General features: G+C 36.2%; 1 protein-coding gene across 6 annotated transcripts; it reads right to left on the bottom strand.

Annotated features, from left to right (window-relative positions):
- Positions 1-7553: 7553 nt before the first annotated feature.
- On the bottom strand, positions 7554-63866 carry LOC149787176 (uncharacterized). Of its 6 annotated transcripts, none has more exons than XM_089977679.1 (7): positions 63581-63866; positions 60852-62223; positions 33621-33790; positions 32328-32378; positions 28522-28650; positions 13082-13298; positions 7554-12251 (listed from the first exon to the last, which is right to left on the bottom strand). In XM_089977679.1, exons 2-7 carry the CDS (start codon positions 62104-62106, stop codon positions 11818-11820), a joined length of 2256 nt encoding a protein of 751 aa, XP_089833805.1. In that variant the 5' UTR covers positions 62107-62223; positions 63581-63866; the 3' UTR covers positions 7554-11817. The 6 variants fall into 6 exon arrangements, with proteins under 6 accessions (XP_089833805.1, XP_089833808.1, XP_089833807.1 ...); XM_089977682.1 differs by lacking the exon at positions 63581-63866 and adding an exon at positions 63408-63427; XM_089977681.1 differs by lacking the exon at positions 63581-63866 and adding an exon at positions 63247-63377.
- Positions 63867-144179: the final 80313 nt, after the last annotated feature.

The following is a 144179-nucleotide window of genomic DNA, read 5'->3' on the forward strand; positions in this document are numbered from 1 at the left end:
GTCTCAGCCATGTACTGAATACGTTCCGATGGTCTTTTCGCTTCCTCCGTTTCGGGCGTGTTGGATCCATTTACCATCCTTGTTGCATAAACAATGTAGCCAGCCTAGGGCTTTGACCGAGTATTGACGTTTGACAAAGTTCTTCGTTTGAGGGGGGATGACATCCAGGGTGTTTTCGGGGATGCATCGTTGACGGTGTACTAAGGAACATGCTTTGGCATACGTGAGACTTATCACAACTGGTACGTACCACGTGTCCACAAGTAGGTCACTCTTTCAGGAGTTGGCAAGCACTTTTCTGCTGTGAACCGTAGGTCTTCAGATGTCGTCGGTAACAGGTAGGGATGACAAAAGTACGCTGACAAGCTGAGCAATGCACTCGTTCTTGTCTTTCGTCAAGACAGGGTTTAGAGGCCAAACTTTCCTCACATTTCGATCCACAATGTTCGTGTTGCCCTCGATTGTCATAGCCATAGTCACATTTTTCACAATAATATTTGTATCCCAGGAATTCAGTGATATTAGTGATGGCATCAAAAGGTTCATCGTGATGATAGATGTGGATGTATTTTCGTCTTTTAAATCTTTGCCTCGAAACAAAAGAGGTCCGCTCACTTCTTGAGTGTGCACTTTCAATGTAGAGAGTGGAGCCAAGACGTCTTGGAACTTCTGCATTTCAGAAATGCCACAGGGTGGGTATTTGGACAGCCCAGCTTATTGTAATAGGAGTTTTGCTTCTCTTTGTTGTTTGGCTCGGTTCTATTGTCGAATGTTCTCCCAGGCTCTTTTCCATTCTGCCGTGTCTTTCTTGTCGATATACGTTCGTCCCATCACGATGTCCCTTCCTGAAACATCTGGTTTTGAGGGTTGTTAATTCGGACGAGACTGCGCTTTATGCTGCGAAGGTCGTCCACCAGTAATAGCTTTTTCGTCCGGTCCCTCTGGGAAAATCGTGGGCCATGTACAGTGTCGCTTTTCCATCAGTGATGTGAAAATTGCGTTGGACTGCTGAAAGTGTTGAATCTGACTGTCTATCCTCACAAAGTTATTCAAATCACTGGCCTTAAAAATCTTCAATCATCACAACATTATGATACAAAATTAACAACGATTGAATGGAAACAACTGTCAAATTTTGTTACCTATAGCACCACAACTTTTATTTCAAGTATCCCCACACATCCATCAATATTCCCATCTCATGTGCAGAATATACCGAACCCTGAATAATTTTCTCACTAAAGTTCATCACGACCAGCACTAATGCTTTCAAGAGCTGCACAATTCACTTTGTATTTTGTTTCCCCAACAGAACAATCCAGCTGATCTGAGTTATGTATATAAAAATTACATGCAGTAGCCGCTCTCGTTTCTTTCAAAATACTTGTTGAATACTCACGTTCTCGTCATAGTCATTTTCCGACTCTGAAGTAACCCATGGTAATATATGATTTTCATGTATAATGACCAGAATATACTATCAATATTAGGACTGTTGACTGGTTTTTTTTATTGTACATGATTCATGAGTACTCTGCTCGTGAAACTCAGCTCTGATCAAACAGAAATAACTGATATCGACCTGAAAGTGGTCAGAGCTTGGATTAAGTGTTGGTCAAATATATTCATGAAACTGTACACGAGATAGAGTAAACGATTCAGCAATGTTTAAAATGATTTCATACTGTTTTACCTCAGCATTTTTATTAGTATACGACAACAATGCTCTTCATGTTGCAGATTATTTTACATGGTTTCTGTTTGGATACTGTATTATATATCAGGTGGACTCACCATAAGCTCTTAAAGCAGCCCCACATTTCTAAGGATATTGGCTGAAGGTTATGGGGCTGATATCGTCAATGCAAATGTTTGCAGAAAATCTGGACTGTAAATATCCGTGTACGTTTTAGATACTTACCGGTAATTCTCATGGATGTTTAGCTACCGTCGGCTCAAGGGTTCTTTTAACAAAAGTACATAATATTTCCGATCTGTTCCTATGTTTGACTTTGAAATCCACGTAAAATAGCACAACGCATTTTTTCCTTGGGCCATTTGAAATTTCGCGCTAGATATGGCTATTACTTAATACCGGTAAATGTCTGTAGTGTATGCAGGTGTGTTCCGGAAATATATTCATGCAGCAAAATTTCATATAAAAATACACATGTGCAACAAATACACAAATCGTCTATCAATATCAGCACATATTTGGAGGTGATGGTTGACGTGTCAGACTAGGAGCGTCGTTCTTAAGCCAAAAGTGATAGTCTAATGGAATATTCAAACGATAGACTAATCATTATTCTAAATCATTCAGTACCTAGACCATAAGCAAAACAAGAATGGATTTTTTTTAAAAGCAGTTGTTGACGAAGTCACCCTCTCCCCCTTACCGTGTTTTAATTACATGACAACACTCAGTAGGCTATTTATTACATTATTGAATAAGAGTACAATATTGGCAGTGCAACGTACTTCAACGTAACTAATTAAAATTGTGATACTAAAGGTCGCAAGACTTTTCGCTTCATGTATGTTTGGAGCCATATTTCAATGCCATCTCTTATATTTGTCTCAGCTTATCAATAACGACTTTTAATGACTATATTTTTCTGGTTTACGTTTCCTTTTTAAAAAATACTAAACATCTCCACCAAACGGTTAAGACAGCACGATTCTTTAAGTGGCTTTTGTTTGGATATGGTTTTGTTTGGTTTGATTTCGTCTGGTTTCCTTTTGTTCCGTCAGGTTGGTGGTTTACGGCAAAGCAGCGCACAATGGTTATATCGTGTTGAGGCAATTATAGTTAAAAGTCTTGCCTATTGACATGCCACAGCAGTCGACCCTATCCAGTCGATTCTTGCCCAAGGACACTTCATAGCAGTCGACCCTATCCAGTCGAGTCTTGCCCAAGGACACACCATGATAGTTGATCCCGTCCATTCTAATAAAGGGGCATGCAGAGCGACATGCCATAGCAGTCTAAACAATCCATTCTAGTAAAAAGTCTTGCTCAGGGACACGCCATGGCAGTCGACCCTGTCCAGTCGAGTCTTGCTAAGGGACACACCATAGTTGTCGACCCTATACATTCTAGTAAAAGGTATTGCCCATGGACACACCATGATAGTTGACCCTATCCATTATATTAAAGAGTCTTGACCAGGGACACACCATAATAGTTGACGCTATTCATTCTAGTAAAGGGTCTTGCCCAGGGACACGCCATGGTAGTTGACCCTATCCATTCTAATAGAGTCTTGCCCAGTGACACACCATAATAGTTGAGGCTATTCATTTTAGTAAAGGGTCTTGCCTAGGGACACACAATGGTAGTTGACCCTATTAATTTTATCAAAGGGTCTTGCCCATGGACACGCCATGGCAATCGACTATATCCAATCGTGTCTTGCCCAGTGACACACCATGGTAGTTTACCATATCCATTCTAATAGAGATTCTTGCCCAGGGACACACCATACTAGTTGACCCTATTCATTCTAGCAAAGGGTCTTTTACAGGGACACGCCATGGCAATCGACCCTATCAAGTCGAGTCGTGCCCAGTGACACACCGTGGTAGTTGACTCTATCCATTCTAGTAAAGAGTCTTGCCCAGGGACACTCCATGGCAGTCGATCCTGTCCAATCGGGTCTTGCCCATGGACACACCATGATAGTCGACCCTTTTCAGTCGAGTCTTGCACAGCGATGCACCATAGTTGTCAACCCTATACATTCTAATAAAGGGTTTTGCCAAAGGACGCACTATGGTAGCTGACCCTATCCATTCTAGTAAAGAGTCTTGCCCAGGGACACGCCATGGTAGTTGACCCTATTCATTGTAGTAAAGGGTATTGCCCAGGGACACGTCATGGCAATCGACCCTATCCAGTCGAGTCTTGCCCAGTGACACACCATATTAGTTGACCCTATTCATTCTAATAAAGTCTTGACCAGGGAAACACGATAATAGTTGACCCTATTCATTCTAATAAAGGGTCTTGCCCAGGGACACGCCACGGCAATCGAACCTATCCAGTCGAGTCTTGCTCAGTGACACACCATGGTAGTTGACGCTATTGATTCTAATAAAGGGTCTTGACCAGGGACACACCATGGCAATCGACCCTATCCATTCGAGTCTTGCCCAGTGACACACCATGATAGTTTACCCTATCCATTATAATAAAGAGTCTTGCCTAGGGATACACCATAATAGTTGACCCTATTCATTCTAGTAAAGGGTCTTGCCCAGGGACACACCATGGCAATTGACCCTATCCAGCCGTGTCTTGCCCAGTGACACACCATGGTAGTTGACGCTATTGATTCAAATAAAGAGTCTTGACCAGGGACACACCATGGCAATCGACCCTATCCATTCGAGTCTTGCCCAGTGACACACCATGATAGTCGACCCTATTCATTCTAGTAAAGGGTCTTGCCCAGGGACACGCCATGGTAGTTGACCCTATCCATTCTAATAAAGAGTCTTGCCCAGTGACACACCATAATAGTTGAGGCTATTCATTTTAGTTAAGGGTCTTGCCTAGGGACACACCATGGTAGTTGACCCTATTAATTCTATCAAAGGGTCTTGCCCATGGACACGCCATGGCAATCGACTATATCCAATCGTGTCTTGCCCAGTGACACACCATGGTAGTTTACCCTATCCATTCTAATAGAGATTCTTGCCCAGGGACACACCATACTAGTTGAACCTATCCATTCTAGTAAAGAGTCTTGCCCAGGGACACGCCATGGTAGTTGACCCTATTCATTGTAGTAAAGGGTCTTGCCCAGGGACACGCCACGGCAATCGAACCTATCCAGTCGAGTCTTGCCCAGTGACACACCATGGTAGTTGACGCTATTGATTCTAATAAAGAGTCTTGACCAGGGACACACCATGGCAATCGACCATATCCATTTGAGTCTTGCCCAGTGACACACCATGATAGTTTACCCTATCCATTATAATAAAGAGTCTTGCCTAGGGATACACCATAATAATTGACCCTATTCATTCTAGCAAAGGGTCTTGCCCAGGGACACGCCATGGCAATTGACCCTATCCAGCCGTGTCTTGCCCAGTGACACACCATGGTAGATGACGCTATTCATTATAATAAAGAGTCTTGACCAGGGACACACCATAGTAGTTGACCCTATTTATTCTAGCAAAGGGTCTTGCCCAGGGACACGCCATGGCAATCGACCCTATTCAGTCGAGTCTTGCCCAGTGACACACCATGATAGTCGACCTTATTCATTCTGATAAAGAGTCTTCCCCAGTGACACACCATAGTAGTTGACCCTATTTATTCTAGTAAAGGGTCTTGCCCAGGGACACGCCACGGCAATCGACTATATCCAGTCGAGTCTTGCCCAGTGACACACCATGATAGTTTACCCTATCCATTCTAATAAAGAGTCTTGACCAGGGACACACCATAATAGTTGACCCTATTCATTCTAGTAAAGGGTCTTGCCCAGGGACACGCCATGGCAATCGACCCTATCCAGTCGAGTCTTGCCCAGTGACACACCATGATAGTCGACCCTTTCTAGTCGAGCCTTGCACAGTGACACACCATAGTTATCGACCCTATTCATTCTAATAAAGAGTATTGCCCAGTGACAAACCATAGTAGTTGACCCTATTCATTCTGATTAAGAGTCTTGCCCAGTGACACACCATAATAGTTGACCCTATTCATTCTAGTAAAGGGTCTTGCCCAGGGACACGCCATGGCAATCGACCATATCCATTCGAGTCTTGCCCAGTGACACACCATATTAGTTTACCCTATCCATTCTAAGAAAGAGTCTTGCCCAGTGACACACCATAGTAGTTGACCCTATTCATTCTAGTAAAGGGTCAAGGGTCTTGCCCATGGACACGCCATGGCAATCGACTATATCCAGTCGAGTCTTGCTCAGTGACACACCATGATAATTTACCCTATCCATTCTAATAAAGAGTCTTGACCAGGGACACACCATAATAGTTGACCCTATTCATTCTAGTAAAGGGTCTTGCCCAGGGACACGCCATGGCAATCGACCCGATCCAGTCGAGTCTTGCCCAGTGACACACCATGATAGTCGACCCTTTCCAGTCGAGCCTTGCACAGTGACACACCATAGTTATCGACCCTATTCATTCTAATAAAGAGTATTGCCCAGTCACACACCATAGTAGTTGACCCTATTTATTCTAGTAAAGGGTCTTGCCCAGGGACACGCCATGGCAATCGACCATATCCATTCGAGTCTTGCCCAGTGACACACCATATTAGTTTACCCTATCCATTCTAAGAAAGAGTCTTGCCAAGTGACACACCATAGTAGTTGACCCTATTCATTCTAGTAAAGGGTCTTGCCCAGGGACACGCCATGGCAATCGACCTTATCTAGTCGAGTCTTGCCCAGTGACACACCATGATAGTCGACCCTTTCCAGTCGAGTCTTGCGCAGTGACACACCATAGTTATCGACCCTATTCATTCTAATAAAGAGTATTGCCCAGTGACACACCATAGTAGTTGACCTTATTCATCCTAATAAAGAGTCTTGCCCAGTGACACACCATAGTAGTCGACCCTATTCATTCCAACAAAGTGTCTTGCCCACATACATAATATGGTATTCTACCTATCGAATCAAGCAAAGTGCTTTGCCCCGGACACACCATGGCAGTCGACCCTATCAAACTGGATGGTAGAATTCGAATTTGCACTGTTCTGATCTCGAAGAGGGCACACCAAACTCTAAGCCACTGCGACTACCCTTAACTACTTGTATCGTAAGTTACTTAGAATGAATTTTCTGAGACAATATACTTACCATTAATACAGTTAGATCTGGACCTGTTTATATATATATATATATATATATATATATATATATATATATATATATACATATATATATATATATATATATATATATATATATATATATATATATATATAAACACACACACACACACACATATATATACAACTAGATTATTACATAAGGTCCTATAATTCTGTAACCAGTCGGTTTTTGTAATACATATCACAATGAAACCAAAACATTAACAAGTTTTTAGCATTTCTCTTCCACCCCACCCCCTCTTTCTCTCTCACACGGTTTTATGAGTTAAAAGTGGATCTGAAAACTTTTCTGTAACTGATTTTTAAATTGAATAATGGCAAAGCAATAGGGAGTTTGTTGTTCTCATTTGCCTAAGTTTCAGGTAAGGAATATGTCAGCATTTTGTGGTCATCTGACAAGAAATGCAGTTTTCTAACGAACGAACGAACGAACGAACGAACGAACGATAGATAGATAGATAGATAGATAGATAGATAGATAGATTTATAGATAGATTGATAGATAGATTTATTGATAGATAGATACATAGCTATATATATATATATATATATATATATATATATATATATATGATAGATAGATACATGGGAATGTCTCCAAACTAAGTGAAGTTTATTCTCTCATAATAGGCAGATTAAATGAAAAGAAAACCTCTCGTATATAACACATTCAAGTTTTTATTCGACAAGATAAACGCAATGTTATTTATACAGGTAAGTGATAACATTTTATGTCATATGGCACTAATAAAAATATGGTGAAAAATGTTGGGAATGTTCACTTTATACTCTCGTATAGACATATAATTCTCGTTTTTAGAAGAAAATTAATATAAGTAGATTGAAATCAGCTAAACCCAATATGATATTTTGAGCATGTTCATATATAGTACAAGTACATGCAAATTATGTACAGGTATTTACAAGCGATTCATGCATATTGTATGCACGTATTCATTTCTTTACATACAACGAGTATACTTACAGGAAATACAAGAATTCGGATACGAGATTAAATGATTTTATTCCATCTATGCTGACAGTTTTATATTGATTCTCCATAAATTCAGTATCCAGGTTAAGAGATCAATCAATATAAATTAGAATTATTCCAAATGGGACTCATTCATTGCTCTTTTCCGGCGCTAGATGGCGTGAGTGTACTTGGTGAGTTCTAGATTAGTTCTCTTTGATGAGAACAATTTGCTCAACAAGGATCCAAATGATTGGGAGTACAAATATGCCGTCCGTGGTGAGATCCGTTCTTTCATTACTTCAGTTTAAGTATCATACATTCTAAGTTTCCGTTTCAAAAAATCTTGCAAAACAAATTACTTAATTTGTCTATCTTTATATAATTAGGCGTGAACTTAGGAAGAATAGTTGTTTGCTTTTATTCATGCAAATTTTGTATTTATATTATATACTATTTTATTAAACGTTCAGATATTTATGGGAACCATGATATATGAAATATACGACAAAGTATGGTCCTAATTACACTTAGAATGTATGGTCCTAATTACACTTAGAATGTATGGTCCTAATTATACTTAGAATGTATGGTCCTAATTACACTTAGAATGTATGGTCCTAATTACACTTAGAATGTATGACAATAATTACATTTAGAATGTATGACAATAATTACATTTAGGAAGAACGAAAATAAGTAATTTTTAGAATGAACGACCATAATTACATTTGAAAAGCCTTAATTACATTTAGTATACAAATCTTGAAAATCTAAACAAAGATATGCGAGATACTAAAACTACAGGCTTCCTTTTGACTCATAAATAAACAATATTATGCCAATTTAATTACTCCAGGTGTAAACTATGTAAAACATGACAGTGTTGGCTGAGGTAGTTTAAAATATAAGCAGTTTGCATGAATAACGAATGGATTATGTTTTCCGCAAGATAAACGTCTTTCATGTTTATCTTTCTTGATTTCAATGATAACTACTACTGGCATAGCCCTCACATATGTGTTCACAACAGCGCTCATGTATGTGTTCACTTTAATAAAGGCAACGATGTTTCGCTTTAAAAGTAAGAAAGAAAATAAGAAAAAAGACTATAAAGAAAGACAGAAGACATAATGAATGAGTGGATGAAGGAAGGGATGAAACTATGAATAAAAATAAAAAAGAAAAAGCACAAGCCCGGACTTCTCTTTTTTTTGTTTGTTGTCGAAGAAATTTACATGAATTATTGTAAGAGGCAAATATCTAATCAGGAGGTTCATTGTATTCAAAGTGCACAAATGAATTAAGAGCATGAGTAAATATGGGCTAATTGTAAAATTCTTATGACTTTTAATCGAATATTTTGTTGGTATAATTAAGGCCATCATATACTATTTCCATACGGTTTTTAGACTGACTTTTCTCTATTTAAAATGTTATTTTCATTATTTGGTTATTTATGTGCACAGTTTTAGATAGATGGGTGATATAGAGAAATATTAACGCTGCTGGGTCCGATAACTTTCAAAATCATTAAAGAAAACCAGCCTAAATTCAGTAGCCCAAGAAAGGCAAAGAAGACAACTGAATATGACGCTGTTAGCTTCAACAATCTCTTGGTACATTCTAATGTGTTATTAATACTTCTAATGTGTTATTAATACTTATTATTTTGACTTGTTTGGAGAGAACTATAGAACTACCTATTATATCATATTGTAGGCCACAGGGCTAATTAATTTTAATTTATAGTAGTCGAGATTCTGTATTTTAGTTGCCCTTGGGCTGCGAGTACAATTATTTTGTGACTCTGGCCCTGGATTTGAAGAATGGTCGTGTTATATTAAGAAGGGTAGCCTAATCATTGATGTCGAATTCGTAGGAACTCCTGGCGTACCAACGCTGACGGTAGCCATGGGAACAACGGGAACATACTAAAGGTGAGACTCCCAATCTACAACTTTGAACAGAAATAACCCCAAAAGGGAATTTTAAAGAATATAAAACCAGTTTTTACAGTTTTGCGACATTGGTTTTACTTAATTTACTTAATTTCTTTTCCACATGAAGTAGTCCAGCGTTGAAATGCAGGTTTGTTGGTTTTTGATTGGTTGGTTGTTTTGTGTGTTGGGGAATATATTATTTTTGCATTGTTACAAGTGTTAATTATGTAAATAGTTTTAATGATTTATGAATAAGAAAAAGCAAAATTATTTTTGGGAAGCAGATAAAAATCGGAGATCGATTATTATTCTCTAATTGTTTTAGATTTATAGGTTTAACGCTGTTTCGTCACATGATAATTGATACATGGCAGCCAGTGTATATGGTCGAGGAAGAACTCGGGGAAAACGCCGGAGAAAACAACCGACCCACGGAGAGCTACTAGCAATTTTTCTCCCATGCCTACGTAGGCTGAGACAAGACTTAAACCCACCTTGACAGAGTTGGGATGTCAGTGATCCCTATCGGCGAGCGCCTTCGACCGCTAGGCCACCTGGCCCAAACAGCAAGAAGTTCAATTACAGAAGTAAATTTGCACTCATGTGGATCATTTAAGTTGTACTTAGATAGTCGGTCATTTCAATGAAAGTGGCCAATAATTGACCAGATCGATTAATCGGCCAATACTTGACCAGATCGATTAATAGGCCCATACTTGAACAGAATGATTAATCGGCCAAAAACTGGACCAGATCGATTAGTCAGAGCAGAACTAAGCAAACTAACATGACGTTGGATGTAGGCATTCATAAACGAGTATGATTTTGAAGAAATCTCACTTGAATGAAATCAGTATCAGCATTTTAAATGTATTTGGATGATGTCTGTAGAACGACATCTTAAGAATCTTAACCAATTAGTCTAGTCACGAAGAATTACAAAGTTCCTTAAAAAGACACTACGCTTTCTTCTTCAAAACACGTTGATAAACGGAAATGTCTTGTCCCGTGGGATGAAAGAATGTGTACCATACTGATACAGTAATGATATCTCCTTTATTATGGTCGAGATTTGAAGTCGAGAGAAACAGACAAATGCACGGACACTGTCTAGCATCACATTATAAATTGGCATCGTCAGTTATTTTCTCGTTATTTTATACATTTCTTTGACAAACGATATGCACGCAGTTTTTAAATTGAAGTCGTGTATAAGAACAAATACTCTTTGCAACCCCACCCCCAAATTAAAAAAAAAAATAAAATAATAAAAAACAAAGACGAAATTCCCTGACGTAACTGACCCGAAACACAACCACAAGTTCTCTTACATTTTCAAGGCGCATCTGAAGCATACGTGCACGTGAGAATTTCATGCTGCTTAGAATAGTGTTTTCAAGATGAAGCCTATCTCTTGACCAAAAAAGTTATAACCGATAGAAACTGTTATCCATGACGAATTTCGTATATGTGGATGCAACATAAAAAAAACCCTTTAGTTTTACATGATACTATATTTCACTAGGGTACCAAATGATTTCAAGATTGGTTCCCTGATTTTGCTTTGTTTGTGAGAAACGTTTGCAACATGAAGCAAAAGACCCTTGTTACACAGATGTGGTCTATACTATTCATGTATGTGGGTAAATTATATTCAATTGATTGGTTCCTTGTTTATACGAGCTATCCGAAAACGAAAAAGAAGAGTGTAAAATTGCAACTTATGTTGATAGTACAATGACCGTTACTGGTAAGTTTGCCTGGTGTAACTGAACTGGTCGTTAGAAGAATTAATTTACTTGTTTGTAGTAACCATACTTCCTAAAGGTCACATATTGTTTAAATGAAATATAAAAATACCCTGTTCTGCTCGAATGTATTGCCACACATGAGCGAAAATATCTCGTATCCCTTCTAAACAATGGGGACAAAATGAAATTCAAAGTAAGATTATAAGTCATTTTGGGACGTCAGTGTTGTGAAATGAAAATAAACGAACTTTTCGATCAGGTTTGGGACACAACCATGGCTGGCTTCAGCATAACAATATCGCTTGAGTTTTCTGTGCTGCTTTCTTCTGAGTCGGGTTCTTGTTTTATTTCCTCAGAGACTGGCACTGGAACCGCTTTTGGTGGCAATGGTTCATAAAGATCCGGTTCGGATTTCATCAAAAGGGTCGGATCGGTGATCATATTTTTATCTGAATAACCTCCTGTATAGGAAGAAAGCAAGGAACTCTGCAAAGCGTTATCGTAGGGAGAATATATGGAATTGTTGAGTGAGCTGTGAATGCTATGCTGCGTCGTGGTAAGATGTGAAGTCAGCGATGAAGTAAGAGAGCCAACCGGAAGAAGAGCAGGGGGCGGCGAATTCAGTGCTGCCAATACCGCAGAACCCTGTTTTTGGTAGAGCTGATGGTAGTTCGATAATGGCTTCATCTCTGTAATGAAAAGATGTATTGAAATTTATGTATAAGATCATGGATATGAAGAATTTTACACTCGTTTGAACTATTAACAACTATTTATGTTATGTGTACCATACGCAAACATTTAAGAATAAAACAGTTAAAATTTTTATTACAGAATAATACAAGTAATCATTCAATTTAAGAATAAAACAATTAATTATATGAGAACTGTTACTTGAATTAATATATTCAAATCATAATTTTGTACACGTAACACGATTACTATCATCTGATGAATTCATTACTTCGTGTAAGGCTAACACGCATTGATGCTTCCAAATGTATTTGAAAATTGCGTCACTGCACTGTCCTGAAGTTTTGTTGAATAAAATCAGTATGTATCGCTACGTGATTAATACATATTTACATATGTTCTTATGTCAAATAAAATTTGTAAAGCATGTTGAAACGGTTTTCAATATTTTGCTCGGCATGCCTCGCACAAGATATTTGAAATACACACTTGTGAAAGATTATCTATAAATTTAATTGAATTAAATTTAATGTCTTTGTGCAAGGATTGGGATGCCTTTACTTAAGATTGATTCTCGTGGGTCGGTGGTTCTTTCCGGGGTTTTCCCTGGTTCTTCTTCCACCATTAATACTGGCCGCCATGTATAGCCTATCGTGTGCTGAAAAATGGCGTTAAACCCTACAACAACAACAACAACTTAAGATTGAAAAATTCCACTGTTGATGTTGTGTAGCAAAGTATATAACGAAATTACTATGATCGTCCTAACATGTTATTCACTGAATTAATTTTCAAGGATAGATTTGCAATCTAGTGTGATATCTACCTGAGCTCTGTGACTCATTCCTGGAAAGACTCAGGTCCAATAAAGCCGGCGGCGTTTGCGATTGGTGCTGATGTTGCTGGTGATGATGTTGATTTCTACTATGTTCCTGGCTTAGCATGGGATCCGCTTTTGGTGGGGATTTAGACTTGGACGGCGTTTTCGGCTTCCGCTTTCGGGTTTGAATTCCATCCTTCTTCATAGACATGGGCCTGTTAACCTGCATTAAGATAATACCCCTTTAAAATCTTTATTAAACGATCACACTGTGTATTAAGTATATACACCATAGTTCTAGCTAAAGAGCGGATCCGGCGGTGAGGTTTTAGGGTATGACAGGGTTTTTCGCTTGAATGAAGAAGATATTGTTACACAAGCCTGTTCAATTCATGTCATTTAACTGGAAATGACGTAATATATATTGCAAATGATATTTAAAACAGTATACAATCCGATATCAACAATAGTCCATGTTTTTCTTTGTAAATTCCTGTTCACTTATTTTTAGAAGTCTGTCCTGTAAAAAGCATTGCGTTCCGTGTTAGGGAGAGCGATTGCTAGAAACCATGTGTTTCGAATGATATTTGTCACTTCCGGTACTGTAAAACTGCCTGAATAGGGAGTGACAATGGAAATTCTACGAGTGAACCTACAGGCTGGACTTAACTTTTGTTTTGCACGATAATAATAACGCGACAGATGAAGGTAATGTAAGTATAAATCAAAAGCCCAGGTTCAAAGCAAAACAACTATGACACAAGTCTGTTTCGAGAGCATCAATCTTGAAAAGATAGAACTAAAACTAATGAAAATATCAAGACAAAATTTTAAACAATACAAAAGTGAAATTTGACTTAATACTATCGGAGGTAGCGATATATTTTTCTTATCGTGTGACATGGTGATGAAATCGACATTATCGGAGGTAGAGATACATTTTTGTTAATGAATTATCGAGTGACATCGTGATGAAATCGACATTATCGGAGGAAGCGATATTTTTTGTCATCGAGTGACATGGTGATGGAAATTGCATTATAGTTGATACATCAATAGTTTCCGGAAATCCAGTGACTCGCTTAAATTGGGTTAGTTGTCACTATCTATACATATGTAGCCAGAGAAAATGAATTCCATAGATTTCATATGCAGTCTTAACAATAAATTTATTGCTATCAGCTTAACTTATTTCAGGCCACTCCCTTCTGTCTGTTTATTTGCAAATCTATCTTTAATTGCTAGTTTTATTTAAGATCTCTCGCAGCTTTTTTTCCTTTACTTTGACATTCAAATGCTGTTGTCTTATATGATGTAGTAATATCGTGATGTCTTCAACTACCATCGACTAAAGTTGTTCTTCATTTATTTTATTTTTATCTACCTTTGGAGTACCATTGAAAAAAAATGGATTTGGATTGTTTGAGGAGTTACATACATAGAAGCAATGGACACATACACATGCACAAACAGACACACATACACATACACCCACATACACACATACACCACACCCACACCCACACACACACACAGAGGCACACATACACATACACCCACAGACACCCACAGACACACATACACATACACCCACAGACACACATACACATACACCCACAGACACACATGCACATACACACACAGACACACATACACAGACACACATACACATACACCCACAGAAACACATACACATACACACACAGACACACATACACAGACACACACACGCTTCTCTTGATAGAATATAATTATTTATATGTGTCCCAATATTTTCAATGAATTAAGTATATTAAGTCTCATTTCTGGTAGAATCTCAGGACTTGAATAATCATCCATTTTGAAGTCATCTTCAGCTTCAGCCATTTCTCGATTTTATTTATATATCCAAAATTTGAAAAGTCCCATTCGGAAAGAAAAAAAGGATTTCGAAGACAACAATTGAGAAGTTTACCGGAGAATCGAAGAAATTATAAAGGAAATAAGCACAGTACTTGCAAACGGTTCATAAATATAGATAGCTGGTCAAAACTTGACTGAAGATAGAAAAAGAAACAAGCACTTAGGATATATTTGCAAATTCTACAACTGGAAAAAATGTTTCAATCATTGATCGTCGTCGTTATTTTACACAGTGATATCATTTTCTGCGGTCTTGGTTTTACACTTTGATATCATTGATCGGTGTCTTTACTTTACACCATGATATCACTGGTAGGTGTCTTGATTTTATATAATGACATCATTGATATGTGTTTTGATTTTACACCGTGACATCACTGATTGGTGTTTTGATTTTTCACCATGATATAATTGATTGGTGTCTTGACTTCACACCTTGATATCATTGATATGTATCTTGATTTTATTCAACGACATCGTTGATCAGTGTCTTGACTGTACACGGTAACATCATTTATCGGTGCACTGATTTTAAACCCCGTTATCATTGATAGGTACCATTGATTGTATACAATGACATCATTGATCGGTACGTTGAGTACTAGTTTCATGACATTGAGAGATCGATCTCAAGACAACTTACAGGTAAAATACATTAGACAATGATGTCCAAGACCACGCAATGTGCAATGTATGATCTCCTCGGTGAAGTTAACATTCTTGAAATATATAATTTGTATTGTGTTTTATCCATCTTTTCAATCGAATGCATTTTGCCACCTTTGGATCTGTGTTCAAAGACCAACATGTATCACTTGTCGAGGTGAAGCATGTGTTGCTGAATTAGATCAGACAAATCAAACGAGGTGCACGGTATGGCACAAACGATGTCATGTTTATCTTCAATTGCCCCTTCATAGTTTGCAACGTTTAGTCACCTCCTGAAGCCATCAATATATAATAAAACCTAGTACTTTAAAATCGTGTCCGTATTTAATACTGTCTTTCTTAACGCTTGCAACAATATTATTTCTTGCCCAATTTTATAACCTGTACATTGCATCTTTGTGGTTCTTCTAGTTCACGAATCCGTTATATTGCTCTCTCTCTCTCTCTCTCTCTCCACTTTTCAAGTACTTTTTACAATGCTGTTTGTTTGACATCTCCTTCCATTTTCTTTCGAACTCTTATTTGCATGGTTCACAATTACTTTGGTTTTACTTAGTCTGTGCCACGTCTTCATCTTCTCCATTTGCTGAGCATGTCTTGGAATTCAGCATACACTTGACTAATATAACATGTCTTGGAATTCAACATACACTTGACTAATATAACATGTCTTGGAATTCAACATACACTTGACAAATATAACATGTCTTGGAATTCAACATACACCTGACTAATATAACATGTCTTGGAATTCAACATACACTTGACTAATATAACATGTCTTGGAATTCAACATACACTTGACTAATATAACATGTCTTGGAATTCAACATACACTTGACTAATATAACATGTCTTGGAATTCAACATACACTTGACTAATATAGCATGTTACATGTCACTTTCTTTAACTTGTTGACAAACTATAATTTTTTTCCTCAAAGTAATTTTTTATAGCCATATATATTATTTTTAAAAAATACAACTGGAAAATACAACTGGAAGTGAATACAATTCACCTCGATAAGCATGAGGTACGTGGTGGTCTTTGAACACAGATCAAAAGGTGGCAAAATGCCTTCGATTGCAAACATGGAAAAACACCATAAAATTATATTTTTCAAGAATGTTAACTTCATCACTGAGGGGACCACACATTACTCAGTGCGTGGTCTTTGGACAGCATTGTACCCAACTATGTTTTCAAATATTTTTCGAAGCAAATCTTACTACTGAAAAACATCTTACAACTAACTTTTCTTGGAATAGTGGTGATCTATCTTCCAAAATTTCTTGTAAAAAAATGGAACGTTCGAACAGTGTGTGAAAACGTAAAGATGCAAAGAACAAAGAATCATCGTAGGGTTTTACTCGCTAGGCAACGCGGACAACATTTACAGGAATTTCAACCAGCCACAGCTGAATGAATAAAAGATGAAAACGATGACGCAACAGTCTCTACGTGATATCACATTGCTTCATTGAAATAAAACAACGCAATCTACTATTTGATTGGTGGTCGTGCAGCCGGTTGGGACATTATGTTCATGAAAACTTAAATTACATCACAGTGTCTCTTAACCTAAGGCGAACCGAACCGTCCGGGAATGACAACAATACACAGCGGTAAAGTATGTTGAAAGTAATAACATTCCATAATCAATAAAACCACAACGACAGAGCCTGTACAGATTACAACAAACTATTTCCACCATGACTTACAACCCAATGCAAGAAATATTTTAACATAATTTAAATATTTATACTTTATTAAATAATAAATAACATGTGAACTGAACAAAATAACAAATGATATTAACTTTTGTTAATATGCAGTTGCATACAACGCCCTTTTGAAGAAACTGTTTAATACGTCAATCGGTTCACCATCAAATGTAGAAATGGTAGAAATTGCAAAGCTAAGTATGCTATTTGCACTAAGTCAGTTCAGAATAAAATGACTGGTAGCAAATGTACTTTTACCTGACAAAATTCTAACACCGTGCAACTGAGTGTCAACTCGTGTACATTTTACCAGGTAATAAATAACAACACGTCAGCCTAAACAAAAATCATTATCAGCACATTTATATGTGCGACATTAAACTCTGCCCTTACTGTTGCCTACAACATGCATTAGTACAAGCTATTGACGACTACACATGAGCCACACCATCAACAATCACATGGACGAAGTTTTCTGGCTTATTATTCCAGTATCTGTTGCCAAACTACAACCATTAATCTGATTGGAGGATGTTGTTAACTGCAAGCTAAATTTACTGAAAATTAACTCATCACTTATGATGTCCAAAATGGTGGCAGATAGGCTGAAACAGAACAAAGGAAAAGGAAATCGTTGAATGAGACTCTAGTTCCAGTTTCAATTCAACATATTTACGTGACCGCAAGGTCATATATTTATGTTGTCAGTCAAAAAGCATTTACCAATAGCACGGTTACTTAGTTCAATGTGTCGATCCTTATTTGAATAACATGGATACATTTTACATTATCCATGCATAAACAGGCATTGCGTGTAGGTATCATATTTATAAAATATTTCGTTAACAGTTTTCTTATCTCGCTTGAAAACTTTCTTCTTATCGGGTTCACTGTGAAAACAATAAAATGGTCCATCTTAAATCAACAAAGTCTCTTATTGGAATGACATAAAGTTCAAAGTTGAAACTTCGTTGTATCTTTCAATTCGCGTATGGAATGTAATAGCTATTATCTTGAGGATGGTATCGTACAAGATGATATACTTTTTCATGCAAAGTGTCAGGAGGAAAAAGTGATTTGGATTTTTTATAACGTAGCTTTAACAATTTTCAGTCATATCACTTCGAAGTCTGCAGTGTGGCAGTTTATAGTGATGTCTAGCACTGGGCCATCATGTCGCAGACATGTAGCATGATGTCCCACCCAGTCACATTATCCTGACACCAGGCCGATCAGGCCTAACACTAACCTCTTAATGCTGAGCGCCAAGCGAGGCAGCTGTTAGTACCATTTTTGTAAGTCTTTGGTATGACTCAGCCGGGGATCAAACCCACTACCTAGGAGGAAAGAGTCTCATATATTAAATGTATTTGGCTTTCATTTGACGGAAGTATGTTTCGTACATCAGCCAGCTTAACTTTAGCATTGTGAATCCTCCTTATATATGGTTTAGGTAGCTTGGTGATTTTTGTTTTTCATTCAAAAAAATAGTAAGTCATCATGAAGAATTTGTCTGCAAATGAAATATCGTTTGCAATTTGCAAAATTTGTTTTAATTCGCGTATGTTTAACTTGGTCCCGTTCCTTAAAATGTTCGCTTTGTTTCTCAAACATATTGACATATACAGGCCAAAATAAGTCTTTTTCCAAGTTGTTAGTAGCATTTTGCCTTATTAAAACTCGATGTACATTTTAACAAACGGGTAATGATAGAAACTAGTTACTCTGTTTAACCTTTTCAGTTTTACGTCCATCGGCATGTTTCGTTTCACATTTTGTTATTGAACAAAAGTTTTGTTTTGTCCTCTAAAGTACATAGTAATTTGGATACAGTTCGTTAAGTTTGGTTAAGTAGCGTTTCCTCTTCGAAGAAGGTTTTTTTTTGGAGATAATTTGTGTCCTGTGTGTGTGTGTGTGCTGGGGGGTAATTCGGATTTTGAACATAACTTTAAGAAATGTTTCTGTCATATCGCTACAATGTCTGCAGTGTGCTGTCTAGCACTGGCGCATCATGATGCAGACATGCAGCATGATGTCCCCTCCAGTCACATTATCCTGACACCAATTGGTGATGTTACACGCCTGGATAGACATGTGCTCCCAACATAATGGATTTTTACGAATATTTCTTTCTTTTCTGTCACTTTCACTGGTCTAATGATTTTGATTTTATAATTTTCCCGGTCTTATAATTTTTTCAATACTTTTACCGGTCTAATGATTTTCTTACATTTTTGCCAGTCTAGTTTATTTTCTTAACTATTTCACACACGTTTACTTATAATACTGGTAGAAAATAGAGTCCGTGTCATATACATCTTTCAAACTGGCGAGAAACCAGAAAGGAGAAAAATTAGGTTTGCAGATAGTTTAAAGTTTATGGGATTATCACTAGACTGACATTTATTGAGTTGCCATGTCAACATGCTCCCTGGGAGCGTTAGATATTGATTATCACGGCATAAATAAGCATTTCTTGCCCATATTGTTAACATTGATGAAAGCATTTTGTTTGCTCACCAGATTCGGTTATACAATGCACAGTCTACCTTTTAGTGTGGTTTGTAAATATCCGCATTCAAATAGGGAACTCTGATTGTATCAACCATCTATTTCGTAGCAACTACGATATTTTGAAAGACCTGGGTGCTTAGGTTGTTAAACTGTGCGTCTCACACATGTTGAATTGGTAAACTGTGAATGATATACGCAAATGTGGTCGAACAGGTCAATTACATCGTTTCTATTTCATCTTGGACAGTTGACATAAGTCTATGTTTTCTTAGAGTGACTCGTAGTTGAAATTGGAAATTAACAGATTTGAATTTTGTCTATATCATTTTAATGCTCTTTGGTTCAACCTGATAAAAGAACCGGATCGAATGTCTATGGTTTCCACCACTAAATGTACGTGTTTTATTAGTTGAATAATGCTTTTGGTCTTCTGATCTTTTTCTTGGTATATTTCTGGTTCTTTTGAATTTCTTATTTCTATTTTTCTTCTCTCGTTTTTCTACGTTGTTTAACTTATATCTCTTTTTAAATTATATTTCTTCTGGCATTTCTTCTATGCAGTTACCCTCCTTTTCCTTAGAGTTCTTCCCGCCTATAGAAATCTTTGGCTCTTTGATACTGGGAAGGTTTTACGCAACGTTTTCATAATTGGGAAAATTGTACTTACCGTGTCAGGAATTTTACGGAAACACGTGTGCATATTGTTTTATATTTTGCTAAATGGTAATGCCTCTTTTCGTTGGCGTTTCCTTTTGTTCTTGTCCAATTTTTAATTTTAGTCGTCTGATATAACGACAACCATATTTAAGACATAGATAATACATATATCAGCAAATCTAACGACCGAAAAGGTTCCAAGTTGTTCCTACTTTTACGCCATTGCAGTGTGTATTTATACGGCAGATATTGTTTCAATTTAGGAACGGAAAAATAGTTGATTTGTCCACCACGTTTCCATTGTAGAAGTGTTGTATTTATATGGAAGGGGCCATTCCAGTGTATGTTCTGATTTTACCTCCTTATTCTCCGCTGTTTTCAATTATACAGTTTTTATGTTAGCAAAAACATTTTCGGAATCTTTGTCTTCACACGAAATGAGAGGTTTCTAATTGTCTTTCTTCTATATCAGCATTTAACGCATTTTCACCCATTGTTACCCTAAAGCTTCTTTCTTAATTGGCAGTAATAGTGTTTGTGTATATTCGAAAAAAACAGCTCGATTTCATTTTATGAACTCGCCTGCTGGACACCATTGTTTTTCATTAGTGGTATTTTCCAACGGTAATACGATTTCTTCCTTGAATAGCACCTTGACGATTGATCATTCGTAGAATTTTTTAAAAACGTTGATTGCTGTCTTTGAATAGATTAAACTCAGTAGTATTATGGAATTTCCACAAATGTCAGCGGTTCCATTCTGTAACGTGTTCAAGATTATGTATCATGCGATAGGTTTGTTCTGTGACTAGAATGTGGAATTATACACTTGCATATTCAATTACTTTTTACGCGATTTGTTCGTGCTGTCAATAGTGTCTTTAGTATATTTGGAAAATAAATTCTACCCCTCCTTTCGTTGTAAAAAGTGGATGTTTACACATTCGGATATCGAAGTTTTTTATTTAATGTCAATAAATCCAATAGGCGGTAAGCCATTACAGAAAACATGAACAAAATGTAGCAGTGTTGTATGAGCTGTGAAAGAGAAACGCACGAGCGTGCATAGGACATCAAGTAGTTACATAATCCTTTTATCTTAGTTGCAAGATCATATAGATGGTACTAAAAGCAATGACATTAGTTTTAAGGGACATCCCTCATTATTCACCCAAGAGGAAGAGCAGTGATTGCTGGCCACATTAAATATTACTTGACCCGTTCTAAAGTTATGGACTTCTGCTGTGGCTATGGGAAGATGGGTCAAGGTCCAGCCACAAACTGCGAATTGGTATTATAATTTTTTTTATGAAATGGCCAAACATGATTTGAAAAGGAAAATCGCACTGCATTGATAATGTAGACGGAAAGATCATATATACTGGTTATGAACGGCTTCCGAATAGTGAAAAGAACTAAAAATACAGGTTATCATATCAGAAAGCTTTGGAACTGCAATTGTCTTTGCATTTGCTAATACTATGTGGTATGATGCAATGTGTAATGGAATTGACGATAAAGTTACGGTGAAACAGGTATTGGATATTCTAGTCTGATTTCTTTACTTCTTATATCCAAAGCAATATTTTGTAGTCTGTGCAAGGTATAGACCCAAAACCATCGTATTCTTCTTCTATGTGATGGACAGAAAAGCCATCTCTCTTTGCTTGTAACGGAATTGGCCTAGTGTAATATAATCCATTTTCTTGGCACCACATTATTCATGTATACTACAGTCGATAGACGTAAACTATTTTTGTCCGTTTGAAGACCTGAATCAGCATGAGACCCACAAGTTTAGCGAGGAAAAACTGGAAGGTCAATCACCAGATATTATGCGTGTTTCATGACATGTGAAATGTATGATCCGGTCGCTGAATCCATATCATTTACGTGTGATGCATTCAAAAAGTCTTGACGAAACATATTACTCTCCGTTATTGTTAAATAAACTCTTACTCTTCCATCGATCGTGTATCTAATAAAGAATAGAAAGGAGACATGAATCCAAAGTGTGACTAAAAATCTACTGTCTGATAAGTATTGCTGGCGCTCTACAATTTCGTATTTTGCACAGGCTGGGATAGATTTTTAAAGAAAAATATTTCCCCATCTTTTCAACAGTCGTTATTCTGATTATTTTAAAAAGATCTTGTATGTTTTAGGTATTATTCAAAAAACTTTTAAAGTCTTTTATTTTAGTTTATGTTTTATGTGTGTAATATGCGTTAGAGAATATATAGTTTAGCCGTACTTCAGATTTGTACCTTTCAAAAAACTGCTTGCTCCGCTTGGACATTTTCACTTCCAGGACTTCAGGGGTATTTTGTAAAAAAGAAACTGAAATCTTCTCTAATTTTAGATATTTGCTAATTCATTCATTGCACTATCAGACGTTGCTATTGTCTAGGATGGTAAAATTAATTTCCCAGTTCTAATAACTGCTGATAATAGTGTACTTTAGACTATTTTAGGCTGATTTTTAGCACAAGGGAGGAGTGATTTTAGTTAGCCGTGTACTTAGATAATTTACAATTTTCACAAGTACATTACTTAAAAGACATGTCAGCTACAGTACATGAAAGCAGCATAGAGGTATGCCAACATTTTCTCCATTGTGCATGTTGCAAGTATAAACAACATTACCTGACACCAGCAACTCTCTCAGAAAGAATGCGCGTGAAGTTCGCATCAATTTAATTCAGCACCAAGTGTATATGTTTATTACTGCCCCCCCCCCCCCAATTCCCCGAAAAAAGTATGAGCATTAGCTTAGGATGAGTAATGATAGCAATATTTCAAGATGGGCCCAGGTCATTCATGGTGAATGTCAAATAGGTACCACTTTAATCTAGGACTATATTCTAGTCATAAGAATCATAAATGAGAACCCTACGTCTAACACGGTTTTTACGATAGTCGCCATTGTGGCCGTTGGGATGTTTGAGTGTCAATTACTTTATTTCGCAGAACTTGGGTTTTGTAGGAAACAGTATGCTAGTTTTGTTTAAGTAGTGTTGGAGATAACAAAACAGCTGTTAACGGCACAAAGCATTAGCTCTCGTCATCTTCAACTAAGACAACTAACAACAAATGTAATAACTGACTAAGAATATGAACGTAACAATTTACCGCAAAGCAAAACAATGTACCATATTTTAGCTCAATGAACCACATTACAGCTCAGTGTACCACATTACAGCTCAATGTACCACATTACAGCTCAGGGAAGGTCTTAAATCAGTACGGTGACAATGTTCTGGTGCTTGTTGGTAACGCCAAGAAAACATAATGAGTGTCAATGATATAATCTGAGAAAATGGTATTGACCATGAAGAGACCTTTCAACACGTGGAACGAAACAACGAGGAAACAAAATAAAGAAAATCAACAAAACTGCAACAGGAAGGAGACGAAGAAGGAAAAGACAAATGGACAATACAAAAGTTACAAGTAAAATTGTGGTATCTGTTTCAAGCAAATATAATTTAAGCAAACATGCTTCAATAGAAGCAAGAGTCTATAACTCGTATGATTCTGATGTTGTCGAGTCAGTGTGTGTGTGTGTGTGTGTGTGTGATTTAGATTTTTAACGTAGCTTTAACAATTTTTCAGTCATATCGATACAATGTCTGCAGTGTGACAGTTTATAGTGATGTTTAGCACCGAGGCATCATGCCGCAGACATGTAGCATGATGTCTCACCCAGTCACATTATTCTGACACCAGGCCGACCAGTCCTAACACTAACCTCTTAATGCTGAGCGCCCAGCGAGGCAGCTGTTAGTACCATTTTTAAAAGTCTTTGGTATGACTCGGCCGGGGTTCGAACCCGCGACCTCCCGCATCCGAGGCGGATGCTCCACCACAAGGCCAGTCGAGTCAGAATGACGTTTTGTTAGAACCAGTTGCTATGATACGTAAGCTATATGTTGCGCCATTTGGACCAAATTTGCACGGTTCATGTTTATCGTATCAAGTTCTTCTGGCTTGCTATGAAATATCTATCTATCTATCTATATCTATATCTATCTATCTATCTATCTATCTATCTATATATATATATATATATATATATATATATATATATATATATATATATATATATATATATATATATAAACGCTAATATCAAACTTGCAGCATGCTAGTTGTTATATTATATTTTAGTCGAAATTAAAACAATCATCTTGAATTTACTTTGGCTTAACTTTACTCGTTACATACACCGAGTTAGATAAATCTAACAAGGAAAAGGTATATATATATATATATATATATATATATATATATATATATATATATATATATATAATACTTTGATTCTGTTCTCATTATTTTCTCATGTTGTTTACATACATACATACATACATACATACATGCATATATACATACATATATATAATCATACACACATACATATGTACGTACGTGCGTGCGTACGTACATGCATACACACACAAACATACATACATACATATATACATACATACACACACATACACATACATACATACATACATGCATATATACATACATATATATAATCATACACACATACATACGTACGTACTGTGATCATTTTATAGCTGCAAAATGTTAAAAATATGTAATGCTAACATTTTTAAAGTTTCATGCTTTGTTCCAAATATTAATACTTTCAGTTTGACAACACAATATAAATACGCTACTGACCATATACCTATCAATGAAACTGAAAAACTAGAATATATTTGAATGAAAGGTAGCTGAGGAACGAGTCCAATACAACAATGATTTGGTGTCGATTCTGATGTGTTGGTCCCCTGGGCGTTAGTTGATTCGTAGTTGTTACAGTGGACATCCCGAACCTTCTACAGTTTAAGTGACTACCGCTAGATGTCAGTATTTCAATGCGTAAGAGATAATCGTTATTTGCTACAGAGGAAGTTACCAAGCAATTTGTCGTTCGTCTTTCAAGCCAAGAGCAACTTGATGATTTAAAATATTTCTGGTCAGTTTGTCGCTCTCATTAAATCAGTTTCTGTTTCAGAATCTTGATTTTGGAATCTTTTTTCTTCTGAAGAAAGCTCTCAGATGTTTGTCGCAAGATCTAAGGACTTTATATAAGCCTCTACAAGCGCCTGGTAACCAAGACGATTGATGCTGGGACACAAGTGTTTTAGTTATCGATTCTAGGCACATATTGTAAGTGCAAAATAGGCATATATGATGGAGACTGATGTCGGAAGTTGTGTTTAGTTTTGCAAAGAGGTAGATAAAACAGCATGCTGTCAATAAAGCAGTACTAAAGAACACACCGTACTGATCAATAAACGCTAATACGGTGAATTCAATAATGTTGTTGGGCACAATATTTCTAGAACATATGGTTGTTTTAAACTACGAAATAAACAATCCAATGAACAATATTTTTGTGTGTATATAAGAGAACCTCATCTCTCTTTCCATGGGTTTAAGTTCTAGAAAAAAAATCATTTTTTTTCTAAAACCAAAGTTGATATCCTTCATAGTGGTCTAACACCAACTAATAGCTAATTAATAATTAATCAGTAACTTCAGTTGTGTCTCAAATTAGCTTCAAACAGTCTACAAAACAACCAATAGTGGTAAATCAGTTTATAAATTCTCACAAGTATCCAATCGTGATCCTACCATTAAGGGCAATAGCTACGGATCTGACACAGTGATCTACATTATTATGATAATTTTTCCTCGAATAATGAGTTACCTAGCTACGATATCGTAGCCTCAACTTGATTTTTTTGTGGTTGAGGCTACGAACTGATCCCATATCGCGTAATGGAGCAAAACAAATCGTCACTAAAGTCAGATAAACCAACAGTGTAGAAATCTACTACATAAGTATAATCATGTTGTGAAAGACGTTATGTTTATTTTGAATCTATTAAGCCCTTACACGATAAAATAAATTGGCATGGTTACACTAACCTCATTGTGTCCGCAATGACAGATAATGCGAGACTCTCGTCGTGACCCGTTTTCTACGTAAGGCTTGTCAAACCATTTTTGGATATTCTGCGCTATGTTATTATCAATCAAGTGGCGAAAAATGGCTTCTTGGTGGAATTTCAAAGTTGCCAACAAACCGTTTTTACTTGTAATGCGCAATATTTCTGACACAAACCGCGCCAAATTTTTACTATGATTTGTTTACGTTTTCAAATAAGGCCTCAATGTCCTTATATGGCACACAAACAAACGAGGCTGAGAACGGAAGTAATCATTATTTTAACTAATATGGCGGACGATCTAAACGAAAATATTGGATAAAAAAGGTAAACGAGATTTTACGACTATTTCTACAATGAGTTTCGATACTTCCGGTATTAAATAAGAGGGCTACTCAATTTATTAGATTATATGCAAGGAATATGTTCTAATTGTTGATATTAGGCTAAAAGAGCGCCGGGTGTGATTCACGCCCGGCTTGCTCCATTGACATGTATATGCTCATGTTAGTACCCTGTCCACGAGGTAGGAGTAAAGGTACTAATATTAGTACTATGAGTTACCGTGAAATTTCTGATCATCTTCATCATCAAGTGTACCATTATTTAGAGGATTCGGTGCAGTAAAATTACATTCTAACCAATCATTGTTAAGCTCATACGAAAAGTGAATACTTTGATCTATGACATTGTTTGTAACTTTATGGCCTTTAAGAAAAGTAAATACTTGGATCTATGACAGCGTTTGTAACTTTATGGTCTTTAAGAAAAGTGAATACTTTGATCTATGACATTGTTTGTAACTTTATGGCCTTTAAGAAAAGAGAATACTCGGATCTATGACAGCGTTTGTAACTTTATGGTCTTTAAGAAAAGTGAATACTTTGATCTATGACATTGTTTGTAACTTTATGGCCTTTAAGAAAAGTGAATACTTGGATCTATGACTTTGTCCTCGTAAAGCCGTTAAGAGAATTAATACTTTGATGTGTGACTACGATTGCCACTGTATGGCTTTAAAAAATCAATATTATGATCTATGGCAATATTTGTCACTGAATGGTCTTACTAAAATGCATACTTTGATCATTGTCACTGTGTGGCCTTTTATCTATGAAAATGTTTGTCACTGTATGGGCTTTAAGAAAATGAATACTTTGATCCATGACAACGTTTGTCACTGTATGGCCTTACGAAAATGAACACTTTGATCAATGCCACTGTATGGCCTTAAGGAAATGAATACTTTGATCTATGACAACGTTTGTCACCGTATCGCCTTAAGAAAATGACTACTTTGATATATGACAACGTTTGCCACTGTATGGCTTTAAGCAAATGAACACTTTGATCAATGTCACTGTATGGCCTTAAGCAAATGAACACTTTGATCAATGTCACTGTATGACCTTAAGCAAATGAACACTTTGATCAATGTCACTGTATGGCCTTAAGGAAATGAATACTTTGATCTATGACAACGTTTGTCATCGTACGGCTTTAAGAAAATGCATACTTTGATCTATGCCACTGTATGGCCTTAAGCAAATGAACACTTTGATCAATGTCACTGTATGATCTTAAGGAAATGAATACTTTGATCAATGTCACTGCATGGCCTTAAGAAAATGCATACTTTGATCTATAACAATGTTTGTCACTGTATGACCTTAAACAAATGAACACTTTGATCACTGTCACAGTTTGACCTTAAGACAATGAATACTTTGATCAATGTCACTGTATGGCTTTAAGGAAACGAATACTTTGATCAATGTCACTATAGGGCCTTAAAAACGTTAGTACTTTGGTCTAATTATCTGGTGAAAGAAAGAAACCATGAAGCTTAAAGGACGAAATGTTAATCCTATAGTTTGTCATTCATTAGCGAGGGTCAAAATTTCGAGTGTTTAAATGGGTGACAGCAAAGTAAACATACTTTATAAAACTAAACACATTTAAGCTATTTCCATCAGAAAACAACCTAAAGATGTTGGCTTACTTTACCTGATGTAACTTGTAGTATAGTCCGCATGCGTTACAGACTGGTTCACCTTCACTATTTCTTCTCCACAATGTAGTTGTTGATGTGTTACAGTTAGCACAGGTTAGTCCCACACGGGTTCGATTACTGGTCTGAGGAGACAAAAAATATATAAGAATTGAACTTGTTATTAAACATCATGCAAGAAAGGCTGTAGCAATGAGAAGGCTGTAAAAATAGCGTGTAATCGATAACAGCATATATGAAAGGCCGTAGCGAAGTGAACGCCGTTTATATATAGCCTAATCAATAGAAGTATGCGTGAAAGACCGTAGCGAAGGGACGGCTGTTTATATATGGTGTCTAATCGATAAGAGAATGTATGACAGTCTGTAGTGAAGGAAATGCCGTTTATATAAACTGTGTAATCGATAACAGCATGCATGACATGCCGTAGCGAATCGAAGGCTGTTTATATACAATCGATATAATCAAGCTTCATAACTTATTGATTCCTGTTAAAGATGAGGTTCAATTCTTATCATTACAAATATTGACAAAAATAATATAGAAATATGAATAGAAATAATAATGATTATCAAGAAATAAATAACTGACCTATAGTTTAAAAGTTTTTTGTAAATATTGTCAACGCATACAACAAAGGCGCATGAATAAATTAATTCATTTCTGACGTTGTGAACAATACACGTCTTTCCTGCTCTGTACCATACGATTTTAACCAATTGAAATACTTGTTACAAAGGCTTGGTAAAACGCGCGCGCTCGCGTGTGTGCGTGTGTGATTTGGATTTTTAACGTAGCTTTAACAATTGTCCGGTCATATCGCTACGATGTATGCAGTATGGCAGTTTATAGTGAAGTCTAGCACCGGGGCATCATGCCGCATATATGTAGCATGATGTCCCATCCAGAAACATTATCCTGACACCCGGCAGATCAGTGTTAAAACTAACCTCTTAATGCTGAGTGCCAAGCGAGGCAGCTGCAAGTACCACTTTTTCGGCCGGGGGCTCGAACCGATAAAATGTGTAATTATTATACTGTTATATCAAACACTGTGTTAAGTAAAGTTAATCAAAGCACGATTTACTTCTTTGTTACATAATTTCGTCTAGTGGGATTATATTGAGGGATTTTAATTTTTCCTATTTATATTTTAGCGACTTACAATTCGAAAATTATAATAACTGAGGGGCTAAGTACTGACACGATTATGCTATGCTACGGCTTAATCACCATACATTTCGTTATCGCCAGAAAAGTCCTTCTTCACAGTACAGAGCACATTATAAATATCTATATCACTGAATCTTTTTTAAGATTACAATGGCGAATATAGCAAAAATATAAAATGGCAATAGATTACGTTTGAACATTAAAAGTATAACTTAAATAACAATTTTTCTTAATGAAAAAAGGTTTTTGAGGATTTCGGTGATTACTCATGTAAGGTACTTCTTTTTGTATGTGATACGTACTTTGTACAAAACTAATTTAGTAGAAGAGTCTCATGGGAGCTCTAATAACATATCAGAAAGCAACTAGAGAAAAACATGGATCTCAAAGAATCTTTATTACACTTCGAAGTGTTACGTATTTAGGCTTGAATAAACAGTAACACTGGAAGAGTGAAAATAACCAGTTTTAAAAAATTTAACAAATTATTTATTTCCCAGGAAAAATACCGTAAAAATGAAAAAATAAGAACTTAGGGTTTTAAGAATCAAATCCAAAAATAAGCCAATAATAATCAACGGATAAAATTTTAGAAGTCCTAATAATGAAATGTTCTAATGAATTCTAGTTCGAGTCCCGACAAAGAATCCAAGGTGGAAGGCGATGACGTATACTGTATCCTTTATGGTGCTGGAATGTCTACAGTTATGTGTTATTCACAAACAATTATTCGGTGTTGGAAATCCGAATAACATTTTTTAGAAATGTCTTTTTTCAAGAATTCTGTATGAGATCTCAAAATATTTCCAGAGAAAAAAGAGTTAATCCTTTTAGAATCCAAATAATTCGAATGAACATTAAAATGTAATTCTCAAAATGACACAACAAAAGAAACACCTTTACGTCACAGTGTTTAGAAGCCCGTTTGAGACCTCTCTCTTTCTAAGCATCATTATTAAAAGTAAGTAATGAGCAATTTCGGAAATGCCTAATTGTGAAATAGAGAATCACGTGATCATGTTTACATATAAAAAAATCACGTAGCCCCAGTATGACCGTGATAAAACCAATCATTTTACTCCGAAAAAAGAAAGTTGTTTACTTCAATAAAACCTATTTATAAGTCGAGGATCACGTAACCAACACAGCCTCGATCTTAGCCTTAATATTCCCACAATAAAAATAAATAAATAAAACTTGTTGACGTGACTGTTACTAATTTTGAATTACGGCTGGGAACCAGGTTAGCCTTACGTGTTTACAAAAATGAACAGTCAAGGTCAAACTTTTTGCTGGAAAAAGTATCGAGTTCCTATTAAACAGAACTACATTATTTTGACATACAATGAAATTAATTTTTTTTTAAACTTACAAACAATTAAATCAGATATAAATAAAATAAAATATGAATAACAGGAGTTTGGAACAATATATTTCACTCGGGAAGTTTTGATGAGTTCACGCTGCTGATTAGGTCAACTTTTTTAACCATAATAGAGATATACCAGCTGGTCGCTAATGGGTTTGAAAATGCAACCCATAAAATGATTCCATTTCTTACAAAAATCTAAATTTGCTTATATTATTATCGCAATGGTACAAAAATAAAAAATAGATCCCTAAATTCCTGATTATCTTTTCTTAAAAGAAGGACCTGTTGAAAAATGTCATCGATGGTTCTGAGGTAGGTAAAAAAAATTGTGCGGCAAGTATCTATAGTATAATATCCAATATCGCCGTTGGACTATAAATATCTTCAGTAGAAAACTAATTATGTACAATAGAATATATATATATATATATATATATATATTGGTAGTATAAGACTCGATATAGCGCTGTTCGAATACACATGTCTGTATTATATGATCCAATCCCAACGTTAGAATGTACATGTATGTAGTATAAGGCTTAATACCAAAGTTAGAGTGTACATATATAAAATGTAAGATCAAGATCTGTAGTGTATGACTCAATATCACTGTTACACTACATATATGTGTAGTATAAGACTCGTGATCACTGTTAGACTGCATATATCTAGCATTAGACTGAATATCACTGTTAGACTTTACATATGTGTAGAATAAGACTCATGGTCACCGTTAGACTATACATATATGCGGTATTAGACTCAATATCACTGTTAGATTATACATATTTGTAGTAAAAGATTCAGTATCACAGTTAGACGAAACATATCTGCAATATTAGACTCAATATCACTGTTAGACTGTAGTATAAGACTCAACATTACCGTTGGACTCAACATATCTGCAGTATTAGACTCAATATCACCTTAAAACTATACATGTATCGTTTTCACAGACGGTGTGAAACTATTACAGTTCTTTCACCATATGGAATTTTGAGAAAGAAAACAGAATAGATTTATTCTTACAATATTTATTCCCCTTTGATACCCTTCTTGTAAAAGACAAATACCTTTGTTATTTAAATACAGACTGATGTCAATGTTTCCCATGCAACGGGAGGACTTTTAAAAAAAATTTTTTATTGACCTTTGAACATAGTGATTTTACTTATTTCCTTTTGATCTGTCCAGTGGCAACAGTTGATGTTCTATGGGGTGGTGCATTTTAGGTGAGTTCTGTAAATGCTTACTTACCTTTTCAAATTTGTTGTCAAACTTTCTTGGTTTTTCTTCGGGAGTATCATTCTGAAATAAAAATGATATTGGCCCTGACTCTAGTGTGAATAACGTAAGAGATTGGTGGACAGTCATAACAGTTGGAAACATCCCGAATATTACATTGCTAGTCATTCATTAATGAATAAAAGAGAGGAACATGAAAGACCTCTTCTACAAGAAAGGGCAGATGAAAGACCCACCTAGCAAAGAAATACAGATAAAAGAGCCATCTCACAAAGAACGGCAGATAAACGACCCACCCAGCAAAGAAATGCAGGGGAAAGACCCACCCGCAAAGAAAGGCAGATAAACGACCAACCCCACAAAGAAAGACAGATAGGAGACCCACCCTACAAAGACAGTTACAAGCCATTTCCCACAACGAAAGGCAGATGAAAGAGCCAAAACGCAAAGAAAGGCTGATAACAGATCTATCCCTAAAGTAAGCCAGATAAAAGACACTTCACATTAAGAAAAAGACATAAATAAAGAGATCAACAAGAAAAAACAAATACACGAAAGGAGTATGTAAAGCAAACTAGTATCAATATCATTTTTGTCTTTGTCCTTGGATAAAAACATTTATGAGTATGATGTAATTATTATTGGTAAGAATAAATTCGCCCTCCGAATTATCAAACCGATGAAAGAGAATCCAAACCAGATAAATCAGCAAATTCCTGAAAAAAATGAAAGCAGCTGAAAACTTTCGGAACAAAAATATAAAGGTAAAATTGTTACATAGTTCTTCTCAGAAACTGTGCTACAATCCATGTGTAATTATTTATATACACCATGGGCACACGCACATAGGAGCATGGTGAGCACTGACAATTAAACATGTTTTGGCGTACATTTGTTAGCTTAATAGTTGACCTCTACACGTTTGCCCCTCACCACCACTCCGGAAAAATTTCTCCGGGCGCCCTTACTATACACGCTTTTAGAGTTGACCTGATACAATCAAAGTGCTTTCCTTGTTGTTTGCTGTACTGATTCCTATACACCATAGGCTTCCGCACATAGGGGCAAGGAGGAGCACTCACACCTAAACATGTTTTGGCCTGCATTTGTTAATTTAATAGTTGACCACTACATGTTTCACTTTACCACCACCCCGGACAAATTTGTCCGGTCGCCCTTGCTATAAACACTTTCGCAGTTGACCTGATACAATCAAAGCGATTGCCTTGTTGTTTGCTGTACTTGATAAAGAGATTTTCGATACCGCTTTACTGGAAAATTTCAAAACTATGTCATGATACCTACGAGTCCACTTAGTTGGGGTTCTTTAGCGGGCTGTCGATTAAGACCATTTGTCTTATGGTAGAGTCCACATGCATTACATAGATAGTGTCCTGTGCCGTCTCTCCTCCATAAAGGCGTTGAGATGGCTCCACAGTTCACACACTCCCTCCCTTCCGAATAAAAATCTTCATCTGGAAGTAATAACAATTGTATGTAAATATGTATGCGTATATATATGTGCACGTGTATGTATGCATGTATGTATGTATGTATGTACCCACGCACGCACGCACGTACGTACGTAAGTATATATATATATATATATATATATATATATATATATATATATATATATATATATATATATAATGTGTACATATATATGTATATGCTTATGCATAATGTGTTCATATGTATGTATGTATGTATGTATGTATGTATGTATGTATGTATATATATATATATATATATATATATATATATATATATATATATATATATATATACACAATGTACATATATATGTGTATATTTAATACCCACACAATTTACTTTAGTGATGTATCAGACAGATAACAATATCAGGGTGTTGTTCCATGTAATTATAACTACAGTTAACCTGTATTGAATGTATTTAGGGCATATTGTCTATATTTATTGTCAATAAAGTTATTGCTATTATTATAATTATTATTATTATTATTATTATTATTATCCATTAATGTCGTGTTTAAATGCCTTATCTGTTTGCTAGTTTACGTTATTACACCCAAGATGACATCCACCTGCATAGTGAAACCAGTTCATATCTTAGTACATTTATCTTGAATCCTCCAAGCAAAAGCTAAAAATATTTTATGACAGACTTGGGCCAAAACGATGCACTGTTATGTCACAAGAATGCATAACGTCTTTACCATATCATAGAACTGCCTCTACGAATCCCATCATTTGATAAAACAGACAATGTGCCAACATGCAGCGAACATACAAGCACTTAAAATCAGCTGACGGTTTTCTGAGGTGTTTGTCCTAAAATGCAAAAACAGTTTCAAGGTCGGCTATTCACAACATATTTCGCTCAAACCAAAAGACTAGCTTTAAGAAACATCATTAAGACTAAACTTGTCAAACCGGTCAGTTTGGTTGGAATTGGTAAGAACTATATATGGCATACAAGAAAAATGAATGTTGCTAATTAATCCATATCAAACAAGGTCTGACACCCGTATTTCTTTTCTTGGTCAACTGTTTTGGTATCTACTCAATGATCGCCACCCATATCCCAACCCTACTCACCCCTATTAGTAATTCTACTCAATGATCTCCACACATATCCCAATCCTACTTACCCCAATTAGTAATTCTACTCGATGATCGTCACCCATATCCCAACCCTACTCACCCTTGTTAATAATTCCACTCGATGATCTCCACCCATATCCCAACCCTACTCACCCCTATTAATAATTCTACTCGATAATCGCCACCCAAATCCGAACCCTACACACCCCTATTAGTAATTCTACTCAATGATCGCCACACATATCCCAATCTTACTCACTTCAATTAGTAATTCTACTCGATGATCGCCACCCATATCCCAACCCTACTCACCCCTATTAATAATTCTACTCGATGATCGCCACCCAAATCCCAACGATACTCACCCCATTAGTAATTCTACTCGATGATCGCAACTCAAATCCCAACCCTACTCACCCTTATTAGTAATTCTACTCAATGATCGCCACACATATCCCAACCCCACTCATCCCTATTAATAATTCTACTCGATGATCGCCACCCATATCCCAACCCTACTCACTCCTATTAATAATTCTACTCGATGATCGCCACCCAAATCCCAACCCTACTCACCCTTATTAGTAACTCTACTTGATGATCGCCACCCATATCCCAACCCTACTCACCCCTATTAATAATTCTACTCAAGGATCGCCACACATATCCGAACCCTGCTCACCCCTGTTAGTAATTGTACTCGATGATCGCGATCAATATCCCAACCCTACTCACCCGATTAGTAATCAACAAAGTGATTCGATTCGCATATCAATAAAGTGATTCAATTCGACTATCAATCAACAAGCAACCAGTCATATACCGATAAGAAGCTCTGAGCATTGTTACATTTCGTAGTTCTTTGAGGAATTCCTCTCACGTTTTATTATTAATTATATTAACACCGTGAAATGGGAATGTGCAATTTAAAACAATTCCAGAAATAAAATTAAATAAGCACAACTGTTCAATCTGGGCACTAATAATTTAAGAAGGAATGTTTATAATGTTTTAAAATCTTTTTGAATAGTTCAATAATTATCAAAAGAGGTGAGAAAGTTTTCGTGATCATAACTTATCTTCAGAAGAAAAATGGAAAAAGGTTATTTACGACAGATTGAAATAGTACGCGATGATTCGACAGGCTAACAAAGAGATTTCCTGCATTGTTAGGCATATCCTCAGCGATGATAAAAACATAATTATGAAAGATGACACACACATACACACACAAGAGCGATTCCACAGATTTAAAAAAATGGAGATGTTTTCTTCCAATTGAAACATCAACCAACGTCGAGTAAATAGTCATAGATCTTGTATTAACTTTATAATTATTTCATGTATCGTTCTTTTATCTAAAGCTTAAAATAACTTTTCATCATCAGAAATGAAAAATGTGATAGAAGATGATAATAACTACATTTTAGGAAAAAGAACCCGATGACGCATTTTCTTATCACCTTGGCATGGTCCTAGTTTACAGATGTTCAGGAATAACTGAGGAAGTTTTCTTTCGCCATTTGTATAGTGTCTCCTCATTTGTTCTTCTGGCCACCTTTGAGTTTAAATTATGCATTCTAGCTACGTAAACAAAGACGTTGACGACGAAATAAATTTACTCAGGTTGTGCTGAACGTCTACATCGAGAACGTCCTCATTGTCATGGAATTCAATATATTGATCCACAGTGCGAACGCAACACATTTTCCAGGATTGTAAATTAATTTTGAATGGGTTTCTCGCGTCACGTTCTCGCTGATGTGAACCTTTGTATATAAATGTCGTGTTCAATTAAAACCAAAATCTTAAAAGAAATAAAAGACATGAAATAAATAAATTATAAACAAACAGTCATTTCTAATAACAGCTCCGCATTTCGCTTCGATTTTCCATGCTGAGAGCACACTCGCAACCCTTGTTTCAGTTTGGTGTGTTTGCCAACCTGTTGAGTAAAATGACAAATGGTTTTGTTGATAAGGCCAGGCAAATGGAATACCGTTCCGACTCTGAAACGTCTACAACTTACTTTCAACCTTCATACACCTTAACCGCCGTATCGAGCTTGTAATGGATTGCATTATGGGTCAAAGAAACTGTCAGAATATGTTGAACTACTCAACTGGGGCATGCTACGAAACACGAGCACCTTAAAGTAACATTCATGATGTTATAATGCTAAAAGTCGTGCAGCACGTGTACGTGGCTAAATAGTGTAATGGATTCGACACATTTCATTCATTTATAGCCAGACAGGAGGCTTAATAAAACGGGAAAAGATAGAGCATAAAAGGGAAAATGTAATATCATTGATTCATGGTGTTAGGATGTGAGCAAGCAAAGCTTCTGGAAAATTTAAGCTCTATAAAAACTTCACAATCCCCTTTAGAAATTACATGTTCATAAAATACGAACCGTAATTTGGTATTAAAATGTGTGTGTGTGTGTGTGTGTGTGTGTGTGATTTGGATTTTTAACTTAGCTTTAACATATTTTCAGTCATATCGCTACGATGTCTGCAGTGTGGCAGTTTATAGTGATGTCTAGCACTGGGGCATCATGCCCCAGACACGTATCATGATGTCCCACCCAGTCGTATTATCCAGACACCAGGCCGACCAGTCCTAACACTAACCTCTTAAAGCTGAGTGCCTAGCGAGGCAGCTGTTAGTACCATTTTTTTTAAAAATAAGTCTTTGGTATGGCTCGACCAGGCTAGGTATTAAATTTGGCATGGACTAAAATATTGGGTTCTACATTAAGGAACTAATAAAATCAAAATGATCTACTTTGTGTAGGTTGTCGTAGACAAATCGAATGTTTTTAGATGCAAAGAAGGTTGTTTATATTTAGAATGGATATTTAAAAATATACAGCACAAATAATTGTGTATGCAAATAGTCATTAGCAGCCTTCAGATGTGGAAACCATAACAAGACAACCAAGTGAGTCTGCAAGAGCTACTCTGCTGACATAAGCCTAATAACCCAATGGAAAATCGACGACAGGGACAGCTGAGTCATGGGGATGCATCGTGAAGAAAGTCTTGCACTGCCGATGTTTGCATGGACAATGAAAACAGTTCTTTCGAGGTTTTTGTAGTTCAGTGTTTAGGCCATCTTTGAAAGCACCATAGCATAATTTGTCCAATAATGTAAGGATGTTGTCTGATTCGTTGAAATTTGTTTATAGGGTGTTTAAAAGCTCAACCTATTGATTATTGACGGACTCATTACGGAAAAGGAACGATACACAACGAAGGAGGGAAATATCATTAGCCGTACAGTCAATCGAGCTAATAATCAGTAATCGTTATTTTCATTACGTTACATTTAATTTGGACATTAAGGTCAAAGTTTCTCCTTGACCCAAATGGCGAGTCTTCGACTATCAGAAAAGTGCAAAGTAGACCTCCCCTTCAATGCACAGAATCAGAGAGACGCTTTGATACTTGGAGTACTGTCATCGTAACTTCTTATGAAGGAGTACATTTTCTGCTTGTTTGTCATGTATTTTGTCAGAGACGACAGTGTTTATTTCATTCCACAGCTTAATTCTTTACTTCGTTTCTCTACAATGTCTATATTCGTTGGGTTAGATCCCAACATTTTTCCTTCACCAGGCGGAGTGGGGCTAATAAAGCATTCCATCGAGTGAAGAGTTCAAGACACACATAATGGTGAACAACAGGTGGTTTGTACTTGGATTGAATTTGACGAAACGTATCGATTTTTACGTACATGGTCTTCAATGAGGCTAATTTTTAAAGGTTTTATCTAACAAGTGGTTTTCTGACAGAGAACATATAAACTAAGGAAAAACATCGCTAGACTGGCAAACAAATCTTTCATTTGCAACATAATATAACATTTTAACTCTATCTACGCGATCATCCAGCCTCTCGTGCAATATGTTACTGATTGTAGATTTTGACGTTCTAAGTACGTTCTTGTGATGGTGTTGAACGTTGTAGTTGATGAACATGCAGTTACAAATCATACGGTAACCCTTCATATGTATACGTTTGGACAAATGATATTAGTTGGCTATTTTTATTTTAAATTAGGGAAATGAACATACAGTTCTACTCTGATATGATGTTCTCAAAACACAGACAGGTCCATGCTTTTGTCAACACAGGATTTAGGCCTGGAATCGAAAAAAAAAAAAAAAAAAAAAAAAAACAAGAAAGTCTTTTTACTACGTGGCTGTTGCACTGTTTAAGTGCATGCATGTTACCGTATATATCCGCTTATAAGTCCAGTCAAACAACACAGACCCTGATCTGTCGTAGCATAATGAGACTTCAGATCAGGGTCTATGCTGTTTGTTCTATTGATTATTTTTAACAAGCTGCACATACCCAGATCTGCCAGCCCATTATGCATATTGTAAGCGTGTGTGTGTGTGTGTTAAGTTTTTAACGTAGCTTTAACAAATTTTCAGTCATATCGCTACGATGTCTGCAGTGTGGCAGTTTATAGTGATGTCTAACACTGGGGCATCATGCCGCAGACATGTAGCATCATGTCCCACCCAGTCACATTATCTTGACACCAGGCCGACCACTAACCTCTTAAAGATGAGTGCCAAGCGAGGCAGCAGTTAGCACCATTTTTGTAAGTCTTTGGTATGACTCGGCCGGGGATCGAACCCACGAACTACCGCATCCGTATTATAAGCTAGTACATAATGTAGGTCATATTTCATCTCTATCTGGTTTGTTTGTTTGCGATGATTGCTTAACATTATTCAAGTATTTAAATCAATTTATTGCATTTATTCTATTTATCCGTTATTTTAATGTAATTCTTATTTTGCTGTCTTAATTTTGTGAGTATCGATGCTTTCACATCTTCATATTTTGTCTGTATTTTTTGCTTTAATATGTTCATATTTTGTGTGTATCTTTGTACTAACATGTTGGTGAAACTATTTTGTATTTAATCGTCATACCACGTGACTACTTCAATAAGCATCATCAAAGTCTTCCTGCACATGTAATTATCAGCATGCTCCCATCCACCAACTGCTTTTTCAATATGCAGTTTAAAAATATCGTACTTTGCATCTGGTTTCGTTATTTCGTTTACTTGCTTGTCGGTATCACAACTGTAACATTTTATCATGTCTTTTATTATCTAAGATTTCAAACTATTCACGGGCTGGACTGGTATAGTGACTATAAAGGTAGTATATAAACATCACTAAAGATAGTTGTGCAGTGAATTACTATATTTACGTTCATTCAGGCAATAACGGGGCAAATTCTATCATGCTTGTCATGACCAATTTTAATTTCAATTGTCTCAAGGTGGTTTAATAATTTTTAAATTAGGCCTATTCTCAAAAACTCCAGCATATTAAAACACAAATACAGGAATGGTCCAGCACAACTGTAGCATATTATTGTCTCTATTTTATTATTTTTGTACCAGTCATTTTAAATAGCAATAAAAAGGATAAAGTTGTATAGTAGGTAAATGCATAGTGCTTGAATTAGAATTTGTCCACGTGACTTATTCATTTGTACAGGTGAAACCAAACGAAAAATTATAGTATTTTTTTTTTCATTTTATGCTATGATCCAGCGCTCTCTGTTTTATCCGGTTGCAGACGAAAAGATTGACCGACAGACATTTGGACTGTGTATGAATAAAAATAAAACTGAAGTTTACAAATAATATAATGGAAACAAAAGACTCATTTGCTAACACCAAATGTTAATTACACTTCCTTAGCTCTACTGGAAAAAATAAATAAATGAGGTTTCTACGGAGCAGCACATGTTTATCTCACCTGTATACAACATGAATTGTTTCAGGATGGAAGCTATTTGATTTTCAAAAACTATTACATAAGATTTTATGATTGTTGATACCGGAAAATAGATATCAGATTTTGTTATATGTTGATAGAGATGATAAATAAATCAAGTAACGAAAAGTTTTAATGTAGTCGATACTATTTTTTTCCGCAGTACTCAATAAGTTTAATATAACATTGTGATACACATTCATTTTCGGTAAGTAAAAACATTTGGATTACTCGTGCCATATCCATTATCCTATCTTAAAATGGTCAAATTCAGTTGTCATAGAATTTCGCAAAAATTAAATTTTGGAAGATTTTGAGAATAAATGTCTACATGTAATTAGCAATGAATATTCAGTTCAAAAACATAACAAACTATTAGGCTAAAATGAATTTGTTCAAGTTCAAAGTGAAAAACCGAACCAGATAATAAAAACACAACCGCCTACACGAGTCAGATTGCCGTTTATGATTGGTTGACTGCCACTGATGACGTCATAATTAAATTATGGATAGAATTCCAAGACTATTATTATTATTATTAATTCATTTTGGGGGTGGGTGGTTGAGTGGGTTGCACCAATAATTATAGGTTAAAATATTGACTAAAATTTTCTTAAGAATCTATAAATTGCAGATTCTTTCATTTTTAGAAAGAGTTACATGTAAACAATATTACATTACAAAATATAATTGATCTATGTGGAATGGAAGTGCATAGAAATAAGAGGGTATAAATAAATTGCAGACAGTACAGTGTACTATTAATAATCAATGATATATGACTGTTTAGCGGGGTGTTAATTAACCTCATCATTCAGCATTTACTAGTTAAGTCATGCTGATGTTGACTTATCAGGGTAGGTGGTTGGGGTTGGCTCTTGGCGGGCGATCCATGACACCACCCCATCCCAAATTAATGCAAATTAACCAGAACGTTTCCTATTGAAAGTTTCCAGTATAGTACGAAACTGTAGAGCGCCACCATAATGGTTAAAAATATGCCCTGGAGAAGAATGCAAGGCTTTCGGAGGCTTGCCTCCCCTCTTCCGTATCCCCTACAGGATTCCTCAGTGGATTCCGTCATACAGTGCCCCTTCCTTCCATAACCTCTCCAAAACCCACCTCACCCACTACCAAAGGATGTATCTGGATCGGACCCTGTTTTTGAAGAAAATACGTTTTGCTTTTGTATATTTGAACTTTACTTTAGATATCAGTCAGCTGATCATCTTAACGATTTTGACCATGGACAAACCATGCATTATGACAATAATATATACTTCCCAACATGGATGTTTACAGCATGTACTGTATTTTGTATTACATTCCTATATCATTAAATAAAAAAGGAGTTTAAAGTGATTTTCGTAATGGATTTCCCGGCAAAGAAGTACACAATAGGATTTTTGCGGCATATCAGCACAAATGGGGCTACGTAGTACCTTGTGTTAAAGGACAGGAAGAATAACGGGAATGTAATTTTCAAACAACCATACGCAATGTGCCTCTCCCCATAAACAAAAAAACAAAACAAGACAAAACAGACACACAAAAAATAAACAACAACAATAAACAAAAATATAACAAAACAAAACACACAAGCAAACAAACAAAAAGGACCCAGAGCAACAAAATACAAAATTCAATAAATAATTGACTTGATAAATAAATAGATAAAAAGCATCAACTAATTTAGACAATAAAGTACAATTAATACAAAACTTGACGGGAAAATCCCACTCCAGCATTGCTGCACTTATTACTGTTTGCAAGAGTCAGAGCTGGAATGTAACATTTAGCGCGCAAAACACCGTGTCACAGTGTAACTAGTTCTCTCACCAAATCGGAGCAACGTGCTGCGTTCGAGGTTAGATCTGAGCGTGATACAGACCTCATGGCAACAAAACAAGCACATTAATCATGTGCTACTTCCCGGCCACATTGTCGCGTGTAAATAAAGTCCAAAGTTAAGTAATTCGGGTATAGATGAAACTTCCTTTATCAAGTCGCGCTAATGTTACTTTACAGCGGACCTGTTTTATGTCAGGAAATTTATTGATTTAATAAACTGGAAGAAATATTGCTAAGTAGCTGGCGTGACTGTCGGTGATATAAAGGATCTCAAATCAAAGAAATACAGAACAAAACATCTTTAAAAAAAAATCCACCTAAAAGTATTTAAATTAGAAGATAAATCTAATTTTCAGGCAGTTTTAAAACGTTGTTATTTATAGAAAAAGATGTAATTATCAGTGATAAGTGTAACTAGGACAGTTCAGAAAACAAAACGGTTAATAAAACATGTTTAATTAGCTTTGAACAATCTGCTATGGGAGACATAAATACATCAGGGAGACTTGAATTTGTTCTGTTCCCTTTTTAAGCAAGAGCCCGACAGACCTCTTATCCTTATAAAAAAAGTTGTACTTTTTACGTTTATTTAGGGAGCTGTGATTGCTAGTGGCTTAAAAGCATTCAGTTATATATATATATATATATATATATATATATATATATATATATATATATATAGAGAGAGAGAGAGAGAGAGAGAGAGAGAGAGAGAGTATTATTCGTGTAATGAAGTAAGAGTTGCTTGAATGGTCAAAAGTTTCCATATGCTATCATTGGTATTATGAAAAAAGAGTTGTTTGAATCAAAACTCGTGAAAAAACTGTTTCATTCTCAAAGACTGCGCTAAAATTCCACTCGATATTCTATGGGATTATTTTTTTTTACGGATTAACAATACAAAAATTAAGTCCATGAAATATTAATCTCACGTCTATGGTAAAAAGATGATGATATTGATGCCAGTATATACAGATACTTTTTTATATATAAGTAACACATGTAATAGCACCTTGTAATACCAGTAACAACGTCATGATATCACGTGAGACAACATATAATGGTGGATGCAATCTAATTTTTGTTTAAAGTCATTTTACTAGGGTATTTTTTAGCCCTTTAGTCAGATTAGGTCAGTGGTTTTGTCATGTAATAACTAAAATCTAGTATTTATGTATGAAACAAAATTAAATTTATCAAAGATTCATTTATTTAAGTTTCATACTCGCCAAGGTCACAATCAGAACCTGGTCTTTTAATGAATTTAATTTAAAATGAACACTCACGTAAGATTGTTTTTATATGTTATGCCATCATATACGCACCATAAATAAATGATTTTATAATTAATTAAATGCTGCTAATTTCCCAGCTCTTAACTATTCATAGCAAACTTCCTTCAACAAATTATTACGAGCTTAATCATTAAAACAAATTAGATGTATCATTAAAATAAATTAGATTTATCTAACGGAAATCCAAAGTATAAGTTACTTTGTAAGACAAGTAAGTCTTAATCCAGTTGATTAACATATGTTACGTACAACCGTTTCTATTTTTTTTAAAATCATCAATATCATCATCGTCGTCGTCGTATTTAACAAAAAAAAAACAAAAAACATTCAGGTTTGTTTACTGATGGAAGAATGTTTTAGCTGTTTAAACTTTCAAAGCTACAAGAGAAGCGAAACATAAACCATATGGAGATTCCGCCTGCTGCATCAAAGCACATGGCTTTCGCAACGTTTTGAATATGTGGCTGAATGTACTTGACAACTTCTATCCAAGTGAATACAAGACTATCCATATTGGCCAAGTGCCAACAAGAATTCATGTCGATTCACAACTCCGTCTAACGCTTGACCCTTGACGTCAGCAGTGTCAACCAAAATGTTTCATGTGATACAGCTGTGGATGTTCATAAACTTGCTACACATTACATTATTGTTGCTTCTGGCTGTTCTCACCCCAACCCACAAATCCGCACAATTTCCTGCCTACAACGGCTTGTTGTTGTTTTTGTGTTTTCTGTTTTAACGGCACATTTAACCCATTATTGGCTATATCGTACCAAGGAACTGGGAGGTGAGAGACTTTCAAAGGACACATAAGAAGCTAACCAGGGTTGGCCTGGGCTGTTCTCTCTCTCTCTCTCTCTCTCTCTCTCTCTCTCTCTCTCATATATATATATATATATATGTGTGTTTTGAAGAGGTAAATAACATTTTTTAAGAAGGTAAATGTTTTCAACAAAGAAATAAAGTTCGTAGTCCATTAGTAATTAATATCTTTTCAAACACAGTCAAATTTATGATAATGTGGATGCAAAAATTCCTAAATAATCGTAATGTTTTCTCCAGCTTGGCACATTTCGGATATGGACAGGATAATTGTGAAGAATAACTACAAGTTTCTGCATGAAGGTTTAATAATTTAGGTAGCCAAGTATTTGGACAGTCAGCTGTTCACAGCTGGAATCTGTCCTCTCTCCTAAAATATTTTCTGCCGCATAATAGTGAAGCTGTAAATAACACCCTTCGTTTGTTTAGAAAGTACTCTCGTAAAGCACCCTTCCCACACCAAAAGAACACACATAACCAACTTACCAAAATATTTCTGTTCAAACAAATTTCCATTCGTGTTCTTTATATATGTGAAGAGTGGATTTTCCCATAACAATGTGTTGTTTCTAATATTGTTATAATTACATAATTTCGTTTCCTACATACCAGTATTAAAGTATGGGTGCAAACAACCACACTGACATATTATCGTCGCTTGAAGGCAATGTATGGAAGCACATTATTTTATTAAGAAAGTTTAAATGAATATCTACCTATATACATCCTCCTTTTGCTAATCTATTGCGTCATATAAAATTGTAATGTCTGTAATATTTACTGCCTCCTAGTTTTAGAAGGGAATTCCCCTGTTGTATGCCTTCTTATTTGAGAAGTGAATTCCCGATTTATGTTTTATGTTTCCTTGTTTTAGAAGCGAATTTCTCCTTATTTTGGAATTGAACTCATAAACTTACACATCCATATTTTAGAAATGAATCCCCAGTTTTATTCCTCCTTGTTTTAGAAGTGAATCCCCAGTTTTATTCCTCCTTGTTTTAGAAGTGAATCCCCAGTTCTATTCCTCCTTGTTTTAGAAGTGAATCCCCAGTTTTATTCCTCCTTGTTTTAGAAGTGAATCCCCAGTTCTATTCCTCCTTGTTTTAGAAGTGAATCCCCAGTTCTATTCCTCCTTGTTTTAGAAGTGAATCCCCAGTTTTATTCCTCCTTGTTTTAGAAGTGAATCCCCAGTTCTATTCCTCCTTGTTTTAGAAGTGAATCCCCAGTTCTATTCCTCCTTGTTTTAGAAATGAATCCCAAGTTTTTGTGACTTTTTACTACATTGAAAGTTTTAGGAAATTAAAAAGAGAATAAATGGTCGTCATAAGGTCTGACACTGACTGAAAAACACAGGCATTGCGTATATTGCTAACTGCAGATTTTGATTCACCTGTTAATAACTCTGTCAATCAGCTAAGTTTGATCAGTCACACACGTCCACCGTTGACCAGTCAGATTCCGTCATCCGTGCAGCTTTGTAGCATGGACTATTTATCATTTGCTTGTCTGCGCGCAAGAATAATATAACAGGAAAATACACCACGATATTATTTACCATAAAAGTGTACAAATTCACGGTATTATTAATTGGCTATTTTTTCATCCAATTTCAGCTACATTTTCACTATCTAGTTAACGAGTGAGTTAGCTATGTTTGAGCGAGAAACTCTTGAACTGTGTACAGGCTGACACTAGTAAGCGGAACATAGTAAATAGGTCAGTTAACAAAATACAAATCCTGTGTATATCTAACTTAATAAGGGAGGGCAAAATTATGGTATCCTCCCCCCCCCCCCATTGAGTTTTTTTTAATTCTTCAACGAGGAGACTAGCATATGTGCAGTTGAAATAAAGACTAAACATTTTGTGTTACCGAGACACCAGATACAACTTTCTTCAGGAAAATATATTTAAAAAATATGATGCCCCAAAATGAAAAGTAACTGCTGAATCAACAACATCTGCGCAAATGCAAGAAAGAAAGAATGAAACAAAACAATGTAATAGGAGTAAAATGTTGATTTTGTTTCCTTTATCCGGTCAGAAGAGTTTCTTTATTTGCATAACCCACAGAAAAGTCATTATCTATATTTATCGTTGCGAAAACTAAGCTGGTAAAGGCTGAGATTAATAAGAGCTGAAAATTAAATAAAGGTTTCTATACGAAAGACTAAAACTTTTAAAACTACTTCTGCAACAGAGAATTGTACGATATTTCGGTTACATAACCGGAAGGACCCGTATTTTTTCAAAACGTTACGTTAATATGGGTCCTCTCATTTTTGCACAAACATACATTAAAATGGGTTATCACCGTTACAGAGTTTGTATTTTGTTTTTTAAAAAAATGTACATTAAAATAAGCAATCAGCATTACAGGGTTCTTATGTTTTAAAAATGCACATACAAATGGGACATCACCGTTACAGGGATCGTACTGTTTTTAAAAATACACATACACCGTTACAGGGATCGTACTGTTTTTAAAAATGCACATACAAATGGGCTAGATCCATAACATGGTTCGCATTTGTATAGAAAGGTATGTAAAATGGGCCATCACTTTTAATAGAAAGGTACGTACAATGGGCCATCACTTTTAATAGAAAGGTGCGTATAATGGGCCATCACTTTTAACAGAAAAGTACATACATGTGGCATCACTTTTAATAGAAAGACACGTACAATGGGCCATCACTTTTAATAGAAAGTACGTACAATGGGCCATCACTTTTAATAGAAAGGTACGTACAATGGGCCATCACTTTTAATGATCTCAAGAAAACATAAAAGAATGTTTTTACTACGCTGGGAAAAAAGATCATAGTTGATGTTTTGATTGTAATATGTGAATCATTTCCTTGCTGCTAAATATATTAAAAGATTCATTGAGTTATGTTACGGTCTGGCAATTATGAAATCAAACCAATTCCTTTAATTCTATGCGTTTCCCGTACGCACCAACCTATTGGTGGCGCTCTACAGTTTCGTATTTTACATACGGAGGGATAGCATTTCAAAGAAAAATAATTTCCCCGGCGTTTCTCACTGGTTATACTGGCTATTTAAAAGACACCTTGTATATATTAGGTATAGTTCAAAAGATCCTTTAATTTCCTTTATTTTGGTGTATGATTGATAATATGGTTTATAAAGTATATAGCACGGCCTTGCTCCAGATATGCAATTTTCAAAAAAGTGCTAGCTCCACTTGGTCATTTTCACTTCCTGAACTTCAGAGGTAAATTGGATAAAAAAAAGAGCGAATAACTTTTTACATTTTATATATTTGCACTTTCAGAAGTTGGTATTGTCTGGCCTGGCAAAATTCATTTTCTCTATTTTAATAGCTGCTACGGATAGTGTACTTTAGACTAATTCAGGCTGAGTTTATGAGCACAAGGGATCAGTCATTTTAGTTAGCAGTGTGCTTAGATCACGTACGATTTCCAAAAGTACAATATCCAGAGAAATGTCAGCCACATTACACTGAATTAGCATTGAGGTATGCCAACATTCTCTCAGCTGTGCATGTTTTAAATGCAAGCAACTTCACCTTGCATAAGTCACTCCTTCAAAAGTACATAATAACTGGTGAGCGCCCCCTTACAGAGAACATAGGTATTATAATTGTATGATTCAATTTTGATTGTATAGCTGAAACATTTAAGTCACAGGCATCAAAACAGTCCTTTTGAATAATTCTCCTATATTTCCACCCACAGAACAGTATTTATTAGTGTCTGAGTCTCTAACAAGTCCAGCCCCCCCCCATAAAAAGCGAGCTATTTTAAAAATGCATATTACATTCTGTCAACATAGCAACCAATGTTATGCTGAAGGAGAGGAACATGAACATAGCCAGAATTATTCCTGAGATGCTTAGATGATGTACAATTTCCAAACGTTTAATATCCAATGAAATGTCAGCCTCATTACATTAAAGGAGCATAGATGTATGCCAACTTTCTCTCCATTGTGTATGTTTTAAATGCAAACAACTTCACCTTACATATGTAACTCTCTCAAAAGTATATAATAGCTGGTGAGCGCCCCCATTACAACCATTTTACACGTCCCCAGAGCCCCTGGTCTTTACCTGAAGTTGGCCTGTAAACTTTACCTGAGAGTGGTCTGTGGTTGTCGTTGTTGATCAGATTTGTGTATCGCGGTTAAGGCTGAAGTATATGAAACGATGAATCCATCATGGATATATTTCTTCACAAACTCCTCGATACTTAACATTTTTCAACGAAATCTTCGTACGAGTTTGAAGATTGGCGTGAACTATTTAGCTCAACGTCAAATAAAATAGTTATATATATATATATATATATATATATATATATATATATATATATATATATATATATATATATAATAGTTGTAGGGTTTAACGTTATTTTTCAGCACAAGGTAGGCTTTACATGGCGGCCAGTATAAATGGTGGAAGACTAACCCAGATAGATCAGATAGACCAGGAAAGAACCACCGACCCACGAAAAACTAATATATATATATATATATATATATATATATATATATATATATATATAAAGAGCTGTTAGCCATTATTATCATCACAAACTCTCAGAAAAGTTATTATGAAGATACAGATTTTTAAATATAAAGATTTTACTTCTAATCGATTGTTAACATCAATACATTTAAAAAAATACAGTACCAATTTTAAATTTACGTCGTTTAATTAATGGTTTAACAATAGATTTATTAATTTTTTTTTTTACAACGGAAATGGTATCTGACTGAGCAATAACAATCTAACATACTGGTGAGATAATAGCTATCGTCATCTGTCACATTGAAATCGCAACCTGGCTTTCAGTTTGTATGTGGCAAGGTGTTACAGAATAATTAGTGTATATATATATATATATATATATATATATATATATATATATATATATATATATATATATAGTGGGGGTGTATGTGTGTGTGAAAAACTCTTGACAATAGTTCGTTTGTAATAAATTTCCCCAGTCATTCTGCACGTCAACCTTACACACATATCGGAACACTCAGTTAATATCCGACACCCTGTCCCTTCCAGACAAATATACTCGGTGTAGTAATCAACAAAGGTTGCAACAAGAGGCCTTACTTTGTAACGTAGCAAACGTCGACAAAAGCAAATGCTAGAACTAAATACATGACATCTTCTGCCTTATAAATGAAACTGTTTAACATCGTATTTGGTATAATACAGCTTTCGTCTAAACAGGAACTAACTCATCACACTTTCTAACGATGTTTGTGTACGATGAAGCTTTCTAGACTGGTTCCCTGTTTCCTACGCTTAACTCTAGAGCAAAATTTCTAAAACTGGACACCGAAAGGTTATTACTACACATGTGCCATCTGGAGGAGTATGGTGTGGGTATATAGCGTATCAAAAAGGGTAATAACTATCGTTACCTTTGCATTCAGATAATGTTGCAATGTATCATTTTTTCGTTGCATTGCTAAACTATATCGACACACTAACAGTTGTTTTATCGGTACAATGGTAAGACCATTGTTGCAACTGTCATCTATATCGCCTCGACGCTCAGTCATATTAGTTTTGACCGTCCCAACCAAAAAATAAGCCGTTGCAAAATAGTCGTCCCAATTATTTGAATAATTTCGCAGCTGTAAGCAAATATCATTGCAGCGGAATCTGGTTCCATTAAAAGAAATACAAAATCCATTTCAACGACGACAAAGTTGAAAATATCTTTGCAACTATACATTTATCATTACAACGGAAACAATTAACACTGTACAAACAAAAACTTACAACGCTGACCGTTGCCAGTAATTTTGATTTGTTTGTTTCCCAACTATTCTTTCGCCGCAACACTAAAATGTAGTTTATCTGATCCTAAAAGAAACCTTTCCACATTTGATAAGTCTTGCCAATCTCAAAAAGAAATCTCGACCCTCCATAACGTCCTCGCGACCCTGATCGGGGTCACGACTTGAGGATGGGAATAACTGTCATAGTGCGTGAGTTTCATTTTGCCAGTGCGTCCTGATATCGGTACACGGCAAATCGGCGTCATGGTTTCGTTTCCATAGGTAGATAATTTCATCTCGAACAAAACCAATAATAAATGTAACGTCAGTACATGATTAGAAAGAAAATGATAATAAAGAAGAAAATCATAACATGCTTTCAAGGCCCATAACTCTTGCATATTAACTTTTCATATGAATGTTCGAAAAATGGATTTATGAATCAAAATGGTATTCCATTATGTCATGTACTGACATTAAATTGTTGGATTCAATACAAAATCAATTATGGTCATCAACAGCTGCGTGTTACAAGTCAGCAACAATAGTATTTTTATTTAACTATATCAAATACAATTAATTACTTTATTTATATACTTGTAAAATAATTTGTTCATTTTCTTGATTTCACTTATTAGGGTATAAACTCAGAGGACTCTGCGCTCTTTTTACATCTTCGTAGAAATAGTGAACTAAATAAAAAAAAAATTTATACACTTCAACCTCATACCGATGTATCACTGTAGGAGTGGAGGTAAAGTTCGGGGGGGGGGGGGGGGGGGAGATGGTTTTTCACATTAATCTAAGTACACCATCCATCCAAAAAGGCGTGAAAATAAAGGTACGACGTGAATGACTTCTAGTATATGGGCTATTTCATGTCTTAAGCACTTGAATTTTCACAATCTCTCTGAATCCATATGAAACACTTGTAAACGGGTACATAGCCTATTATAATACTAACTTTATTTAAACGCAAAACCGGTTGACTGAAGGTCATTTGGTCATCCTCTGTTCTTTCCCTCAGCAAGTCATATGTGGTAAGAGTACCCATTCTGTAAGAGCATGCCACTTATTTAACGGAACAAATTGATAAACAAGGACTTGTATCGGAGTTTTTATCTATAGCGTGTTTAATTACCGATATCAATGGACTCTACCCTGATATAGTTGCAGACTTTGGGATAATTTATCTCGTTTGGAGATGACGCTAAGCAGAATTTTCTCATGTGCTGGGACAGCACGACTGATAACGGTTACATGAAGTGTTTAGGTATTTAGTCAAGTATATAAAACTAGAGCAACAGTATCACATGTATGTACAGGTATGTTTTACGTTAACTTATGTGTCCCTACATGGTACAGAGTGCATATCAAACCCATTTAGGATCTGCGGGTTGAATGCCATTTAACACATACACTGTGTGGCGTCTTTAGTATATTTGGTGGAGGAAGAGACTGAGAAAACCCCCGGAAGAACCACCAACCCACAGGAAAGCTTTCTCACACACACACACATTAGCCGAGACTCGAATCCACGCGGACAGATGAGATGGCAGTAATCTGTAAAGCTGAATGCCTCAGACCACTCGGCCACCTGGGGCCAAACAAATCTGTTTATTTGCACACACATACACGCTCACGTACACGCACACACTTACACACCAAGACAATACAAGAAAACTGAGCAAAGAAGGAGATATGAAATATAAAATGCACCTATAGTTTCTGAGTATTATCTTGGAATGTATGTAGGTCAGATGACAAAACCAAACATTCAGTTCAATACTTAAGAAATTTTATAACAATTTTTATGACTATTTTAATTTCCGTCAGAACACACTATCACCAAGAGGAAGGTTTAATAGGAATGGCACTGCTAAATTAAGAGGCTTGTCCTGTTTCTTTACCAGGAATGATTAAATGATTTGCTAGAGGAAATTAAATGTTTAAATTTTTAACCTTGCCTAACATTAATAACTGTTATAAATCACTCCCGTGTTTCCCTTTCCTCTAATGTTCCTGATCTTCAGAACGGGGCACATGCAAGGTAAATACTAACTTTTGAGTGATGCCGCATGATATATATATATATATATATATATATATATATATATATATATATATATATTAAAATTATACTTCTGGTATGTGAATTTATATATGCCTTGATGCACGTGCAACAAACGAAGAGAATAAAGTCAAGAACGTTAATATTAATGAAAACAAAATGAAATTTAACATCAATGAACAATAAACTAATAATACATGTCCAAATGATTATAATCTCAAAGTCTGAAAAGACAAAATGATCAATTGCAGAGAGAGAGAGAGAGAGAGAGAGAGAGAGAAGTTAAAGGCATGACCTTAAGAGCAAGATTGTAAATAGAGATCTAGTGAAGTCTTTGACAAAAAGGCAATGCAATGACAGATGTGAGTAAAACTTTACTAGAACACGGAGATTGAGATGACAGATCGAGTACCATTATACATGAACATGCAGATGGAAACGACACATCTGAGAATCACTATATTAGATCGTGTAGATAGAAAAGACAGATAAGATTACCATTTTACTGAAACATGCAGATGACAATGACAGAGCTGAACGCCACTTTACTGGAACAGGCGTAAATGACAGATCTAAATACCACTCAACTAAGCCTTACCAATTTTGTATGCAATCATTTTATGAAATTCTTTAGTTAAATTTAAATCCATGGATCAATGGGTCTCATTTAAATACCTTTCTCGATTTATTTTGTTTATTAGCAAATTACATGCATATTAGAAGGGAGCGGTTTATGTCCCTCTCCCACTGCAATTTTATCCTGACGCAATGAAAAGCCAAGAATAATGGCAACTAACATGGTTTTGATGTTTGTACAACAACATTCTAGAAGTTTTTCGGAATTTATTTATGACCTTTTATTATTAAAGCTTTAAAATATGAAAATGAAAAAATATTCTAATAGTGAGATAAAAATAAGGAGTTGTATTCTTTAAGAGTAAAGTCAAAATCATATCGAAAAGATGCAGACCAGTCTCTCTTTCATACATCTGGTTTAAAAATTGTATCAACAACAATTGCAGACCAGTCTGTCTTTCATATATTTGGTTTGAAAATTGCATCATGACCATTGCTTACATATGCCGTAGCACAGATAATAAGTAAAACAGAATACCACAGATAATACGTAAAACACAATCATGTTTTGTTAAAGCTCGATATGTTTGGTGTATGCATTATTGTTGATTTAAATGAAAACAAAACGTGAAGAAGGAACCACCCGAAAAATTGTAAACTTTCTTGTGATTCAACACAATGGTCCGTTTCTAAAGCGTCTTTAGAATTTATTGATCTCTTTAAATGCTTGTGGGCATTATATGCAAGGACATCAATCTCTTTTTATTTATTTAGAATGCAGTGTATCATAGTGACCCACTGTCGCCATATCTATTCATGCTATCTATATAATTATTAAGTACTATTCTAAAGAAAGAATTCCGATATAAATGATTGTACATGACATCAGTTCTGAATATTCGATTAGTCAGTAAGTTAATATTTCATCTCTGATATCAACTGATGATGACACTTCAATCATCACTACTTTAAATTGTTTTTGTTGTCAACTCACTCGCGACACTTTCAAATATCAGAAAATACGTACAAGCATCCTCAAATAAAATAAAATAAAATAAGCCGAATGGTTCCGACTGACATAAAAAATGAATGCTTATATGTATTATTTGACTATTATGAAATATACCTTTTAAAATTGTTCTTGCTTAATATGCTGTGATACAGATGCAAAAGCATAAATATATCACTTATTGAATTTTCCCATACCTAATGGTATAAACACTTGAAGGCGACGGATTAACAAGGATTAACGGCGACTAACACATCGCAAAATAAATGTTAATAACTAAACACTAGACCAGAGGTGAACAACAAAGAAAGAAAGAAAGAAAAAGAAATAATAAAGTCTTGATACACAAGTATGAAGATTAGACTTTGGATGACTTAAATGTGATTTTATGTTAGATAAAATGTAATGTTAGAAAAGGTCCATTTATGATACGGACAGCGTTCTTTTGCATACCAGGGCCAATCAACGTGGAATGAATTGCCCACTGAACTTAGACACAACGGCACAGTGATCACATTCAAAAGGGCTCTCAAAAACTCACTTATTTCAACTGCAAGAACAAACTTAAAGACCTAATAATATTTCCTACCTGAAATATTCTCAGCATGTTTTTTTTTTAATTTAATATTTTTCTAATTTCATTGTGTTTGTTTTGGTAATAATATTATTATATGTTTTTTTTTATCTTATAGGTGTTGTCTAATGTTGAAAAGCACTTAGAGTTTCTAAAGATTAGGCGCTATACAAAGTCCTCATTATTATTATTATCATATTTATTTCACTTTTAAAATTGGAAAATTGGAAACAAACACGTCTCAGATTATTATTTTGATTCCTAATATAGTTGTTGCTTGTTAATAAAGCTATGCAATATGATTTCTTTTAAAATGTATTTTATAAAACTATGCAATATTGCGTTTTTATGAACTATGCAACGTGGTGTTTTTATAAACTGCAATTTGGCTTTTTTATAAACTATACAATGTGTCGGTTTTATACAACTATACAATGTGTCGGTTTTATACAACTATACAATGTGACTTTGTAAATAAAGCTATACAATATGGCTTTTTATAAACCATACAATGTGTTTTTTTTTAATAAACTATACACTATGGCTTTTTATAAACTATACAATATGGCTTTTTATAAACTATACAATGTGGCTTTTTATAAACTATACAATATGGCTTTTTATAAACCATACAATGTGTTTTTTTTTTATAGAAACTATACAATATGACTTTTTCTAAACTATACAATGTGGCACTTTTATAAATTACACAATGTGGCTTTCTTCTAAACTATAAAATGTGGCGTTTTATACAACTATACAATGTAGTTTTTTTTAATAAACTATAAAATGTTGCGTTTTATAAACTATACAATGTGGTTTTTTAATAAACTATAAAATGTGGCGTTTTATAAACTATACAATGTGTTTTTTTTTATAAACTATAAAAGGTGATTTTATTTTATGCACTATACAATGTGTCTGTTTATAAACTATACAATATGGCTTTTTATAAACAACACAATGTGACTTTTTATAAACTATACAATGTGCCATTTTAATGACGATATGTATAGTACAAGCATAAAGCAATGTACATGTATTTAAAAGAGATTTATGTTTTAACTCAGCTTTATTGGACACATTTCTTGAATGTGAAAACTCCTGTTTAAATGTTCATGAAATATTTTTTATTTTAAAAAAACCAAATCTAAGTTTTGAAATAAGACTAAAGTTGACGTACAAAAAATCTCCTTTTCAAATGCACGTATGTTATATGGATAAAGCATGCACGATCCATATTTTGTTATTAAAACAGTTTCTGGATATAACGATATGTGTTTTTTTAAAAGTCTCATGGAAAATGCTAAATCCGTCACATTCAAGTGTCCTAATGATGACTAGGGTCATAAAAATGGTACAAGATATCAGACAATTGCCGCAGCTTACAGTCATCAGCTGAAGCCAGTCTATCTCTACCCTAACTTAAATTGGTAAAATCAATACAAGGAACCAGTCAAAATGGTTGGAGATCCTCGGATGAGCATCCCAGAGTAGGATAATATTTATGTAGACTGTTGACACTGAGTACTTTCCAGTCTTTTTTAATTTGTTTTCCTTCATTTTAGTAAGTATACTCCATATAATGGCATGCAAAACATTTTATAGTCTAAGCAACATTAAGGGGTACAAACAGTTTATTTCAAATTAATTGTAGCTACTGGACAAAAATATCACGTCCCTTAGAAAAAAATAAAGTACAAAAAAATATCATTGCCATGTTGCACTTTCTATATGCTAAGCGGTGAACTGTAATGTTTTCTTTATTATTATTATTATTATTATTATTATCTTTTTGTGATATGATAGAGTCGGAATATGATGCAGCTGGGAAGCATAATCTATCTGTGTCTTTGTTTGATATGTCCGATTACACGATAAAGTAACGAAAATGACAGTAAAATATCTATACATAGTGTCCTTTTTTCTTGTTGGTTCCTTTGGGCAACTAGACGAAAGACGTCCAAGTTTGGCAGTTATCTATGCCGTTGAATGCACAAAACATTGTTATTGTTGTTCTTGCTGTTATTATTATTATAAGTTTAGCAATGATTTCCGTTTGTCTGAGGTTGTTTTAAATGTTTGCATAGTATTCGCTTGCTGTGTGTGTTCAACAATGGAGCCTTTCACACAATGTTAAGTATATGTAGATTTAAAGATATCCCTCATTTAGATTTAAAGACATCCCGGTGTAAATTTAAAGACATCGCTTATGTAGATTTAAAGACATCCCGGTGTAAATTTAAAGACATCCCTCATTTAGATATAAAGACATCCCGGTGTAAATTTAAAGACATCGCTTATGTAGATTTAAAGACATCCCCGTGTATATTTAAAGACATCCCTTATGTAGATTTAAAGACATCCCCGTGTAAATTTAAAGACATCCCTTATGTAGATTTAAAGACATCCCTTACGTAGATTTAAAGACATCCCTTATGTAGATTTAAAGACATCCCTTATGTAGATTTAAAGACATCCCCTATGTAGAAAGACTGCCCTTTAAGGCTTATTGCAAAAGATGAAGTTTCACTCTGGTGCCTAATATCCTATCAAAGATAATTTGCGAAATGCCGATTGACAATGATTGTATTGAAATCACATCAAGTTTTATAAATATATTATTGTCCTACATAATTTTTGCCGTTGCTGTACAATATGTTTGTACATGTATGTACTTGGTGGCCTATGTTATTGGTATAATAAAGATTCTTCTTCTTCTTGTTATTATTATTATTATTACTATTATTATAATTTTTATTCTAATATCCGCATGTTGTGGTAACTCCTGTCCGTGTAATACGAACCTATCGAAACCAATGACGGGAATGATGTGAATGGTATGATTTATTGGGAAGATGGATATGTGACAACAAAGATTTCGGATCCTTGATACAACCCGTATGTATCAAAATTCACGTTTCCATAGGTAATATGAAGTTTTCATTTCAAGATCAATTTTATCTACAGCCAACGAGGGAGGGTGATTACATTTGGTACGGGTCTTTTTGGGAGGATGAGTCATGACAATGCAGTTTTGGAATACTGAATACAGAAGGGGTTGGTTTAAAATATGGAAATATTCATGATGGCTTTCATCTCTAGCTGACTGAAGAAGTGGTTCAGATAATAATAATAATAATAATAATAATAATAATACATTTATTTCAGCTTATATACTTGATGATACTTACTGCTTAGGAAGCAATAAGATGTATTCAAGGAAATACGTAAAGACAAACTGCACTGCATTGATGACACAGTCAATTAAAATACTTCAAAAGTGCATGTAAACGTACTAACGAATATACCGTCAAGATTACAAAAGTATCGTATATTGAAATAAAAAAAATATTCTGATCTTATTCACTCTCTTAGATACTTATATTAAATGCAGGTTTAATTTCAACATTGCAAACCTAAACGCCATCCATAAAGCGATATGTTTGAATTCAGTAGTTTTATTGCTTCCGTCGCAAATATATGAACGCTCGTAATGCTCCGACATAGACTGGTAAACAAATCTAACAGAGACCGTAGATTATTTGGATCGTAAGAATCAAATGTAAAGATCTGAGTGTTTGAACAAGACAGAACAAAGACCATTCTTCTGAATCGTGTAAATTAGTCCCCTCGCAGACTAATACCTGGCTCAGCACTTGGCAGATTTATGGCAGCGGATGTGAAGCGTTACCTTGCTTCTTCAAGAGGTGTCCGGGATATAAGAACTGTGAGCATTACGAATACTGAATTGATGAGAGTGGTGAGATGACTAAAATTAGATATGGGAAATAATAATAATAATAACAATAATAATAATAAATTATTATTATTATTATTATTATTCAGGTGATAACGTATGAGGACAAAGACATCGCGACGATGATATTAGCTTTTGTTTTCGTTTTATGCATACGCACGTGGGAGTGTGTGTGTGTGTGTGTGTGTGTGTGTGTGTGTGAGAGAGAGAGAGAGAGAGTCTTGGAATGTATGATGCTTTGATGAGGACAAACTTTGAGAGAAATACTTGAGAACTCTATAATAACAATTTTTATGACTATTTGATGTTCTGTCAGAACAAACTAACACCACGTGGAAAGATTACTATAAATGGAACAGGTTTGTTTTTATCCTCAGCGCTCTGTTTTCGATGCTAGGGTATATAATGCACGTGGAGTGTCCTTATAAATGTTTTCCCTCCTCAAAGTAAACATGTGGCTATCATAAAACTATTTTATGGACATGTCAAAATTCTTTGCAAAAATTTACGAGCGACGGCTTTTTTCAAGGAGTCCTTAAGTATACCTTTCAAAAAAGAGTAAAAGAACGCAGAGAAAGAAGAAAAATGTATTTTTTCTCCATCGATGACACTTCAAGAGATGACTATTTGCGGTTGTGACAAATATCACGGAACAATGAATTAGATAGGCTCTTAAGCAATGAATTAGGACGGATACTTCAAAAAAACTTTAGGGCACGTGCTATTATATATATATATATATATATATATATATATATATATATATATATATATATATATATCAAATTAAAACTGGAACATTTAAAATAAAGATGAAAATTGGTCTGCTGTACCCGTGATTTGTATTCTCTTTTTTCCCCCTACCCGTCATTCTCTTTGTTCCCAGCCAACATGCAAGAAATATATTTCTCCTAACAAATCAGTTATCCACTTCAGGCGTACTGTTTTTGGGAAGAGTCATTTATAATCACATTCGATTTTAAATTGTGAAAGCACACATTCAAATAGGCTCTACTATTTACCATATGGTGAAGTAGCTGCTTTCCGTTCATTAGAACTGGATAGGAAATTTCTAATTTCCTAAACTCAGATGAAATTATGTATTAATATAGTGCTTCTTTACGACGTGATATGGCATTTTTTATGTTCAAAATACTAAATATACGCGTGTGAAGGTAAAGTGCAAGATTGCATAAAATCTCAAATAATTAATCATAGGTATATGCATAATTAAAACTTTCGTCATTAATATCTTTGAGTATTGGATAACAACTTCACTGAGGCATCTCTCTCTCTCTCTCTCTTTCTCTCTCTCTCTGTATGCATAAATATCTGTAAATATAAATGTTGGATTACATGTAACAACATTGACACGTTTGTCTAAATAATAATATTTAGTGGACAAAATATCCGTCTATTGCATGACTATATTTTACTTAATCGTTCTGTTTTTAGACCCTCCAAAAATAAACAAAAATAGGCACTAAATAAACAATATAAAACGATAAATAATATTACTTATTTCCCATATAAAATTTATAATTAAAGTTCGTCCCAAAAGTTGTTTCTTATGTAAATTCACCCTCACGATTTTCATGATCTATTGTCACGCAATCATTTTGAATAATAATAATAATAATAATAATAATAATAATAATAATAATAATATAATATTGTTAATAATAATAATAATAATAATAATAATGATAGAGAAGAAGAAGAAGATGATGATGATGACGAAGAAGAACGATAATTATAATACGAAACATCTTTACCTTTTCCATCACATTTCATCCGTTTAGTACCTAACAAACAGCGTATACAATAATGAAAACTAAAATTAATACATCCGTATCATTTTCAATACTTTTTTTTATACTAAAAAGTCTAAGCAGGAAGGGGCCCCGAGTGGCCGAGTGGTCTAAAGCGCTGTCCGTTACGGATCACTGCAATCTCACCTCTGTCTGCGTGGGTTCGAGTCTCGGATTCAGCCAATGTGGGTATGTGAGAAAGCTTGACAGTAGCTTCTCGTGGGTCGGTGGTTCTTTCCGGGGTTTTTCCGGGTTCTTCCTCCACCATTAATACTGGCCGCCATGTATAGCCTATCGTGTGCTGAAAAATGGCGTTAAACTCTACAACAACAAATCTAAGCAGGAAAACATATGACTATATATATATTGGATGTCATTATCATTGATTTATTTATTATTGATTTTTGACTGTCATTGTTTATACAAAGAATATGTTTTCATTCTTGTTTTACCTTGATCACCGTTATCGTTATCAAATGTAAGGAAAAGACCCTCTGGCAAATAATAATAATAATAATAATAATAATGACAACAGAAACAATAAATGAAAACGTACCTTGAGGTTTGACATCAGTGGCCATGGAGCTTCCCAAATTATACAAATTCCAGTTCCCTGAATTAATATCCTGAGACATGTACCCTGTGTTGTATACCGTCCCGAGGGTTAGCCCGGGGGTACGGGAATAATGTCCAGATATGGACGAGTCAGACAGGCCAGAGGCCTGAGGGGTCGGGCTGTCATTTAGAGTTGTGTAGGAAGAATACTTCTGGGAGCCCTGTGTCCCTTGTGGGGATGGTGATCCTACAGTATAGAGGGAATCAGAGTTCACGTTCCAGGCAGCAGATGAAACCGGGGGTGGTGATGAGTTGCCCCCACCCCCTGTGGAAGAAGAGTTCAAGTACTGCCCCGGTGACATGGATGAACGCACTGATGACATGTAAAGAGGTGGCATTCCCTGGTTTAGGTACATTGAGCTGTGACTGTCCGTATAACTAGGTGGTTGCATTGTCAAGAGTCCACTGGACACGGGTGATGGGACGCTATGGTACATACTATGTGAGAGATGCCCAGATAAACCGGCCAGAGGGGAATTGGTCAGCGTGGTTAAGTGACTACTTCCACTCTGTGTAAGATAGTTGCCACTCAGTGTAACACTTGTAGCCATAGGTCGCTCCATATTGTTAAAAAACGCCTCCACGTCTTCTTGCGGCAAAAGATGGCTGGCTTGTTCAAACTGTGTTAGCGGGGTGTTGACCGAGTAGTGGCTTGAGCCGAGATGTGCCGCGAGAAGTTGAGATGATCTGTTACCCAGTGGAGTTAATACTTGATGTTGGACTTGGTACCCGTCCGCCCCCGTCGACATCTCAACTTCTCCATTCGGCGTATGCACTTCTGCATTCACGGAATCGTCATAGTTTTCGCCCGAATCTTGACTAGGGTCGTTGTCAGAGCCAAATTCTGTGGCTGAATAATCTTGGGGGTCCTCAGAAGAATGTAGCTCGTCATTATTAAGTGATGTATCGACACAAGGTCCATTTTCAGTAGTTACAACAGCCGCTTCTGCATGACTTTCTGACATTTCCAACATGGCGCGTTTTTGACTGTTTTCCAGTTCCAGAAGAGCTCTGGAACTCTCGTTGTCCTCTTCACACGGAGGTATCGAATTTCCAGGACTGACCGACTGCAGGTTTACATACAACCTTTCCCTCTCATTCCCGACATGTCCCTCTGAACGGGGGCTCGGATTATATGTGGTGGAACGGGGAGAAGTAGGTCCCCTCCAATGTTTTTCCACCTCACCTTGTGACATTTTCTCATCAGAACATCCCTTTCGCCTAGAATTTGCAAATCTGAAGTTGTTTTTCCGTAAGAAATACTTTCACAAGCTCCAACACCTATCCACACCTGCCCTAACGGTAGCATGCACCTGCAACAAAAACATAAGGTAGCACACTGTCAATTTCCCACAATTCCTGAAGTTGTAATGGAGAGCGTTGCAACGTAATTCTAGTACTTTATCATGAACTATTGATTATAATTTTGAATGGTGACTTACAAAATATTTCGCATACAGGTTGCTGGAAATATTTAGTAAAGACATAGTCTTTATCTACATATTTAACAAACTGAAGGTAATGGTATATACAGGATTTTATGATTTTGGTATCAAACACAAGGACATACAATTTAAATTAACTAGCCGACAAATAATGATTTGAACTAAACCTTATCTACACCTCATTTAATTTCACGATACTTTTAACATCGTTAAAATATATTGTCTTAAGCTTATTATTAAAAACAGACAAATGTATATAAACATTGACAACTTTTGATACAAACCCATGAAAAAGATCTTAGACTAATACTCGTGTGCAGGCTACGGTTCTGCTGAAAATAGGCAAAATGGCGGGCGAGTCACCTGCGCTATGGCTGCCATACTGTCTAACGATTAGTAACTTACCGTCCAGGTAACATCATTGGTAGGCTACCACAGGCTAAGTCACTGAGTTTCATAAAGCAACGCCCAGTTTAGAAATAAATCCTTGCTGTGAGAAAAACCCAACTTTGCTAAAGAGCGAAAAAGCTAGTGAGAAAAATTATTGTCGATGCCATGATAAACACTGGAAACGGTTAAGCCGAGCTATCTCGACCTATGCGACCGTGCTGGAATAAAAATCTGATCTAAGAATGATAAAATTTTATCGCAGCTAGTTTGTGCAATGGAGGACCTATGTTTGTCTGGAGAATGTGATAGCGAATTATAGGCCATATTGACAAGGTGGCCATAAACGCGATAAATCAACACGTCGCTCTTGAATTACCATAGTCACTTTCAGATAAAGTCCCACAAACCCCGAGATATGCTGTCCTTCAGTTCTACATCTAGATGGCTCTTTGCAAAAATTACAACGCAAGATAGCGAAGGCAAGCAAATAGGTGCGCTAACCTCTAACCCACAGCTAATTTGCATATTTCATGCTCGTATATGGCCACTTAGGTCAACGCTGTAAAATGGTTATGTTGTAAATTCCATAGTCTCTCATAGTTTAATTTCCAAAGTGACAATATAGATCCGATTGTAAATATTACTATGTCAGACAACTTTACCTGCCGCTTCTGATAAGATTCGCTGAGATAAAACAGGGAGAATTAGCTCCCGAAGCTTGAGCTGGGAAACAACTCGATAAATTCAGAGCGGGTCTGCCAATCCCAGGCAGGTGGCCTACCAGTCCAGAAGGACATGACACTTTGCTGATATGACACAAAGACGTTCTACAAACCTGCGAGAACGGACGCATCTGTTGGATCAGAACTATGACCGGGCTAGTTGTTGAGGTACCATACACTCGTGTCTAAGCCAGCGCGAAATCGAAATTTTGGTGGATCCCTTTTCACCTGGACACCAGCTTTGCGCAATGACACAGTCGAATCACAGGTTTTGCGGATTAATATTACAAACGTTTGTGTTCGACGGCTGCCGGGTGCTTTGTCCTGCAATGGGTCTTTCGCCAGCTACCGGGGAATGTAAGAGAGCTGTTATAGTCTTCATTAGCTGTGGCCATTTTATTGATGCTCTGTGACTCTCTCTTACTCTATGCAGTATGGAATTTACCTCAGTTTGACATGTACTTACAGACCCTAGCTAAATTAAACACGACTTCGCCCTATCCTATTTCCTTGGTCTCGGTCCAAAAATAATTAATAATTTCATCGATGAAAATAGAAGTGAGTGACATTTGGTAGGCAAAGTAGTTAACTAAATGGGGAAGGATCGCATCAAAGGCGTGCATGTTAAGCGATTTCTGAATCATAAATCAGTTTCTAAACAAATATTGGATTTAGTTGGGACTTATCAAACAGAGAGATATATTTCCTACCATGTATATGTTATCAATGCTCATTTGAGTCCCCAAAGTTTTACTTACCAAAAATACTACCAACTTTATTGTGGTTAGGGTCATTTACATACCATGCGGGTGGGTGTTCACATGACAAATGTAATTGGTGATTTACACGTTTTTCTGTGCACGCTGCTGTAAATATAAGTGTTTAGACTGTATCTATTTTGGGTACACAGAAAGAATTTATGGCACTCATGTGGTTTTTAATATCGGCATCTGTCAACACCGGTGAGTCTTAGATTGCGCGCGCGGGTCAAAGTTTAGTGCCACGTGACCACTATGGCGACGAAGGATGTTGTCAACCTGCTATGAAATGTGCTTCCTACATATACTTTCAATTTAAAGATTGCATTTTTTAATTCAACCGTGACTAGCAGTTGCATGGCACAAAATAAACAAACCGAAACATTTGTAGATGCAGATACGGCCACGCATAATTCACACTCTTTATGCCAATTGTTTTTAATTGCACATTTACATAAACTACTGATGTAACCTTCAAAATGTCTGCAAGCTCTTTCAAAGAGATGATCACATTTAAAGGAATTCTTCCATCTAAAATTTTATTTATCAAAATACTCCCTTCTGAGATTTTTTTTTTTTTGCTTTAAAAATTTACAAGAAAGGGCCAATTGAATATAATAAATCTCACTGCACATCTTAGCAACCGGTGACTTCCGCCTGTAAATATATACCAAAATAACCACGTTTTGGCCAATTCAGAAATTATGAAAAACAACTGAATTTGATAAAAAAAATTTAAAACCTCATTGCACATCTCTATCAGAACTTAAAAAATATTTGGATTATACTTCCAGATGTTTAGAAAAGACGTGATGACAACAAAGTGACTTCTCAAAATATCCAAGATTTTGACAACATTTTAGGAAGTATAAAAAAATGAGCGTGAGGAAAACAAATTAAACACCTCATTGCACATTTGCTGCACCGCTTGCTGTAGAAATTAAATAAAATCCACAAAGTAGTTAAGTAGTTTAGGAGGAGAAATGACAATAAACTTCTTTCGAAAATGTGACTACAACATTTCTATAAAATCTTCCAGTCGGTTTCATAATAAACACGATTTTCTTTGACACGGACAGACCGACGAACAAAGGGACAGCAGACACTCTATCAATCATAGTATCCCCATATATATATATATATATATATATATATATATATATATATATAACAATTTTTTCTGAGTGAATGCGAGGCCCCGGGTAGATGAGTTTCGGCTCGGCACGTGTGGATATGTGAGAAAGAATGTCGGTTTCCCGTGGGTAATACTGGCATTGAACCTACACAACCAGAAACCTGAATGAACACATGTATTTAGGAGACAACATTATTATCTAAAAGGTGATATTTTTGATTTGAAAAGGGCTATGGTAGTGCTAAGGGCCGGATGGGGTGGGTGAATGAATGATTTGAAAAGGGCTATGGTAGTGCTAAGGGCCGGATGGGGTGGGTGAATGAATGATTTGAAAAGGGCTATGGTAGTGCTAAGGGCCGGATGGGGTGGGTGAATGAATGATTTGTAAAGGGACCATCAAATAATCAATTTGGTGACAAATCGTAGTTCTTCCAAAGTTATCGATAAAGACACAGACAATGTTTCATTAGTTATCATAAGTATAATTAGACTAAAACAAAGCTACAAGTAGGATTTTGCATCGATTACATTATGTTCGCATTCTGTTGTCATTAATTACACTGACACGTATCGCTGTCCATCCTATTTATTTCCCCCACATCATTTATCATACGCATTGCGTATTCGTTAACTTCATATACAATTATGAAGAACCTATAGGAGGGTGGGATCTGTGTTCAGTTCAAAGCAAATTGTTACCACAGCGAAATTTACATTCCAACAGTATGCCTTGTTGATTTTGCATGTCGACAATTTTTACAACTTCGTAATTACTTTTCATGTCTGGAGAGTAACTATGAAGTAACGAAGACGCGAAAGTAAAAATAAATGAAAAGATAACGATTCCTTGGATTTATATTAAGCTATATTGTGAAATTAGATTTTGCTCTCCCTCCCTCTCTGTAAGTATGCGCGCATACAGACAGACACACATAATGTTATATTTAACGGAGATAGTGAATGCGACACTTCGTAGAGAAAACAGTCTTTTTATCTCTCCTTGAAAGATAGTTTAATGCCATTTGTTTATTTCAGAGAATATTCAAGTGGTGTCCCGAGCGAACGGCATAATTTTTTTCCGTAGTGGTATGGAAAAAATATTTGAAATATGGTATGCCGTTCTGTGACTTCAATAGTTCTTTTACGCGCCCCTCCCCCTCCCCCCCCCCCCCCCGCAAAGTTCATCATGATTTATTTTAATTATTGCATTCAATTACTCGTTTGTTGAAATAAAAATGTGAGGAACAAAAGCAGAACCATTTATGGAGGGAAACATTTCTGATAGTACAATGATTTGACAATTCCGAATCTTTTACAACTTCCAGAATTGTTGCAAATACAATATTGAACATGCTTGATTGTATCCCTGATTCAAGAGATATTGGTTGATATATTGTTTCCCCAACAATAACAATTTATCAAGAAATTAACAATAAAACGTAGGAGACATTCCGTAACCATTTGTTAAAAAATGTATATTCACGTGTGGAATTTTACGTGCAAATGTGGAATGAACAAAGCTTTAACTAGGATATGAACCTCCGATTACGTACATTGCAAATTATATATCTAAGGAGTTAAGTACATGACAAAGTTTGTTCACGGAGTTATGTACATTTCAAAGTATGTTTATGGAGTTATGTATATTTTCAAAGTATATTTATGGAGCTATGTAAATTTCAAAGTATATTCATTGAGTTTTGTAAATTTCAAAGTATGTTCACGGAGTTATGTTAATTTCAAAGCATGTTCACGGAATTATGTAAATTTCAAAGTATGTTCAAGGAGTTATGTACATTTCAAAGTATGTTCACGGAGATATGTAAATTCCAAAGTATATTCATTGAGTTATGTAAATTTCAAAGTATGTTCATTGAGTTATGTACATTTCAAGGTATGTTCAAAGAGTTATGTAAATTTCAAAGTATGTTCACGGAGTTATGTCCATGTCAAGCATGGTCACGTATTTATGTACATTTCAAAGCATGTTTATAATTCCTGTAGATACTGCAAATGTTGCAATCTTTCCAAGCATATTTGCGACTCCGAACATAAATTAACCATAGGTCTAAAGGAGAAAACAAGAGGCTCAAGGATCAAAACGATCCACTCTCTCACCTGTTACAGGCGTACAAGGTATACATATGGGCAATTAGTGTACATGACCACACTTGACAGAGAACCACGGGGCTTAAGGCAAAAGTATAATTCACATATTGAGGACCTATGTTAGCGGGAAGCGATATATACTAGGAGTATTAAAAAAAGTTCTGAATGTGCGATGGCTCTACAACAAAGTGCTTTCCCTCAAGTTACTACCCATGTACCTCTACACATTTTCTTAGTCTGATTATCCAGCCATTAAATACTTTTATGAATAATAATAATAATAATAATAATAATAATAAACCACTTTATTTACCGATGATAACACATTTAGTCATGAAAGACACATTTGTCATGTGGTCTTCAATTTTTGTTCCAGTGTGGTCCTCGATTATTCACCTTTTGGCATGTTGTTTTATAAACGTGGAAACTGTCATTTCAACAGCACGGCGGCTTTCAAACCATCTGCCCGTCAGCGAATCTTTGGCAACGGGTTTCAACCCAAAATTACTTGGAGTTAAATCAAGGCTGTATGAATGATGTAGCATCAGAGCTGTACAGAGGATGTGGCATAGCTAAATCAGGGCTGTACATAGGATGTGGCAGAGCTAAGTCAGGGCCACATGGAAGATGTGGCATAACTAAATCAGGGCTGTATGGAGGATGTGCCTTAGCTAAATCAAGGATCTATAGAGGATATGGCAAAGCTAAATCAGGGCTGTAATGAACATGTGGCATCGCTAAATCAGGGTTGTAATGAGGATTTGGCAAAACCAAATCGGGGCTGTATGGAGGATGTGGCATAGCTAAATCAGAGCTGTATGGAGGATGTGGCTTAGCTAAATCAGGGATCTATAGAGGATATGGCAAAGCTTAATAAGGGCCGTACTGAGGATGTGGCAAAACTAAATCGGGGATTTGAAACGATGAAACCGCCTCAATATTGTCGGATATAACAGTTATTTACTTCCATATACATCTTCAAAGTCGGCCTTGGTATCAGGCAAAGAGTACCTCACGTGTAACTGCAGATTCACTGTCGGCATCCGTTAGTCTCCAGAGACGATGAAAGTGCACCCATGAGAGATGTCCCGGTTGATGGTTGTGCAGCGTCTGCTGTGGCTATGTAGCCCAACACGGGAGTGGCAGTCCTTGCTGCACTTGAAGGTTGCGTCTGGTGTGCGTTGGAACTTCTTCTTCCTCTGCGATCGCTTTTCATCAGCTAGCAAGCGTATCATGTCCTCGCCGGCTTTCAGACCAGTGATTAAAGCATGTTGCCAGCTGGACCTGTCTAGAGCAAGCTCTTCTAGGTGTTGACATCGATGTCAAGGGCTTTCATGTCGCGACTGCAGACATCCTTGAAGCGGAGATGTGGCCGTACAATCGACCTTTTGCCAGAAGAACGTTTCGAATAAAGAATGTCTTTGGGGATCCGTCCGTCATCCATCCGACGTACATAACACAACCATCTGATGCTACGTTGGCGGAGGCGTGTGACCATACTGGGAATCTTGGTACGTTCAAGCACCTCGTTGGTTGTTACTCGATCGCTCCAGGTGGTCCCGAGTATGCGTCGGAGGCATCGCATTTGAAAGGCTCCCAGTCTTTTTTCTTGTGAGGCATACCGAGTCCAGGTTTCACTGGCGTACAAGAGAGTGCTTAACACGCAGGCACGGTATAAGGAGATCTTAGCGTTCATCAGGGTCACCATACTGTTTTACACACACTCTGGAGAGAGTTGTTGATGCCTTTCCGATCTGCTTGTTGAGCTCAGCATCGAGCGAGAGGTTGTTGGTGATGGTAGAGCCGAGGTACGTGAACTGACTAACCACCTCAAGTTCGTAGTTGTTGATGATGATGCTTGGGAGGTCCACGTCCTGAACCATCACGTTTTTATTTTTATGTTGATGGTCAACCCAAACTCATCGCATGCTTTAGCAAAGCGGTCCATCAGGCGCTGTAGCTCAGCTTCTGTGTGAGTTGCTAGCGCAGCATCGTCTGCAAAGAAAATGTCCCTGATGGTTGCTTCATGCACTTCGCTCTTTGCCTTCATTCGTGCCAGGTTAAACAGTTTGCCGTATGATCACGTGTGTAGGTAGATCCCTTCTGTGGACGTCCAAAAGGCGTGCTTGAGCAGGGCTGTGAAGAAGATGTCGAAGAGCGTGTCGGCAAGGACAGAACCATATTTCTCTCCACTGCTGATGTCAAAGGGGTCGGATGTTGAGCCATCGTAGTGCACTGTGCCTTTCTTGTCATCGTGGAAGGACTGGATCATGCTTAGCAGCTTTGGAGGGCATCCAAATTTCGCCAGGATTGTGCAGAATTCATATCTGCTGACCAGATCGAACGCCTTGCTGAGGTATATAAAGGCCAGAAAGAGGGGTCTGTAATGTTCTCTGCATTCATCCTGCAGTTCCCTGACGGAGACGATCATGTCGATTGAGGACTCTCTGCGAGGAACCCGCACTGCGACTGTGGATACACTCTGTCTGCAAGCATCTGCAGTCTGTTCAGGATGACGTTCGAAAACTTTACCCACGATGTTGAGTAGGGATATGCTTCTATAGTTGTTACAGTCGCTTCTGTCGCCCTTATTCTTGTACAGGGTTACGATATTGGCGTCTTTCATGTCCTGAGGCACTGCATCCTCATCCCATCACTGGCAGAGGAGGTAGTGCAGGCGTGTGAGCAGCTAGTTACAGCCGCACTTGATGACTTCTGCGGGGATGCCATCCTTCCCTGTGGCTTTACCTAAGGACAGTTTCTCTAGGGCCTTCTTTAGTTCGGCTACAGTAGGTACTCGTCCAGTTCGGAGAGGAATGTTTTCAATGGCGTTGAAGGCTTCGTTGGTCACGTGGTTCTCTCTGGAGTACAGTTCAGAGTAGTATTCCATCCAACGCTCCATCTGCTTGCCCTTGTTGTAGATGGTATAGCCTACGGAAGACTTCAGTGTTGCTGTCACTTTCTTCGTGGGACCCATTGGTTTCTTTATGCCATCGTACAGGCCTCTGACGCTTCCAATATCTTCTGCTGACTGGATGCTCTGACAGAGCTGAAGCCAGTATTTATTGGCACACTGCCGTGTTAATCTCTGCACTTTGCTTCTGATGGACCTGTATGCCTGTAGTTTCTTCTGGCAGGGGGATCGCTTGTATTGCAGGTGAGCACTGCGACGCTCTTCTATGGCTGGCATGAGTGTGGCGAAGTTAGCCTCAAACCAGTCATAATTCTTTGATTGTTTCTTGCCAAAGATTAGTGTGGCTGTGCTGTACACAGTCTCTCTGATGTGTTCCCATCTTTCTTGGACACTACCGTTGGGAGGTTCTGAATCAAACGTCTTGGAAAGAGCATAGGTGAATTCCTCAGACTTGTCTGGATAAGACGTTTTGCTCACATCAGCGCTGTGGAAGGTACGGGTAAGAAGAACACCCTTCATGGCAGACCGTCTTGTAATGATCAAGTCCAGCTGGTGCTAGTGTTTAGACCGGGGATGCCTCCAAGACACGTTATGCTGTGGCTTTGAAGGAATGAACTGGTGATGCTGAGGTCGTGGTACGAGCACATCTCTAGAAGGTGCTGATCGTTATCATTCATCTTCCCAACGCCAAACTTGCCAAGAGAGGAAGGACTAGAGTCATGGTCGGCACGGTTGTGGTGTGGAGGCGGAGGGATAGCAGTCTTCCATTTCCTTGTTGGCATGTTTCTATCATCCGCAGAAGAGTGTTCCTGACAGCGAATCCATCACCAAACTCTCTGGCTTCGTTGGCCTCCTTCCTTGCCAGAAGAACGTGTAGTTCTTTTCTCTGAGGGACCCTGAATCTGGTAGTCGTTTCTCCTGTAGCGAGGCGATGTCGACCTGGAGTCTTGCAAGTTCGTCATTGATTACTGAAGTCTTTCGAACATCACTGATTTTATGGATATCATCTGAAAGCCCATTCAGCATGGTCCGGACATTCCAGGTACCTAGCTTGAGGATTGGAGGTTTCCTTGTTGGTTTTCTTTTTTATTTCTTGGTGCAGTAGTTGCAGTCCGTTTGTCAGGTACTCATGCACCTTAAACCTTACGCACCCAGCAAGGCAGGCGAACTGTGGCGGGACAGAACCTTATTGGCTGGGGGTTGTCCAGTTTGAGGTGGGCGGTAGCTGCTCAGTGAAACATGTTGGTCTCAACCACCGTCAGAAGCAAACCCAGGTGTTTGGCTCTACGCCATTCGAGCGATGACATAACCGGTAAACTACTGATTCCCGTGTTGGGTCGACGCTTTAGAGCGAAGCTGAAGTGTCCTCTCCAAGGCGCAAGCCTGGGCATGGTGATATGGAGAATCAACTGTTGCCCATGTAGCTGATCTTCCCCTCTATGCAGCTGATGGATCCAAGGGAAAGGGCAAGCCGATACGTCATGGCTCCAGCCAAATATATAAAAAATTTAAAACATCCCTTCTCAGACGGCAGTGGTGCAAACCGTGTCGTCGGCGTTTTCAAGTTTGTTAGAGCTGTGGTTAAAATCTATCATAAATAAACCAATTGGTAGAATTTCATCATGAATCATCACGAAGTAAAGACAATTCCTTATACAACATGCATTCTCGTCACTATTGTTTAACAAGTTATTTGCAAATTGTTTGAAAAATCCTGACAGATAGAAATAATAATGCGAAAATGTCTCATTGAGGGATAACTAACATTGAAACGGAGGTATAATTCATTCGAGTGGGTCAAAGTCCAAAATTAAAAACAAAACAAAACAAAAACAACAAAAAATCCCAACAAAAACAAACAAACAAAAAAAAAAACCATTGCAAAGCTCAGTAGTGAGGGTCATATTTGAGCGATGTCCGGACTGACAGAAACCAGTGTAAAATTCAGCAGTGAGGGTCGTATTATGAAAATCTCTGGACACAGAATATATGTGGGCTGACACACTTTCATTCTTTTGGCTTACTTTAATTCATTTCAGTATGAACAATTTATGTATGTTAATAACTATATTTCTTATATATATATATATATATATATATATATATATATATATATATATATATATATATATCCCTATTTAGAATAACTATTTGCCTGTATTATGATATTAAAACCTTTTTTCCATACTTGGGCCTATTTATTTTCTTCTTATTCTCCTCCTTCTCTCTCTCCTTTCATTCCGCTATCTGCCTCAACGCCACGATGTGCAGATCATAAAATGTATCAGCTGTAGACTCTCTAGCGAACATTTATTGTAATCAATAATGTGCCATCATTGGCGCTTTAAGGGGGTGGGGTGTCGAGGGGAAGGGCGGTCAGCCCCAGGTGACAGCCAGAAGGGGTGGGTGGGGGTGGGGTGCAATCAGGAGAGTTGAAATACCAGTACAAGTTTTCAAACCAAATGATACATTTGCCAAGTAAACGTTATTTATAATCTGCTTATGACAGCACTGTACTGTTTAAAAATCTGCTTGCAGACATAATACATTTTTCTGTGTGTTTACATTTTAAAATTATTTTTTGCGGTGCAAAAGGAAGAATCCGCCCCGCGTGCCAAATACTTCAAGTACGCCACCAATAATGCCACACCATGAATTCCAAGCAGCAAAAAGTAGACTTGGAGTATTAACGTGTTTATAATAAGAGTTCTTCATGCATCAAGTGACTGAACTAGGTGACCTATTGCTATGTGTCACAGATTTTATATCTGTAATACTCTACGACAATCTCTACGCATTTTTAACGAAACGAAAATCGTAAGTGATTATGGTATAACATTTTTATATAGCAATTTTAACTCAAATCACATTTGAAAACAATATATAAATCGGGTATTGATCAGTGTTGATTGCAGGCAGAAAATAAATGACAATCGAAAATTGGATGCAGTGACTGCTACCGAACTGCAAGCTTGCCACGTCCAAACAAAATTAACTCTTGCATAAAAAAAGAAGAAAGTAAACGTAAACCCAAAATAATTAAAATCTTTTGTTTGAAGATGTTAGTTCGGACGCCTGTCAGATAAAACCATTATGTGATATTTATACATACACACCGTAACACCATCAATCCGCACATGAAATGTGTTAACGAGAATCTATCATATCCGTGATATACACGTCTGTTCTATATCAATGAAACTATAACATGCATTATGTACATCTGTTTTATAGCAATGAATATCTCATGTTCATTGTGTACATGCCCATTCTATAACAAGGAATCTGTCATATCCGTGATGTACCTGTTTTATAGCAAGGTCTTCATACTATGCATGATATTCTTGTCTTCTATGCCAAGGAATATATTACATCAATAGTGTACATGTCTGTTCTATAACAAAATTTATATTGAATGGTATGGAAACTATACTATGAATGATGTACATGTCTGTCCTATAGCACATACACTATACTATGCAAGATGTTCATGTGTGTCCTATAGCAAGGAAACTCTACTATGCAAGATGTACATGTCTGTCCTATAGCAAGGAAACTATACTATGCAAGATGTACATGTCTATCCTATAGCAAGGAGTCGATACAATGCATAGGAACAAGAATGAATTACTGCATGGTTTCGAACAGAATAGCGTTGTGATAGGAACAAGAAAATAAAGAAAAAGAGAAGATTTTACACCATTTTATATTAAAAAAACATTTATGCAACTACAACCAAACGTAGTTTATTCATTCGCTTAGAATCAGTTCTAGAACCTAGTATATATGTATGTATGTATGCATTATATATATATATATATATATATATATATATATATATATATATATATATATACATGCATACACACACACACACACACACACACACACACACACACATATATATATATACACAACCATCTACATATAATTGTTTGTTATTTATGTATGCATACATGTATGTCTATCTTCTCTCTGAATAGCTGCTCTAAAGCTGTACACAAAAACATTATCGTTATGTCATGTCAAGGAGGTGAGTTTCACAAGGACAAGGAGGAAACCCGGATCCGAATAGTCGGAGATGACATTGAACCTTGGATTACGATTTCAACACTTTACGAAATGAGCTAATGTGGCTCTCGCATGCATGCATGCATATGTATGTATGTATGTATGTATGTATGTATGTATGCATGTATATATGTATGTATAAGCAAGTTAATCACTAACGCATTCAATCATCCATATGTGTGTGTGTGTCTGTGTGTGTGTGTGTGTGTGTGTGTGTGTGTGAGAGTTAGATAGAGAGAGAGATGTTCGAAGTTGTTAGTGAAGCACACCATCTGCTATAGTTGCTCTTTTTCACAGAAGAGTCATATAGTCTGCCACACACCTCTAGAGAGAGGGCAAGGGGCAATAAAGCGTGGTGTTAAGTTCACATGAAATAAGACAGCCAGTCAAGGTAATTCTGACTTTATTGCGAAGTTTTACAGAAGGACAGCGAATAATCGTGACTTCTTACAGGAATTATTCGCAATTGTCTGAATCAATAATTTTGGTCTGACAATATTGCCAATCCTTCCTCCTCCTTTATTGTTTGATTTTAAAAACACCGGACGGTCTATGAGCATGTCATCTTCGTTTAATAGATGGTAAATAAAATCAAAACAATCAGGAAAAATAAATTCGTACTTAAAAAACATAAATAGTCAATCTTTTCGATGTCTATATAGGAAAATCTATATAAAGATCAGATGCGACATCCGAGTCAATTAAAACAAAATTGTGCTAGATTTTTATAATTTAAATGGTGAAATGTTTGAAAGAAAACGTGCTGTTGAACAGCTAAATCGCCATATTTGGACAAAGAATACCCTCAACCATCATATTCCGTGTCCGCCATTCTGTTACGATAAATCGTTTAATCGATAAGTAATGATTTATAAACATATATTCGATTATCGTGTACTATTTATAGTTAATCGATAATCTGAGAAACACTACTAACTGTATATCAGCTGCTACATGCTTTAAGTGTTTATGTGTGGCAGAATTTAGTGACGGGTAATTTTCTGCAATAATCGTGATATTATCTTTGTGTAAATATTTTATATATTATTTCGGAATGACATACGATACTCTTGTAAACTCTTACCATGCATAACACAGTCGAACAGAGTTATTATAAATTATATTTAATAATTATGCACAAGATAACATTTATGAAGTCCATCATACATGTAGACTGTAGTAGATAAACATCCTACATGAATAATGTAATATATAAACATCCTGCAAGTAGATTTTAATGAATAAGCATAGAAAATGTAGTTTGCAATGTCACAGCATCACTCCTGATGCATTTGGAAACACTACTAATGAAGCAAATAGTTTATAATAAAATTATCTCTTAATATTTCCGAGTGGCAAATTTAAAGTAAAACGTAACCTTATAAAGATCACACATCGAATTTGAGTAAGCATTGCCGGTACGCTCACAAGTTAGGGTTTATTAAAATTTCTGCGTTTTCCTTTTACAAGTCTTACAGAGTTTTTAAAATGTCCTAGCTAACTGTTTGGTTGATGTTGTACACGTTTCTTAAACGCAGTTAACTCTGGGTGGTCAATCACCTTTTCAGTCGCTAGCTACCGGAAGGGTCAAGTCAGAAACATTTTCTAAGGAAGATGATGATGCAGATAACGTGTTTTGACCCATACTCTATTCTATCACAATACGTCAATATCTCTAACATTTAATGTACATTCCTAAATATAAGGATCTAATTTTCTCAGTTTTGGAACTTAATATAAAGGCAGATACGTTTCTTTAAAAGTTGCGATATTGCTGATGAGGTTCTGATCTGCACTGGTGATTTGATCAAAGTGCATCATGACAAACAGAAATAGCAGTGCCTTACAATACATTATGTTTGTAACATGTTTAAAGCCGAGTGGAACTGGATTTAAAGAAAACGCTTTGGCAATAGATATAAGAAAATAATATAGTTCTTAAACGGAACCGATAAAAAAACATTATATATATATATATATATATATATATATATATATATATATATATATATATATCAAGTACGATGGTTGTATAATTGATTTGCAAATAAATAGTGACATTCAATGATATTTTTTTTACTCAATTAGCGATATTGAATAAGATTCAAAAGTGGAACTTATGCTGCTATTAATTTCGTGGCATCCAGTCGTTTGCCACGAGAGATTTCCGATTACACAGCTCCTGTCCAGTTGTGATGGGACAGCTTCACGTGGTCCGTTCCTCTAATCCTCCCATGGAAATGTAGGTCAAAAACCTTAGGCCACTCACTTGGGGGTAGATCAGACCGTCTTTCAAACAAACGTCACCATCATTACATGAAACCCCCAGAGTTCAACGAAAAACCCGCTAACAGCTAAAATACAATGACGGAGCAGTGTAATACACGAGGGCCATATAAATATGAATACAATGATTTATATTAAACATGCACACACATTAATTGATTTTTTAATCAAATTCTTTTATAAGGACAATTGTTAGAGATTATTATTATTAAGATAACCTTGTTCGTACAAGAATCATTCTCAGACAACTATGTTTAGAACTTGATTATAGAAACTCGAATATTATTCATCGTTCAATACATGCAAAATATAATTGAAGTAAATGTGTCTATTCAGATTTAAAAGTAGCTAACATGAAACAGACTACAGTCTTTTTTAGACTAAATTCCTAAACAGGCGATATATAAACAATTGTATCACATAAAATAATAGCAAGAAACGATACATTTTCATTTAGGATACTTTTTAATTTTTATGGTACGGTGGTTCAAAGTAAACAGAAAACATGTTGTATGACTATATGACTTTATGGCCTGTAGAAATATAAAAATTTGTCATTTTGATAGCACAACGAGAGAGAAAGGACAAACAGTTCTATATTTTTGACAGCCAATAGCAAACTACTTGACAAACTTATGCTTTGTTTCAATTTAGGATGCATTTAAAATGTGCATAAATATTAAATGATTGAAGAGAATTTATGTCATTTGAAATATGTAACATAAAGATTCTGCTTTAATTATCCCCAGCACTGGTCTAAGAGAGGTTATGGGGGCTTTATACAGACCATGGAAAATCCAGTCAAAAAGATCTTGTGGGTGTCTACGGACAACGGGGGTTTAACAGAGTTAAATTTAACATTGAGCGGAATTGATTTTACGGACAAGATTTATACGGACAAAAGGTTGGGATTGTATAGGGACAATAGGAACGGAACAGGGGAGGTGACGTCACGGTATTGGCCACTGGCAACAATGTTGCAAGATGATGTCCTCAATCGGACCAAACAACGGGAAGAAAACCTAGAACACTTGGCGGGGCGGGAATGACGGGACATATACATAGAACACATGCAACATACATAGATTGATGAACATCATTCTATCACGCCTAAACATTAAAATCGACTAAAAAAATTCTTTTACAAGAAAGCAATTGTTCTCGAGGCATATGAGTGGCCATGAAAATGACCTTTTGGTTTTCTTCTTCTTCTAATTTATTCTTTTCCTTCACAAACTTCTTATTTTCTGTCCTACATTCTTCTTATTTTTCTTCCTTCTCCTTCTCCTGTTTCTTCTCCGCCTTTGGTTCCTTTCTTCACTTTCTTCCTCTTTTTCAATTTTTTCATCATATGCTGTCATCCTTATTCTGTCTGCTTCATCCTCCTTGTCCTCTTTTACTTTTGTCAAAAGCTTTCTCAATTTTTCCTTCGTTTTTTTTTTACAGTGTTTATCTCCATCTTAGCCCTGTGGATGGTATAAACACCATACCCCAAGTCATCATGAAATCCTCCACTATTCCCAGGTCATCTATTGCCTCTTGTAATATTTTCACGACGTCTATCTGATTTGATGTTGATCTGATTTGATGTTGGTTTATTTCGTGAATAATGACGTGAATGGTGTACGATTGACTTTATATTTGTAAAGCACGGTCTGAAGGAAAACATCCCGTACACTCACTTCACAAATTATCTACTATCCACACAAACGTACGCGAACGCATACCCCCCCCAACCTACTATCCACACACGGAAAGAGAGAAAGGACAACAAAACAAAACAAGTATACTATCCACACAAACGTACGTGAACGCATACAAACACAGAATATTCTATCCACACAAACGTACGTGAACGCATACAAACCCCAAATATACTATCCACACAAACGTACGCGCACGCATACAAACACACACATATTAGGAAAAGAGTGAGTGTATATAATCACACTACTCCACATGCGTAGCCCTGAGAAGGACTATTGTTTTTTAACTCCAGATGCACCTGGTTAATTGTGACACCTTCCAGGCCGGGCACCACAGACACAACGCCGACTTCAATCGTTATCCCAATTAGTTGTTGTGGTTTGAAGGGCAGTGTGGGCTTGATTGGCTTCACTATCCCATTTCTCCGTTTGAGGGATAGTGAGGATTTGTTCTTGTCTCATTCGTCTATTCCGAACCCGTGGATGCTGCCTGCCTACCTCCTGCGGACGCTGAGGCTCCCGCTCTTGCCTCTCCAATTCTTTGTCCCAGTTCTCTATTTGTGGGACCACGGTTCTCTGTGCTGGTAGTGGCTGTGGTACTTGTCTCTGTGGAGGTGTACTCACCATGGGCTTGACTTCGCTGGTCTATCCCATGATGAGGTCAGGTAAGATAGGCCTTTTCTTTTCCTCCTCTTCTTTCTTCTTTCTCTTCTCCTCCTCCTCTTCTATCCTGGCACTTTCCTGGATTGCCTCCATGGCAGGCTCGTCCAGGAGACTCCTGGCATACTCCATGTGCATTTGGAGTTCTAAGAGTTTTGAAATCCTGCTCATCTTCGTTTAGATGTCTTGCTGGCGAGTGGTAGCCAGACTGATCATCATCATCATATTTAAATTATAGACGTAATCACCCATACGGGCATGCACGTCTGTTTAATATCCGAAACGGACTATTTAATTGGCCATTGGGAGCCGTATGCTGCCACAATCCCCAGTCATTACTGTACATAGAAGACACTATTTAATTGAGCCATCAGGTCTTGGGTCAATATGACTGGCTTCATAGACCCTAGCGACCTGGATGTAAGACTGCACTCGAGTGGGGATAGTCCCAACACACACTCGAGTTAAAGGTGTTAATTCAGTTTACATTTACTGCGCCAGATGTCTACCAAGCAGTATGTGACGCCAGTAAAGATTGATCGCCACTATGACGTCACATCGGGACACCTAGGGTTTTTAGTTTGTTCATGAAGAGAGGAAAAAGTGCTTCTCTTTCCCTGTAAATAATATGTGCTAGGCACATTAATTAATTTTATGACTGGAAGTGGCAAGGAAGAAGGTTCGGTCAGAGAGGAGCCCGCGCAACAGGAAAGCACCTTGGTGTATCCAATGTATTTTTTGGGCCCTCCTTGCCGAAAGGTTACTGAATTGTCGTCTCGACGGTATTTTTGAGATATACTGGAGAAATATTCTGTGCTGTTTTAATTAAGGATATGACCGCACCAGTGGCCGCTTAGTGATAGTCTGTAGGGTTATTATAACTGTATCAAGTTAGTCTGATTTGGATGGGGTGATTTTGGGTGAGTTCACCCTTTTACTTATGGTTATCGTAAACTTTCCTAGGCTGTTTGGTGTGCTGCTTTATTCAGCCTGATGGTCCTTGGGGTTGAACCACCTTATATGTATTAATTTGGGGTTATAGTAAGTTGTCTTATCTTGTTAGACTTTGTCGCCTTGCGCAGCGGGGCCCGATGGTCTTGGGCTTTTTAAACCAACGTATTTATTCTAGTTGTTTTGGGGTCTTATCTAGGTGTTCTAAATGTTTGTTTTTTTGCCTTTTGTACTACAGATGATCTGTGGTCACCTAGCGATATGAAAAGATGTTAGTGTCCTTAACTCCATGTTGTAGGATTTTTGGTACCCTAGTAAAACACTTATTAATAAAGAATTTTTTTTAAAATAATAAAATTAAATAAAAGTTAATTTTAATTTTTTCTCCATATGTGTGGGTTTTAGGGTTAATTGATTTATTTTCCTAGTTTTATTGATGAAGCTATTATTATGCTGTCATTTTTATTTTCAGGCTAAGTCTATTTTATTAAGACAGATATCTTTGCCGAATACTCGAGTTGCTAAGAAATTTGAAAGACATCTGATCTTATTTATTCCCTTGTTTTAAGTTCATTAGCCTGTCTACTAGTTTTGATAATTGTTTTATTTTGTTTTATTTCTATTTTGTTTTATTTATGTGATGTTATTTTATTTAAGGCTAAATCTATTTTAATAAGACATATATCTTTGCCGAATACTCGAGTCTCTTATGACACGTCAAAGACATCTGAACTTATATATTCCATAATTTTAGATTTATTAGCCTGACTACTAGTTGATTGATTGATTGATTGAATGTTATTTATCTGTTCTTTTGTTTAAATACCACCATTTTTCCATTGACGGTAAGGAAATGTATGATATTTTGGTAAGTATTGTCATTATTTAGGTATATCAGCCAGACAGACGAACGCTTTCGCTTTATCATTCCCTGACACTAAATTTTACATTACCTATCTCATCACCCCACAAACACTCACTCACCTTTACCTACAAACACTAACTACAAACAAAAGGACATAGACTATTTGACAAGCTATGAAAACGACGTGTTGATACAAGTGTTGATAGACACACTTCTATATTTTTGACATATAAAGAAGAAATGAAGTGCTTATAGACAAACTTCTACTTTTAACTTAATAACATACAATTGGCAATTGAACAAGTATGTATTTTCTAAAGTGGATGGGGAGTTCTGGCAATGTTATATGGTCTAAGATTGTGTCCTCCTTTGGCGACAGGCTTTCCCATAGGATAAGGTCTGCTTCTTCGGAAAGAGAAGGAGAACTGTTTCGTGTCAACACTACAGTCACTTTCAACATTCTGACATTCCCTATCTATTCCGGTTTGTGTACCAGGCTTTGCCTGACAATGTAAATTCACATAAGCTTCGTCTAAGAGCATGTATAATGATACAAACTGAAAACAAACGACAGACATTTTATCATAATACAACAGTTTTTATTCAAACAACGGAATTTCAACAATTGAAAATAAACAATTTTTTTTTCTAACAAATTCTTTTTGTTGTGAAGTGACGTGAGATTTCCACTGATGGAATTCATTGGGCCATTGATGTACACTACCTTTCCTGGCTAAAGATAAGAAATAGCCATAATGGTCACAAAACCATCGATCTACTTTGTCATCGTTTATAGAAGAGTCACTATCAAAAAACGTCACTAAATGTTCCAAAGAATATCCGAGACTGCGTTGATGAAGATAATATACACAATATTGTCCAGACACCATGGAATCTGTGCCCTGTAATTTCACATTATTGAATCGTGTCGTCAGTTCATTCCTTCTCAATAAAGTCAATGATGTCGTCTTCCAAAGCCGATAATCAATACTCCACAAATCCCTCTATAGGGAAGTAAACGGCTTCTTCTTGATTTATCATCAGACCTTTTGTCTTGTTGAATTTGACTGGGATGATAGTTTTGACATCCATAGCAATATTTCTTGATCAAATCCGTATTTTTCTTCTGCCAGGTGTTTGGCAAAAACAGGAGGCTAAATGTTGTTCTTGTTCTGGCCACCAGGACTTTATCACTATGACCTCTTTGTTTTTTGTCTTTGGTGTCTGTTTCCACGATATCCTATCATTTAATTTCCAATGATTCTCCACTATTCTAATAGTCCAGAATGACCTCTCTCCAACTGTTGATTTCTATGGTATTGTCAAATTCGTCATTCAATATGACTTTCACCGCATTGGTTTTGCAAACTAAAGTTCCACTCGAAAATTTGGTCGGATTTTATGAGGTGGAAATGTTCCTCGTCGCTGCCTTGGTCTTGAGTGAAATCAACGGCCCACAAAGTGTATCCTTATGCATAATCCCCGTACGTAATGCCGTGACTGGTGTTGGTTCCTAACTGTCCCGTGGCTTCGTACAGGGACAAGTACGATCTCAAGTAATGCTTCTCGTCACTAAAGTCAGGTTCGAAAGGCCTGGTACACAAGGTTTTGTCATCTTGACTGAATTCGATCTTGGACGGGTTGTAGTGCTGAAACTCAAAAGGATTTTCCTCGAATGTTCCACTGAAGTCTGTATTTGTGACGATACCAATGATCAAACGTTTGGGTAACTGTCCTTGGAAAAGATGATCTTCGATCATCGATTGATGTCCAGCATGAACGGTAAAAGGCGTCACTTCCACGCGTCGTATTGGATACTTGGTGGTCGTTATGTTCAAAGTCTGACTGATATCGTTTCCCACTTTTGGTAACACTTTCACACCTCGTACGTACAGTCTGGCTTCTTGAATGACTGTTTTGTAATAAGCAGACTCAGCTATCAAATGGAAAACGGCAATGCTACGATTTATTGTCAGGTGGACATCCGTGCTACCAAATGTCTAAATACAAACGATCTATCAGTTCTAAATTTTTGTTGGGTCGCTTTGCTCTTGTTTCGTCGACCGATTGATTACTCATTTTGGTTTGGTTCTTTATCTATAATCAAATCGGTATCTTTGTAATTTCATGCTGTGTCAGTTTTCCATACCACACAAGCATCCAAATGGGTGTTCTTGGCTTCTTTTCCGTACGTCAAAGAGATTTTCCAGGTAGGCTCAGTAAGGCTACGTAACGATGCTGCAACTGACCAGTTTGTTATTCAAATACAAATCCACTCCCTGAACAGGGAATACATGAAATTGTTGACGGTGGTTACTTTATCTTCGTCCTTTGTATTGGGACCATCCGTCGACGTGTCGATCACTTTCACTTTCAAGTACAAGTAAATGCTATTCAGATCGATGTAATTCTCGGGCTGTCCTTCGATTTCAAACTCGATTGGAGTTGATCCTGAGTCCTTGACAGAAGAGACGGGATGAAATTAGACCCATTGGGATTCTTGCACCGTCATCATGGTGGCTGGCATGGCAAACAGATTCAGTTCCGATTTGGAACAGGCGCAAGTGTCTTGGTGAATCAGTTTTCTTTGTGTGGTTTTTTAATAATCAAAACCGCCTAAGTCTCAAACAGTTCTTCTTTTCTTAGCCTTTCTAGCTCTAGGGGTATGAATCCCTCTGGAAGGGTGTCTTCGTCGTCTCTTTTTCCCTTGTCCTTGCAGTGGTGTCAGGGAAGCGGGAATGCCTGACTCGGTAGCGTCCAGGGCATTTATAGGAGTTTCTCGTCGACACAAAATGACTCTACCCGTTTGAAGCAATGTTAGCCTGCTCTCAAGAAAGCTTCTTTGGGTTTTGTTTGTCAGTGATGACATTTTGAAGAAATTCTTTGCCGTGCGTCAATTTTTCATCTTTCAAAGCGTACAATCCGCGTGTCACCACCGAACGAAACACCAATTTCAGTATATCTCTTAAACCATGTCCTGGCTGTCGCTAGACGCCTCGGTACACTGGATACATGACTTACAACTCGTTAGAGGATCGTTTTCGATAATGGAGTTTCACCGTGACTTTCCCTTTGGAGACTGCAATATTTTGTCCAAGATCTCATTTTAAAATAATGTTGACAGTGACAAAATACTATTTATTGACGGGAAAATAGTGAAGTCGCGGTGAACGTGATATGTGTTTCCATCGTCCTGTCATTGGTCGTGGTAAAATCCACTTTGAAAGGAATGACACGCAGTAACCGTGCGAAGGTGTGTCCCACTACGTTGTAAACCACCACATCGGAATACACAATGATAAACTTTACTCCCTCGTTCAATTCTACAGGAGCTCCAAAAACCTCGTAAAAATCTATGTTACTGTTAATCTTTGGGCTAAGATTCTGTCCTACCATATGTGGATTTCCATCAAATATTTCAAACAAACTACCATTAAACCTGATGGACAACGTGTCTGTATCCTGAAATTTAATTTCATCAGTAAGAGACGAGGCACGTTACGGTACTTGTAAAAGTGAATGCATTCAGCATTATATTTTTTTTATCTCATTCAAGCCAGAAAAGTCTTTGTGAAGGATCACTTCGACCTTTCTCCTTTTCTTCCCCCATGTCAGTGTTAAAACTTGAAATGCTAGCATTTATGACCCAATGAGATTTGAAAAGGGCATGGCAACCCTGTCCTGAGAAGTAAACATTTGAGCTACCAACCATCAACGCTTGATAGGAACCCAAGTCAAATTATCATTTTCAAAGGAAAATTGATATACACCGTAGTTCACAGGGTCTAGTCTATCTAAATCAGACGAAATAAATGATTATCTTGGGATGATTTAGGAACCGCTGATTACGATTGGGCAGAGTAAATTAAGGCGTACACTTTGAAAATAATTTGAATTTAAAATGACGACCTGGGTCAAAATTCTTTAGTCCGAAATTCTGAGAGAGGAGTAGCTTGGCTCGAGGAAGGCTAAACAGAGTATTGCTTTCCTCGTTAAATAAGAAAATGGGGACTAGGTGGCTGTCTTGTAAGTAAAGACAGGGTTTAATGATAGGACGCACATCTTCTTAAAGTGAACATAATTAAGGTACGCACTTTTAATTTTTCATGTAATTTTCTAGTTTTGATTGTTTTTTTATGCAAATGTGTTTGATATGACTAGAATCCATATCATGTGTCGTCTATTCGATTTCATAGAAATCTGTTAATGCTAGAGTTGTTAAATAATTTATCTCGTTCATTTTACAGTTACTAGTTTATTGATAGAATTGAAGATTGCATGCTGTCCAATTTTTCATATGTTATATGAAATAATTTAATTGTCTGTTAGGAAGATACTGATTATCATGAATTTACCATAATCGCATATTTATATCTGATTCTGTCATGTTTATATAATCTTGAAAGCAAAGGGTTGTTGTGAGCTAGAATTTTGTGGTAGCGTAGATAAAGAGATATGGTAATGTTGGGTATACTGCTCTCGTTTTAATTTATGGTTGGTCGCTGTGAAGCGAGAGTGATGTATGAATGTATGCAGCGTTGATAGCTAGTATGCTTAAGAGTAACGTAAATGAGGGAATTTATGTACATTTACAAAGTGGTACATATCGAGAAGTAACGTTAATTTTGTCCTTTAATGAACATTTTGCTGGGGAGAGACAGTCCGAAGACGGAACTACGAGAAGAGAAGTGACGAATTCAGAATAAAGGACAATGAAGTCTAGGAAGGGGTGAGGGGTGAAGCGTAGAAAATAGGAAGGCTCCAGGAATATGAAGACGTTAATACACGGTGAAGGGAGGAAGGTGATGCAATCAGTCGTGGACATTGCGCTCTTTTCACTACTCGTTATTATGATGAAATAAATCTAAATTAGACACTGCTATTACATTCTGCTGAATTGGAGTTGCTGATTTTAATTGTTATTGATTACTTATTTTTATTTTTCTTGTCTAAGGGGGATCGTATTGCATTATGTATTATCAATAGTCTTGTTCTGTTCTCTGTTGAAGTTCTATCATCCACTTCCACCGGGCTATAATATCGAGGGAGGTCATCCTCTAGATAACACCAGCCAAATCCAATTAACCACCCCTCTTATTAAGAGGGCGACGTTCCTTTACTCAATCTTAACATTAGTTTTGGCTTTGTTCAGGGTTTTGCCTTATTCTGCATCGAATCTGTGAGCAATTGGGTCCACCAACTGTTCATCTCTAAAATAATAGCCTGCTGATATTTTCAACGTGTAGATGCTGAATGATGAATTGATTGTTAACCTTGTGTCACCTGAAAACCAGATTTTATTCATCTCGTTTTGCAATTGGACGTTCAGGAGTTCGAACTGGAAATATTTTTCAGTTTCAGTGACGATTTTGATTTGTGTAGGGTAAATCATTTCCACCAAAGCCACTTCCCGATGGGCTTCGTAATCTAAGTGAATGGCCTGAGGTAATTTGGCCGTGTAAAACCTCCTTGGAAATGTCACTGGGTAAGGTTAACTAAAATCGGTTGTTGTTGTTCATAATTGCTGCTCTCAGAGGGGTCACTAGAAGTCAAAGTAGTATCTAAAATAGGATTGCTATTGTGGTAATTGTTGGAGTGGTGACTGACGTTGGACGCAAGACACCCATTGTGCCTGTTCGAGGAGTATTTCAAAGAAGGATTGCGGTGAAAGTAACCGACCCAACTGCTCAGTGACATGGTCCGTAATTGTTTGTCTCCTTGTTGCAAACTCAAATTGGCAATGGCTGCACTGATGACACAATACACCACAAAGATTTGGCAGAAACAAACGATTTGCGTTTTAGGCACAGGTTCTCCACACCACACCCACAATGGTTGCTTTTATAGATCTTGCAGAGAAGAACTGCTTGAAGGAGTGGTCACGGTGGTAGTGGTTGCTGAGACTGTGTTGAAGGACATGATGATCACTTCTTTTTATAGTCGATGACTTGCGAAGCGTCTATTCAAGAATCAAAAACTGGGTGGACTTCCTTTCAGACACACTTTGACTTCTTTGACACTTTATTTTCCCACTTAGGGCTTCTTCATTCGAGAATGATACACGTTCCTTTTAACACTTCAACGTGCATGTCTTCCACCTTATAAACGTCCAGTGACACAAAACAATTCGTTGGTCCAGTTGGGTAAGTAACTTTTGTCGAGAGTGCGTTTGGTTTTGGCAACGCGCACCCAATCTCCTGCTGCCAACACTCCACTTTTCATGGGGACAGCCACCATCGGGAACGTACCATGCAGGCGCTCAAAACAGTCACCTCGTTCTCGTGAGTCACTTCTGCGGGGTACATCTGATGATCCGATGATAAGATTGGTTTTACGCTTGGATTAGGGGCGGCTAAATGTCGATGTACTTAAGAGTGTGTTGATGCGTACAATATTTCAACATGCGTTCTTTCAAGGTGTGTTGAAAACGTTCCACGATGCTGGTTTTGGTTTCGGGATTCTCGGTGGTGAATAAAAATGAAAGTCATGTTTCTTTAATTCGTTTTGGAAATCTTGATTCTGAAATTCGGTGCCTTTATCGGTTTGCCATCAAAGGGGGTGACTACCACTTTGTTTCAACACCAGTTTCTCACTATTTGCTCGATTTGGATGTCAATGGCACGACCCAGGCAAATTTGGAAACGTTGCCAATGACACAAAGCAAATATTTGTATCCACGATTGTAGAGACATTGGCTAAATCGGCTTGCCATTCATGATCGATGCCTTCCACTCGGGTGCGACTTAGGGAAAATGTTCGTCGAATGGGTTTGTGTAAAGCGTACGCGGCTTGTTCTTGTAACCATCGTTGCACTTGAGGTAAACGGAGACTTTGTAGTCGAGTTTTGGCAGGACGATACATTGTCTGAACTCCTTGGTAACCGGCTGGATGGGATGAATCGTAGTAAATGCTGGCTAACACCTCTCCATTATTTAATAAGCCATCCTTTCTTTACTGATGATACTTTAGATTGGGAGAGATGGTTGTTTGGAAACGGCTTTACGTGTCCGATATGCCACATGAGAATTCGAGGGTAGTGGTTTCGGTGGAGGTTGTAATGGGATAATTTTGGTCTTCTTTTCTTTTTTTCACTTATGGTTTCAGTTCTTTCTTCTTAACTTCTCTAGAAGGAGGTGTGGCCATCATCTTTTTAACCCAATCTTTGAGATCGTCTCGTTGAGGAGTGGTGGAAGGAGTCAACAAGGACGCCGAAATCTTACTAGGGATGGGAGCTGCTGGCGGTGTTTTAACGAATTATCGTGCCTCTTTTTCCTCTGGTATCCATGGGGCTGCGTCTGTCTCGACCACTAGGGGTGATGTTGGTGGTGATGGACTTTTCATCAGAGTCCTAAATTATTTCAGAGTTGGAAGAGATGTTTCGTCTAAGGCCTTCTGGCGAACGAGTTGCAATCGTTGCAACAGTTGACCGTACCTTTGCAATATTTGTGTTTCGGACAAATCGTTGCGATTCACAAACGATTTAAATTTGTGTTTAACTGGAACATCTCGATAAACTTAGGATTGGGAGTCAAATGCTGGGCCCATTATTCTTTGGAACGATGAAATCCCATCCATCATTTGTATGGCACTAAAATCAGTTTTCGTACTTCCCTCGGTTTTCAATGGTCACGTTTGAGATCTTTTAACTCCAGAGGTCCCGTTTATCTGCCTGGAAGCATGGGTAAAATACCTCCTAGGATTCTCAACGCAAGCCTTACAATTGCTCTGGCAGGTGGTGCTAACATATGTAAAAATCTTCCGTGTTGGATCAACATCTTTTTCTTTTGATGGATGTTTTTTTATTTTTATTTTGGATACTTTAGCGAAGAACGTGTCGATGTTTGGCTAAGCAGTTTCCTGAAATGGAGACAAAGGTATCATTCCTTTTAAGACATTCAGAAAACATTCGCTCACGGTATCAATAAAAACTTTGGAGGCTGTTTGAATGGGTGAAGCAACTTTGGACACGACGGACACCATGTCCCGATATTTGACTAAACGAGGGGGGGGGGAGTCCTTTTTTTTCTTTCCTTTGGGGAGTAAAGAAGGATGTTTTCTGGGGAGATGGCGTCTTTGTTTGTTGCTTCAGGGGCACAAACCAAAAATACACTGACCTCGATGACTTGAGACACACCCTTTTATCCTTTCTTGTACTATTACTACGTCAGAAAAGGTGCTATGTGTTCTCCAAAATCAACAAAAAATCATCCCCTTTGATTGCTACTCTTTATCTTTGGACAACCGGGTCTTTCCTGCGGGTGACGTCCATGCTTGGCTAAGCAATTTTTCGGATGACGAGACTGTTCTTTTCTTTTTTCTTTTCCTTTCTGGACAGAAGAACGACGATGTTGACCGTGGGCACTTCTTTGAAGGGACATCATTGGGTATTCAGGAGATGAAAGAAAGAAGCACCGAAATTCACGGCCTGACAGGTGTCATTTGTTCTTTTTTTGCGGATACATTTTTGTTCAAGGTGTCCTTGGCTATTCCTTTTTGGACAGAAGAACGACGATGGTGAAGGTGTGCACTTCTTTGAGGGGGGCAAGTTTGGGTTTTAGGAGTACTCGTCGTCGCTGATTGCATTTACGTCTTATTGACTTGATGACAGGCATCACAAGTCATGGAGAGGATCGTAAAGGACTAAATCGGGACAGTTCTTGCTTTGACAAATCCAGTAAACTCTATAGCATACCCGATCTCTCTTGGGCTTTGACGTTTGGGGCAGGTACCTTGTGATCAGCTGCCACTACAGCCAAAGAAGAGAAGGTTGTCACCGCTGAAAAAGTTCTTGGAGACGTGGGGTTCCATTGTTTCATCAAATGAGGAAGAACGGCTGGCAAATTGGGTTTGGCAGGCACCACCAGCAACGGAGAAGTGGAAGTTCCTGCGGATACTGGAGACGCGGTCACCGACAATGCAGGTCTTGGTTTGCGAATGTCAGGTTGCGTCTTGGCCGAAGTGCCTCTCTTGCGGGTAGAAACTGTTTTCTGGAGCTTTTCTTTTTCTGGGGACTTTTCTTTTCTGGGGTCTGTGACCTGGTCTTGACAACGTTGTTCTTTTCCTTCTTTTGTGTCCTTGTTGCTTTTTAGTGAGTGGCTTTGTTCTTGGGGAGGACCTTGGGGGCATTGTGATCCCATTTTAAGAGGAAGTGAATGATGACACCACCTAGAGAATCGCTACCTCCATGTTTCAAAATGATTTGCTTTTTGGTTTGAGTGTCGATGCGAGGATCGACCAGTTGCGTTAATACTACTTTATTTCTGACCAGAAAGCGTTTGGTTTGATGTGGAATGTGAATGATGCCTTGCAGTAATTGACGTTATGTCACCATAAACCGTCGTAAGACTTCTTTGAGTATGGCTTGAAAGACACGAGCACCCATTTGTGGATTGTTTAGCGACTGATTCCGCGTGAATTAATATGACGGAAAGATGAGACTGAAGGAACGTCATGACAAAGTGTGAGACAGACCAAAAGAGGCCAGGGTTTGTATAGATTTTTATTTTTTTTTGTTAAGTCGACGACGGGGACGTATATTACGACAGGCCCTATGTTTTGGCACGAGTGGTGAAACAGATGGGTTCGAAATCGCACATAAACAGGATTGGTGGATTTAAAATTCACAAGTAATTAGGCGTGTGGGGTTTGAGTAACATCGTCATACGCATGAGTTAGCCAAGGTTTTTCCTGTTTGGCTATACGTGCGCTTGCAATCTAGCGTAGGGTTTTTAAACAAGACCACGTAATGAGCCACTCTTTGAAACACCACGCGATCCGTTGAGATGGAAGATCGATCAAATGATGCTTATGCTCGATCAAACGTTTGACAAATTCGGTTTTAACATGTTAAAAAGATGGCGAAGATGCAAGGCCTCCCATCTTGCACGATCTAAGTGTTAGTCGGTGACTTTGAAATGAAGGAAGAGGGAGCAGAGACAGCAGAGGTAGCCACAGTGTAGGGAATGTCACTTTAGACAAAAAGACAATCAAGACAATAGTTTTATGTTGTTTTTTTCAGGACAGTTCTTTCGGGTATGTCCTGTACTGAAGGGACAGGTTTTCCTTGGTGACAGGTTCTTCTTCTCGCACTGTCACTAACACATCTAAAACTTACTTTTTTCACTAGAAGTTTGAATTTAGGATCACGACGTTTGGGCATAATTGGCCACTACTTTGGCCCAAGCCTCAAAACCCCAACTTTTCCAGTACATCTATTCACTGAGGGTGTAAGTAACAAGCTACAAAAAAAATCACAAAAGAAAGGCGTCTACAAGAAGAAATGGTTATAGTTTGTTTGTGTGTGTGTGTGTGTGTGTGTGTGTGTGTGTGTGTAATGATTTGATTTTCTTTCTGGATTTCTAACGTAGATTTAATAATTTTTCAGTCATATCGCTACGATGTCTGCATTGTTGCAGTTTATAGTGATGTCTAGCACTGGGGACGACAAGTCCTAACATTATCCTCTTAATGCTGATGTAGTGGTTTGTATATAGTCTAGTTAAACGCGATTGGGTTCTTCTAAATAGAATATTAAAACCGATGAAAAAATATTGATGAGAAACTATTTCTTATCAATTAAATTCTGAAATTTGAAAGTCTATCAAGCTTGAAAATTTCAGAGTATGGCAATATTAATTATATCGGCTCAGCATTTGTCATATTTATAGTTATAATTTATAAAGATTATAAGTAGTAAATGGGGGCACCCTAGCGACAATGGGAATTAGCATTACAAGACCCCTTGGGCAACTCTAGCGACAATGGAAAATTAACATGGAGAAAAATCGTGGGAGAATCTGGCGACAAGGGAAATTAACATGGAGAAAAATCGTGGGTCACTCTAGCGACAAGGGGAATTTAACATGGAACTATAGTGTGGGTCTGTCTAGCGACAAGGGGAAATTAACATGGAAATAGAGTTTGGGTCTGTCTAGGGACAAGGGGAATTGAACATATGGAAATTGAACATGGTGGGTCTGTATAGCGTCAAGGGGAATTGAACATGGTGGGATTGTCTAGGGACAATGATGGTAGAGGGTCAAACACAACAGAGACAGAAACATACATACACTAGTACAAGCGTGAGATTTATATATAAAGCATTACCAAGACCTGAAATCTTGCTGGGGTGTTCAAAAATTTGCATAATTGTAATGATGCTATAAATAGCTATAATCAAGGAAATGCTCAACGACAAAATGGATGTGACTAAAAGTAACGCTAAAATGACGAAATTGTCCCAGAATTTAAAGGAAAATAAACATATCCCCGAAAATTAAGTTACAATGGTTTAGACTAAAATGGATAAAATTACTAACTACTTACAATATCAACTTCTGTGACGATCGTGAATAAATACCTATGTATATATAATCAGCTGAAATTCCTATGAAATCCCACTATCTATTTATAGCTCCAACTTGTGGGTTTTTCCTTTGGAAAATCCCACTATCTTTTTATAGCCTCAGCTTGAGTGACGTTCCTGTTTATGAATTCTAGTATATATGTATAGCTACAAAATGTGGAAATCCCCAAGTCGATATTTATAGTCTCAAAATTTCCAGCGTCAGTGACGTCACTGTACTGAACACTAGGGGATAAATGTCAACAGTGTTGCAAGTGGCTGACCTGAATACACGCTACTGCAGGTAGGTAGGTAGAGTGTATCTGATAGGGATAAAGTGAGTTTTTATAGGGACAAACAGAGACCAATACACACACACACACACACACACACACACACACAACGTACGCGCGCAGACATACGCACACACACACACACAGAGGGAAGAGTCAAAAACAAACCCCAAAAATATACTATCAACACAGAAGGCAGATAATACAAACCCCAAATAAACCATCAACACAAACGTACGCGAACGCATACAAACCCCAAATATACTATTCACACAACGTCGCTAACGCATACAAACCCCAAATATGCTATCCACGCTCGGGAGGAAGAAGAAAAAACAACCAAATATACGATCTACACAACGAACGCGAACACACACACACACACACACACACACACACACACTCACACACAGAGGGAAGAGGAAAAAAACAAACCCCAAATATACTATCCACACAGAAGGGAGATAATACAAACCCCAAATAAACTATCAACACAAACGTACGCGAACGCATACAAACCCCAAATATACTATTCACACAACGTCGCTGACGCATACAAACCCCAAATATGCTATCCACACTCGGGAGGAAGAAGAAAAAACAACCAAATATACGATCTACACAACGTACGCGAACACACACACACACACATACACACACACACAAACACTCACACACAGAGGGAAGAGGAAAAAACAAACCCCAAATATACTATCAACACAGAAGGGAGATAATACAAACCCCAAATAAACTATTCACACAAACGTACGCGAACGCATACAAACCCCAAATATACTATCAACACAGAAGGGAGATAATACAAACCCCAAATAAACTATCCACACAAACGTACGCGAACGCATACAAACCCCAAATATGCTATCCACACTCGAGAGGAAGAAGAGAAAAACAACCAAATATACGATCTACAGAACGTACGCGAACACACACACACACAGACACACACACATACACACACACAGAGGGAAGAGTCAGAAACAAACCCCAAATATACTATCAACACAGAAGGGAGATAATACAAACCCCAAATAAACTATCCACACAAACGTACGCGAACGCATACAAACCATAAATATACTATCAACACAGAAGGGAGATAATACAAACCCCAAATAAACTATCCACACAAACGTACGCGAACGCATACAAACCCCAAATATGCTATCCACACTCGGGAGGAAGAAGAAAAAAACAACCAAATATACGATCTACACAACCTACGCGAACAAACACACACACACACATACACACACACACACAGAGGGAAGAGTCAAAAACAAACCCCAAATATACTATCAACACAGAAGGGAGATAATATAAACCCCAAATAAACTATCAACACAAACGTGCGCGAACGCATACAAACCCCAAATATGCTATTCACACAACGTCGCTAACGCATACAAACCCCAAATATGCTATCCACACTCGGGAGGAAGAAGAAAAAACAACCAAATATACGATCTACACAACGTACGCGAGCACACACACACGCAAACACACACACACACACACACACACACACACACACACTCACACACAGAGGGAAGAGGAAAAAACAAACCCCAAATATACTATCAACACAGAAGGGAGATAATACAAACCCCAAATAAACTATCCACACAAACGTACGCGAACGCATACAAACCCCAAATATGCTATCCACACTCGGGAGGAAGAAGAAAAAAACAACCAAATATACGATCTACACAACGTACTCGAACAAACACACACACACACACATACACACACACACAGAGGGAAGAGTCAAAAACAAACCCCAAATATACTATCAACACAGAAGGGAGATAATACAAACCCCAAATAAACTATCCACACAAACGTACGCGAACGCATACAAACCCCAAATATACTATTCACACAACGTCGCTAACGCATACAAACCCCAAATATGCTATCCACACTCGGGAGGAAGAAGAAAAAAAAACAACCAAATATACGATCTACACAACGTAGTCGAACACACACACACACACACATACACACACACAGAGGGAAGAGGCAAAAAGAAACCCCAAATATACTATCAACACAGAAGGGAGACAATACAAACCCCAAATAAACTATCCACACAAACATACGCGAACGCATACAAACCCCAAATATACTATCAACACAGAGTGAAGAAGAAAATGTTTTTTGAAAGCACATAAGCCCTCACCTGCAATGACCAACTCTGCCAAACACCTACACCCCACCCCCACTCCCAACACTACAAAACCCATTTAACCCGTTATTTTATGGCATCAGTGTGTGATTTAGGAAACATCAAGACACAAAATGATGGATGAATAGACTGACTATTGTTTACCGACTTGCATGCCTAAAGAGCGTGCGTGAAGGAAAACATCCTTCCATTTCAATTCTAACTAAAACATGATCCAGAGGGATAGAGAGAGGTGAAAGAGCACAATTTCATAAAGTGTGAGTAAAAACAAAACACGCCATCCGTATTATACAATGTCAAGACCAAGAGACACTTACGTTTTCTTTCTGGTCTATTCTCTTTTAGAAGGTAGTATGAAATTTCACATCAGGGCCAACGCATCGACTCACATTGTCAATTTTTCCATTTCCATGTCTTTACTGGCACAAGTTCTTCATCATCTTCAATTTCTTCTTCTTCTGAATCCCTCTTCTCTGTTTCGTCTTGTTTTTGTTTCTTCTCTTTTCTCGTAGGGCACTCTGAATTCCAGTGTCCTTTCTCCTGACAACGATATTAGGTATCTTGACTTTTGTCTCTCTTTCTTAGACGAAGCAGGTATTCTGGAGACAAATACCCATTTACCTTTGCAGATATAGCAAACTTCATTAGCACTTACACACTTTCGTATGACTCTCATCAAATCAATGATCAAAAGAGTAAGTTTTGTTGCCACTTTCGCATGTGAATTATGCTTTCGTATGACATTTAGCAAATATTTGACCAGCAGGTCGATCTGTGCTGACTCTTCCATCTTCTTGATCGTTTGAGAGCGGAATGAATACTCTGACGCTAAGACACTCTCCTTATATACAGGGACCTGCTGCGTATGAAACCTAGTCAAATGTAATTTTGCAATAAGATGAAACGATTTCATTGAGGAAGTAAAAAGCAATGATGTACCGTATCGCCTCACACAAAACCTGAAGTGTTAGTTCAAATCCGTGTCAGCGATTTCGAAGACGACATAACTGAGCTTTAATCAATGCTCTCCAATTATGCCACAAAACCACGAGTCCTGATTCACGCCAAAAGAAATTTCGTTCGGTCCATAAAAAATAGTATCATATCTGAGAAACGCAAAAAGGAACTTCCAGAAAACTGAGAAAGACGGCTTACACCTACAACGTAAATGTATGAGTTCAAGTAGTGCGTAAAACTTAGTCAAATTAAATTTTTATAGTCAAGACGAAACGATCTCTTTTCGAACAAGAAAGCAGACACCAAGCGACAATGGCGATCCGTGTCACACAACACTTTTCAAAATGTATATTATCAGAGGTTTGTTCTAGCGATCTGCACGGTTAAATTAAATGTTGATGTATTTTGCAATAAGACGGACACAATTTCCATGGGATCGCCCATGGTACGAATGTTCGTGCATTAGTTTAATTTTTAAAAATATTTTTTTTTATATAAATCGCCTATAGGATAGACCCAGTAAATCATGGCCATTCTCGTCACTGTCTGAATAGCTACTCAAGTCAATTCGAAGCGAACGCGGTAAGAAAATAAGTATAGCCAATGAAATGGCTTACAACGGGTGATGCATTGTTTTGTTCTAGGACTGTGTGGCATAATAATCCCTATGTTCTTGCGTTGTTACCATTACAGTGCAGACAGACTGAAATGTGAACTTACAAGCCCTCTTTGTGTGTGTTGTACCATTTCCTCTTACCACATCAAAATACTGAGCGTCACAGTATTGGTTCGCGTTTTCAAACTGACCATTTTTTTTATATCTCATTTAAACATTTCGACATAAACACTCACACTCACATCGGTAGAGTCAGAACAGACGTGTTACAGTATTGAGGGGCATGTTATCTTTTCATTTTCAAACTAATAAATTTGGGGCTTGTATGAAGTAAAGAAGCGAAAGTACAGTGAAACTCAAGGATGATGACCCAATCTGTCTGTCTATTGATGCGTGTATTTACTTAAGAAGAAATATGACCTCTAAAACACAAAGAGATACGGCAAACACAACGATGTTTTCCTTCACGCCCGTGTAATTTAGAGTTTCAATCGTCTTTGAAGACAAACTTAGTCTCCTTTTGTAGGGCTTGAAATAATAAAAGAAACTGAAAAATCTTAAGCACTTTGCTATAGATAATTTCATCAACAGACTAAACAACATAAATACCGTTACAACAATAGAAAGCCTTAAATCTTCTATCAAAAAGAAATGCATGAAAAAAATTAAAGATTAACGATAACTAACCAATGAAACCGAATTTAACAAAGGCAATGACATGTGAAGAAATGCTTCTCACTTTGGAAAGGTAGGCGAATGTACTCTGTCATGCACCATCAACTTGAAAAAAATTATAAACAGAGACAAACCTGAATTCAAAATTCAGTTGTTTCTTTTTCTTCAAAATTGTTTCGTTTCTTTTTTCTTTTTTTTTTGGAACAAATCTAAGCACTAATATAGAGTGGAAAAGGGAAAATGCACATACAAGCTTTGATATTTCTGAAAAAATGAGGGGATATTCCTAACGTTCATAACCACCTATATATGCTTGGACTTGTCTGTGACTTATCCACAAAACAAGATGTACATATTTCTGGTCAAGCTGCAAGTGTGTGCGTGTTTTTGAAAATGGTAAAAATGGGATATACAATTTTCTCGTGATACTTATAAAGTGAAGAGTCTGTGCAAGTGTCAAAAGCCAAAGTCATATAAGTTTTGTATTTTGTACGGCTTGTAAAGATTTCCACTTTAGAAAATGTGAAGTATCACAAGTTATTATCACAAACAGAAGTGGAACATAGGGGCTTGCAAGAAAGAAAATAACCCAGACAGTTGGTGTCATCAAGAGTGCTAGAGACGGTACCCGAACTTGCTTGCTTGCTTACTTGAATTAAAGTGATTTTCGCTCTAATGGAGCATGTATCACTGGTTTAATAACGCACCGCGTGATTTTTAATTACTCCTGGGGAAGGAAAGACAGCCTCATCCCCCCAGGCTTTTATGTACTCACAGACTACTTTTAAATTTAGCCAATCAGGTGTAGGACTAACTAGTCCTTAACAACCTGACTGAAAGGCTTTAAACATGAGTGGGAATTGTCTCACCACACACTCATTTTTCTGTCCGAGCGTGGTAAAGGAGGAAAAAGGTGCTCAGCAAGACAGCCATGGATGTTAAGTACTCACCGAAACGCTAGCCCGTACTTATTTCAAATCAAGTCGTGTCACCAAAAAAGACGACGTGTACGACATCAAAAGCATTGTCAAACGCAGAATGCCTCAGTGCTAACTGGCTAGGTCTGCATTTCTTGCTCCCGCTGCTGTTGCGTATATTTCTTCCCTCCACACCGAGTTTTGGGCCTAATTCTTTAAATTTCGTTGTACCCGAACTTACATTATCCATATTATCACCAACAATAAAAAACAAAAAAAAAAACAAAAAAAAAACGCACAGACCTAAAAGAAACACTCACTCACTTTTTACAGAACATTACTATTTTTAAAATTTTGATAAGCGACGGAAACGAACAAGTCAGTTAGAAGAAAAAATACAGAAGTGAGTCTATCAGCACATGATTTCTTTATCTTGGTTAGAAAGTGTGACTCTAAGTTGTTCGTTTCCGTCGCTTATCAAAATTTTAAAAATAGTAATGTTCTGTAAAAAGTGAGTGAGTGTTTCTTTTAGGTCTGTGCGTTTTTTTTTTTTTTTTTGTTTTTTTTTGTAGGTGATAATATGGATAATGTAAGTTTGGGTACAACGAAATTTAAAGAATTAGGCCCAAAACTCGGTGTGGAGGGAAGAAATATACGCAACAGCAGCGGGAGCAAGAAATGCAGACCTAGCCAGTTAGCACTGAGGCATTCTGCGTTTGACAATGCTTTTGATGTCGTACACGTCGTCTTTTTTGGTGACACGACTTGATTTGAAATAAGTACGGGCTAGCGTTTCGGTGAGTACTTAACATCCATGGCTGTCTTGCTGAGCACCTTTTTCCTCCTTTACCACGCTCGGACAGAAAAATGAGTGTGTGGTGAGACAATTCCCACTCATGTTTAAAGCCTTTCAGTCAGGTTGTTAAGGACTAGTTAGTCCTACACCTGATTGGCTAAATTTAAAAGTAGTCTGTGAGTACATAAAAGCCTGGGGGGACGAAGCTCTCTTTCCTTCCCCAGGAGTAATTAAAAATCACGCGGTGCGTTATTAAACCAGTGATACATGCTCCATTAGAGCGAAAATCACTTTAATTCAAGTAAGCAAGCAAGCAAGTTCGGGTACCGTCTCTAGCACTCTTGATGACACCAACTGTCTGGGTTATTTTCTTTCTTGCAAGCCCCTATGTTCCACTTCTGTTTGTGATAATAACTTGTGATACTTCACATTTTCTAAAGTGGAAATCTTTACAAGCCGTACAAAATACAAAACTTATATGACTTTGGCTTTTGACACTTGCACAGACTCTTCACTTTATAAGTGTCACGAGAAAATTGTATATCCCATTTTTACCATTTTCAAAAACACGCACACACTTGCAGCTTGACCAGAAATATGTACATCTTGTTTTGTGGATAAGTCACAGACAAGTCCAAGCATATATAGGTGGTTATGAACGTTAGGAATATCCCCTCATTTTTTCAGAAATATCAAAGCTTGTATGTGCATTTTCCCTTTTCCACTCTATATTAGTGCTTAGATTTGTTCCAAAAAAAAAAAGAAAAAAGAAACGAAACAATTTTGAAGAAAAAGAAACAACTGAATTTTGAATTCAGGTTTGTCTCTGTTTATAATTTTTTTCAAGTTGATGGTGCATGACAGAGTACATTCGCCTACCTTTCCAAAGTGAGAGGCATTTCTTCACATGTCATTGCCTTTGTTAAATTCGGTTTCATTGGTTAGTTATCGTTAATCTTTAATTTTTTTCATGCATTTCTTTTTGATAGAAGATTTAAGGCTTTCTATTGTTGTAACGGTATTTATGTTGTTTAGTCTGTTGATAAAATTATCTATAGCAAAGTGCTTAAGATTTTTCAGTTTCTTTTATTATTTCAAGCCCTACAAAAGGAGACCAAGTTTGTCTTCAAAGACGATTGAAACTCTAAATTACACGGGCGTGAAGGAAAACATCGTTGTGTTTGATCTAATCATGCTTGCCGTATCTCTTTGTGTTTTAGAGGTCATATTTCTTCTTAAGTAAATACACGCATCAATAGACAGACAGATTGGGTCATCATCCTTGAGTTTCACTGCACTTTCGCTTCTTTACTTCATACAAGCCCCAAATTTATTAGTTTGAAAACGAAAAGATAACATGCCCCTCAATACTGTAACACGTCTGTTCTGACTCTACCGATGTGAGTGTGAGTGTTTATGTCGAAATGTTTAAATGAGATATAAAAAAAATGGTCAGTTTGAAAACGCGAACCAATACTGTGACGCTCAGTATTTTGATGTGGTAAGAGGAAATGGTACAACACACACAAAGAGGGCTTGTAAGTTCACATTTCAGTCTGTCTGCACTGTAATGGTAACAACGCAAGAACATAGGGATTATTATGCCACACAGTCCTAGAACAAAACAATGCATCACCCGTTGTAAGCCATTTCATTGGCTATACTTATTTTCTTACCGCGTTCGCTTCGAATTGACTTGAGTAGCTATTCAGACAGTGACGAGAATGGCCATGATTTACTGGGTCTATCCTATAGGCGATTTATATAAAAAAAATATTTTTAAAAATTAAACTAATGCACGAACATTCGTACCATGGGCGATCCCATGGAAATTGTGTCCGTCTTATTGCAAAATACATCAACATTTAATTTAACCGTGCAGATCGCTAGAACAAACCTCTGATAATATACATTTTGAAAAGTGTTGTGTGACACGGATCGCCATTGTCGCTTGGTGTCTGCTTTCTTGTTCGAAAAGAGATCGTTTCGTCTTGACTATAAAAATTTAATTTGACTAAGTTTTACGCACTACTTGAACTCATACATTTACGTTGTAGGTGTAAGCCGTCTTTCTCAGTTTTCTGGAAGTTCCTTTTTGCGTTTCTCAGATATGATACTATATTTTATGGACCGAACGAAATTTCTTTTGGCGTGAATCAGGACTCGTGGTTTTGTGGCATAATTGGAGAGCATTGATTAAAGCTCAGTTATGTCGTCTTCGAAATCGCTGACACGGATTTGAACTAACACTTCAGGTTTTGTGTGAGGCGATACGGTACATCATTGCTTTTTACTTCCTCAATGAAATCGTTTCATCTTATTGCAAAATTACATTTGACTAGGTTTCATACGCAGCAGGTCCCTGTATATAAGGAGAGTGTCTTAGCGTCAGAGTATTCATTCCGCTCTCAAACGATCAAGAAGATGGAAGAGTCAGCACAGATCGACCTGCTGGTCAAATATTTGCTAAAAGTCATACGAAAGCATAATTCACATGCGAAAGTGGCAACAAAACTTACTCTTTTGATCGTTGATTTGATGAGAGTCATACGAAAGTGTGTAAGTGCTAATGAAGTTTGCTATATCTGCAAAGGTAAATGGGTATTTGTCTCCAGAATACCTGCTTCGTCTAAGAAAGAGAGACAAAAGTCAAGATACCTAATATCGTTGTCAGGAGAAAGGACACTGGAATTCAGAGTGCCCTACGAGAAAAGAGAAGAAACAAAAACAAGACGAAACAGAGAAGAGGGATTCAGAAGAAGAAGAAATTGAAGATGATGAAGAACTTGTGCCAGTAAAGACATGGAAATGGAAAAATTGACAATGTGAGCCGATGCGTTGGCCCTGATGTGAAATTTCATACTACCTTCTAAAAGAGAATAGACCAGAAAGAAAACGTAAGTGTCTCTTGGTCTTGACATTGTATAATAAGGATGGCGTGTTTTGTTTTTACTCACACTTTATGAAATTGTGCTCTTTCACCTCTCTCTATCCCTCTGGATCAAGTTTTAGTTAGAATTGAAATGGAAGGATGTTTTCCTTCACGCACGCTCTTTAGGCATGCAAGTCGGTAAACAATAGTCAGTCTATTCATCCATCATTTTGTGTCTTGATGTTTCCTAAATCACACACTGATGCCATAAAATAACGGGTTAAATGGGTTTTGTAGTGTTGGGAGTGGGGGTGGGGTGTAGGTGTTTGGCAGAGTTGGTCATTGCAGGTGAAGGCTTATGTGCTTTCAAAAAACTTTTTCTTCTTCACTCTGTGTTGATAGTATATTTGGGGTTTGTATGTGTTCGCGTACGTTTGTGTGGATAGTTTATTTGGGGTTTGTATTATCTCCCTTCTGTGTTGATAGTATATTTGGGGTTTGTTTTTGCCTCTTCCCTCTGTGTGTGTGTATGTGTGTGTGTGTGTGTTTGTTCGCGTACGTTGTGTAGATCGTATATTTGGTTGTTTTTTTTCTTCTTCCTCCCGAGTGTGGATAGCATATTTGGGGTTTGTATGCGTTAGCGACGTTGTGTGAATAGTATATTTGGGGTTTGTATGCGTTCGCGTACGTTTGTGTGGATAGTTTATTTGGGGTTTGTATTATCTCCCTTCTGTGTTGATAGTATATTTGGGGTTTGTTTTTGACTCTTCCCTCTGTGTGTGTGTGTGTATGTGTGTGTGTGTGTTTGTTCGCGTACGTTGTGTGGATCGTATATTTGGTTGTTTTTTTCTTCTTCCTCCCGAGTGTGGATAGCATATTTGGGGTTTGTATGCGTTCGCGTACGTTTGTGTGGATAGTTTATTTGGGGTTTGTATTATCTCCCTTCTGTGTTGATAGTATATTTGGGGTTTGTATGCGTTCGCGTACGTTTGTGTGAATAGTTTATTTGGGGTTTGTATTATCTCCCTTCTGTGTTGATAGTATATTTGTGGTTTGTATGCGTTCGCGTACATTTATGTGGATAGTTTATTTGGGGATTGTATTATCTCCCTTCTCTGTTGATAGTATATTTGGGGTTTGTTTTTTCCTCTTCCCTCTGTGTGTGAGTGTGTGTGTGTGTGTATGTGTGTGTGTGTTCGCGTACGTTGTGTAGATCGTATATTTGGTTGTTTTTTTCTTCTTCCTCCCGAGTGTGGATAGCATATTTGGGGTTTGTATGCGTTAGCGACGTTGTGTGAATAGTATATTTGGGGTTTGTATGCGTTCGCGTACGTTTGTGTGGATAGTTTATTTGGGGTTTGTATTATCTCCCTTCTGTGTTGATAGTATATTTGGGGTTTGTTTTTGACTCTTCCCTCTGTGTGTGTGTGTGTATGTGTGTGTGTGTGTGTTTGTTCGCGTAGGTTGTGTAGATCGTATATTTGGTTGTTTTTTTCTTCTTCCTCCCGAGTGTGGATAGCATATTTGGGGTTTGTATGCGTTCGCGTACGTTTGTGTGGATAGTTTATTTGGGGTTTGTATTATCTCCCTTCTGTGTTGATAGTATATTTGGGGTTTGCATGCGTTCGCGTACGTTTGTGTGGATAGTTTATTTGGGGTTTGTATTATCTCCCTTCTGTGTTGATAGTATAGTTGTGGTTTGTATGCGTTCGCGTGCGTTTGTGTGGATAGTTTATTTGGGGTTTGTATTATCTCCCTTCTGTGTTGATAGTATATTTGGGGTTTGTTTTTTCCTCTTCCCTCTGTGTGTGAGTGTGTGTTTGTGTGTATGTGTGTGTGTGTGTGTGTGTTCGCTTACGTTGTGTAGATCGTATATTTGGTTGTTTTTTCTTCTTCCTCCCGAGCGTGGATAGCATATTTGGGGTTTGTATGCGTTAGCGACGTTGTGTGAATAGTATTTTTGGGGTTTGTATGCGTTCGCGTACGTTTGTGTTGATAGTTTATTTGGGGTTTGTATTATCTGCCTTCTGTGTTGATAGTATATTTTTGGGGTTTGTTTTTGACTCTTCCCTCTGTGTGTGTGTGTGTGTGTGTGCGTATGTCTGCGCGCGTACGTTGTGTGTGTGTGTGTGTGTGTGTGTGTGTGTGTTGGTCTCTGTTTGTCCCTATAAAAACTCACTTTATCCCTATCAGATACACTCTACCTACCTACCTGCAGTAGCGTGTATTCAGGTCAGCCACTTGCAACACTGTTGACATTTATCCCCTAGTGTTCAGTACAGTGACGTCACTGACGCTGGAAATTTTGAGACTATAAATATCGACTTGGGGATTTCCACATTTGGTAGCTATACATATATACTAGAATTCATAAACAGGAACGTCACTCAAGCTGAGGCTATAAAAAGATAGTGGGATTTTCCAAAGGAAAAACCCACAAGTTGGAGCTATAAATAGATAGTGGGATTTCATAGGAATTTCAGCTGATTATATGTACATAGGTATTTATTCACGATCGTCACAGAAGTTGATATTGTAAGTAGTTAGTAATTTTATCCATTTTAGTCTAAACCATTGTAACTTAATTTTCGGGGATATGTTTATTTTTCTTTAAATTCTGGGACAATTTCGTCATTTTAGCGTTACTTTTAGTCACATCCATTTTGTCGTTGAGCATTTCCTTGATTATAGCTATTTATAGCATCATTACAATTATGCAAATTTTTGAACACCCCAGCAAGATTTCAGGTCTTGGTAATGCTTTATATATAAATCTCACGCTTGTACTAGTGTATGTATGTTTCTGTCTCTGTTGTGTTTGACCCTCTACCATCATTGTCCCTAGACAATCCCACCATGTTCAATTCCCCTTGACGCTATACAGACCCACCATGTTCAATTTCCATATGTTCAATTCCCCTTGTCCCTAGACAGACCCAAACTCTATTCCCATGTTAATTTCCTCTTGTCGCTAGACAGACCCACACTATAGTTCCATGTTAAATTCCCCTTGTCGCTAGAGTGACCCACGATTTTTCTCCATGTTAATTTCCCTTGTCGCCAGATTGTCCCACGATTTTTCTCGATGTTAATTTTCCATTGTCGCTAGAGTTGCCCAAGGGGTCTTGTAATGCTAATTCCCATTGTCGCTAGGGTGCCCCCATTTACTACTATTATAAGATGAGAGAGCATTGCCAATACTATGGAAAATCATACATAATTCAGGATTGTCCAATTTACATTTTTATTTTTATTTTTGAAATCTATTAATAACAATAGATAGCAAAGACATTCACGTATGAAAACCAAACTGAACTGTTAACTACGACACGATATTTATCGATATCATTTTATTTATGTCTTTTATAAAAAAGAAAAGTAGTCCACCAAAAGTCATTTACTCATTGATACATAAATCAGGAATATGGAATGAAAATTAATCTCAGGCACAAAAAGTTTGGGAAACGTGTGAAACAAATAAATGTGCTGAATACAATGCTTTATAGCTAAAATCCGATGTTCTGTTATTTGCTGGTGTTTTTCAAAACTGTATAAATACGGCTATCAAGCACCATGGGTTAGGCCATCCTCATTATTACAGCAGTCCTGAACGTCTTAATGTAAATTTATAAAAGTAACACAAACTTAATTTTGGTGGTTATGAAAGAAATAAATAATGCACTTTACAATAGATTATTCTTTGAGACGAGGCATGGTATTGAACAAAAGATCATGATCTAACGGGGTTTTATAAACAAACACAAAAAAGCAAATCTAGAAATATACCATTAATATATTCTTTACCCTCTAGAATATGAACAACTGATTTTAAAATTAATTAAAATCTTCTAGAAGAAAATATGGCATTTGCGATTAACAATAATAATAATAATAATAATAATGAGGACTTTGTATAACGCGTAATCTTTAGAAGCTCTAAGCTCTCTACAACATTAGACAACACCTATAAGATAAAAAAAAACGTATAATAACATTATTACAAAAACAAACACCCTGAAATTAGAAAAACATTAAAAAATAAAAAAACAAGCTGAGAATATTTCAGGTAGGAAACATTATTAGGTCTTTAAGTTTGTTCTTGCAGTCGAAATAAGTGACTTTTGAGAGCCCTCTTAAATGTGATCACTGTGTCTTTGTGTCTATGTTCAGTGGGCAATTCATTCCACGTTGCTGGGCGTTGGTATCACAGATACACATACACAACTCCCTAAAACTATAGTTTCATGGATTCATATATATGCACATAGACGTCCTAGTACTACTGTTTTTTTTATGAAAATGAAAATCGAAATATGAATGTAAAAATAGCGAATATAATCATTGTACGAAGGGAAATAACTATGAGAATCAAGATTCAACGTTTACCTCCCTTTCTTCATTACAGGTTTTTCACATTCCATTATCGATTTGTGACAACCAGTCCAGCTTATGCTATTGAGTTATGTTAAGAAACAGTACAATATGTAAAGACAACAGCCAGTCATATTATATAATGGAATGAATAAGGTTACATAAAAGTACACTTTTATAAACAAAACAAAATTGCGCTGAACGAGTTTAAAAGAAACATTGAAGAAAAAGATAATAAAGAGTATATATTTTTTTTTTATTATGACGCCGCAAGTTTAGAGCTCGCGAATTCTGCTTTGGCAGCCGGTTTGCCCATTCATGGACGGGAGTTAAAAAAATAAAGTTTCAACTAAGAAATAAAAATGTATTACAAATGGCAAACAATGGGATGAGCAAATTTAAAGAAAGTTTGTACATAAAAATATAAAAAAAATTATACAAAATTAGGGATCACGCTCAGAGTTTTGAATACGTGTCTTCTTGTTTGGCAGCGGGGACACACATAAAAATAAAGTTTAGATGCGAATAAACAAAACTAAAAAAAATAGTAAAATTGGGATGGGCCACTGAGAACGACATTCTGAATATACAAATAGAAGAAAGTGAGTTTCGAACTCGCTACTTCCTGTTTGGGGGCTGGGACATACCGAAAGACAAATGAGGGTGAAACAAAAAAAGTAAAAAAGTTATAAGAAAATGTTGGAATGAGTGTGTTGTAAAGAAAGATTGAACATACAATACCCATTTTTTAAACACAAATATTGTGATGCCTCTGTGAGTTTTGAACGCTCGACCTCTTGTTTTGGCTGCCGGGACACACCGAAAGAAAATGAGAGTGTATTATAAAAAAAAAGTATAAATAAAATGTGGGAATGAAATTGCTTATATGAAAGTTTGAACATAACAATGCAAAAAATATTGACAAAACATTTTGTGAAGCCACTATGAGTTCAAACACCAGATAGCGTTTTAGCAAGCTGGAGACATTGAACGACAGAAAGAACGAGTGCTTATAGAGTCTGCATAAGAAAAATCACTGGCAGTTTAGTGTCAATACCCCACTGCTCTCTCTCCCTCTCTCTCTCTCTCTCTCTCTCTCACACACACACACACACACAGAACAACAACAAAATACAACACAGTCGAAAAATGATTCATTCATCAGTATAAGGCCCATACGCAACAAGTTTTTGCCTATGTAATAACTCCTTAATATTATTATTATTATTAATTATTATTATTATTATTATTATTATTGTTATCTCTTTTTCAGCAAAAAGCTAGACTATTCACATTATATAATTCCCTTACTTTCTCAACGCATAACTTTACCTGGATAACATGTTCGGTATTTATTAATTCTTAATTTTCATGCGTCTTGTACGGTATCCGTTCTTTGTCTTTAGACTGGAATTAAGATTAATCATTTTTTATTCTCTGCACGGACTGCCGATTTTTAAAAAATGACCGATCCGGTTGCCCAAATGGTTAGAGCGCCCGTATCGGATGCGAGAGGTCACGGGTTCGAACCCCGGCCGATTCATACCAATCACTTATAAAAACGGTACTAGCAACGGCATCGCTTGACGTTCATCATTAAGATATTAGTGTTAGGAGTGGTCTGCCTGGTGTCAGGATAATGTGACTGGGTGGGACATCATGCTACATGTCTGCGGCATGATGCCCCAGTGCTTGACGCACTATAAACTGCCACACTGCAACATTCATAGCAATATGACTCAGGTCTCACTGGATAGTATTTTGACACCTAATTTTCAAGGTAGAAGGCATGAACCCAATTATCATAAGCCTAACATTTATAAATTCACACAGATGCTAAATATGTAATGTGGTTTAGATTTACTTTGAATTAGGCTTGAAAATGGGTTGGCTTGTTTGGTGACTGACTTTCACAGTTAGACTAGCATTGGCGATCAAATGCATAACTTGGACTGCAATTGAACAGCCGACTTGACTTACGTATTTACGTATGTCTGCTGCAGAGGTAAAGATCTAAAAATCTAGATGATTGAGGGGTGATGAGCATCCTAATTTGTTATAGTACTAGTGCACTTTATTCACGCATAAGGCAGGTACTGATTTTCTTTGGCCGCCCTGTCACATGAAACATTTTCAAAATAGCTCTTTGCTGTCAAAAATGAATGTAAAAATGAGGGGTTTGTGGCAGTGATGGTTCAGTATAAAATCTCACAAGCATGATTTCCACAACAATCGTTAGTTTTCGTTTGTATCTTCAGTGTCAAATTATTTTCCTTTTTCTGTAATATGTGATTGTCGGATGCAAATTCACCAGATAAACTGTCCAGTGAGACCACAGACTGTTAAAGCTACGTTAACCCCCTCCCCCCGACATTTGTTATAAGCGTTTGCTATTTCGAGCTCAAAACAAAACATGTAAGTAGGTTACACATGCTGATACTGGTTTTCATCATAGTTTTAATGATTTATCTATTTCTGATTATTTTATGTAGACTTCCATTTAATTCAGAAAATAGTTTAGGATTTTCCTCTGCTTTATGATAGGAGTAAGTTGCTTTGATTTATAACTTGATGATCTGGAAGGATTTTGAAATTGCCATGTACTTGCGCCATCATCACTGTGTATGTTTTTTAAAAAATATATACCTGACATATCTATAAATATATGTATATCGTAAACAGTTTAAGAATGAACGTAAGATCGCACGCTACATTGGATCGTTCAAAATCCATTTTTAATTCGGGGCCCCAAGTGGTCGAGTGGCCTTTAATCGTTCACCGTTACGGATTGCTGCCATCTCACCTCTGTCTGCGTGGGTTCGAGTCTCAGACTCGGCCAATGTGGGTACGTGAGAAAGCTCGCCAGTAGCTTCTGTTGGGTCGGTGGTTCTTTCCGGGATTTTCCATGATTCTTCCTCCACCATTTATAATGGCCGCCATGTATAGCCTATCTTGTGTTGTAAAATGGCGTTAAACCCTATAACAACAACCACTTTTAATTCTTAAATATCTACTCGGTTCAAGAGAGGTAAATGTGTTCGTTATTTAGCAGGTCCTTCCACTGAATATATTGGTTATTGCATTAATAAACAAACTATATATATAACTATATGCGCATACATTGGTAGAAGGTAAGCAGCATGTAACATAGTAGCTATTGATATGTACAGTAAAATAACTGTTTTATTATAGAAACAGAACTGCAGGTTTGATTCAGGTCACTTAAAGATCAGTTAACGTAGATAACATGCACTTGCACAATACCCAAATATTGATAGATTTGTCGGAAATTTAAATGTGACCATTTATCTTCCTTATTTAAATGGACGCATGCATAAGGGTTCTATCCCTACTACTGGATTAACCAAGATCGGCTGCCACATAGTTCCCATGAGCAACGTCCTTTACCTGCCTCGAAACAAGGTAGCTTTCACACGCAGGGCCGTCAAATAACCACGCAAAACGATAACTTAATTATTTTTGTTATACAAATATTAATTACATGCCTATGTTTCAAATACTGAACTAAAAATATTTATGATTGGAGCCCCGTGTGGCCTAGTGTTCTAAAGCGTATTTATCGATTACTGCCGTCTCACCTCTGTCCGCGTACGTTCGACTCCCAGGCTCGGTTAGCATTGGTATAAGAGAAAGCTTTCCAGTAGATTCCCGGGATGTTGCTGGGTTCTTCTTCTACCAGATATACTGTCCGCCATGCATAGCCAATCATGGTTGAACAATGGTGTTAAACACAATACATGAAAAACATATTTAAAATTTTCTCAAATTAATCTTAGAAGTAAGACATATAGAAGTTACAATCACTCACTAAACTGAAGGAAAAAGACAAAACCAAATTGGGGAAATCCTCCATAGCTAAAACAAATTCGCAACTTGCATAGATCCAGGGAGATGAACTAGTGCCATTGGTAGTTTTGGTGACCAGTCTGTAAGGACCCCACAGGTCGTACAGAATTAGATACAGTTCCTAACTGCTTGCTTATTCCCGATAAACCACCTGCCTCCTTGAGCACCTTTCTTGCGATTAACATAGGAAGGTAAGCTCTGGTGACATGACTAGACACGTTTCTATAATTCAACCCATCCCTCCTACTGCACACTAGACAGGGATATGTACATGTATGATCCACTTGAGATAAATGATCCATAGTCATCTCCAGTAACTGTATTCGCCTTTTGTCTGGTTTATAACCATTTAGCAAGGAAGTTGACTAAATGCGCTTGCACTATTATGGAATATTTCCAAACACGTTGAATATTATTTGGGTAAACGTTATTGCCCGAATTGGACAGATGGGTATCATCATAACCGAAAAGAGCAATTTCAATTTTTTATATATAGTTATGTGTCATTTTGGCGTTTACCAACATAAATGTACGAAAATATCTGACCATATTAATCTATGTTCTTCGGGTTTTAACATTTATAGTTTAATGTCCTAGGTCAGGGCCTTTGATTTTCTGCTTGATAACACATTAGAGCACTGATATTTCATTAGGGCATAAAAGTCGTTTGTTGGAGAGCCGTGTGATAATTATGTCCCGATTGCTTTGTCAAAATGGCTCTCACAGGTTAATTAAGTATTAGTTAATTTGTACCTTGAGTTGTACTTAAAACGCAGCAAATATATATGCACCCATCATTTTATTGTGTCATCTGTTACCGTATGCATAACTACCTAACCTGCCGCCACAAGGCAAAACGAACCCCCCCCCCCCCATTTTGTCTTCTCTCCTAGACAACTGAAAGCTCTTGTGAGAACTACCGCAGACTGGTAGGACGTGAGAGAAGACTCATCCAAAGGAATGGAAAACGTTGCAACTTAGAAGCATCGATACAAATTGTTGCATCGAGACAATCGGACAAGGGGAGCCTTGCGCATAAACTGTAAAACAAGGATAGCGCCAATGCATTTTGGTCAGTGTTTTGAATCACCAGATCAAAGAGTGCGGGCATTAAGTTCACGAGTGTGGGATGTAATTTCAATTCCTCTTGGAAAGAAAAAGACATATCCAGACTAAAAACTGCAGAAATTAATAAAGTTGCAGATTACTATCTTGAGCAGCAGATATACGACACAAGGCAAATACGATGCTTGTTAAGAAGTCAAGAAAATTGTTTCTTGTGTTCGTATGCTTTTATCCCTCTCACGTTTTCTACTTATCAACACTTTGTGTTCCCAACGAATGAAACAGCTTTATATTAGTAAGCAACAGCATGGACAGGAAAACATATGTTGTTCGTTTAACAAGATGATTTGTCGAGACAGCCCAAGTGCATAGTTCAAACGGTACAGACTAATACAATGAAGGCCGGCCTGGTACGTTTTATGCGTCTGACTAGGTCAAAAGAGGTGATATTTATAGATTAGGATGTGCCAAACCTGGCCTATAAACGTCGCGGGGATTTTGTTGCAGTTGGCATTAGAGGCACTCTGAACGAAAAATAGCGTTAGCTATGTTTGGCTTTGATCTCTATATATTATGTTTTCAAGTCAGATTACAAAACATTGGACAACATATATTACGGGATCTCGATCTCTCTCTCTCTCTCTCTCTCTCTCTCTCTATATATATATATATATATATATACACATATAGTCGACATGGAGGGGAGGCCTTTGTTTCCATGGAATTTGCCCAAAATAAAAACTGCTGTTGCAATAGGGAATAACTCTAAAACAACGATTTTTCTTCCAGAAGTTCTATAATCTGTCAATCAGCGGGCCACGCCCCATGCGGGCGATGACTCCATAAATAAATACCGAAGCCCCTAGTAATGCCAGTAAAAAATTCCAGCTTGTCATCGGAGAGCCACAAAGCAATCGGCGAGAATGGTGACACCATTATAGTATTTACGAAATAGGTCCCATAATTTAAGAGTGTCATTTATGTGTTATGTATTTCAATTTAATTGATTGATTGTCAGTTTTAATTTTTTTACTACATGCTATTGTAATGTAAATTTATTCACTGTAGATGATACTTTTTCCAGAAAATAGTTTGACCTTGATTGTTCATTTTGTAAACACCAGTTGTTGACCTAGATCCTGACCTTAATTCAAAATTAGTAACAACCATATAAATAAGTTCTATTTTTATTTTAAAATAATTGGCTGTTGCCGAGATCATGATGGGACTAAGTATTTAAGAGTTAACACTTTTTTAAATTTTATTTCTTACAGGAAAATTATTGGTTTTCGTCAGGGCCACACTAGATGCACGTGTATTTTAACAAGTAAATAATTTCGACGAGGTTCTGGAACATGATTACGTGACCCCCTTCTGCGTTTTATAATACGATATATCCTTTGTTTTGGAGAGACATTCTCAGTAGTTGGGCTCTTACACTGGAAGTTGTATGTTGTGATGTTTGCGATTATTTCAAATTACGTGGATTCAGAAGGATTACTTTTTGTTTCCTGGAAAAAACGTGTGCTCATTTGAAATTCCTGAACAAAGACAGCTTTTATAAAAATGTATTTCTTAGTTCAAAATCGGAGTGATATTTCTTAATTCTGCAACGAACTGTAGACTTCAACACTATAAATTACAACAGACGTCATCGTCTTCCATCTTGGATTTTTCGTCGGGACTCGAACTTGAAATCATTAGAACATTTTGTTATTAGGAATTCAAAAAATTGAGTCGTGGATTATTCTTGGATTATTTGTGGATTTGCTTCTGAAAACCGTAAGTTCATATTTTTTATTTTTAAATAATTATAAAGGGAAATATATTGTTATATTTTTTCAAAGCTTGCTGTTTTCCCACTTTCTTGTGTTACTGTTTATTTGAGCCTAAACACGTAACATAAGATATGTCCAAGATGTGTTAGGATAGCGAGCTGCCTTGAAATGTGCTGCTCATCGTAACTAACCGACCCAGTTGTGGTTACCTTGTTCGCAGACAAACTAATATATTTCATGTACTGTAGCAATTCTTTTACCCTGTGGTGGCGCTTCTACAAATATATGCTTATGTACACTAGGAAAACCGACGCCCAGGAGTAAATAGAGGTAACGGCTCTAGTGGTTCATTTGGTCCGCCAAAAAATCGACCTCATTTAGAACAGCTTCACCCGAAGCTCCATGCAAATATTGATTTACTCCCCGTCTGGATAATATCAGGAGAGCAAGATCAATAAGCTCCCTTTTGATTTGATTTGTTTGTGATGCATTCGTACGTGGAACATAACATGATCAAAGAGACTTGATGTATGGATCGGGGCATCATGTAAAGGTATAACGTTCACTTGGCTAGGGAAATGCATAGGTTTTGACAAGACAAATGGATATTGGTGTACAAAAGGGGAATTATTAGGTGTGTTTGCACCAGGCAATTATACTTGGCTCAATGCCGCTCCAGCTCCTTGTATGATCAGACAACCTTAACCTGAATTTCTGCGATGGGATTAATGTTCAGTCTATTTTATCCCTTGAGTTCTCCTCCGAACAACAGGCGGTCTGGCGTTGGATGCTGCATTCATCATCATCATCATTGTCATCATCATCATCATCATCATCATCATCATCTCGATTTTATTTAAAGAGGGCGACACAATTGGTACCATGGGACTAATCCTCGTTGTGGCCCTCCATCACATGCATATTTATATTCAAGGCACACACACACACACACACACACACACACACACACACCACTGATACTATTCTATTTTTATCAGTGCACATAATAAACAAAATAATTCAATGAACATGATCCAACTAGGTTACTGCATATATACAGTATACAAGTAGTGAGACAACAAAATAGAAGGTATAGTGAATTTATGCCTTAAGTTGTAATGCATTTGTCAAATCGAACAGGTTCCACTTTTCATCCATTGAATTAGATTCGGATTTGGGTTTCCTTTGTGCCGGTGACTTTTTCAGTTGCCCCATTTGTCACTTCAACTCGGCATTCTCCAAACTGATTTTGTTTCTTTCCGAAGTCTAAACATCCGTCATATGAAATCAAGCGGAAAGGGCCATGAAAACGTTTTTCTGAATTGTCACTTGATCCAAGTCCACCACACGCTCTTCAATTAAAGAAAACTGAAAATGGTCATCAGAAAGTTTGAACATAACAGCGTTGCAACTATCGTCAGGTGTATAGCAACTGTCAAACTGGATTATCTCCCTTATACACTGATACAATCGGCTGATGAACTCCTTCAATGCATTTTACAATTCATAACGCTTTTCGTTTAATGCAGTGTTGCATTGTTGATGTACATCATGCTGACTATGAAAATTCTTATCATTAGGCTGATGATCGTGACAAAACTAAAAATACAACTTATACAATTATAATTATAAAAGCCAAAAGAGGTTTGTGTTATGTGTACAGTTCAGTGCATATATTAGTAACATACGGTGACAAATATATACTTAATAAAGAACGAAAAAACAACGTAATGAACCAAACATATACTTAATAAAGATGCAAACAGAACGAAATAACAACGTAATGAACCAAATATATACTTAATAAAGATGCAAACAGAACGAAATAACAACGTAATGAACCAAATATATACTTAATAAAGATGCAAACAGAACGAAATAACAACGTAATGAACCAAATATATACTTAATAAAGATGCAAACAGAACGAAATAACAACGTAACGAACCAAATATATACTTAATAAAGATGCAAACAGAACGAAATAACAACGCAATGAACCAAATATATACTTAATAAAGATGCAAACAGAACGACATAACAACGTAATGAACCAAATATATACGAAAATACCATGATATGTCAGACATAATCACAAAAATGACTTAAAGAATGTGGCATATTTCATCTTTTCTAGTTTGCGAAATGCGTACATTTGGACAATGTATCTTGTGTGTAGAGATACTAATTTTAAATTTGTTATTTTGTGCCATGAACAATACAATTATGATAAATACTTTATTCTTGAATCTCCACAAATTAGGGCAGAACAGTAAAACGTATTATTATAAGATGCGAGGGATAGCGTTGATAACAAAATTCATTCTGTTTTATACAGTATAATATATCTGATTTTAACACATGACTTTTTCCCAGAAAATGTTTTCTTTTCGTTCAATAGTTTGTATCCTATCTTATATCGCAAACTGAATTGTCAAAATACAAAACGCATATAACACAGAACAATGACATTTATTTTTATGAGACAAATTTTTTTATGCAAATCAATAATATTGATTTTTCTTGATTTAGAAAAACGTATCCATTAAAATTTCATTGAAAAACATAGTTCCATTTAGCGAAGTCAAAGGGACAAAATGGACTAGTAAACGAAGAAATTTGTTCTTCTGTGCCATGAACAATACAATTTTGATAACTATTTTCTTCTTAAATCTCCACAAATTAGGACAGGAAGGTAAAATGTACTATAAAAAGATATAATTGATAACAAAATTCATTCTATTTTAATATATATATATATATATATATATATATATATATATATATATATATATATATATATATATGTGATTTTAATACATGTCATTTTCCTAGAAAATGTTTTCTTTTCGTCCTTAGTTTGTATGCTGTGATATATCGCAAACTGAATTGTCAAAATACAAAACGCATATACGACAGAACAAATACATTTTTTTAAATAACAGATAATAATTTTTTATGCCAATAAATGATATTGATTTTTGTTTATTTAGTACAACGTATCCACTAACATTTCATTGAAAACCATAGTTTCTTTTAGCTAAGTCGAAGGGCCAAAATAATCTTGTAAACGACCGCATACGAACTGTATATTTTGTTGTAGCCCACATAGCTTTATACGGAATATGAGCGGTTTGACACGAAACGACCTTACAGCCATTCTAGAAGATGAAAGGATAGAGGTATGTCAATACGGACACTAGAGTCATGTCAATACGGACACCAGAGTCATGTCAATACGGACACTAGAGTGATGATAATAATAGGAGCCTATTATAAAGAACAGGTTTATATAAAGTTCACTTTCAGTTAATTCAATGTTTCCCGACAATTGTGCTTGATCGAAAACTATTTATTCGATTTACTACTGATTCTGCTCAGATCGTACAACACGAATAACTAATTTTTCCAGCACGATCTTATAGTCCTTTACTTGACCTCTGGTCACAATCAGCATTTTCTAAAACAAAATATTTTCTAATGGAAAATTTCGTTCTAGAAGGTTTCAAATGCTTATAAGATAGAGACTTAGTTATAATTAGAAGGTCTGTTACTAAAATTGCAATAAAGAATATGGTAAATATATTGTCTTTGACTCTGACCAATACAAGTATGTTTAAGGATCCTAATATTAAACCCATACTCATTCAAAATCATATTAAAAAGAAAAAAATAAACAAACAAGCCAAATTATATATACATAACACTATTATCTTGGATTTTTTACCAAACAGAGTCCGATTAGACCTTTGATCAAACTGAGTCCGATTAGACCTTTGATCAAACTGAGTCCGATTAGACCTTTGATCAAACTGAGTCCGATTAGACCTTTGATCAAACAGAGTCCGATTAGACCTTTGATCAAACTGAGTCCGATTAGACCTTTGATCAAAATGAGTCAGATTAGACATTTGATCAAACTGAGTCAGATTAGACCTTTGATCAAACTGAGTCAGATTAGACCTTTGATCAAACTGAGTCAGATTAGACCTTTGATCAAACTGAGTCAGATTAGACCTTTGATCAAACGGAGTCCGATTAGAATCTCAAGATCGAGAAATTCATGTGATAATTTTGATGTGTGCAGCTCGACTGATTAGAAAGTTATTTTCCCACAATAAAGAAAGTAATATAAGAAACACAATATAAATGAAGAGCTATTACAGAGAGAGAGAGAGAGAGAGAGAGAGAGAGAGAGAGAACATACAGAAAGGAGTTCATACATAGATGGATACATAGTACCGTTTTAACTGCCGTCAACATAGTTGCTTTATTGCTATTCTGTGTTTGAAACATGGGGTATTTCACTGCAAATTTTCCTTTTCAAACCTTTAAAGTTTGTTTGACATATTTTATTCCATTAACATTTTGTCTATCAATATTTTATTTCTGATTAATCAAGGATTTACTTTTATAACGTTTGTTAAAATTATTGTAACTTTTATTGACTTTTTTCTTTTGATACATTCACGTATTTGACAATTTATCTCTTGTTTCCGGAAAACATGCGATTCCACAGTAAGCGCTGAATGAAGAATGACAATAAAGAGGTCTCGCAAAGGAAGATTACTCTACCCGTTTTTATTGAAAGCGAGTTGAGTTTTCTTCGCAAGGTATGCAGCTGCTGTTTTGCATTTAATAAACCAAACTACCAGGTGGATGTGTTTATTTAGATACCTCAATTAATATTTTATCTCAAACTTTCACAAAGGTGGCCTTTTTATGACCACACCCTCCCCACCCCAATTTAACTCACAAAACTCCTGTCTCCAGATTAATGATTACCATGATGAAAGCATTCATAACATTCCAGAGAAACCCTTTTTTATCACAATGATTATTCATAATTATCATAGACGAGGTTTTATATTGTGTTTTTATGATTAGTAATTATTACAGACGACATTTTATGTTGAATTTTTGTCATTATTAATTATAACAGACGAGGTCTATTTTATTGCATCGTTATCACAGACGAATTTTTTTCTTTATATGGTATTATTATCTATAGTAATTATCACAAACGAGGTTTGTTTATTTTATTATTTTCATTAGTAATTATCACAGACGAGGTTTTTATTTTGTATTATTATCATTAGTAATTATCACAGAAATTCTTCTACATTGTAATATGATCATTAGTAATTATCACAGTCGAGGTTTTATATTGAATTATAATCATTAGCAATTATTTCAGAGGAGGTTTTATATTGTATTGTTATTATTATTATCACAGAGGAGGTTTTATATTGTATTGTTATCATTAGAAATTATCATAGACGAGATTTTATGTTGTATTTTAAATCTAAGTAAAACAAATAAACAATTTACGAATGTTACTGGAGCTTCCTCGTTCCCTTTAATTACAATGTACGGAACTTCTTACCTTTTAACTCATGGAAGTAATTGACATATAACTGCCGAAAATTGTTTGGGATAGACTGGTTTCTTGAGTTCAGTGTTAGTAAACATACCATGTTAACGCTATAGCTTATTAGGAAACCAGGCAATGCATAATCTTTCTTAGGAACTAGGAACTCAGGACACTGATATTTCCATATTTTGCAACGTTAATTTAAAAAAAAGTTTGCAAAAATTATTTCGGTAATGACTGCATTTTTAGTACTTTGAAAACCTTTAATATTTTATAACAATGTCCCCGAACGCATACATCATAAAATATTTATTCCGTCATTTAATATCTATTGTCTCTTCTGATCTATCAGAAGCACTTGTGGAGTTCAATGAAATGTGAATTGATACGACTGAATACCTACAAGACCATGATGTACGCACAAGTGGTATAGAAATTAGATTTACAAGCTGATTTTTGGAACACTGAATCTCTGTGGAAACTCGCTATATTAACAAAGATAATTACGTTAAATATTTCATTACCAATATAGGTCAGGCCTAGTTGTAAATCATTTGTATGTAACTTGGTGATTTCATTGCATTTTATTTAAAATCTAAAGTAGTTGTCATCACAAAATAGACAGGCCGTGAAAGTATGCACTTTTTATTATTTACAATTATATAATATAAAAGTATTTTCTACTAAATTTAAATTGGTTTTCATTTGTCTCAGAATGTTTTGCTCATATTTTCAGAAAGAGGCTGAATGTAAAATTATGCTTAAGACATAGCAACCATGTGTATTCCTATAGTTTTTGTCACAGTAGCCTAAATAAAGAACATGTATATGTGACATTTCTCGTATCGTAATGTTTTGTTTCTAACAGCATACACACTGGAGTTTTTTTTAATAACCTGAATACATTTGATTTGACGCATATTATCTGAGTATATGTATGGAATAGCATTGTGCATGTGTATGGGAATTGTTACAACAGCCTGTATGTGGGACATGACACATATTATCCTGTCTACTAAAAGTATAGATATCAATGGGAGTTGTTACAATCGCCAACTGAACCAACATGTCTATGCGACTTGACACATATTATCTTAGTATACTGTGTCTAATAACATTATACGCACCTTTGAACGTTGTTACAATAGCCTAAATAAGGAACATTTCTATGAGACTTGACACGTATTATCCTTGTATACTGTGTCTAATAGCATCATACATGTATATGGGAGTTGCGACAATAGCTTACAAAACCAACAGTTTTACGAGACTTGAAACATATTATCCTAGTATATTGTGTCTAATAACATCATACATATCTATGGGAGATGTGACAATAGCCTAAAGAGCCAACAGTTTTATGAGACTTGACACATATTATCCTAGTATATTGTGTCTAATAACATCATACATATCTATGGGAGTTGTGACAATAGCCTAAAGAAACAACAGTTGTATGAGACTTGACACATATTATCCTAGTATATTGTGTCTAATAGAATCATACATATCTATGGGAGTTGTGAGAACAGCGTAAAGAGCCAACAGTTTTATGAGACTTGACACATATTATCCTAGTATATTGTGTCTAATAACATCATACCTATCTAGGGGAGTTGTGACAATAGCCTAAAGAACCAACAGTTCTATGAAACTTGACACATATTATCCTAATATATTGTGTCTAATAACATTGTTTTCTGAAAGCAAACATTAAACACTTAAGCTATATATTTTGTTCGTACTATGATTCAGGTATCAGCTGGCTACTTTCTTTGTTTTTTGCTAGTATATGAATTTCTGGATATTCCAAGATAAAAAAAATTGATACTTTATTAGAGCAAATTTTAAAAATAGCTTTTCGACTCCAATCAATATGTATCGATACTATTATAACACAAAAATTTCATCCACCTTATTGTCAACTAAGTGATCTGATGGTAATATAGGAACCTTTCATGTAGGATTTTCAGATTCGAATCCCCCTTTGTACTTTGTTGTTTCCTTTTCTTCTGTAATGTGCGTTTGTGCCTTGAATTAGGAAAGATAATTTTCTTACTGCTGCAATGTTCCATGCGAATAAAACATAGCAGGCATAAACAGCTGACGTTATCGCACGGGATACAGTACGAAATCTGCCACTGCATTATATTACACACCTTTACTACACAATACGATTGATTATGAAAGTACAAATTACTTGTTCTAAGTAACTCACCAATATATATATGATCTCGTGAGTGACAAAATCATTATTCACTCGACACAATCTAATACCCTTGTTTCTTAACTGCTACGGTAAAACTGAGATTATCCATACATAAATTATTTGGCTTTTCATTCACTCTGATCTTGCTATTGATTATGGTTTTGTTACATTTATCTGAACGATCATATGTATGGAATAAATCGATGTCTCACACGAAATCGGGATTATCGAAGACTGATCATAATAACTTGAAGGCTAAAGAATATTATTTTCTGTGCTGACCATTGCTGTGGTTCGTGTATATTCGCGCAGAAAAATTAAATTTTCGATATTATTCTTTTTCATAATTCAAGGTAGAAGCACATATTACAAAAGAAACTCATGATTAACAATTTCGGAAGCATCCATAAGATAATAAATATTAACTCATATCTGGATGGGGAAGTTTTACATTATTGTACTGACTGGTGTCTAATAGCATATCATGACATGGAAGACTGTATATTGCCAATGCAAACGAATAGAGTAGCTTGCTCAGAGACATACGATAGCAGGTTGGTTTTGACAAGTACACCCATTAATTGGGAGTTCATCATGCCAGCCACCACGACATCGTGCCGTCCCGCTGGGGTGTTTAGGTGAAGCTTGAATCAAAATTGTCTTCTGGGAAGGGGCCACTAGATAGTATGGCGTTGGCCGCTGCAACAGCAATGGTCTTTCTATTGCTTGAACCCTGCACAAAGTAATAATTACTCATTACCAACACTGTCTTCCGCCTCCCCATACATAACATGACGACATGGATTCGTTTTTTCTATCCTCTAACATTCGCTCGCTATTCACCCAATCATTATCTTCTTCTAAAAATTAAAGTAAATTCTCCTCATCTGACTAATCTCGCATCCATGTTTAAGGTGTTGAAGTTGCCGCAGCTTCACAAATCTCATTGGTTAGAAAATGAGATATTTCCCGCCGTGTGTGTGTGTGTGTGTGTGTGTGCTGGTGTGGCAAATAATTACATTGCTCTGTTTAGTACACTTTTTTCCTTTCTTCATTAACAGTCGACACTGTTACCCTTAAGGAAAATATTAGCGTTTAATTAATTGATCAACTTTTATGGACAATCCTGAACTGATTGAAGTGAAAGTACTTCAAAGGTAGATCAAGACTTTGTAACGCGTCTAAATATTGCCCTACCCATCTCCTGGACATAACAACAACATTGAACGGATGGAGAATGTCTACTTTCTGTGCCATGCTCATGTTGTGTGGTGTGCAGCTACTAATTGCAAATATTTACTAAAACCTTTGTACAGTTAAGTTCATATAACTTAGTGAGCAAGAAGTTCTTTATTCATAAAACAAGAGAAGAAGTCCTTATGTATTCATGCGCCTTTTGTGCATGTTTCGCAAATATTTATAGCAATGATTGTAATTTTGTTATGTAAATTATTTCTTGAAATTCATTAGTGTTAATTTTAATAGTTGTAACTGAACTTCATATTTTACAGAATTCATGAGATCATAAAGGATGAATATGTTTACACACTAAACCGCGTTTACAGTCTTCGCTACAGATGTTCATGTAGCGTGTATTCGATTTTCATGATTATGTTTAATTGATGACTAAACATGCCTCTGTTACTTACGAAAGGAAGAAAAGAACGGTCACATTATCGTCCTATTTTATTTTGTTTTTGTACTGCTTAGATGTTTTAGAAATGCGCTGTTTTCTGGGATCTGGGTTTGGTACCATTATATCGAGGTTTATGCACAACATAAATCATTTTTTTGTTTTATATAAATTTAGTTATCATGTATTCTGCTTAAAATAATCAATGGGTGGCTTGCAAAATACAGTTTTAGTTTTGTTCTATTAAATTATTAATTTGTAAATATCAATTTGGAAAATTGCTTGGAAACTTATTACAGATATGTATCACTTTATTTATCCAGCGATTGCATGCAACAATTGTATATGAGAGGCCCCTTGCAAAAAACCGTTTGAAAGGCAGCCAGTGTTGTTGCTTTCACTGCATTCAGCGTTGTATGTATGTATGTATGTATGTATGTGTGTGTGTGTGTATGCGTGTATGTATGTATTATGTACTCAGGCATGCAAAAACAAGTAATACTTTCCACTCTATCTCTGTTTTTCTGTTTGAGATTGAAGGCTATCGATAGAGATATAAAAAATATAAAATTCGATCTGGTGCCTAAAATAAAAAATCTTCTGCACATATAGTCCAGAAGGAAATACAATTATTGTTGTTATTTGTGTTGTTAATTTTGTTATTTTAAAAAATAGTTTATGCTATAGTCATAAATATAGCATGAGTCCTCAAGCCCCCACCCCCCCCCCGCAACCCCCCAATTATACATTGTACCTTTTCGTCATTTTCATAATTTGAAATTCTAATTTTCCGTCCGAGATCATCAACAGATGTTAAATTCGCTGCTTGATTAGCTTCTATTAATTTAATAAAATTATTTCTTTATAATTCATGAACAAGTCGTTGGTTAAATATTTATTTATTTTCAAGAAAATCAATAATTGTTTACTGACGTATTTAATCTTCGATATAGATTAAATATAATGGCACTTTATTTTATTTTGTTCCTTAAATTACCTCCATTTTCTATTTATTTATTTAGAGCCATCTGCAGGATGTCACGGGTTTTGAACCTCGGCTGAGTCACACCAAAGACTCAACATTAAGAAGTTAGTATTAGGACTGGTCGGCCAAGTGTCAGGACTTGGTGAGACACGATGCTACATGTCTGCATCCTAACGCCCCAGTACTAGACAGCACTATAAACTGCCACACTGTATACATCGTAACGGTATAACTGAAACTTGTTTAAAGGTACATTAAACACACTACTAAACACACAATACTAAATAGGGATTTTAGTCGTAATTTAGTTCCGACCTACATTAAACACACACACACACACACACACACACACACACACACACAGAGACACACATTTATATCCATCTGGATTGAATATCATAAGAGCACATGACGAGACTTACTAATGAGAACAATTCATTATACATCTTCGTCTGTGATAATTACTAATGATAAAGATACAATATAAAACCTCATCCGTTATATTTACGAATAAAAATCCTAGTGATATATACGGTTTCTATTGAACGTTACGCATGTTGTCAACATCTAAGTGAGTCTCGATAGTGGTATCCCCGCCTCCTTAATTACAATGTGCATAATTGCTCGTATTTTAACTCATGGAAGCTGTAGTCATTGTTTGGAATTGACTAGCTTACTGTTTGCAAACATAGCACATTAGCACTATATCAATATCCGGACACAATTCATTGTTTAATAGTAACGTTAGGAAATTGTCATTGCTGTGAAAACCTTTATTAATTTATGATAAGGTCCCTGAATGCGCACTCAGTACATTTCAGACTACAATATTTATTCAATAATTTAGTGATATTTATTGACACTTCTGATTTAAGAAAAGCACTGGTGGAGTTCAATGAAATGTCAGTTGATACGACTGAATAGCTTACTAGAACATAGGAAACGCAAAAGGGTATATACATTAGATCTACAAGGTGAATCGAGTAAGAAATCCCTGTGAAAAATCGCTATATTAACAACGATAATTATATTTAATTAATATTGTATTGACAGTGTAGGTCAAAGGTTCATGAAGCTCTTTCTCATATATCTTGGAAAATTATTAATCTCTAATCAAGCAGTTCCAGACATAGATTTCGCCTAAAATAATTATTCATCTGCAAAACAAAATGATACATTGGGGCATATCTACCTGTCAAAATTAAGAATAAATTCCCCATGTGTATTGTTACCTCGTTTCTTTTCCGTATACTTGTTTTATTGTTTTGTTTATACCAGAAAAGCTAACATATGAATGACCTTTTCAAAAGCTGGCATCATTCAAGTAAACTCTGCAAAATATTTGAAAATTCTGGTTGCTAAAAATATTTAAAATGTTGAAATGGACTAGCTCCGGGCGAAATTCCATTAAATTTCACGCAAATTCCAATCGAGATGGACATATTACGTTAGGATCATATTACGTTAGGATTATATTACAATAGGAACATATTACAATAGGGACATATTACAATAGGAACATATTACAATAGGAACATATTACAATAGGGACATATTACAATAGGGTCATATTACAATAGGGTTATATTACAATATAGACATATTACAAAAGGGACATATTACAATAGGGACATATTACAATATGAACATATTACAATATGGTTATATTACAATTAGGTCATAACAATAGGGACATATTACAAAAGGGACACTTTACAATAGGGTCATATTACAATAGGGTTATATTACAATAGAGACATATTACAATAGGAACATATTACAATATAGTTATATTACAATTAGGTCATATTACAATAGGCACATATTACAATAGGGACACTTTACAATAGGGTCATATTACAATTACATTCATAGAGAGAAAATTAGTTCAGCCACTTACATTATTTTTGTAAAGTTATTTACTCTGGTTCAGTCCTTATTTTATGTGAAGCATTCCTACATATAAATTATTGGAGCCGACCTCAAACAAAAATATTTTTTTTATGGACAAAGGCAGTGTACACAGAATTATAGAACACGGGTATTTTGCTCCTATTCCGGATAAAATTTTAAAAATCAGACTGCAAGGAGATAACACATCTGGTCACATAAAAGATAATGAAATTCTGTATTTTGCTTGTTTCAGCGTCGATCTTCGTAAATAGAGATTTTGGTCGTAATTTAGTTCCGACTTCACAAGGCATTGATTCGTACAGTAACGAAACAATCTTATGTAACCAAATACTTCTTGAACATCAACAGTTTTATTTTATTAAGGCACGCAGAGATGTGACAATATAATATTTAACATACCCATGCCAATAGGTCTCCTTTTTGACCGGCTGCCGCCATTATGGCTGGCTGCCACCCTTTTGGCATGGTTATGCAAAAAGCATTAGTAATAGTCAATATCTTGTACATTATACAATAAATCATCGCAAGTCGCATTCGTTCTATGTCATTTCTAGAAATGTGCAAAATACTACAGAAGTTTATAGATGATTTCTTTAATTTGCGACTGATTTATGTCCGCATGCATTAGAAAAAGTAAAGTAAGAAGTTAGAAAGGAAGTACGGAAAGACGCCACAAAATAATGTGTACATGCGTGGATGAGTATCTAAGTATGTAATTTATTCAATGGAAGATGTCACTCTTCAAATTCCAGTTAAAATATTTAAGAGAATCACTACAATGCATGCTGTAACACAAAAAAATCCAACAAATGCATGAAAATATTTAAAGACAAAATATAAATTTAAGATGCAACTCTTTAATTTCAACAGAAATGTTAAAAGGTATTAGGTTACATCATGTTTGGGACTGTACAATATCGTTTTGAAAAGAAAAGCTTATTCAGTGTTTTACAAAATCATTCCTCCTTAATTTCAGGGATGATAAAAACAGCAATGAATGCAAATGTGTCAATCATTTGATGGTGGATATATTGTTAATAGGTATTTCATATTAAAATGGTAAATGGATCTGTTTGGTTTTTCATTTCAGTAATTGTAATTCAAAATGTTCTTTAGTACTATGTCCAATAAATGTTCAACCCACCAAGTTTTCCTAATAAGCATTTTACCGTTATGGAGTTTCTTTATAGATATACATTGAATGCACCGAATGTTTCTTGGGTGTGATGTTTTAGCGGAGAAAGGTTTGAATATTGTTGTTGGAGAATAAACAGTTTCCGCGTGTCTTATCAGAATGCGGAAATCTGATTCTAGTGGAGAAGGATTTATACAAAAGAATGGTACTCCTTTTCCGTTACATAAACGCTCATTAACTGGCTTTCTTATGTAATTCACTTTGTAAATATTAACCAGTATAACCAAGTTAGTCGATGTTTCTGACTCTTTCATTTAGGACACCAGTGGATATTAGTTTAGTAGGCATGGCGCCAGGTTTAACACATGATAGACTATACACATAGGTCAGTATATCTGGTGGAGGAAGAACACAGGAAACATCTTAGAAGAACCATCAACCCTTCAGATGAATCTGACAATCTTTCTCATATACCTACGCCTGCCGTGACGAGACTCTAAAACCGAGTGGACAGAGGTGGGGATCATTTATCTGGAAAGGACGAAAGCCTTAGACCACTCGGCCAACTATGACCATATCATGTTCCAGAGAAAAAAGACTTTTTCAGCCTAATCAGCATAACTGAGTCAAAAGTAGTATTTATAGTTAGATAATTATTGATGAAAGCAAACCAGTTGTCTGAAAAATGTGCACATCGAGGGATCTTCAGGAAATATGAAACACCGATAATATACAAATATATAACTGACATCATAAATATTTCAAATATTTCAATAATATCAACTCATTAGAATAATTAAAAACGAAGGTATGTTTCCTTTACACTCTGGTTTTGAATTAGCATTTTATCTATCCGGTATATGGAATTTCTATTGCGAGTACTTAACGAACCTCTGACAAACAAACGTTCTAGCACTGCTGCACTTCACGTCATAAGATATTAAATTGATTGTCATCACACAATTTTCAGCTCCTAAGGAGTTATTGGGTTCTCCGGCTCCCCAGTTGATATACGAAGCAACTTGTCCGTTCCACCACTTCCATTCTCGGTTCACACCAATGGCTCCAAGTCCAATGAATACATTAGTCCCAGCTTGTAAGGTATTGATGATAACTATAAGAATAAAATAATTCAGTCGGACTGAATTACATACAAGTTGGATTTAATATACACACTTATGATAATGGCGGAAATGAACACAATTTTAAATAAATTATATATAAAAATACAATCAGAAAAGCGATATATGTTTTCACTTATAGTGATCTTGACCTCTACATGACCTTGACATTTCCATACTTTCCAAAATCAAAGTTAAAAAGTGTGTGTGTGTGTGTGTGTGTGTGTGTGTGTGATTTGGATTTTTTAACGTGGCTTTAAAAAACAATTTCAGTCATATCACTACGATGCCTGCAGTGTGACAGTTTATAGTGATGTCTAGCACTGGGGCGTCATGTAGCATGATGTCCCACCCAGTCAGGTTATTCTGACACCAGGTCAACCAGTCCTAACACTAAGCTCTTAATGCTGAGCGCCAAGCAAGGCAGCTGTTAGTACCATTGTTGTAAGTCTTTGATATGACTCGACCTCCCGCATCCGTAACGGACGCTCTAACCACTAGGACACCGGAGCGCTCCAAAGTTGAAAAGAAACCTTGTATTACCAGCAAGTACTATGTATGGTTCTTTAGCAAGCGTCTTTTATACAAGGCTTAGTTTTCGGTTGTCATAACTTCAAGATCAAGGAATAATTAAACGTTTGATCTGCTTAACATGTTCTCTAGCTTTCGCAGGACACTGGTATAGATTAAAAATGATTTAGACTCCGCCATATCCGAAATCAATCCATGTTCGTGTATTTATCTGGTGACCTTTTACTGTCGATTTGATCTATAGAATGAGGGGCAGAATCGTTGTATTCTGTCATATAAATTTAATGAAATAATTATTTTTTTGTACTTGCCACAGATTGCAGTTGAATTAGGATATATCATTAAATCCTGTGTTGTTAATACGTATTACATCCTTGTTTCCTTATTTGTTTGTGGAGGGGTGGCAACACTTTAAATTCTACAGGATCAAATTCCAACATACAAAAATGTAATACATGTTAGATTTCAGAGCATTATTATAAATGCATCAATAAAAACACAAAGCCAGCTCGATGCCAAGGTCTAAAAGCATGCTGCAGTTCTGAAGGAGATGATCACATTTAGCTTAGTTTTCAACAATCGCATTGTTTCCAAAATAAATGGCTTGCGAAATACAATGCAGAAAATATGGAAGAAACAACATATAATACACATTATTGATAGCTACTAAATTTTGTATCCATGCTTATTATAAAAAGCAGTCACTCGAGTGTAGGTGCAGAGGTCACTTGAGTGCCTGTGCAATGAGTTTGATCTAAAACTTATACAAAGGTAATATGTTCCGTTACATACGGCATTTGCTCGATCAAGTTTTGAAATTAAGTGCAACTCTCCGAACTGTTTTGAGTATATCGGTATTATTCTAGATAAGATCACTTTAATATGATTATGCATTGTTATGTATCTCTATACTGTGTGGTTAACTCTTGCTCATTATTGTAGATTGTACTTTAAAATAATGGTCATTGTAAACATGATGTTTACTTAGCACTCCTTAAAGTGAATCCTGTTTACAGTAAAACTAGGTTTATCAATTGAAAATGTGTCATATTCGTTTCGGTCAAATGACAAAAAAAATGAATAGGGACTTAATAAACAATTATTTTGATCCTATGTTAAAATCCGTTTCTTATCAGATTTTACAGTTCCGGCATTATTTGAGAAGAATCATTTATTTAAATTATTCATTATTACTAATTGCTCATTGGCATGGGACTAACATAATATTTCGCCATCCTGGATTGCATCCTTGTGGAACTTTAGAACAGTCGAAAATAGTGGAAATCATTCGGAACATTCTTTATTTTCGAAACATTCTATGTATTTTGTACTTGTGATGGGACATTTAGGGTTTGTCGGGATTTACTTGACAAAACTGTATATGTCTCCTGAATTTTAAATTTGTTTTGTAGAGAATTAATAACTGTTTGATTTTACTTAAACTGCTTGTTTCACTTCTTTTCTGATACATACGTTTAAGACCAAGAGTTCTAACAGTATCAAGACTTTCCTCCCTGATTGGTATACAGGTGTCAATGTATTCTTATCACTATTTTCTTTGTTAAAAAGTAGAACTGCAAATGCAAGTGATGAATGCTAAAGGGTCCGATAATAGTACGTGTTACTATAACCGCATCAGTAAATAAGAAAATGGTACCACTTCATAGACATTTCAGATGTTAAATGGAAAAATAAGTAGAAACATTTGTTGATATTGGTTGTGTCCAGTAGATGAATGACTATTATAACCCATGAAGTCACCGTTTAGCACTGATACATACTTATATACTTAAGGTTGTACTGCAGAATGTATTTGGTTGTACCATACGGAATGTCTGTGATTGTACCATAAATAATTTCTTTGGTTGAACCATGCGCAATGTCTTTTATTGTACAATACTGAATGTTCTTTTTTTATTGGACGATACATAATGTACTATACAGATGGTCTTTGGTTGTATCATGCTGAATGTATTTGATTGTACCATATATAATGTCTGTCAATGTATCATATACATTGTCTTTGTTGTATCGTACATAATGTTTTTAATGGTACCATGCATAATGGCTTTGATTAAACTATACACATTGAACTATGCAGAATGTCCCTGGATTGTACTACAGGATGTATTTGATAGTACCATACAGAATGTCTTTGACTGTATCATACATGACGTGTTTGATTGTACAATACATAATGTCTTTGTACCATATATAATGCCTCTGATATGCCAATATAATGTCTTTGTACTATATAAACTTATTTGATTGTACCATATGTAATGTATTTCATTGTATCATACATTATGTCTTTGACTGTACCATACATACTTTCGTTGATTGTACCATATAGAGTGTCTTTGATTTAGTCACATATTGTATCTGATTGTGCTATTACGAGCCATAATCATATTTGATTGGGTTGGGATGTCACAAGTTATATATGGTCATTGATACACTTACAGACAATCGGATATAACAATAAATATTGTATCTCCCTCTGTCATTAGGAACATTAATGTTGAACTTTCAAAATTATATATATATATATATATATATATATATATATATATATATATATATATATATATTCATAATGCCAATGTAGTTATAATTGAACGGTATCTTTTTAAGCTCTCTTTTATCTGATGTATCCTACTCCAATTGATGTCAGCTTCGTGATATGCAAATTAGTGTAATTTATGGATATAAACTCATTGAAATAAGTATAATTTGGGGGGACAAGGTATGCCAGCATGAAGAAATAATCAGGATCTTTGGCGTCAGGTTAATCGATAGTTTGCTTTATATAACTTGCACTTCTAAATATAAATGCATTGGGTTTGTATATATTCTGGACCGTTAAATTCGAACCAGAGCACGAGTGTATTACAGTTTACCTCAATGCCTTAGTTGCCTACCATCGTCAACGACCACGATCCATATTTTCTGGGTGGGATATATATATATATATATATATATATATATATATATATATATATATATATATATATACCTTGCTGGATGGTATCAAATTCATTCTGATTTCTTATGATCAGCAATTTAGCTCCCTCCGTTTCGCATGTAGCCATGGCGTCGTCAAATGTTTTGTTTTCTGCATGAAATCTGTAGCACAAACCCAGAGTCTGGTTGAAGATATATTGCCCGTCACAATGTTGAGGTTCTATAAATTAATGAATCAAGAAAGTAAACAAGCAAAGAAAGTGATCTACATGTGTAAATATAACTGAAGAATATGCAATAGTTGTAAGAATTTGTTTGTGTGTTTGGTCCTTAAGAGATACACTCAGCAATGGATATAGAAGTTTACATATAAAATGTGATATGGAGCGAGCAGGGGAGTAAAATATTTTATTTAATTATAAACATACATTTTAATGTAAGCGACAGTTTTCCTGAGTACAGAAAATGTGACTTTCTTCGCTTGGTGTAGATATGTTTCATTGTTACGAACCTAGGTACATACTTCTGTGTATATAGGAAACTACGTCTAACACACTTTAAACATGGATAATGGAACTTGGGTCAAATTTTATTGGTGCAGATAGGAAAACACATTAAGAATTTTGGTCCACTTCAATGACGTGGATATAGTGGAGGGAATCCAATAGCGTCAAATACTGGTCTGTTGTTGTTGTTGTTGTAAGGTTTAACGCCATTTTTCAGCACGAGATAGGCTATATATGGCGGCCAGTATAACTGATGGAGGAAGAACCCTGGAAAACCCAGGGAAGAACCACCGACCCACGAGAAGCTACTGGCAGGCTTTCCCCACATGCCCACGCTAGCCGAGCCTTGGACTCGAACCCACGCTGACTGACAGATGTGAGATGGCAGTGATCCGGAACGGTAAGCGCTTTAGACCACTCGGCCACTCGCGGCCCCCAAATACTGGTCTGAGAAAATCCCAAGAACATAATTACAAGGCATGGAAACACTTGTGTTGCCAGTAAGGGTTATATGTATTTACCTACCCTCAGGGCGTATCGCCATGGTAATGACTTAGTAGTACTGGATATATCCATTTATTAGGCATATTTTGTAATTATATTATTACATCAGCACACCAAGCGTATCATTAAATAACATTTACAAGTTTTTTTTTTTTAAATTGGCCATAATGTTTAGTCAAGAGAGCCAAGTCGTTCATGACCTATCGTATGAAAAGATGAAAAGTAGGCATGGAAACCACAAACAATAAAGGACAGTAGGGACAAGTACAATACAAATGTTATAATGACCCTACTAGTGTAGTATTGCAAAGAGAGATGCTATTTTAGTTACATAGCACCGTAATGAACCAGCTAATTTAGTACTGACAAAACAATACTATTTTAATTACATTTCACTGTAATTAACCTACTGGTGTAGTATTGCAAATATATGTGCTATTTTAATTACATTTCACTGTAATGAACCTGCTAGTATAGTATTGCCACCCTTGCTGCGTTGTTTGACCAGATGGTAGCCCACGTTTGTATGACTGCGTTCCTAAACACAGATTCAATGAGGGATGATGGAAAAAGGACATGCAAGATGGATCGTGGGTGCACCACATGGTACAATCTATCAACGGGCAGTCATTCTTCTCCCACAAGGTAACCGATGTGTCCAGGTTATTCTCCGAATCGTTGTCCTGATCCCAAGTACTACATCTAGAAACAACTATGGCAGAGATTAAATAGTCTTGTATGTATGTATGTATGTATGTATGTATGTATGTATGTATGTATGTATGTATGTATGTATACGAGTAGAGAGATAGGCTGGTATATATTGCTCCTTGTCGCGTTGGTAAACAAGTATAATGCACATAATTTTCAGCAATCAATCAAATTGTTTTAGGAAACAGAAGACAGTTGAACCCGGTTTGATACGTAAGGTAACGTTTTTCAGAACAAAATCCTAACTGCGATGACGAATTCTTCAGAATATTTCTGGTATTTCTAAGAAAATATGCAGATTTTGCCACAGAATATTATTTCGTTGGTTATCGTCGCAGTATGTATGAACATATCAGCACGCGCACAAACAGTGTATCTAAGTATGACCCATGAAATCCACCAAACACCCCAAACAACCACAAACCAAACGCAAAAATAAATACAAACAAACAACATTGCAGAAGTAAAAAAGACAACGAAATTGTTGAAATAAATGCACGATTTAGTAAATGTTTGGCTAGATAAGCAAATGTAAACTGTATGAAATGTTATCTTTATACATATCATGCTAATAAACCTTTCTCATTTCTCGATAGGCAGTAAAAACGCTTCATGTTAAAATAATACCAGACACTTCTGCATTAAATGATGGTGGATGAAAACCATTAAGACACATTACACTAACAATAAGATGCATCGTTTTATCAACAGCCAGGAGGTTTGTATTTACTGAAACCAGATATTTCAATATTTCAATATTTCAATGCAGTATTTTCTAGTCTTGGATTAAATGCCATTAATATCTGAAATTTTTGCACTTTTGCCAGAAATTCTAGTGAATTTGATTTAAAATAGGGAAATTTGAACATAATTGTAATATATCGAAAGAGTTAAACTTTTCAAGATGGCATAATGATCAGACGCAATAATGTTCAGTAAAGATAAATGTATTAACAATGAAAAACCTTATGTTCTATAGAAACCGCTTGATGTGCTATGGTAATACAAGTCTACAGTTGCATAATGGCATTAGCATAATTTGGGAACACTGATGTTGTTCCAAAGTTTGAAGTCTTTGAAGACTTCTCACAACGACACAAATCTACAATTCTGCATGTAAGGTTTCCCTTGTATCATATTCGATCTACACAGAAAAATAAAATCTTTTAGCTTGCACATTATAATAAACATGTTTGAAAACCTCGAAATAAATGGACAAAAAGCGTCATTAAAAACTTAGTCACAACAAGTGATACATTTCAAAAATTCATATCTGTACATTATCTAAAAGGTATTTTACATATTAAAGTTAAGGGATTTTAAGCTATAAGACGACACTCTTTATGTCAAAAATGAATTATGATGTATGAGATACAGTGTCAGAAAGTCTCTACCTTTCGATATACAAGTGTACTGCTTTGTTAAGATGATCGCATTTAAAAATTACCAGTGAGGTGGGAAGCAATCATATAAAATTTAGAACCAATTATGATGATTGAAGTTATTACTTTAACTATTGCTATTTGTATATACTTGAGATACAATTAAAATTTAAACTGCCTTCACCAGCTTCCATACTTGATACATCCACACGAAATTCTCTCCTTGAAGTTTAATATACTTGTATTTTATATCATGAAAATACTTACCCTGAGCAAATGAGCCAAGTGTGGAAAACAATAAGACGCAGGCATATAGACTGTATGTTCTTGTCATTTTCAAGGAAAGAATGATGATGAGACTATAGAAAGGTAAAATATTTGAATGGTTCCAAAATTCTAACTGTCCAATTACCCTTTGCCCAACGAATGCAGTAAATAGTCAAAATAATCTGATATCAGAGAGGTGACTTGGACTAGTTTAAATAATGCAAAAACAGATATACTGCTTGACGTACGGCAGGATTCATCGTTAGTATTATTGATCGGTCGGTGAACAACAATTCCCTTCTAAAAACAATTGCTATTGGTGAAGGATGAATGTTTCTCATTGGCTTCTATAAATTACCGTATGTCTTCTCACTCGAATTAGCATGAAATCATTTTGCAGTTTTGCGGTAGATGTGCTGAGTAAGCTCTGAAAACAATTTAAATGAGCTTGAAATATTTTTAAATAATGGTTAGTCTTCTAATTCACCAGAACTTATTAAAGTCTGGCGCTATTACAAAGAAAATATTTGTTAATATGGATAACATACACAAACACGCATTCACCCACACACGCATATATTCTATATGCAAAAATCCTTAACAATGTAATGTAAATAGCATCGTCTCTGATAGATGAAACAAAATCTCAGATGAATGCTGTCATGAACACTATGGATAACCCAGATTAATGCCCACATGCGCGCTAGCTTGCATGTTAAGTACATTGCTAAATGTTAGAATAATTATATCCTAAACCACACACTTAAATTTGCTGTCAACAAGACTTACCTCTTCTGGCTTTTGATTTTATTCTCATTATTTTGCAAACCTCTGACGCTGTACGTCACGGATGCTCAGACGGAGGCATTACACACGATGCATGAAATGTAGGAGTACATGAACATTACAATTGTTAAGTTTAAAGAATTTTAAACAAACTTGCAAGTATTTAGAGCTAATAATTTCTTGAAAGGGAGCGAATCTACTCTATTAATGACAGTGGATCTCACCAAGACATATTGTAGCATGGTACAACAGCTGCTTAGGTGTAGAAGGTTGATTAATTTCAGTATTTTATTTCTATGTGGAATTCAAACGCATGCGTCAAAGATCGTTTATATTCCAACATTGCTTTAGTCTTCTGATTTGTTTAAAAACAGAACCACATTAATCAGCAATTACAACCCCAAATCATGTTTGTTATTATTTAGAAAATGATTTTTTAAAGTTTAATTAATTTGCGAAAATTGTATTAAAAACTAATTTAAAGTGTTTCTGTAAAGTTTTCAAATATATATAGAATAACGAATTTCTTGCTAACGGGACATGATTCTCTATTTATATATGGAAGACACAAATCATTTATTTGAGCTAATAAGAAACTTTTTACCCGCTTCGAATGCAGTCAGCGATAACCATGGTAGCATTATTTGCCGTTCATTAACATTACATTGCCGCAGTTACCGCGTTAAATGATCGTATTTAATATTAGATTACTGAGGACTGTTTATCGTATACGTTAGTCATACGATAAGAAAGAGGACACGCATATCAATAAACAGGTACATCGTATCGCTTTTGCTTCACCTATCAGACCAGTCAACTTGACTCGCAAGTGCTTCCCGTATTTGTTTGTTCTTTGTTTCTTGCGTGTGGGCTCACTAGATCATAATAAATAGCGCCAACACATTGCTTGAATCATATTAAGTTTCATTTTGGCATTTATTAGATGAATCGCCCATCAATTGTTATTTCAGTCTTCATGTTTTGAAATACTTGGCATAGTACTCTCTTTTGCTCTTTAATCATGGTTTTATAATACTAATAAAATAATTTGGAAAGTGTAAGCCCGATCCATATTTTAAAGTCTTACAAGCCTTCTGACAACAATGAACAATTTGGCATGTAAGATCTACGTTTTAAGATATAAGAGCTATTCAGATAGATTCAATCTTTTACCTTGGACATTATAAGACACATATGTTGGAAAGCATCGAAATAAATTGAGAAAGAGCGTCCTTCTAACTTGTGACCGGTTGGAAAGTTCATTCAACTCTTTTGAATAGTTCTAACAATTTATAAAATGATATATAAAAGACGGAATAATTAAATAAATGACAAGTAAAATATATTAATAAATTAAAGAGGAAGTTTGTTTCAACAATTTTTTATCTGTCCATGTTTATTGTTGTTCTGGTGTGGATGAAGAAGGTCTTTATTTTGGTTGTTGTTTTGATTATTTGGTAATTGGCGTTTTGCTGTTGTTGCTTGTTGAGGGCCGAATAGTGTCAACGTTTTCATCCATAAAGCTTCACCTTTTTCAGCTGTACCGCTCGCTAATGCATTATATGTTTATACAAACTAAGTCCACCGTTCGTCGGTAGTGTGTCTTTCCAGTACACTCCATGAATACCATTTTCGACTATTCAAAGTTCATGTATATATTATGTATCTTTGATGGCATTTTCAACACATAGTATTTCTAGTGGGAAGGTCGTCTGCTATGAAAAACATTTTTGGATTGGCCTGCCGAGCTGCTTCGCTAAAATATTGAACTGGTGTTTGCATCTTCGACTTTTATGGGGGATACGGTTAACGTCATGGCAATTGTCTATCTCACAACTTCATCAAGTGCATGGCTGCCTTTGCAAGTACACCAACGGCTTCTCCAATTTCACCAACGTCTTTTTTTATTCCTCAATCGCCTCTGGCCAACGCGTAATAGCCTCTGCAGTTGCTCTTGTTGCTTCTAAATAGCTTTGTTGAGCTCATATATCTTACGAACTGGACAAAGTTCTTCTTCTGTTCCAGTATGCATCTGCACCTGTCTCATTGTTAATCTTAATGTCTGTTTGATATTCTCGGCACGTGAGGCAATTTCTTTTATTTCTTTATCAGCGGAGCAAACGTTTGTTCAAACCCCAATGTAAGATCTGCGCAGTTTGTCGCGACTGTAACATATCTTTAACTTGTTGGCGGCTTTCGATAACATCCTGGTTTTCACGAACATTTCCACATGTTCGCTTCCCACAAATACTATAAAATCACTGGCAGACATTTTATGCGATTGTTACGATTGATAAATTGACATGTAAGACACGGAAGTGACCAAATCTGTGCGACATTTACCCCTGTAAATTCCAGTCATATCAATGGTTAGAAAACTATTCGGATCATTAGCGATCCTCGTCAAGATGTTACAAATTCATCCCACGAAATGTCAGAGGCACACCAACTCCAATGAATGTTTACAAGACCATGCACATCAATTCTACGAAATGGCATCAACATGTTACAGTTTTCACGAATTACTTTAGACATACATGAGTATCGTTGAGTTAAATGGACATCCGTGGCGATTGCGTCGACCTCGTGAAAATATGTGCACGGGATTGACTTTATATTCAAGAATCACATCATTATACACTACAAGATTGTTCTCGCTTGCATCCAAATGGTCAACGCGAAGTAGAATACACCTTTTGGCATTTTTGTGACTGAACACCTTTTGAAAGCCTTTTAGATACATAACATGGTTTGTCATCCGCAGACTGTGCAATCACGTTCAACCGCTTTCACTTTAGCTATCATGCAATCGTATTCGACAACGGTTAAGATTTTCCTGATCCAGCACGTCCAGTGCTCAGCGCACGAATGGAATTTTGAAATATAGTTTCATCACCAAACTTGTAAAGTTTATGTGTTGCCTGTGCAGAGAATTAAACGACGGTGAAACTATCTGCGAACTTCCAATTTCGTTATTACATTGAATAATACAGCATTAATATAATCATGTTTTCATGATTTCTACTATGTCGGGAAAAATCACGTGCCACAAATCCAACGCGAGTCCAAACACGTAACGGACTAACAACGACCTTTATTTGGTGTTCAATATAGAGCAAAGAAGTGCATGCTTTGGGCAACTTCCATTTCCGTTGGTGGATGGCATCGCGCAGGGTCCGGCTTAAATAAAAGTCAGTGGTGATATAGCTGTTGCATGAAGAAAGTTATCGGGAACACCATGGAGTAAATATCCCAGTGAAAGTCATATTCCAGGTTACAATTACTGTTGGCCCGGTACATGGCTGGATATACGACTTGATTCTAACAACCAACCAAACCTGGTGAAACACCAGCAGATCGTGCTGAATTTACATACATGGTAATAAGGCGCCATCTTTTGACGTCAAAGCGCCGACTTGGATCTTATTCATTACTTGAATGCAACTGCGGGACCAGGTGCTGAAGAATGAATCGCAAGGTGGTTCGTCAAAGGAGGTGTGAAAACCACGATTGCAATCGGCGGACTAAGTCCACTTGGAGGTAGACAAAAGTCCAATCGTTAATCGTAAATGATACCGATATAAACAAACAATGTTCACAAAAAGTTGGATACTATCAAAATTATTCCACAATCCTAGTGGGTACTGGATATATGTAGCTGCCGTGGAGAAAATAGCATGTGTGGCAATGGTCACTCATGTCATTGCGCGAACATCGTTGGTTAAACAAGCGTTGTGGCACATTTACTTGCCATCACAAAGAATGATTTCACGTGGTTGGTTTGATATACAAACACCTAATGAGGTCCGTCAGGCTGATTTGTCGCTTCTTTGACATGATCGTGTCAAGGGCCTCGTCTAAAATTACGCGCTGGCCATTGTCGATGTTACGAACAGATAACACGAATCTGAGCAGTTGAGGACAAAAGATTCTGCACGTGTCGCAAATGCACTCAAAAACATTTATGCACGAGGACCAATAACGTGTCCACAGCTGTTGTAATTCTGGTTCGAATATAAAAAATATCACCATGTTCTACGCATAAGGTTGAGATACCCAATGCTTAGAACTAAATCCTATCTACAAATATCAAAAATTCTGTCCAAGAGAAACTATGAAAAAAATAGTATGCATGATTGCACTTACGTCAATCAAGCGTCAAATGCAACGAAACGACATCAGCTGCAGTTAGAATAAAAGCGTAGTACTACTATGAATACTTGCATTATCTGTATTCATTCTGTCCTTATTATAATAGATACGTACAAGATCTGCAAAACATGTTACGACCCGCAATGATTAACACAGTACGCTTGAGAGTTTAAAAAGTGGGCCAGACAAGGAGCTAACTGGCTTATATTTTGCTTAGTATTTTTGCTTTATTATGCACAAATGATACACCAAAATGTTTGGGTGAAATATAATTCTATCCAATGCTATTAATGAATCTCAATCTTTAAAGTAGTTTAATTTGGCTGCTTTAAATAGTGTTACGTTTCAATGGAATAAATAGTCGATAGGAAAATCGAAGTACCATTGCTTCTTCAGATAAATATTATTATGTCTGTTTTGGTAATTTATGTATTTACCGTCCGTTTAAAAATTAGTTTAGAATCGCAATAAAGGAAATAGAAGTCAGGTACGTCGTGCTACTTTACACGGGTGATGAGAAGTACTAAAAAATGAACATTAAATTAAAAACCTCAAGGATTGAATTGAGAGATGTGTATATTTACTTGAGACTGACGTTACTGAGGCCATGAAAGCTGACCTTCTTGTAATAGACTTAAGGGCGCTGGCAAATCCAATATAGCCATAACATGGTCTAAACAGGATATATTTTATCTCTCAGGTTGCATCGAGAATAAAACATAAATGTTATTTTCAAAACGATATTACTGAATTGTGTACCGAACTTTTATTACTGTAAGAGATTTTTGATTTACTGTGTTCAAGCACATGGAATCTGATGTACATAATTCATCGTGCGAAGTACAATTATCAGAACCGATATTTGAGTGAAAATCAGTCTCCAGATGATGTTCAGTTATGTACTACTACATTGGGCGATATTTTCTATACCGCAAGGGCAATCGCCTATCAGTGCAAACTAAATTGTTTTTCATAGTACGTAAGCCAATATTATCATCCCTGCCAACATAGTCTAACCATAATACTCTAGAGGTTTGCACTCATAAACCACTTACAGTCGACAAATTAAATTTTGGAAGCATGTTCTTTATTAATAGCTAGATGACACGTTCGAATAAGAAAATATCCAAAATACTTAAAACAATGTTTATTTGGGGGGAGGGGTTTTGGATGGGTTGGGTAATTTATGAACTCTTTTGTATTGGACTTAGGCCATGCTTGGGAATTGCGCACATATTTTTACCAGCTTCTTCTAGTAGTTTGGACACAAAAACTCATTATGTAATGACACTTTATTATTTCTTTATTTTGTTTTATTTTGTAGGAGAACAAACTTTGCAATCACATTAAAAGAGTCTAATTTTGAATTTGGCAAATGCATATTGATATGTCATTGTTTTGAACTGGGCATATTCATATTGATATCCCATTTATAAGCCATTGTTTTTAAATGTGCAAATTAATATTGTTTCGATCCTGGCAAATGAAGGTTTATATAACATTGTTATTGAACTGGGCAAATGAATATTTATATGACATTGTTTCTGAACTGGGCAAATGAATAATAATATGTCATTGTTTTGTACAGGGTAAATGAGTAGTGGTAAGCCATTGGATTTGAACTTATCCAATGAATATTGATAGACAATTGTTTTGAATATGGGCAAATTAATATTGATATGGCATTGTTTTGAAATGGACGAATGAATATTGATATGATATTTGTTTGAAATGTTCAAATGACTTTTGCTATGCCAGTGTTTTGAACTGGGCAAACGATTATTGATACACCATTCATTTGAACTGGGGAAACGAATATTGATTAGCCATTCTATATGCATCAAAATTCATAGCATTAAACTAAAAGCCATTGTTTAAAGTTTTGTGATCAGTTTGCACATTTTGGGAACAAGACTCCTAAAATGACATTTATGCACTATTAAGTAGAAAGAACTTGAGCTGCACTGCCAATAAAACAACAATGTTTAGTTGTTCAACTGCAAGAGCATTTTGACTTTAGTATGTTAGTTATAATAATTACAAGAGTTTTAGTCACGTGTCTTGTATCATAAAGATTCCTCAGATTGTGCGATGATGAGATTATATTACTTTTTACGATCACAAAGTCATATCGCTACAAAGTCATATCGCTACGATGTATGCAGTGTGACAGTTTACAGTGATGTCTATCTTTGGGTCATCATGCCGCAGACACGTTGCACAATGTCCCACCCAGTCACATTATTCTGACACCAGGCCGACCAGTCCTAACACTGTCCTCTTAATGCTGAGCACCAAGCACCAAGCGAGGCAACTATTAGTACCATTTTTGTAAGTCTTTGGTCTGACTCGACCAGGGATCGAAGCCACGACCTCCCGCATCCGAGTCACACGCTGTAACCACTAGGCCACCGGAGCGGTAAAGCTGAAGGATAAGCGGATACATGTATGTAGATGAGTTGCATGTAGCAGTCCTTTTTAATTAAAATGTTCACCCTTTTGTCCGCTGTTGTTTGCTCGTTAAATCACCTACATGGAATATTAAGTGTGATAGAAAAAATGGTTCCGATTGAATTAACTTAACCACTTTTAAAGAAACTCGAACCATTATGAAATATATATCCTTACATGGTCAATAAAACACCAGTTTAACTTTTATTCCATCTGGAAGCAACAAAGTTGAAAGATTATATTCACTTTACTTTGCTTCAGTTCTTGGCTGTACGTCTAATAATTGCAACATTTTATGAATCTCTTGTAAATATGAATAAATTTGGTCATATCGTATCAAGTGGCTCAATAATCTAGAATTTGGTAATAATATGACAAAAGGAAATATTTACGTATTCATGCTCACTTATATAGATACATTGATAGTATTTATATGCGTTGGTAAAATATAGTTCTATTTTTTTAAATGAGATTCGTTGTTGTATCTTTCAATATTTGTATTGAAAAGACCATAACTAAATATTTTGTTGAGACTGACGAGATCGTAAACTTGAAGAGGTGTTTGAATACATTACTTGAACGGTTTTCGTTTCGTTACTGCTGATTTGTAAGTTCTGTGGTCTTGTGTAAGACAATTAAGTTTGTAATTATGCTTGTTACTGTGACAACTATAAAAATAACGCGTCAATTATATTGGTCTCATACAAATATGTAATTTTATTTCTGATAACTGTTTTAAGTTTCACAATAACAATTGTTTTAAGTATCAACGCAAAAGGGGCAGTTATAATTGTTGCCATAATTTTAGATAAATCTAACAGTTCAACATAAGGTATGGAGAAAATAAAAGTCCAAAGTTTTCGTAGTAACAATGCTATTTATATTGTAAATACAAAGTTTGAATATTCATATAAAATTCATTGCATAGCGTTGTCTATCGTTTGTTAAAACAAATATCGTAGAGAAGATTCATTTGCAGACATAAGAAGTTGCTTTAATTCTTTCCAGTGTTTCGAGTGCGGCGATGGATGTATTTATGCATATGTAGGTGTGTTGGTGTTTATTTATGCAGTCATGCGTATATGTAAGCTTGTGCGCTGTTGTGTGCTTTCTAGGCTGATGAGTGCGAAATATGTCTTATTTGTACAACGATTACCCCATATCCATGCTACAGAATGGCTAGGAGCATCTTCACACTTTTTCGAAGTTTCAGAATGTCATCTCTTTCGAATTAAATACAAGATTTGTAAGTTTAAATAAGGAGATATTCACCGTGGACTATGCCTTGATAATCCCATTGTATTGGCAGAAACGTGGGTCAATTGTATTTTTTAAATTACTGAATTAAGGCTTCATTTACTAAATAAGTGGCAGAAACCATGAAAACAGTTATACACAAGTGGACGAATGTACTTGCATTTGCAATACAATCTGAAACATTCGAATATTTAGGAGACAGACCGTACTGAAAGAAATAGAAACATTTCAAGTATGGAAAAAACTAGTGCATTTTATTGCTTCCTTCTTCCATCGCAACTGTTTCTCTACATAAAAACAACAATTTTTTTGAATAATTATTGTATCATGTGAACATATCGTTTTCGAACGTGGAATAAAACAAATAAATTAAAATAAAAACTAAATGAAAAGGTCAAATTTGTGCTTTACTATGATGTTTGGTTTGCATATTTAACCATTTAATGTACTATGTCCGAGATAGATTATATTTGTGGCGCGAAAAGGTGCTAATGATATGTATTCCATAATAAATACATTAGTGAGCAACATTATCATTAGAACGTGCACTGGTACAAATAGCAATAACATCCTATAAAAGCACACTGTACCCTAGCGTAAATGACAGATTGCGAAGTTTCCGGACTACACTCATGGGCTAAATTAGCTATAATATTAAGATTAACACTAAACAAACTAAAAATAACCCAAACCCCCAGGCCCCCCAAAAAAACCCAACAAAAGCCAAAAACAAACGAAAAAAGGGTCTGCATGTCTAGACCACAATTAAAGCATTTCTATACAACATGTGACCTGGATTCAAAGTCAAAAGATTCCTCGGGCATGTCGCATAATTTTACTCGTACAAACAGAAGCCAAATATACGTTGACCATGGCCTTAGTGCGAATTTTCAATGCCCCGAACTCTAAAGGAGCATGAATGAGGGCAGAATAATCGGTTGTCATGGCTTTAGGGGCTCGACGAAATATAAGCAAATAAATAGTAAGAAATGGCCAATACTTGAAACAAATAGTTCTATGGCTGTAACACTGACCTGAAGACCGAAGTGCGATACTCTAGTTTGTCATTGTCACAGAATTAGGCAAAGAAATAACTTGGTTTTGCCTTAGAACTATTCGACTATTTCTCGTTGTACATATGTACATACGTACAACGTTATCTAAGGTGAATACGTGTTTTTCCAGGTAAGCGACTGTATTAACATGTACCTCGCCAGAAATTACTTGTGACGAAGTAACATTACTAACATGATATACACGGGTATTTTACCCTGACTTCTGCTCACTCTCCTATGGCTTTAAGTAAGATCAATTTCTAAAACCGACACCGGTCGTTTTGGATCACGTCAAGGAGTGTAAGCTCTCCATTGTTCTCCAGCCATAGAGGTAAGTGTTAAATTTACATTTTACATTTGATATGCGAAGCTTATTCGGTTTGTAATGTCTTATCGCGTAATAATGCATTTATTACAACGCTGATTTGAACTGTGAATTACAAGTCACTATTAGAGGATAAAGTATTATCATATATCTAGAGATTATACAGAAACTATTATTATGAACAATTTGGTTTTATTGTAGCTGATTGTGTCTGTCGCTGTGAAGTGTGATTGTC

The sequence above is a fragment of the Sinohyriopsis cumingii genome, chromosome 12 (genome assembly GCF_028554795.1).
Source record: "Sinohyriopsis cumingii isolate HCF-2022 chromosome 12, ASM2855479v2, whole genome shotgun sequence".
Classification (NCBI taxonomy): Eukaryota; Metazoa; Mollusca; class Bivalvia; order Unionida; family Unionidae; genus Sinohyriopsis; species Sinohyriopsis cumingii.

What these genes read in the sequence shown, in the direction of transcription:
- LOC149787176 (XM_089977679.1), bottom strand. Translation starts at nt 62,106, where the DNA reads ATGTCACAAGGTGAGGTGGAAAAACATTGGAGGGGACCTACTTCTCCC. An exon ending in AACCCCAACTAAGTGGACTC is followed by an intron (nt 32,379 to 33,620) that starts GTAGGTATCATG and finishes TTTTTATTTCAG; the next exon opens with AATGATACTCCCGAAGAAAA. An exon ending in GAATGAGTCACAGAGCTCAG is followed by an intron (nt 12,252 to 13,081) that starts GTAGATATCACA and finishes TTTTCATTACAG; the next exon opens with AGATGAAGCCATTATCGAAC.